At 45.4% G+C, this 144,179-nt stretch overlaps 3 protein-coding genes and 1 long non-coding RNA gene across 4 annotated transcripts; 3 read left to right on the forward strand and 1 right to left on the reverse strand.

Moving 5' to 3' along the window:
* Window positions 1-27,645: 27,645 nt before the first annotated feature.
* On the forward strand, window positions 27,646-69,116 carry LOC126547025 (nose resistant to fluoxetine protein 6-like). Its single transcript, XM_050194844.3, has 13 exons — window positions 27,646-28,589; window positions 29,237-29,321; window positions 29,410-29,501; window positions 36,540-36,719; window positions 40,550-40,643; window positions 41,690-41,776; window positions 46,095-46,266; window positions 48,726-48,808; window positions 50,362-50,484; window positions 60,649-60,769; window positions 63,010-63,199; window positions 65,355-65,497; window positions 68,675-69,116. The coding sequence occupies exons 1-13, from the start codon at window positions 28,424-28,426 to the stop codon at window positions 68,972-68,974; spliced, it is 1,836 nt and encodes a 611-aa protein (XP_050050801.3). The 5' UTR covers window positions 27,646-28,423; the 3' UTR covers window positions 68,975-69,116.
* A 12,663-nt stretch (window positions 69,117-81,779) lies between these two features.
* On the forward strand, window positions 81,780-83,538 carry LOC126547027 (uncharacterized). Its single transcript, XM_050194846.3, has 3 exons — window positions 81,780-81,960; window positions 82,112-82,332; window positions 82,616-83,538. Exons 2-3 carry the CDS (start codon window positions 82,147-82,149, stop codon window positions 83,360-83,362), a joined length of 933 nt encoding a protein of 310 aa, XP_050050803.2. The 5' UTR covers window positions 81,780-81,960; window positions 82,112-82,146; the 3' UTR covers window positions 83,363-83,538.
* Window positions 83,539-100,294: 16,756 nt separating this feature from the next.
* Window positions 100,295-109,097, reverse strand: LOC129380770 (uncharacterized). Its single transcript, XR_008608946.1, has 4 exons — window positions 109,010-109,097; window positions 108,132-108,245; window positions 103,965-104,050; window positions 100,295-100,646 (listed from the first exon to the last, which is right to left on the reverse strand). It is a non-coding gene; the product is annotated as an uncharacterized lncRNA (long non-coding RNA).
* A 14,893-nt stretch (window positions 109,098-123,990) lies between these two features.
* On the forward strand, window positions 123,991-125,085 carry LOC126546919 (alpha-(1,3)-fucosyltransferase C-like). Its single transcript, XM_050194638.3, has one exon. The coding sequence runs from the start codon at window positions 123,991-123,993 to the stop codon at window positions 125,083-125,085; it is 1,095 nt and encodes a 364-aa protein (XP_050050595.3).
* The last annotated feature ends 19,094 nt before the right edge of the window (window positions 125,086-144,179 follow it).

Here is a 144,179-nt window from a genome sequence, read left to right on the forward strand (position 1 = left end):
CTGCACACGGTCCTGCTACGGTCTCTGCTCGACTTGCTCGGAAAACAACGCCTCTGGAGCCCCAAATGCTGAATTTGTGCGCCGTGAGGAATGAAAATTACGAGGGACATCAAAAGTGTAAAAAGAAAGAAAATAAATTAGTATCAGTCAAATTTCTGCAACAAGTAATCACAGAGGTAAGGCATGTTGTTACAGGGGTGACATCCAGCCATCGTTGTCGATGTATACTGTCGGTAAACAGGGCTGTGTGTGTGTGTGTTTTCTGTCCGTATAGGGTCGTGACTATACATGATTCTAATTCTGACTAGTGGCATTCAAAATCTGAACCATTGTGACTGGCAGTTATTGCGACAAGTGAGGCGGTCTATGATTAGACGACGTCCATATACACAGTGTCTCATTTGACCTTAGCTAAGACCTTTAATAATACTAGCAAAATCTAATTTGGTACGGCTGATGCGAAGTAGTAGGCAGTAACCTTGCGCAACTTACGATAATGTTCTATTCTAGCAAACCGATCAGTACAGAATACGGTTGTTTTATTTTTCTCGGTTGTCTGTGAATGAACAAGTTTAAGGCTATCCTCGAAAACATGCAATTAATCTGTTTGTCGGCGCTCACTTTCGCAAGTGCATTTTTTCTGCGTCCAAAAAGAGAACGCGCGATAGCGACAAATTATCTTGCCCCTCGCTACTATAGAGTGCCTTCAAGCGCGGCGTGTCCACACGATTGGAAACGTAACTTGAGACGAATCAACAAGTGTGAAGCGCCTCCTATACATTTTCCTTTTTGTTTTCGTTCTCAAACAGAAGCTTTCTCGCATGCATACTTGAAAAAAATTCATGTCATGCTGTTAACATAATGTAAGTACTCAAACCGTCGGGGCGGTCTACTGGTAACAACCTTCTGCTGATCCGTACAAGGTCGCGGGATCGATTCCTGGTCGCCGTGGCAGCATTTCGGCAGAGGCGCAATGCAAGAAACAAACGTATACTTAGATTTAGGTGCATGTTAAAGAGCCTCCAGATGGTCAAAAATTTTCCGGGGATATCCAATATGACGTACCTAAAGGTCACACTGTGCAGTTTCGGGATGTTAGCAGACCCCACCAATTTAATTTAGTATTAAGTACTCAAGAAAGTCGAAAGCTCCAAGCATGGAGGGGATCGTATCAAAGTAGTAAGTATACAGCTTCGCTGAGCGACATACGACTATAATAAAATCGGAGGCTCACAGAAAGACGGATACTTGAAGTACTGATGAATATGTGACGGAACAAGGTCTTCAACGTTCCGACAAGGGGAGTTGTCGTGTTCCTGACGAAGTGTCGGAGTGTTGACTCCGGAGACATCCCTTTTTCCACTAATGGTCAGTGATCACTGATCACAAGAAAATATATATATATATATATATATATATATATATATATATATATATATATATATATATATATATATATATATATTGTGGGAATTTATAAGCTATTCTTTGTCATCTGTACACGATCATCATCATATGGGGTTTATATGGGTTCTTCTTCATCATCGCTTGTGGGGCTGGCTCTCGAGTGTGCTCCGTGCTGTGGGCGTGGTCGGTTCGCCTAATCTTGTGACGCGGAATAAAAGCCGTGATTACTGCTGCGTCACAATATATATATATATATATATACTGAAGCTGTCTGCGCTGGACGCATGACAGAAGCAGAAGGCGCAGAAATGGGCTAGCGGAGAAGGGAGGAGGAAGAAGTTGGAATAAAATGGCGGACGACACCCGTCTCACTTAGATTATGTCATTTCTGTTGCCGTTCTAGTTAGGAACGCTACATTTTGGCGCGACCGCCAGTTTTCGCAGACCAGCCATGCGGGTGAGGTTTTTCGTCGACCAGGCGTCATCGGAGTCATCCAGGCAACCAGGCGTCATCGGAGCGACGGACCTTCCTCTTGAAGTTAGTTCTACCGCGCTGATCAACGTGGTGCTGCAACAAGCTGCAATCAGCCGCCAAGCCATCGTGCAAACAGGATCGGTGAGAGTGAATCTATAACTGCAGACACTGAGCGAACTCGTTCTGGAACCCATACGACGTGGCACCCTCAAAGAGGAAACGCCTACCGGGAAGGTGAGCCTAGACTTGAGTGTTATGGAACTGCAAAGGAACATTATACAACAGATCGAAATAATGAGAAATTTCGTCCAAGCGCTTAGTCGAGAGCAGTCAGCACGAAGCATTGTTGAACCAGATGTTTTTGAAGGAAACTCGCAAAGTGCACATTACTGGCTGTGGTTTTTCAAGTACGCCTGCGACAAGAATATGTGGCACTCCGACGACACAAAGATTTTGAATATGCGCCGCTATTTAGGCGGTATAGCCAGAAAATGGTATGACGTGCAACTCATGGATCATGGAACAACATGTTGGGAACTGTGGAAAAGCAACTTTTTAGCGGCTTTCGAAGGCAACGCAGTAGACAGATGGGATGCGGCACTACGGTTCAGGTATACAGGTGGCTCTCTGCTTGAGTACTGTCTTGAGAAGCGTCGCCTATTGTATTCTGCAGAATCGAAGCTGTCGTCTTCTGCTGTTGTAGCTTTGATAACGCAAGGGTTGTGTATCGAGATCCGTAGTCATGTCCAGCTCAAACCACCAAGAACGTTTGATGACCTTCTGAATTTTCTACAGACCTCAGTGCCAAGAATTACATCGAGAAGACAGCCAGATGGTAGAACAGAGCAACTTGATTCTCGTAAGATGAGTGAGCATCTAGAGTCGTTGCCGTCAACTTAATGTGAATACAGCTTCATAAACAAATTTCTGCAAAGCGTAAATCATGACTGGGAGGATGGTGAAGAACCAATTACCGCAGTTCATGGCAACCTACTTCCACATAATCTGTCTACCGTGCATCACAAGCCCCAGAAAAACAGCTTCAATGAGACAGTGTATTTGGTGTCGTCAAGCTTATTGTCGTCAAGATGGCATTGAAGTGAAGGCTCTCGTTGACAGTGGAGCTTCGGTATCAATTATCAACAAGACTCGAGTGGATGCCAGTCGTCTGCACGCTGGTAGAACATTGCGTGTCCAAGCCTACGATGGGTCAGTGACCATGCACAGCAAATGGGTAACCCTGGCTATTGAATTTCAAGCAAATGCTATTACCAGTGACGTATTGGCAATTCCCGATGTCACCTACGATTTTCTTTTGTCCCGTCCAGACATGAAAAAACTTAAGATAAACCTCTATTGGGATGACAAGGTAATGGCCGAAGACACGATAACAACAGAAGATCCTGGTGAAGAACCTAGTATATCAAGGCTAATTTTTCACCAGGAAGACATCAAGACTAAGTACCCAGAGCTTATATGCATGGGAAGCTACCCTCCAGCAATGAAATCACATGTCGTTCCTTTCGAGCTCGCAGATAAAACAGTGGTTCGTAGAGCCCCCTATAATATGTCCAGAGATAAAAAGCTGTGGCTGAAAAAGGAGTTGCAAGAAATGTTAGACGCAGGTATCATCCGGCCTTCTGTATCCCCATTTGCTTCTCCTATAACTATTGCACCTAAAGAAGACCGGACATTCAGCCTCTGCACAGATTACCGGGCTCTCAATCGTCAAACTGAATTGATACCTTATCCAATGCCGAGAATCGACGACATCACTGACGGAACTGGTGGTTGCCACTGTTTTGCCCGAATAGATCTCTGCAAGGGCTTTTGGCAGATTCCACTAAGTGAAGAAACGAAGAAGTACACCGCGTTCATAACCCCATTTGACTTAATTGAGTACAACCGCCTACCATTTGGTTGGAAAAACTCCCCTGCGTGGTTTCAGAAGATTATGACGGACATTCTGAAACCTTACCTGGGCATATTTTGCAATGTGTACATCGACGACATCATCATCTACTCAAAGACAAAGGAAGAACACCGTAGTCATCTTTCAAAAGTTCTTCATGCCCTCAGACCTGCCCAACTCAAAGTCAACTTCAAGAAAAGTGCGTTCTTTCAAGATACCGTAGTATTTCTTGGCAGGGTGTTTGATGGACAGACTAAAAGCACTAAGCAAGAATCGGTAGAGAGAATCTCCAAGCTGGTCAAGCCTTATAATGTGCACTCTCTGCGCGTTTTCCTTGGCCTTGCAGGACACTTCCGGGCGTTTATCAAAGATTATGCACTGAGAACAAGGTGCCTCACACGTTTACCTCAGAAAGACGTGCCTTTTCATTGGGACGAGAAGTGCGAAGCTGTATATCGTGAGCTTGTAATACTAATATCGTCGGACCCCATCTTGCGAATACCGGATTTTTCTCTGACTTTAGTGCTGAACACGGACGCATCACATTATGCTACCGGTACAGTTCTATACCAGAAGCCATCCAAACAAGCTCATCAGACCAAACACTACGTTGTGGGGTACTATAGCTTTGCCCTGAAACACGCCGAAATCAATTACTCTACCACAGAAAATGAAGCTCTGGCCGTCTTAAAAGCTGTTCAGTACTTTCGTACTTACCTGTAAGGTGCCAAATTCATACTTTTCACGGACCATCAAGCACTGACTCAACTTCTGAGCATGGCCCAGCCAAGAGGCCGCATTGCTAGATGGGTGAACTATCTGCAACAATTTGATTTCGTAATTTCACACCGTCCTGGCCCACTCCTCACTGACGCTGACGCACTATCAAGATTACTTGTACAGGAATCAAGCAATAATCCAGAGACAATCAATCATATTAGGCTATGGGAACGTACAGAAGAGCTCCAGTTTATCAATGGAAGGTATCACGTACCACCAACTATGATTCCAAGGATTCTTCATCTATACCACGACACCCCTGGATCGGGTGGACATGATGGCTTCTGGCGCACTTATAAGAAATTGCTCATGAGATTCACATGGCCAGGCATGAAAAACGACATCAGCCATTACATCCGCACATGCCACCTCTGCCAGGTGAACAAAGTTAAATTCAAGCAATCGACAGACGTTATGACAAACCCTGAATATTCAAGCGTCCCGTTCGAAGTAATTCATTTGGACTTCGCGGAGCTCAAAAAGAAGGGGGAAGGAATCAAGCGAACGCAAGCTTTCTTGCTCTCCATAGATGAGTGCACAAGGACGATTGCGGCTAAAGCTGGCAAAGAAGATGCAAACAGCGTAATAGATCTCATCAAAGCTGAATGTTTTAAACACACAAAAACGCTCGTCTGCGACAACGGGCCGGCTTTTCGGAGTGCCAAATTATCAAAGTGGGCACAGGAGCACGGCATAATGATAAAGTATTCTTCTCCATACCAACCGGCAGCAAACGGCCTAGTGGAAAGTGCCATACGAGACATCAAACAGTATCTGAAGATGTATGCAGACTTTGCCGGTGGCTGGAAGTGCTGTCTCGAGGCCGCTGTGAAACATCACAACAGATCATACACCATGGCTTTAGGCTGGAGCCCTCATTTTGTAACTTCGGGTACAGCGCCCATACTTCCTGCAGATCGTGAGCTAGGTTTCCTAGAGTACCTCGAACTCGCCGAAGTAAGGAAAACTGTCAAAGAACAGGAGGTCTACAAGCGCCGCATGAAGCGAAACTTTGATAAAAGGCACAGTAGCGAGATACCGGACATACAGCCTAGAGACAGAGCATACAGCCTTGTAAGGAAAGGAGCTGTGCCTTCAAATTCAAAATTTTGCGGACCATTTCAAGTTATTAAGACTGCATGCCAGCATGGAATATTGAAGAATGTCTGGTACGCCGGAGCCTCGGACCAAACGGAGTGCGCCGCTATTGGAAACATATTCAAGTATTACCCCAGGAGGTGTAATTAAAAGAAATCCGGAAGAGTGAAGCGGTCTGCGCTGGACGCATGACAGAAGACGAAGAAATGGGCTAGGGGAGAAGTGAGGAGGAAGAAGTTGGAATAAAATGGCGGACGACACCCGTCTCACTTAGATTATGTCAGTTCTGTTGCCGTTCTAGTTAGGAACGCTACACACACACATACACACACACACACACACATACACACACACACACACACACACACACACACACATATATATATATATATATATATATATATATATAAGTATCGTAAAATTTGTTGTGCTCTAAAGCGGGAGCACCTGCATTCGCATAACTTCTTTTACATATAAGTGCCGCGTCTCAATTGGCCGTCGGCGCGGAGATGGTCTGGCTATCACGCAGATCGCTATCAGGAGCGGCGGGCGCTCGAACGCCTTCGAATACGGAAATGTTATTATGTAAGAGAAGTTTCCTGAATGCGGGCCAAGATCTATGTACATGTGAACTTTTTTCCTGCTGTTCATGGCTAAAGGATATATCGAAGGAAAACATGAAGCTACGCGTTTAAATCAAAGTAAATTTTATTACATTGCCATAAGTGCGCTCTTTTACTTTATTCCGCTGATCGCTCTGGCATACTTATTTTGCTTATCGTGTTATCGCTTTTCGCACAAGGCCCACTCACTGCACTGTAAACTTCGCGAATGTTGTCGCGTATTCGGTATAGCGAGACGACCCTGTCTAACCAGACCGCATACGCGCGACAGGGATAGTGTAGCGCGTTCTCATTCCCATGCGAGCATCGATGATTGTTCTGGTATGTACGATGATACACTTACAAACAGTAGCAGGCTTGAGTAGTGGGACTGGGTTCGAAGACCGTCGGCTGTGCTCGCTGCTATCGTTGTACCTTATACGTGTTCAATTAAATTATAGGATTAACGTCCCGAAACTACGCAGTGGGCTATGAGGGACAACATAGTGGAGGGCTGCTCATTAACGTTGACCCCCTGGGGTTCTTTAACAAGTGCCTAAATTTTAGTACATTAGCGTTTCTGCATATCGACGCAGTTTAAGTAACGTAAGGGTTGGCTTGCTTCCTAAGCACAAGTTCACACAATGAACGATCTCTTTCACCATCTCTTGGGTTAGTGTTTACGCTCGTGCACCGTCACTATACGCCGTTACAATATTGCACCAATGTTTTTGTTGTTGTCGTCTTTTAAACAGGGTGAACATTACGTTCACTGTGAATCGCAGTGTCCAAGTAATTAATTAGCGAATTTCCAGTGAAATAAACCTTACTTTTGGGGAGATGTTATTGTTGCGGAATGGAAGCTGGTCAGTCCTCGAGGCACGAATTCTTATCGGATTCTTATCGAGATCAGCAGAAATTTGAGACACCAGTCCCCAAAATGCTCCAGAAATGCATAGGCATTCGGTGTAATTTTGTCCCGAAAGGTGCAAGAGAACGGATTTGGTAGGTAGAAATGATCGGTTACGAGCCAATGCATTTAGCGCTAATTTTGAACACCAAATTGAAACATGGGATATATATATACAAAACTACTAGCATATAACACATTTGTCAGATCTGTATTAGAGCATGCTAACGTTGTTTGGTTTCCTTTCACCAAAGAACTCGTTAACAAACTAGAAGCAATTCAAAGGAAGGCACTAAGATATATTTACAACAAACATAGGTTAACAGACTCACCCACAGAATTGCTCAAACAGGCCGGTATACTGACCTTACAAAAACGAGCCAAGCTTGCACGATTAAAATTGATGTATCAACTTATTCATAATGAATTGGAAATAGACAGTCCCAAATACTTATCTTTAGCACAAACACGACTCACCCGACATAAACATTCACTATCATTAAACGAACACCCATTTCATACGGAAAGCCATAAGCATTCGTTTTTCCCTTTAATGACACGTGAATGGAGTAAACTGGGCCATAGTATTACAAACAACCCATCGTTAACTACTTTTTGACATTAGTGGAAAATGAATTGCGTGCTTCACAGTTATCACGTACCTGTGTCACCATTTATTTTGTACCGTTTTATTTCATTATATTGTGTACATAATCACAATTCCTCTAACGACACCTTACTACCTCTTGTGTATACCTCACTTTTATAACTTGTATTACTTGCCATTACTGAGTACTATTATTTACTTATGCAAATTGTTTACTTCTTTTCCTGTTGTAACTATTGCTTACCACCATTGGTATTTGACAGACTACCTCATTACCCCTTGTTACTCTTAAATTTAATGCTATGTGTTATTGTATAATTTATGCCTACCATTTTGTTCACCTTTGTAAATTTTCTACCTTTTTGATTACCTCTTGTTTTTTTTTCGTAACATTGTTACAGTGTATTACTTTACTTTTCTGCCTACTACATTGTCAGCCTCTGCTAATTGCATGTCTATTATGTGTAATCTTAATATTGCGCTAATTATTATTGTTACATTGCAAGATAACTATGTATGCCCTTCCTGTTAGGATCCCTGATAGGATCGACAGTATGAATAAATTATATATATATATATATATATATATATATATATATATATGGTCGCGGGCCTCTGACAAAATGGGCATGCTCAGCAATGACACCTTCAAGTCCACGATTACAACATGTGACCCTAATTACATATTTACTACCTCAACATTCAAATAGTCATAATTACCTAATTCGATGTTGGGATTTTTCCCTGTAGTGATGTTTGCCTTTGCGGAATTTCAGCCCATATATACCTATCAGATGGTCAGAATCTGCCCACAGACTGTCTTCTACGCCTAAAAAGAGGATATATATATATATATATATATATATATATATATATATATATATATATATATATATATATATATATATATATATATATATGCATATATATGTAAAGAGAGAGAGAGAGCTACGACGTACGCACGGTTGAAGTAAGGCACTTACCACGGAGAAAAGCAACATACAAAACGATCTGAATGCTTTCCCATTTCGTTTTTCTTATGGCTTCGCTGTATGCGCTGTGGCCAATGAATGCAAGGTCGTTGCCAATGTTATTTCAGCATGGAGTGACATGCCTATTAGCTACCAACTGAGCACAAACGTATGTAGGTGAAGAAACCTGGATGACCTTGAACTTATACAGCAGGAGCTATATACATAACCCGCTGGTGGCAGCTACTTAGAACAGAAGCGTCTGAATTCGCATCACAATCGCGGTTCGATCTGCGTGATGTGTAGAGAAAAAAAAAAACACAAATGCAACACCAATATCCATGCAATAAATTTAATGTGATAGAGCCACAGAAAGTAACTTTGGCATCACGCGCGTCACACTTGTTCACTCGAAAGGGAAGTCGCACTGGATAAACCTAATCAGAAAATAAAAACAAAAGAAAAGGAAACAAACGAAGTTGGCATCTGTTACCGGAAAAACTGAAGACCAGAAAGAACTCTTTGCTTTCAGAATGTGTCTGCAGTTCCCTCAACAGCATTATTGCAGGAGTGTCACCACAATGGAGAGCAACATTTCAGTTACGTAAGCATCGGCCAGGCTTTTCTAGAAAGACTTCGCATGTAACGGAGATTTTGTAGTCAATGTTTCAGGGTGCAATATAATCATGCGGTTGAGCTGAATGCTCGGTAAATTAATCGCGAGCGACTGAAATTTGGCATCATTGAAAGTCGATGGCTGGCTCGACGAATTGCGCTCATCCAAAACAGACGCAATAATTACCAGTTTCACGACATGGGCTGAAAGAGAATGAGAGAAAAGAGCGAAACCTTCAGCTTCTCCGCAGCTTTATCTCCTGTCTCTTTGGCAGCGCATCACGTTGCACCAACGTGTTGACGATGAGCCCAACAGCAGGAGGGAAGGCCCTCTCCTTTTTTCTGCCCTCGCCTTTTTTCTGCCCTCGCCTTTTGCCAGTTCTTTCCCTCTTGAAGCCGAGCGTGTGTAGCGAAGTCGTGGTAGGGCGAATTTAGACATTTGCGTGCCGCTGGCAAGACGCACGCCAACCGGCCCGAATCAACGAACAATGCGGTCACTATGAAAGTGAAGTAAGAAAAAAAAAAGAACATTTAAACGTATTTTGTACAGGCTGCTTAACGAATCGGCTCAGGATCTTTCTTGGCTTCTCGAAATTCGAACTGTTGCAAGGTTGGGCGGCACTATGATTTTGTTCCGGAGAGCGGATGCATCCACTGCCGTGCTGCCCCTCGCACTGCTTGTGTGTTCGTGGCTGACGTTGTGCGACGCCAGGACGGAAGACACGAGCCCTTTCATCGCGTCCACCGAAGAGCCGGAAGTTAAGTATTTGGATACGCTCAAGCAGTGGATCGCCAGCGCCATGGACCGGGCACCGCGCGGCCTCATGCGCAAGGTCTTGGCCGCGGACATCTCGGTCCAATGCAGCCTTGGTCTCTTCAAGCTGGTGCGTGGGATCCGCAACCTGGAACCGTGGGTTCTTAGACGTGAGTGCTTGCGGGCCGTATGGCAATTGTCTTCTTCCGTGGAAGAGGCCTGCTGCTATTTGTACTCTGTTGGCTGCACAATAGGACGTAAATAAGACTTGATAGCCCTATATTTTTTTCGCGCGACAGGTGCCGTTAATATCGGTTTCCGCAAACAGCGAGCGATTTATGCTATGGAGAAAGTCGCCAAGCACTGCAATATAGTTTCAAATAATTTGTGTCCACCCTCAAAGAAAATAGAAACAAGTGAGCGCTGCGCGAACCAAACAAACACAATTTTGCTCACAATTCCCTTCAGCAGCTCAAAGTACTTTTCTTCAGAAGTTTCATTTGCTAATACGAAAAGGTTAACTATCTCTCTTTCTGACCAGCGACCTAAAGGCAAGAGCTTATATGCAAGAGTTGGAGAGCGTACTGAGAGACATCTAAACGATTCGTTTTTCACGAACACGTCTAACGTGAGTTAAATTTTGCAAAGCTACAAAGAACGTGCGCAAGATCTGAAAAGGGCCCACGTGTCAAGGAGCTTTTGCGCGTTGATGTCAGTGCCCTCACACATGCCTCGAAGCAATTATTGTTGTTGCACGCAGACCGTATTTAAATAGGCTGTAAGTGGCGGCGAACGGTTGAAAAACAATCTTGTCAAGGTAACGTGTCCGGTGGATTGGCGATGCCACGAAAGATGGCGATAAAGAAAAAAGTGGTTGGAAGCTTTTTGAGGTTCTGTCGCAATTTTTTGTTGGTAAATGGATGCATAAAGGGTGAGGATGCTGTGACACCGTATGGCGACGCATCCTCGTTCTTTATGGTGGTTGCTGGAAGCCGTCACCTGAGAAGCACTTTCTCTTGCGGCCCATAGATATACGCTCACTTTGAGTGCAACACGGATTGTTCATTCGAGAGTTCTGTAGGGGCAGCGCCGCGCGCCGGCGCCTACTGACATCCGCAGGTCAAGTTTCTTTCTAGACTCCAGCGCGCAATTTCTCACCTGGCGCGCGAGTGTTCCACTTCACGTGGGTGGGCGTTTCCACCACTCCCCTGCGAGATTACTAAGGGAAGCGTTAGAGGCCTTTGCACCCCACTCCCTCCTTCTGTTACAATGCCCCGGCCATTTAGGTGATATGACAACACGAAGCGGCGCGAAACTGTGCCATTTATACTACTGCTTGGACGACACATTAGAAATGGCTGGGCGTGTAATGCTTAACTTGCACTCACTTGTGTCCCTTTACACTTGGCGCCTGCCTTTGAAGTGACGTAATTACGTACCCACGCTAGGTGGGAAGATCAGGTGCGGTATTCTAGGTCGTTCGCTTTCGTGGATACATTCACTGTCGCGTGATTTCGCGTGACTAGCACCGGAGGCTAGGCATCCGTGGGCGACAAAATTGCAGGTGCTGTGCTAAGAAAGCGTGTTTGGCACTGTGGCTACACAATGCTGTTTCATTGAGGCGCTGACGCGTCCGGTGCTGTAATGACGCAAAATCTCACGAAAGTGTCGGTATCGTCGAAATTGAACGACCAAGAATACCAGCCCTATATACAGGGTGTTTCAGGAAACACTTTCATTTTTTTTTACATTGCCTGTGGCAGACAGCGCAATTCTAGTCCATGAACTAGTCTACTCGAAGAGACGGACATTACTTGCACGAAAAATACAAACGCAAAATCCACTAATTAACAAAAAATCACTAATTAAGTTATTAAATAATTACCTTATGTCACTTATTTCAATTTACACGTGAATATAATTGTGGAGATGACACCATTTACGAAATATGCGCCGTCAAACTTGCGGTAAAAACGCACTGTCGTTCCGCTTACTTTCCTAAGAAAACGCCGTTTTATGCATTAAAGCTCGAAAGTATCTGGAACGCGCTAATGCATTGTTCCGCAAAGTTCGGGAATTAATATCTCAAAACTGGTGTCATTATGCGAATTCCTTCCCAGAGGATCCGGCTTGAGAACTTCCCGGCTAGAATTTGTAAATTGCAATACGTGCAATAAGGTAATTAGTTAAAAAATTAATGAGCGAGATTTTGCTATGTAGTCGATTATGCGTTTCCATTTTTCGTGTAAGTAATGTCCGCCTCTTCGAGTAGACCAGCTGATGGACTAGAATTATGCTATCTGCCACAGGAAACATTAAAATTTTTTGAAAGTGTTCGCTGAAACACCCAGCGTATGATTTGTACATCGTAGTCTACGATTTAAATGGAGGAGAACGTAGCGGATCGTGTGTTACTTTGCTTGCTCTTACCCCTATCTTCTGTCTCCGCTTTTCAAGTCACCAAATAGTGTGAGGCGGCAAACTGCGTATGCACACTTCGACAAGAGGGCAGGAAATGCCGAGTCTGGAGTTCAATTTCCTCTACTGATATTCTGCGCTTGCTGTTCATGCGACATAACAATGCGAGGGCGACAGAACTGATGTGCCGCTTGTACTGCTTAACGCACGCATGGGCAAAGGGAGGTGGGGTACCCCCGGAAGTTTCAGAGCGTTGCTTGCTTTGGAACTTTCCATAGGTTCACTGCTCAAGTGCCGTACAGGGGAATGAGGTGGAGGAGAAAGGCACAGCTGAGCGTCTGAAGCTTTGTTTGTCTTCGCCCCTCTTTTACACCCTCCTCTCCTCAGCTAACATGAAAACGTGCACTGAAAAAAAAAAGTGTAGCATGCGTACATTTGGTGTACCACATATCCTTCAACCTTTGCGCCTGGGCAGCCTCTCACCTGGGCGATTGATAACCACTGTTGTCTTGACATTTACAAGTACTTAGGCATTAAGCAATACTCTCTCTTTTGTTTCCTTCCTTTTTTTATCTGCGAGGGCAATGAACTGCTGAAAATTAGGTTAGCTTTGTGCGTCCGTCCGTCCGTCCGTTGATTCTGTTACGCTGACAACGACCGTTGTCGTCATCGACACGTTTTTGTCGTCGTCCCAAGCAGCCTATTCATTCTCACTTTCATCCTCGACATTGAGCGTAAAAAAATAAAACTGTGCCCGATGGCTACCATTGGGATTCGAACCCACGTCACTGCAGTTACGTGCATTTGGGAGTTGGGCGAGGTAATCAATGAGCTATTACGCAACATTTTTTTTTCTTTCAGGGCATTTACTACAATGAGTAAAATGATCTTTGTAAAAGAACTATTTACAATATTGGGAGCAACAGATAGTCATAATCAATCCTTGACGGGACAGCGAACAGAACGTGCAAAGAAAACTAATGTGGTACAAAGCAACATCGCACTATAAGCTAGAAAGGAGAAGATAAACATGTTATCAAAATTTGATACCAGTCAGGCTGACATTCATTTTGATCATAAATGGCCTTCAGGTGCATAATCATGTGTCCTAAATGTACTTTTATTAAGAGAACATAGCTTAGAGAAGTGTGACATTTTCGTTTCGTTTATTCACTGTCGCCTTTTAATGTGTCTCAAGTTATTGAACCTCACTTTATAAACCTTAAAGATGCGATTTACCTCTGGTGTGTTCTCCATAGGTGTTTGAAGAAATGATTTCATCTAAATTCTCACAATATCCTGTAACTTGATGGACCACCTGACGATCTACTATTTGATGTGTTTCTACTAATGGGGAAGCATATCGTAATCAAAACTGGTATTCAAGACCGAAATGCAGAAAGGATAGTTTCCTGAGGTATCGCACCACAACAGTGCTGGGCGATTGCTGCAACGTTTTGAGAGCTGTGGCACCTGTGCATGTATTTCGGAGGGCAGAAAATGAAGCACTGTAGATACAAGCAACACTGTACGAGGATGATGGTAATGAGTGCACCGCATGGAAATTGTTCTTAGCGAGATGGCGGCTTGTCGGCTGGTAATTCTTCTTTGTCATGCACGTGAAAGCGCCGCCGACGGCACAAGAGAGACGTACATGACAATGATCAGCTCTCAAACATGACACATACATAAAATAGAGGATGCGCCCAAAATCAGGCGGTTGGTGGAAAACAATGAAGAAAGCATCGATGGCGTCGCTGTGCGAACAATGACCGTCGCTACAATTACGCACTACATAGTTTATTACATAGGAGCTCACAGGATTCAGAGCCGCCATGCGCCCGATGTAGCGGCACTACAAATGCACAGGAAAAATATGCAAACTCATTGAAATCTAGTAGGCAGCATTGCATCATTTCGCTCGAGACAAAATTAATATTTAAAAATTATAATAAATATCTCTCTTTCGTCAAATTCTTACCTAAAATAATATCCTATACCGCGGCACTCATTCTACACCTCAACCAAGAACCTTGGAACCGCGCTGGCGTCTTAGCCATTCTCCCGAAGCAGGGGAGCGATATTATTTCAGTAAAAACAGCCAAGCGAAAACAAGATGGTGGTCTTTATTGTGGGAGAATGCAGCTGTCGAAGCAAATGAGTTCAGTGCCGACGGAATCGCTGAAGTCTGCTACGATTGTGGCTTGGGCTAGTTGGCTCAGGGCGCGATGGTAGGGAGACAGCGCAAAATTGACAGAGCACAAGACGAAGAAAGGGCGAGCACGGCGCTGACTTACAAATGATGTTTATTTTTTGACATGTGGCATAACCTTAACAGTAAAAAAAATGTAAGGCAATTAAGACTAAGATAGGATGATACAGTTACCCCTATCTCTCGTCATACTACATTATCGACTTGCGTCACAAGCACGTGTTGTGTGATTTGATAGTCAAAAAAACGAGTTCTCTTTGGGAGAGGGTCAGAGAAGACATACTAACACAAGTTTCTTTTAGGTGTACTATTTCTGCAGCCTCAATTATTTCTCTAGTTCTCTTTTCTTAGTTTTTTTGTCATAATGTTTGTTCCTGAAAAGACTGGACTGCAACCGCAATCCCAGCAGTGGATACCTAGGTGGCCACTAATCACTCTACGTAATTTGTAGCTATGCTCTTTTAGTCTCTCATTTATACATCTAGCTGTCTGTCCTGCATATTTTTTTCTATAGAACAGTGGGACCGGATAGACAACACTCTGAACACAGTTTTTTTTTAAAAACCAGTTTTCGTGCACTATGGAGGAGGACATTGGCTTACTTGCTGTTTTGTTTACTTTTGAACAAATTGAGGAAAGTGCTTTAGGAGATGAAAACACAACATTTACGCTAGCGTGTTTTCCAATCTTTTTAAAATTATGGGCTAACTTATGTATGTACGGTATCAAGGTTATTTTTTTATTTTCTGTTGTGTTCTAATGCTGCTTGGCTGTCCTGCGGTTCCCTATTTAACTTTTTTAAAACCGATTCCGTTACGGATATTAGAAGCTGCTTCGGATACCCCGCTATTTGAAGACGGTCTATCTGTTTGCTAAAGCAATCTGTCGTTGAATGAAAGCATGATTTGTTTAAGGCATCGTAAAACACGTTGTTGCTATAGGCCTTTTTACGAGTTTTGAATGAGGGTAAGCAACCGGAGTCTTGACTGGTTAACATACCTCCCTTCCTTTTATCTCTCTCTCTCTCTCTCTCTTGAATGAGATGATTCGAATGGAAGAAGCGGCTTGCTGGCGCGTGGCTCGCACGCCCAGCAAATGTGAGTTTTCGAAAACATATCTAAAGATCTGATTGATGCTTCCACGGGTAATTCAAAAGTGGAATTGAGTGGTTTAAAACTTTCGCAGAATTGATTCAGGACCTGAATCATTAATGGTTTGAGGTCCACTTCGTCAATATTAAAAATTACTAGAAAATCGCCAACGTAACGGGATATTTCGGTTAATTTTGAAATTTGCAGTTGGTCTTGCAGTCGGCTGTTAAGCTTTGCTAAGTAAAGATAACTCAGAATGGGTGCTATGCAAGAGCCAATGCAGATACCGTTAGTTGGAATGTAAGACTTATCATCCCAGGTCTTAAATGTAGAGTTAAAGTACGTCGTTAAAAGCTCTCAAATAGCTTTGTCCAGCCAAACCTGTAGCATTCCGAAAAGCAACGAAACCACATTTGTCTATGCAATATTCAACACAGGACATAAGTTCGCGATGTGGCGAAGAGTAATACAGGTTCCCAATGTCGAATGAGCATGCCATGTAGCTTTTGTCTTATCATTTGTCTGAAAACGCCATGACATATTCCGATTTCCGCACACGGAACGGGCCATTTACTTGGAATATGTTTAAGTTTTTCTGCAAAAACAAAGATGCGCTTTTTTGAAACGTACCGTTTTCTGACACAATTACCATTAGCGAAATGTCTAGTTTGTGGGTTCTCGCGCTGAAAAACTTATGCAGGATGTTACGTTCGCTTTTGTCAGTGGATTTAACTCAACCGTCCAAATTTCATTTTTTGCGTAACTTTTTGGCCTGTGTCTTTACTGTCAGCAGGGGAACTTTTCTATGTAACGTGAAAGCTGATAGAATTGCTTCTTGAGCTTTGGAGTTAGACAGGTTTTTCTATAAAACTAAAAAAACCTCCTCCCTTATCCGAGGGTAACAGGGATAGCGAATTTGTTCTCAAATGATCTCGTTTGTCTGACTGTTATATCACAGTTTTTCTGTATAGACTTCGCGAGAACGTCCAGTTCTTCGGACACACACCTGTCAGCCTCTCTTTCCGGACGGAGCAGCAGGCACTTGTCTCGCCAAGCTGAGCAGCTCAGATGCTGTCTTTTCAGATTCGACGGCGAACTTTGGTCCTCTGGCTAAAACACGCTTTATGCGGTCGGGAAGTGTCCCGTCGCCCAAGGTTTTGACGTTATCATTGTTGACTTTTGGAACGCTAGGTGCACAGGCACGAAGTTCCAAAAGTGTTCGCAGCCACAAAAACTCTGACGTCGAATCCGCCAGGCTGCTGAAATCCCGCCACTCCCTGCTTAGTTGGGGCTGTGCAATTGGTCCATGAAGGCGCAGATACAAGTACTTCTTGTAGAATTTCCTCCTTACACACACACACACACACACACATATATATATATATATATATATATATATATATCTTATTTCCCCCTATTTTCGCGTTGAAGTTCTGCTGTTTTATTTTTTTTCATATTTCTTGCACAGGAGGCCATATGTCAAGTCGTTTCGTCATAAAGAGTGAAAGACATTCCACTAGCGGAGCAAAATTCACATAGGTAGCGACGCATGAGTGCGCCTATGGATCATATGAATATTGTTTGCTCTAGAAAGCGCAGGGGCATTGATAAGAGAGGTCACAAGAAAAAAAACCGTGCCTTGAAGCATTGGGGCACTGAGGGCGTAGGGGACCGCAACTATAGCAATATACGACGACCTATGTGTCTGTGGGAAAGTAGGCGCCTCGCTTATGGATCAAGTAGTCACCTACCGTCCTGTCCAGGCCTGCGCAAGACACGTGCGCACCACGTTCTTCTTACTCGAGTACTGAGGAATAGGGGATATACAAAATATCAAGCGCCATTCATCGACTGCAGTGAAGCGCCATCTGCCACATTACTGACGGCACGGCAAAATGAAATTGCTCGAGCAACAGAATAACTATTCTAATAGCTGGTGCTTTTGCCGTTTGTTGCTGCAAGCGAAGCAATTTGTTTATTATTTGTTTTGAAAACATATATACATTTAACAGGAAATGAAAAGTGAGAAGCAGGCTGGCAACTTTCACCGGACGGGCTCAACGCCTGCCTACTCTTCAGAAGGGAGGGGCCAGCAACGCAGAAATGGAAGCTAGGAAGGAGGGGAGGAAAGAGGAAAACAAGAGCAAGAGGACAGATCTAACAGAATACAGTAGAACACACAGTACAGATCACACACAGTAGGGCCGGTTACTGCAGGTCATGCAACTACAGAATGGTAAATAGAAACAAGGAATCCATGACAACGCAGGTAACCTAAGGCATTTCTTTTTCAGCCATGGGCACAACAAAATGAGCGAACGAAATGAAATCGGCATGCTAAACCACGGCCGACGCAGTAGACGTTGCGAATCGGGGGCTGCTACTAGCACGTAACAGTAGCACATAACTTACATCTAGTTTCCTTATGTCTGTGTGTTTACTGTGTCTGGTTTAATACCCTGGTTTAATTAACCAGTGCACAGAACGCGAGTGTGAGAAAATGCAGAAATTGTGATAATTGTCTATCAATGCGTAAGCATTCTTTGGCTAGGCTGTTACTTGGCTCTTGCTTGCTTATGTTGCTAGCTTATGCATGTCTATCCATCGATTTTTCCGGAGCCAACGACTGCTTACGCATTAGGAGACAATATTTAGAATTTCTGCAGCATATCTTTTGTATCCATCGCCGCCCTATAACCTCGTTTCCGATCCGCTTCTGAACACCTCCTTCCCTCTCCTTGTTGTTGATTATTTCCTTTAGAGTACCCTTAAAACGCGAATATAGGTCGGGCAGGAATATAGGTGTCGGCACCTCCTCGCGCCTCCCCCCCCCCCCCCCCGCTCAAAATGATTTCTAAAAAAAAATGAAACAAAGAAAGCCGGTATAAACCGGTGAAAATGACCGGTATGTAAGACGGGGGTCGACTTTTTGTAGCGTTTTTTTTCCTGAAAAAGAAATTTGACCTATAATCTGGTATTTACAGTACCTGTTACTGTTCTCCTTCCTCCTATGCCGACTACGACATTCCCTTTATCGTTCAGCGTTGCTATGCTTCTTTCTCCGTTTCACCAAGCTTGCGCTTGTTTGGTGCCATTCCAACAACTCGTCTCGGCACATCCGAGCCCTTCAAGGTGACCGTATAAAGTGAGCTTCTAACCGCTACCACAACGCATTTTTTGCCGAACCACATCTAACAACCAGTTATTCTTATCATTTTATACTTCTTTATTGCATCACACGAGTATGTCGAAGCGACGGTGACGTGACCAGTGTAATTAATATAAGGGTGAAATGTCTTAACTGGACCAGTCACGTACTTACTTCCCAGTTACAAAGCGTTACGAGACAGATACGGTTTCTCCGGGGTACTCGACAAAGAACCGTTACGAATTAAAGCACGCGCAACCCCTGTCGTGCGAGACCTTGATAGGTGCAGCGGCGAAAGGAAGAGGCAGCACAGAACCTGAAGCAGCCACCGAACCGAAGAGCTGACATGCAGCTTGCCGATCACGTTTGTTCTCCCTCCTTCACAAGGCAAACACGTGCCATATGGCTTGCACAATTTCAGTTCGAACACTAGAAGCGAGAACTTAACGCGAGCGGAGAAATTACAGTGCTCATTAATTGCGTGCATGGAGCTTTATTAGCAGCTTCGACGAATAGCAGCATAGCACCGGTGCTTCGACTTCTCACATGCGTCGCGTTTTCTTGCACACGTAATGTACCTGGGTCATTACCTTGCCATACAAGGTTTCTTTAGATGGTTGACGCGAAATTTGGGAGCGAATGAGTAACTTTTAGGCACTTAGCCCAGGTTTGTAGCTCACATCGTCGCCGAAAAAGCTCGACATAGGTTCCGTTGACAAAGTAGCATGACTCTTGAGAATGCCGCCCGGACAGATACTGAATGTCCAAGCAAGCAAAAACCGCTTTGCGTGACTTCGTTCATTCGTGTTGGCACAGTGAAATTCGCAGGTCATTAGTCGCTGGCAGATGAAGGCGATTACTGCATTTTGTAGTCATGAATAGCCGCACGCCGACGATCGCCAATCCTCGCAATATAGAGCCGCCTCGCGACTTCACCGACATAAAGAAAGATGGCGCTTGAAGGCGAGAATGCAACTTTGGTTTTCTCAGGCTGCCTGATAGTAAGCCGCGCCGTTTATTCGTTGGGCCAGTTCTGCAACCACGGTGTTATGCATCTCGCAATGCAACGCGAGACACCTTCACGCTAATTGTGCTATGTGGTTACACTTAGTTCGGGTCTCGTACTTTTATACCGTCAAATGAAACATTATTTTTGTAAGAGTCGCTCCCATACTAAGATATTGTCAGTTTCTCATGTCGCTGAAAATTAGACTGTAGCCCTTAAGGGCAAGTCTCAAAACTAACTGTCAATTGGGTGAATCTGCGCCCAGGAAAACAGGTCACACTCAATGCACAACGATAACGACGAGTACCGTCGGCGATCAGCAAAAATCTGATCTGCGGGTCAAGGTCGTCGGCTATTTAATGTATATACTTGACTCAATGAGCCAACGAATCGCTGACGCTCGCGTAAGTTCTAGAATATGTACTACCCCACCATATGTTTTGCGCACGCACTCTGATTACGCAAGGCTCGGTGACAACATAGGCAACAAATAGAACCAGCAATAACATTCGAGAAACGTCCGATGAAAGGCGCGTCTTGCTGTGAGCGATAACTTAACATTTGTTAGCTGGTAAAAGAAAGTTGCCCGAAAATATAAGTATTCGTTTTAATATTTCGTGGATGACACAAAGCAGCCAATTAATAGCTGGAAGAAATTGTAGTTGGGTAACGCCCATTAGTGGGTATTGATTGATTTTACACGCTTAAACAATTTATAAGTCAGTTGAAAACAAATATTGTGCCATTGATAACGCAAGCGCTGCATCGATTAAGAAGGCGTTTAAGTTTTCTTTGAACAAAGACGACATTAGATTTGTTGGATGGTTCTCTTTTTCCTCTTTCTCTTTATTTACCCGAAAGGCCCTTGTGGGCCTAATGCATATCTACACAAAACACTAAATAACATCCCAATGTTACGAAAACTGTGATAAATACACGGCCAATACAATATAATTCGCGTGAAAGGACGGCACAACGCACTCATAGTCAATTGTTGAAAACTTTTAAAATAACAAAGAAGAACACAATGGTAACAGCAAATATTTGTCGGCATAATAGGCAATTGTGGGTATCACACAGATGATTACAAATAGCGCCATCTAATTAGAAACGTTAGAAAACGATTCAACCTTGTTTTAACTGGGAAAGATAATTATTTCACCTTGGTAAACAGTTCAGGCAAAATGTTTTCTGCGAAGAAATATAGCACAGATATGCCGCTTCGTTTCAACAAAGTGCCACCTGTAGTGAGCAAAAGTGAAATAAAAAGCATTTACTATTTACAAGCTATCACAGCACAGCTAATATGACGGTAGTCTCTAGCAAAACACTGCGTCTTCTTTTTCGTACCACTGATGATCGCCGTCACAGTCGGTCGTTGTACTCGTAGCAGCATGATAATACACCCGGCGGCGAAAGCACCGATCGACTGCCTGTATAGAAGTCGGTCGAATGGTGTGGCTCGGAACAAGGGAACGATGTGTAAGTATCGAGCGGGAATATTTCTCACGGGACGTCGCTGACTTTTCGGGCGGACGTGATAGGGGCCGGAGTATCTGGAAAGTTGCTCTTCTTATAGGCCCGCGCGCTGTGGAGGTTTCCATAGAAGAACGAGGTTGCCCACGCTCAAGCTGACGGCTCGATGGCGGCTGTCATAAAGGGACTTCTACCGTGTTTGTGCCGCAGAGAGGAGAAGGCGGGCAATCTGGTGTGACTTTGCTGCTGCGGCAGTGGTGTCGCGAGCGTACCCAGACGGGGCCTCGACAGGGGTTGGAAAGAGCGCATGGAAAGGCAACGTCGGTTCACATCCAAAGTAGAGATAGAAAGGAAAGTAGCGATGCGGTACCGTGGCGTGAGCAGTTGCGCACAAGCGTCCCAAAAGGGAGGGTAATGTAAAGCTACTAAAATCATGAAACTTGTCGGGATCGCCGGGACGCCGCCGATTTCTAATCAGAATGAGAAATGAGCAGCCGCCTCCCCGTGACGATACGGCGTGGATGCTCGTGCCAGACTCGTCACGTGATGCTCGGCGCGCCTCAGAGGAAGCGGCCCCACGGGTTCATAAGCCAACGCCAAGGAGGAGGGGGAGATTGCCACGGGCCTACGCCGCAAGCGCGTGTCCGCGAGCCGTGCGCCCCGTCGAGGCCAAGGTTAATCAGCCATTGAACAGTGACGATTATTAGAAGAATTGGACAAGTTAGTTTAGCAGTAGCGAATGCGTTGATTGTGAGTGCAGTTCTCTCCGGTCTGTGAGGCTCACTTAACAAATAGTTTTCGTTCACGTTAACCGCTGCTGCATATTCCTAGCGAGGAGTACGTCTGACCCCGCAAATTCTAGGGTTTTACGTGCCGAAACCACTATATAATTATGAGGCATGCCGTAATGGCGGGCTCCGGAATAATTTTGCACCACCTGGGGTTATTTAACGTGTACCTAAATCTAAGTACAGGGATATGATTGTGCATTTCACCGCCATTGAAATGCGGCCGCCGCGGCGGCGGCGGGCAATGACAGTGTCCCAGTCTTGATGGTCTGAACATACATCGAAAGCATATCTGTGATTTGTTTACTTTAGGCCCCCAGTAAGGCCGTTAGTTTCAGGGTTGTGGCCTAGATAGAAAGTAGCAGCCCTGGTCTGTGAGAAAGGGTTACATGGTGTAATATATCTTGTACAAGGAAGTCAGTGACATTGGTTGCGCATAGCTCGTGTGATGGCGTAACGGGTCGAATAATTCCTAGCAACGGCAATCCACTTATTTCCAGCCTTCGAGATAAGGAAGCAGCCAAGGAGTTCGAAGCCATTACGATGAAATGGTTCGGTGAGTACATCAATTCGCTGGAGGAAATCAGCAGGAACAGGCTTTTTACGACGTTGGTATGATTCGCAGGCAATGACATAACGTAGCACGGAATGGTAGAGCCCAGGCCAGAAAAATCTTCTCCGGACATGGTCGTACGTCCTGGAAAGACCAAGGTGGCTCGTAGTGGGGAGATCGTAGTGGGATCTTTGAGGGTCGGAAGCCAATAGAAGGCGTGGTAATCGATCATAAAAGCAAAAGTTCGGCCATTTACGTAGCGACGGAATTTGCTTACTGCTCAAACAAATGCAAGGTGCTCACGCTCCGTCATAGAATAATTGCATTCGGCATGGAAGAGGATACGATTTGCGTAGTATAGACAATAACGGTGATGTCCCCGCTGACACTGGGCTAAAACAGTGCCAATTTCATGACTACTAATGCCTTTGCGAACCTCTCTTGGAGCGAACAAATTGGCGGGGTAGTTAGCCGCGTGACAAGGCACGAGAAGGAAGTACCTTGATGGGGTCCCAGTAAAAGGGAGTGCCTATCTTCAGGAGGTCATTCAGCGGATGGGCGATGAACGCAAAATTTCTCACAAATCGGCGGATGTAAGCGCAGTGGACCACAATGCTTCGGACGCCCTTAGCACAGGCCAGAATAGAAAAATCGAGGACGGCACGAACACTGGCGGGATCGAAGTGGACTCCAAACGAGACGCCGAGGTGATCGATCATGGTAATTTGGCGGCGACCGAAGTGGCATGTTAATGTAAAAAAAACAGAAATGGAGCTTACAACCACTTTTTTTTATTTCTGATTGATTAGGAAAAAATAATAACTAAACGAATTTTTCAATGCTAGTTGTCTCAGCTACTGACCTCGGAAGGGGATTACATTCATTGATTGGTAAGTCAAGAAATGAAAACTGGATACGATCACTACGTGCAAAGAGTGGTTTAACTATAAATATGCAGTAAATTCGTGAATTCGCGAAAATATTCTAATTAATTTTACTAAAGCTGTAGCTTAAGTACAAGGGTTGCGAAATAAGTTGTCAAAATAGGTAAGTCGGGTGACTCACTGTTCGATTTCTAATCGTTCGAGCCAAAGACCATGTTTGAGTTAATTCTGCGATAAACCGATTGGCTCTGTTTTGTAATGACTAGTTCTTTAAGAAAGTATCTTGATGGAGACCCATTAGTGATGCGTTTTCAAATTTATACCTTACATTTGAGTTATGTGAACAAGACTACTCTCTGTTGCCACCACTAGAATTGCTACTCCACGGTGGTGTTTTCATTTGTCATCGTACGCCCAGTGCCACAACTTTAGCTGCTAGAGGTAATGTCGGCAGACGAGTTGTCTAATCACCGTCGTCGCAATCCTCGGCTTCGCGCCGTAGTGGTGTTGTGTAAGTGAGATATCCTTCAGTGCACATCTTATTCCTTGTCATGTTCTGCAGGGCCTTTGTACGCAAAGGCTTCGGCTCTCCCCAACCGCAACATCTGAAAGTAGTACTCACGACACGTTAATCTGGAATCTTTTTCCTTCTGATGTTTCTGGGCAGAAGGGATCATACAAGGCCATTATGTTGCACGCAGTGTTGGATGCGACGGGCAAGTACCCCACCGGCGTTCTCCAGGTTTCGCGAACGGACCTGGGTGCCTTTGACGAGTGCGTCGAAACCGTGGTGCTAAACGACTTTGGGCACGAGACGGTACGCGGCCAATATTGCAACCTGCAGCTTTACTCAGGGAACAGGAGCGACCTGGATGACCGAATCATGGCGGCCATTGCTCTTAGGCACCCCAGGGTAACGTTATGTTTGAGTACGTTTTCAGTTCTACTCTACATTACCCTCTAGTGCAGCGAGGTGACAATCTGTACCAATTTCATTTGCCAAATAATCACTTGTAAGCCTATTTCTCATATGTCTGTTTCTGCTTCTCCCATGTTGATAGCTTCGAAGGGGCACAAAAATTTAATCCTAAAAGAAAAACGCACTGCGGCACACATGCTCGGACGCCTTGTTTAATATTTATGAGGCCATGAAACACGTATGTTTCATGGCCTCATAAATAGCAACCTGTGTTCTAACACTGCAGCTATCAACTGCATCGCTAGGAAATTTCCGGGCGTAAGAAGGGGTCAGATCGCGCAAGACGCGGGTACTTGGACATCATTGGGAGAGGCCTTTGTTCTGCAGCGGACGTAAATAGAATGATCATGACTGCTTCTCTTGGCTGTGAACACATTTTGTTTAGATTGTTTCCTGGCCATAAAAACAAAGCGGCCACCACTGACAGGCCCACTTGCAATGGAAGTTATGGAACAGGCACCAGTGTGTCAGTGAAGAAGCATAAAAAAAATTGGTTCATCCCTCTTTCAAAGGAATTGATCATAATACGAAAGTGAAACGTGTTTTCAAAGAACCAGTAGCAGCTTCGTTGCACATTAATAAGTACAAGCCCCTAAATGCGCAGTATTTTGTTCATTGCAGTTTCGCTCAAAGGGCGAAGCAATGAGAGCGATAGCAAGCATGCGAGGCCTCTGGTGCTGCCCAGCGTAAAGAGCACTCCGGAGGCTACCAGGCGCCATAGGTATATTCGACGCGACGGTCAGTCCGTATGTGGCGTAAGTGCGTCGTTAGAGCGTTAGAGCGTCGCGCTCGCCCATACACATGTTCAAAGTTGAGGTGACGGTTGGGGCAAGAGAAGCTTAATAAATAGACTTAACAGAATATATCAAGTCATCCAAAGTAAACAATTTGCGGCAGTAATGTGACAAGAGCCATAAAAACAGAGAGTTCTCCAAAGCCATCAACAGAAATGAACATACTACAAAAAGTCCACGTTACACATAAACAGCTTGAAGGAGGCTCCGGGATTCAAATCTCCAGGAGTGCAAGCGGAAATTTCAAGGACAGTCAACAAATAAAGCGGTGACAATCATCATCATAATTATCATCGTCATCATCATCATCCTCATCATCCTGTTTTGCATTCACTGCAAGACGAAGGCCTCTCCTTGTGATGTCTAATTACATCTGTGCTGTGAACCGATCCCAACTAGTGCCCGCGAATTTCCTAATTTCATCACCCCATCTATTCTTCAGCCGTCCTAAAATGCGCTTCCCATCTCTTGGCACCCATTCTGTTGCCCTAATGGTCCACCGGTTTTCTAACCTCCGCATTACATGACCTGCCCAGCTCCACTTCTTTCTCTTAATGTCAATTAGAATATCGGCTATACCTGTTTGCTATCTGATCCAAATCGCTCTCTTTCTGTCTCTTAACGTTATGCCTAGCATTCTTCGTTCCATCGCTCTTTGCGCCATCCTTAACTTATTCTCCAGCTTCTTGGTCAGTCTCGAAGTTGCTGCCCCATATGTCAGCACCGGTAAAATACACAGTTTGTACACCTTCCTTTTCAATGATAATGGTAAGCTTCCATTCAGGAGCTGACAATGTCTGCCATATGCACTCCAACCCATTTTTATTCTTCTGTGAATTTCCTTCTAATGATCAGCGTTTCCTGTGAGTAATTCATTTAGGTAAACGTACTCATTCACAGACTCTAGAGGCTGGCTGGTGATCCTGAACTCTTGTTCCCCAGCTCGGCTATTCGTGATTATCTTTGTCTTCTGCATATTAATCTTCAACCCCACTCTTACACTCTATCTGTTAAAGTACTCAATGATTTGTTATAACTCGTCTACAGAGTGGTTTAACAGGACAATTTCATCTGCAAACCGAAGGTTGCTGAGAGATTCACCGTTGATGCTTACTCGTAAGCCTTCACAGTTTAATAGCGTGAATACTTTTTCCAAGCACGCAGTGAATAGCATTGGAGAGATCGTGTGTCCTTGTCTGGCACTTTTCTTTATAGGTACCTTCCTACTTGTGTAGAATTAAGGCAGCTGTGGAATTTCTGTAGATATTTTGCAAAATATTTACGTAAGCGACCTGTACTCCTTGATTACGTAATGCAACTATGACTGCTGGTATCTCTACTGAATGAAATGCCTTTTCGTAATCTATGAAAGCCATATATAGAGGCTGATTGCATTCTGCGGATTTCATGATTACCTGATTAATGGCATGTATGATAACCATTTGAGAGTATCCCTTCCTGAAGTCAGCCCGTTCCCCTCGTTGTCTAAAGTCCAGTGTTGCCCTTATTCCATTGAAAATTACCTTAGTGGATATTTTATATAATACTGGGAGTGCCCTAACAGGCCTATAATATTTCAATTCTTTAACGTCTCCCTTTTTGTGGATTAGTATAACGTTGGCATTCTTCCAGTTTTCTGAGACTTTTGAAGTCGATAGACCCTTCGTACAGAGAGTCGCCAGTTTTTTAAGCAATATGTCTCCTGCACCATGGATTAAATCGACTGTTATTCTATCTTCTCCTGCCGCTTTTGTGCGTTTCATGTCTTGCAAGGCCGTTCTAGCCTCATCGCTAGCTATAGAAGGAGTCTCTGCGACCTGTTCATTACTGGTTCGAATCGTGGCTCCTCTGGGTACTGTACAGGTCTTCAGCTGCATTTACTATAGCTTCGAGATTACTGATGATATTACCTTGCCCATCTTTCAGTGCATACATCTTGGTTTGTCCTATGCCAAGTTTACTTGTCACTGATTTCATGCTGCGTCCATTTTTTACGGCTTCCTCAGTCTTTCTGACGTTATAATTTCGAATATCCCGTATTTTGTCCTTGTTGATATTTGTTTGCAAGTACCAACCTGAGTTTGTCTGCTTTTACCGTTACTGCATCTAGGTTGGCCTGTTTTTTCTTGACCAATTTTACTCTTTATCTCTTCAAACTGAGGTGAATCGTAGCCCTCACTAACCTACGATCACTGCACTTTACCCTACCTAACTCTTCTACACCCTGCACTATGGTGGGTTCGGCAGAAAGTATGAAATCAATTTCATTTCTTGTTTCACCATTAGGGCTTTTCCAGGTTCACCTTCTGTTGCTACGCTTCCTGAAGAAGGTGTCAGAAAGGGTCAGTTCTGCGGAATCCCGCAAGGCCGAGAAAGGGTAATGAAAGGGCCATTCGCTATCAACCCGAATGTAGCACAAAGCTAAAAAGGAAAGTGATGCGGGTTTCTCAGAAATAAAAGTACGCAGTGGAAGAAAATTCGTCTTGGTCCGGTATTACAATTTTCACCGAGAAACCCGTAGACGTTTCCTTCGTAGCTTCGTGCTACATTCGGGTGGATGACAATTTTCTCTTTCACAAAGAAAATGGTAGCGAACACACACAAAAAAAATCGGATATGATACACAAGTCAGACTAATATTGCCGCATGGGCAATGCCGTGCGTTTGCTCCTAATTATTTCTAAGTGTGTTGACCAAAGTTTTCGACTGGGGCTAGCTGGCATGACCAACATCAACGAAACTCTCTTTCATCGAGAACCACAAGTTCGCTGTTTACCTATGGCCTTTCCCCTCACGCAACACCTGGCGCGCTAATTCAGCAACAGGTGTCCCTTTTCGCCCGCTGTGCTCCGTCAAGGCGCGCTCGTGACGTGGTGTCGGAGCCAATGGGAATGGACCTGCCATTTCTCTGATACAGACGTCAGACACCGGCTTTTTTGTTCAATGGGCCATTTAACTCCTTCGCATCAAAAAAAAAAAAATTTCGTGTTCTTACAGATCGGAAGATTCAGAGCGCATGCTAAGGAGCGGCGAATCCCATTCGCGCGCATCGGAATTTGCGTGATGAACGCCTGCAATGAACGAGAAATGGAGGCACTTATGAGAGCAGGTGAGTTAGAGTTAGCAAGAAATATTTTTCCTTGCAAAAAAGAAGTAGAAAAACAATCAGTTCATAGAGGAACAACAGACGGTCACCTTCAAAACGAGATTTTACAGCTGAGATCTGTTGCCTCGAATCGACCTCCTTTTAGTGTATTTTGGCCGCTGCATACATTTGAAGGCACAATTACGTTACAGTAGTTATATGTGTGTGTGTCATATGTGAACGTTCTAAACAATACGATTTATGTAATATGTTACACGCGAGGGCATCAGAGTGCATAGCGCCCATATGTATAAAACACTCTTTATGAGACAACGAGTGACCGGAGCTACATTCTTGCGCCATCTCTTCTCTAGCGTGTGAAAAAAACAAAAGAAAACTTTAACACTTAGTACAATTTCTATATCCTTTATTTTTGTTGCGCTTGCGAAACTGAAGAATTTAGCCGCATGTTCAAGGCCCGGATTATGCCAGGATTCTTTTTCATCGTAGTTCTTGTTACCCATCGCAACGGGTGGCCGATACTGGCGATAATGGGGGCGTGGCGTCCTGCCGGCCAATGATGTAGGGCGAGGGAAATGAAAATAATGCTTACCTTATGCGACCTCAGATCAACGCCACAGATGAACTCATTGTTTTTCTGTATTTTTCAGTGCTTCCTCCCGGAATACATGTCACCATATCGGATTGCGTTACAGAAATTTCTCCTGGCTGGACAAGAACGCAACTTGTCATCGTGTAAGTGCTTGAGATGGGCGTCGCCAAATGGTGAAGCATCGCGAAGACGTGAAATCTGATGGGTTCTTTCTCGTTTTTCTCTTTGCAGCGCATTTATAGCTTTTCTAACGGCTATGATTGCGATTGGCACAGCCGTAGATGTCCGCAGTACAAGAACGTTTCAGAAAAACAGGAAACAGAGTAAGTCCGTGGTCAACGTGTTCGATGTACGGGACACGGGTTAGTAAATGTGTTTGTTGTTAAAATTGCTGCGGTGTAGACCAGGGCCCGTATTAAAATTAATTAACGATCCATTCCACTCTGTGAAGGTGGATGACCAGTGAAGCTGTTTATTTAGCACACTACACAGAGGTGACACAGAATTTTGAACAAAGCTACGAGCTCATTTACCGTGATATTTATATACATTTGCGTGGAAGACAAAACCGCCGCACCGAGGAGCCGGATGAAACTAGACACGCGTTACGTCTCGACAGGACCGCCACCACGGGAGAGCGGGAGAAAAGGAAAGGAGATACGCAAGCGCTTGTATAGATGAGACGTTCATTTGAGGGATCGCCAACCGTTGGTGCGCCAGCGCGAGTAAGAGCGGGCGCGAGAGAGAAAATCTGGGGGCTTTTGCTCCTTGAATATACGACATTCAGTTGATTTGTAATACGGCGGTGGTGGTGGTGGCGGCGGGGATGTAGCAGGCGGGTTAACTTGGCAGAGCTGGCCGGCAATTGCTCCGAGTGAGCGTCTCTTCCTGCGGCAGATATGTCACCACGTGTCCATCAGTCCTGGCTCTCGCAGAAATACGAGAAAACTGCGTAACACTTCCACAGCGATTATTTCGACGCTGGTGCGGTGAATGGGCGAGCGCCGTTGCATTTGTCGGCGCTGTAGCAGACGTCCGGAAAAGAACGCTTTCGAATAGGGATGCGCAGTGATTTGTCGTAAGAATATAGCCTCGACTACATATGCATGATGTGTGATCGTGCCATCAGTGGACAGCGTTTCTTTCATTCCATGTAGTTTAATCTGAGCAGTGCTTGCTCCTCGCTCTCATACGACGGCGTAACTTAAATGCGGTGCCACTTCGGTTGCACCCTCATCTCCTGCAACGTAAGAACCTTTTGACTAAGAAATTGCGTACGAACGGCGCAGTTTAGTGAATTCCGCCATTGTTTCCTGAACGAGGACAATAAAAACGGCATTTGTGATTACGGGGAAAATTCTCATTGTCGAAATGTTCACTGCGGGTTGACGCTCCCCTTGCTTCGACCATTGTCACTAAGTATGCCCATCATCGATTATTGTATTATCCACGACATTCCTCTCTGGGTGACAATATTTTCACAAAACGCCTGTGGCTCCAAGTGACCGGTCCTGAGTTAATGAAATACGCCCCGCAGTGAGTTCATTTTTCCTACAAATAGCTCATACGATAGGTGGCGTCAAAAATATGGCACCCATGATGTATTTCCCGCTCTTACAATGTAGTCAGCAAAAGCATAGCCTTCGAGATCGGCATCTGTTACTCAGTGGCAGCCGTCGCTCGGGCGGATATCTGAACATCATCTATTAGCGAGAACAGTAAAGGCACCCGAGAAGCTCAATCTCTTGTTACTCAAAACCATGCGAAGTAACATACAACGAAGCCAAAGAAAGCGTAGGGGAAGTTTAATATGTTTAATGAAAAGTTACGCATAGTAACGTAAAGGGAAATTAATGTGGACAAAAAGATAAGCGGCCTTAGTTTGCGACGGAACCACACGCTCAGCATTACGCAACCGGTGCCATTCCTCCGGCCAGTTTCTTGGGTGTTTGTGTACATCAGCTTTGGCGGTGTACGCTCATGGCCAAGGCGGCGGACATGGAAGCTCCTTTAAACCACAGGCGACACGTAGTTCGTGAGCTTGTATAGGAACAGGCAACAGGCAAATGAGCTCTAGTACTCTATACCTTATTGCATCAAGACGGATAAATTCGAGGCCCTCGCTATGCAATCAGCGAGAAGCATAAGAGAATCCGAGGGGCTCCATTTTTTGGTAGGCACAACAACACGAACTAAGAGACACTTAAGGCAGAGAAAGCACAGGGGAAGTTTATTGTCATGAACCTTGCAAGGGCTGCGTTCCGGCCTTTTTGGTACGACATATTTTCGCATCCATCGTGCAAAAACTTGAGCCAGAACGGACATGAGTCGATACACGCACAAGTGCTGCATTCCACAAAAAAGTATCGCTCGGACGTGGATCGCCTTCTGTCCATTTTGTCCCAAGTTTCTGCTCTAAGCACGAGAAAAATTATGTCAAGTTGAAATCTTTGAACCATAAGGTGAAGGAAAATTAAAATGGACGAAAAGATAACGTGTCGCCGGTGGGGACCGAATCCGCATCTACCAAATAACGCGCAATTGTGTACCAAGATCAATTAAAAATTGTGTAACATATATATTGCTGGAGCGAGAAGCACTCGAGCTTCTGAGACGGGGGATAGTGAAGGGCTCCGCATATCTTCCGGCAATATTGCGTTCCCGCACTCAAGGCCATGCGGACAGGCATTTCCGGGTTCCGCCTCCATCGGATTGCCGTCGTTGCTGCTACCCCCCGCCGTGGCCCAGTGCCGCAGGCTCGATCCCGGCCGCGTATTTCCAACTGCTCGTAGGTACAACGGGGCGTGGAACTTGCGGAGACGACGGACGTCTGCGCGCATGCGCGAATGAGAGCGGGTGCGAGAGAGGAAATGTGGGGAGTTTTGCTGCTTGAAAATACGACTCTGCCTAGGTACTACGGAGGAGTTTCTTGGCGCGTGGTGTATGCGCTTGTCCCTAGGCGTGCCGGCAGAAGTCGCGGGGCGCGGTTGCGCTGAACATAGCATCGCAAGTTGGCGCTCGACGCAATCATATTTAATCGATCATGTTTTTACTAATGAAAACAACGTGTCATTATTTCGCATTATTGGCGGCGCCTCCAGGACACCAAAGCGGCAACGGGGATATCAAAGCTAGAAGCCGGACTGGTCCGTGGGTTGGGGCTCGCAGAGGCCTGCGCATGCCAGGGGAGTATAAGATCGGCTGTCCGCTATCGCGGACAGCCAATGTTTTATGCGAACACCCCCAGGCACGCTTCGGCCTCTGCGGCCCCAACCCACGGGCCGCCCAGCTTCCAGCTTTGATCCCCCCGCTACCGCTTGGGTGCCCCGGAGATCCTGCGCCGCCTGCTTTAATATAACCTCAGGTGCTCTCCTGAGGCCTCCGTTTGCCGGTTACATGTGCCCTCCTGGAGCAGTGCTTGTAAAAAATCCGATCTATCGTCACGACGAAAAAAGCGACCCGCGAACACAAGTCAGAACATTGTCCCTTCAGACACAGCGATCACCAAGCGGCGTCCGCGCCCACTGCCTCACCGCGCGGGCAGCCAGCGGCGGAGCGTATAAACCAACTCGACCGAACTCCGCAATGCCGGCATGTCTAGGGGACAAACGATTACAACGCGCTCTAAGAAACCTCCTCCGTAGTGCCTAGGCTGTCATATATTCAAGGAGCAAAAGCCCCCAGATCTTCTCTCTCGCGCCCGCTCTTACTCGCGCCTGCGCAGAAACGTCGAGCTCCGTCAAAAGTGGCACGCCCCGTTGTACCTACGAGCAATTCTAAATACGCATCCCGGCCGCTGCGGTACGATTTTGATGAAGGCGAAATGCAAGAGCGCACGCGCACTTACAATTAGGTGCAGGTTAAAGAACAGCATGCCGTCAAAATTAACACCGAGTCTCCCATTCTTTCTTTATTTCTTTTTTTTAAGAAGTGCCCAAGAACAGCTTTACGCCTCAATATTGGTGCACTTGTGTTACATAAAGAACGCAAAACGTAAAAACAAAACAGAATACCTTAAACCACAGTAGTACAAAGTGCAACAAAAAATTGAATTATTCAGAGACAGAAGTCAGATGATGGGCAAATAGTAGAACTTAATATGTCGAGATCATCACGCAAGTTATTTTGTTGTGTTACAAGACGCGTTATAGCGTTAGAGGTGCAAGAGGAATTCACGTGGAAAATGCTAGGACTAAGCAGGTTAGGGCGAGGCACGCAGAACGTTAGAGCTGACAGTAACAGCGGACAGGAGCAGCGGTTGTGGGTTGACGTTGACTATGACACGTCTCCTAATCAGATCGTGGTTTTCGGCACGTAAAACTTCAGAGATCTGTACAAAAAGAAAATTCTCTCTGCCAAGCAATAAATGCTCCGAACTTATTCTCAGCGACCGCAGGGTGCGTGGTCGGCTTCGCAAAGTGGCTCCTAACGAAAGAATGTTTCGTAAAAACGCCGTAACTGATCATGATAGGAAATGACAGCGAAGGTAGTCGGATAATGACAATCGGTTCTTGCGAACAAAGAAATAAAGAAAGAAGGAAAGAAAGCAACCTTAAATGAATGCACGCAGTCCATAAGCCTCGAACGTTGTCACATGGAATTGATGGCACGTCTCTTTAATTAGGCAGCTTTATTTGTATGTGCTTGCGTTCTAAGGAAGTCTTGTGTTCGTACGAATAATATAACGCGATGGTAGCGAGGCCCATGTCGCTTGTAGGTTCGTTCTCGAAGCAGCTTGTACTTTATACTCAATCTGCCAAATGTGCAGTTATGTCACTTTCGCCACGAATGAGGTCGACGTTTGGTGTTTATAGATGCGCTTACCAGAGTTGTGCTCAGTATAAAAGGTGTTTTTCAATGCGTTTTTTTGGAGGGAGGGGGGCGTACGAAGTGGGAGGAAGCGATGGTTCTAGAAAGTTATAAAAAAGACTACCTGTGCCAAATGCCAGAATTATAATCCTTGAACTGGATTCCGCGAAAAGGCCGACATTACTTGCACAATAAGTCGAAATACATAATTGATTAATTCACAAATTTTCCCTAATTATGTGCTAACTAACTGCATTGCGGCACATATTGCAACTTAAGAATTGTAGCCGGTTTGCAAGCCATATCCACTTGAACGAGTTCCGTGGTTGCCACCCATTGCGATATATCGCCGTCAAATACGTGGGAAAAAGTGCGCTGTAATTTCCGCACACGCCATTGACGCGAGAGCGTCAAACTGCCCGTTGAGCGAAAAAGCCGACGTCTGTAGCCTGTAGCAGCGAAACGGCATCCCAACTCCCATTGGCTGTGACGCCAAGTCGCGAGCGCGCCTCGGCGGAGCAGAGCGGGCGAGAGGGGACGCCTGCTGCCGCATCAGTGCACCAGGTGTTGCGTGAGGGGAGAGGCCATGGCCGCGACGACAGGCCACCCTCGCTCTCGCAAGCCCGTGTTAACCGCGCGTTCCTTGTCCGCGCAAGCTCTCGCCTGCGTTCTAGCTAACGTCTCCGGTAAGGCCAATTGAACATGCGCCAAGAGCCTGAACGAACTCGCTTGCCCGCGAGGAGTTCGTAACTCCAAGGAGCGCCTAGCGGCTAATGCTTTGGCATTCACGATTCAGAAGTACTTAGGTGTCCTCGGACGTTTTTTTTTTGTTTTTTAAATCAAAACGCCGTTTTATGCATTCCGGCACAAAAGCAACTGGAAGGCGAATGTATTTCGTCGCACACTATGGACACAAAATGTTTTGAAACAGATGTAATCCCGTGGATACGTTCCACGTAGGTACACCTTGCAAACTCACTGGCTAGAATTCATGAAATTCAAGATACCCCGTAAAATAATTGGTCAAAAATTAAATTCGTGAAATTTTCCTGAATAGTCGATTACGCATTTCGATTCGCCATGCAATATCCGCCTCTTCAAATCATCATCATCATCATCATCATCATCATCATCATCATCATCATCATCGTCGTCCTATCTTATGTCCACTGAAGGACGAAGGCCTCTTCCTCCGATTGCCAGTTACCCCTGTCCTGCGCCAACCGATTCCAGCTAGCGCCTGCGAATTTCTTAATTTCATCACGCCACCTAGTCTGCTGCCATCCTCGACTGCGCTTCCCTTCTCTCCGCACCCATTCTGTAACTCTAATGGTCCACCGGTTATCCATGCTACGCATTACATGGCCTATCCAGCTCCATTTTTTTCTCTGAATGTCAATAAGCATATCGGCTATACACGTTTGCTCTCTGATCCACACCACTCTCTTCCTGTGTCCGAGTAATCCACCTCAATGCCTAGAATTGTGCTATCTTACAGAAGCGATTCTAAAAGATGTGGTATAAGTCTACACTCTAAGAAAAGTTTACAGCCTTTGAGTCGTATCTTGCCACACAACGATAAACGTCATCTATCTTGTCCGCATTTCTTTTCTTTAACGCTGCGAGCCCGGTACTTCCCAGTAACGAACGGCATGCGCATTATCACCATGATATAGAATTGCCGACAGGAAAGTAGTGGGCGCGGCGTTTTCAAGAAAGGAAACGCAAGCAAGGCAGATGGCGATTATCGTTATCGTTGTGTGACATATATACACCCCAAAGGGTGTAAACTTTTTTTAGAGTGTAAGAAGAAAAAAAGGTATCTGGTATGTTTGCACTATGTGTACTGGAACTACGCATGACGTGTTCAGAAAGGCGTTTTAATTTGCAATTGTTTTTAAACCCGCCGTGGTTGCTTAGTGGCTATGGTGTTGGGCTGCTAAGCACGAGGTCGCGGGATTGAATCCCGGCCATGGCGGCCGCATTTCGATGGGAGCGAAGCCTGAAAACACCCGTGTACTTAGGTTTATGGGAGAACGTTAAAGAACCCCAGGTAATGCAAATTTCCCTAGTCCCCCACTACGGCGTGCCTTAAAATCAGATCGTTTTGGCGCGCAATACCCCACAATATTAATTTAATTGTTTTTAATTCTTTAAACGATAGCATTTGTAACATCCCGACTAACAGTATAAAACTGTAGCTGATATGCTGTACAATGTGCTTCTTTGAATGTGAATTATGCGTGAACGTGTACTGAGTTCTACTCACACCTCAGTTTTAATTTATAATATAAGCATCTTTTATATTTTCTATATTTGAGCCCGGGTAATGCTTGATATTTCTTGTATGATTACGCGAAAAGGAATACTAGGTACTACCCATACGATAACGTTTCCTAGGCGCGATTCCATAATAATAATAATAATAATAATAATAATAATAATAATAATAATAATAATAATAATAATAATAATAATAATAATAATAATAATAATCACTAACAAAATAATGTGTTCACAAGATGGCGTCCGTCTTTTTCTTTCTTTTGCAGACATTTTAGTCACTGCTCTGGCGTCCTTTTCCATGGTGGCTAATACTCGGAGCATATTCAGAACAACGGGAGACAAAATCTCTGGTGACTGCAGCCTGGGATTCCTGCATGGCATGAAGGCCGTCAGTCTCATCTGGATAGTCGTTGGGCACTGCTACGTCTCAAACTCGCACGTGTGGTGTACGTGAGTCCAAGGTGTTTGTTGTCGAGTGCGAGAAGAACGTTGACCCGACTGGGAATGGCACTGGTCAGACCATGATTGACGACCCACGGGTTTTGCGTCCCCAAGCAACACCGGGGGGCTGTGGAGGTTGTCGCGGTATACGCGGCGCACCTAGGCACACGCGAACATGGACGAGCAAGCACGGACGCGCACACACACGCGCGCACCGGCACACTGACTTGGCGTACTAGCGAGGTACGCGTAATGAACGGATGAAAATGACAAATAAGGCATACACATTCGCCTGCAAAAAAATTGTGCAAATGGGCGAACTCGAGGCGGGTGAACTGCTCCGCCTAGCGAAATTAGTCGTCACTACATTTTAGCGCGCTACGCGAAGTGCCAATTACGTGCGGCCTTTTGCTTGTTGACTTGTCTCGCTTCTTGGCTCGGTTGGCGGTCATAAAAATCTGCCGTACTCCAAGCGGGAATCGTGCCAGCGTGCGGAGGTTTTCCGCATGCTAAAAGAGATACGACACTCGTATTCGCGCTATAGACTTATTGAGCATCGTCCATCGCGTAGCATTTTGTTTTTGTTCAAACCGCATCGTCCTGAAAGCGCTCGCGATCACTTTGGAATAATAAGGAGCCTTATCATTTCGACGCTCAGAAGGGTCGCGAGCAACTGCCGCGGAAAGCGTTAAAGCCAAAGAGCTAAGTACAGAATAGGCAAGCGATCCTGTCAATTCGACAAATAAAAGAACAGCGGATACAGCAAGGCCATGTTGAAATACGAGACAAGAGTTCAAGTATGGTTGTTTTTGGACCTCAGCGAGGGCTGTATACATTCGCAATTGTTTTTTTTGCCAGGAGGGAGGCAAGTTTGCGATTTCGCCATTTCTATATAGGGCTCATATGAAACGCACAACTCTTGCTTACCCACAGTCAGGAACGAATGAAGAGTTACAATGCCTGCCCTGCGGCACACGCGCAACGAGGTGAAGCGTGCTTGCTTCGTGATATGTAAAAGACCACGCACGTAGCGCGCCCACCCTCCAACCCTTGGGTTGCCTACAAACGAACGGGAAGTCTCCCACCGAGTCAACCATGTGGAGTGCAGATAAATGCGAAATGCTGAGCACTCATTCCGTCGCGCTTAGCCATTTGCCGAATATATTGCACCTGAACAGCGGAGTATTTTTGCCAGACGTCGCGGAACACGAAAGTAAACATTTTCTTAAAGCAATGTAAACACAGACAAACTTAAATTTGATCATCCTAAGAATGCGCAAACTTTCTTCTGAACGCACTAGAAGCAGGTTCCGAACGAAATCAAGAGAAACCTTGTGTTGGCTCATGCGGTGCGGCACAGCCTTGCCATAAATCGTCTATTCAGAAGCGAGAACAAGTAGACAAACAGAAAAAAAAGGGGAAAATCAAAGAATTCCTTGCACGATACTGTCTTTATATAGTTTTAAACCTCCTCAATTCAGGATCAATTTGTACGGGTGGCCTGTTGCCCCGCGCACTATATCAACCACAATGGACAATACCGACGAGACATTAACCGTGCCCTGAACAAATGTTTGAGCCCCGCGTTGACGGTTGTAGATGAATCCAACCACATGTTGTTCATCCTCATCCTGAGCAACTCAGAATACTTAATGTAATGGGTTTATATAGCGGATTAAGATCAATTATGGAGTTTTAAAGTACATCACCGATAAGGGCTCTTCATTTACGTCTCCGGTGTCTGTAGCTAGTACCGTCATGTTTATCGCAATATTTTCTCAGAATAAGGAGTTTAGATTAAAAAAAAAAAAAAAAAAAAAAACTATCTATCCCTAGCGGGGATCCGATCCCGGCTCCACCACGTGTGAGCCGTTGTACCGCCGCCGTCGCGCTGCTGTTGCCGTTAACGTCGGCACGTCGTTCACAAGGTTGGAGAATAGGATTTTTTTGTGTTGTTGTTGCCACTGCATTATTGTAACTCCATCGAAAACACGCAACGATGAAGTTGCATTCTTTGCGGTGTCTCGTTCTTACATTTTGTCGTCGTGTGTTTACAATTAATTTGTAACTATATCGTCGTGCGGTAGTTGCCGGGCCCGTTACTGCTGCATTGGGTGGCTCTCAAAGCTTGCCTTTAAGTGATATTCTACTAATGTTTAACTGAGACAGCAGTTAAAAGTGCGAAATTCGGTTTGCCTCCGTTCGTCTGTGCTTTCCATTATGTCGACGGCGACCGCGTCGTCATCGTCAAGTCATGCTCGTTATTGCGTCATCATCGGGCCACCTCCTCATACATTGTTTCACGCTCACCTTAGCTCGAAGAAAAAATCATTAGCCGTTCCACTCTGTGAAGATGGATGACCAGCGAGGCTGTTTAGCACATGACACAGAGGTGACACAGAATTTTGAACGAAGCTACGAGCACATATATTGTGCTGATCGGTGGTCATCGTGACAAATAGAAACGCACACACATTCTCGTATCACCTCTCTAATTAAATAAGTAAGCATTTCGACGCCTACCGAACGAGAAATTTGTTCGTCACCTAGGACAATGAATGGGTCTTTCCCCCTTAAAGAATGGCTCATACCCCGGTAAAAAAGGGGAATATATATATACCGGAGCGTCTACTAATGTTGAAAAGGGTGCCTGTTGATAACTAATGTACTGAAAATGCATATCCAAGGGATGAGACGTATAAGCTTTTGCACACGCAGATTTGTTGACGGACACGAAAAATACACGGAACCCTAGCCATAAACAGCTTTGCTCTAAAAGAAAAGTTTTCCCGCCAACGCATAACTGGCGCTAAAGTCAGTTCTATAGCTGGATATGAGGTGTTTTCTCCGCAGCATTTCAAGTAGAAACTGTGGCCTTACATGAGTATACTGAAGACATTTATATTCTAGGCCACCTACCTAATAAACTTGGAAGGACAGAAGCTATTCTGAGTTGCTCAATACGTCCACGATGGGCATGCCACCATTGGCTTTTATTCCATGAAGTACCAATTCATTTTAATTTTATGTGTTTGGGTAAAAAGTATGCCCAGGTACAACTAAATAAACCACAAGAAATCTATGGCACTAAACGCATTCTACACTTTTCACAAAGGTGTTGAATGCAGCGTGCTTTCAGTCTGTGAGGGACGAGGATGCTGGTATACAAATGTGACCGTTCGCGCTCCCAAATCTAACACAGACCTTTTTTTCGTTCTGACCGATTAAAAATAACGATTAGAAATGAATCCACGACCTTTTGAACAGCAGGATACCACAAGGGCCACAGAACCACTGCGCCGAATATCACGGCTATATTTTTTTTTCTGGTTGATTATTTCTAGCAGTGTGTATGTATTCAGCAAAGAAATTCATTTCTTCAGTTCTTCAGTTCCAAAGAAATTCATTTCTTTAGGAGACACAGACATTCCAGCTGACAACGATTGTAATGCAAACGGAAATGGCCTATTTCTGTCTTTTTCTGCAAAATCATTGTTGGCTTTTTGTCTGAGGGCTGAGTCCTTCATGATGTCTCGTGCTTGGCGTCGAAGCGCATTCATCGGCCTGATTGGAAAAGTAGAAACCAATAAAAGACAAAACGCGCTTGTTAATGGCTGGTCGAGTATTGAAGCATCACAGGCGCTAAAATGATCTAAATGAACGCATGTGTGGTCGTTAAAGAAGAGAGAGAGAGTGGGTGTAAAAGCAAAGTAGCGGCTGAGCCGGTGTCACAGATACATTTAAAAAGTATGAGAACGGTATAGTATAGAAACAAGAGGGTGCAAGAATTGCAGTTGCCCAAATTTCCTCTCGAAATGCCTCCTTCCGTTTTCAGCCCGCATGGTCAACGTAGTATTGTACGCCGACGGCTGGACAAGTGTGTTCGCAGGATTGGGAGCTATCGGCTTCGACAGTCTCTTCTTTCTGACGTACGTATACACGTTCACATCACCCGCTTAAGGTGGCTTCGCAATGCAAAGGTTTCGCATTAAGTTTGAGACAGGGGACATCTCCGACTGTACAGTCTAAGAAAAGTTTGCCCCCCCCCCCCCTCTGAGGCTTATCATCCCTGCAAGCAATAATCGTCATCTCTCTTGCGTGCCAGTCCTATTGCTAACGCTGCGCGCTCAGTACTTCCAAGACACGAATGACATGCGCGTTATCGGCGTGACGTAGCATTCACGACAGGAAAATAGCGCGCGCAGAGTTACGTAAACGCAAACGGAAGTGAGAAAGATGATGTTGATTGTTTGGGAACATGATGCGCCTCAAAGGGCGTAAAATAATTTTAGAGTGGCAGTTAAAATATATTTGCTAGACACCTTCCGGCTATAGTTTCGCATTACGTAATAGTAAGAGTGATGTCTAACTGCACAATGACGTGCATTCGTAAGTACAATTTTTCTATCATCCCACCAGCATGGTAGATTATTTATTCACGAAGGACGACGTTATCTCCGAGAAATCGCACGTCCTGTAGTGTCGCTGGCTAGAGGCGCTGATTGGTGATGTCCTGAATTGTTCAAATCATGCTGGACGGCAGCTTCTCTCATCACTGTAGATCAGACCTCATGTCAGCCTCCCTTTAAAGCAACGTCAACATTTGCGGAAGCATCCGTCCTTAACCCCTGGATTTATTGCACACGACTTCAACTTGCATAAACGTGAATGCGCATCAGTAAATATATCGATTTTGCGGGGCTTGCTGGTACCGTTTTATTCCTTTTCGTCACATTTTCTTACCTGCGTAATCTTACCCCCTTTCAGCGTACCTATTCACACGTTTCACCTTCCCGTCACTGACATTAGGTGTCAGTCCAAGTGTTTTGATGCATAGTGCACAGGAAATTAACTATCATTTAATCAACTAAGAGGAGATACTGACCAACAAATTATAGTTTCCATGTCAACAGTACAGTCCATTTACGAAATAAGTCCGTGTTCATCGCCCTTGTTCGACTTTTTCTTGTTTCAGTGGATTTCTTCTAGCTTACGTCGTGTGCAAACACAAGGGGTCTAGATTGACCATTTTTCTGTTTGAAGTCACAAGAAGATATATCAGGTACGTCTTTACTAACATCTGTATATGTAAATATAACAACGTTATTGCAGCGTTGTACACTGCTCAGAAATGATCCAAAATTTAGATGCAAGCCGATGGCTTTTAACTTTATTGATATATTGCATCCATTTTGTTATCTTCTTCAGAAAATTTTCACGCAGTGGGTCTAATTAAAATGCGCGGACATTAATTTGACATAACACAGCATAGAATCATGCAATACCAGGGATTTCTCGTGCTCGTTATGCTTACCTCTAAAGATGAAAAATGTTGTCTTAAACAGTTTTTCGGCAAAAGAAAAAAAAATTCTCCCTTCACAAAGATATTTCCATACAGATGTTTAGACGAGGTGCTTAGAAGAAAGTCGCCGTTTTGCCCGAAAGGCGAAATATCGATTGCGATAGCAAATTTGTAGACAGCTATATGAAGTACGGATAGTAATTTTATCGGCCGTATAAGCATGGAAACATTCGATTACTAGCTAAATTAACAACCATTGTGTCACGCGCCCAAAAGCAAACATGAACATATCCCATTATATCGCCGCGGAAACTCCCTGTCTAAACCCTGGAGTGAGGAAGTGCGGCAGCAGCGGCGAGCGAATTGACCTTCGTGCTGCCTCTCACTTCAACGAGAACTAAGCGGCGGAAAGACTGCCCACACGACGCTATCCGCACTCACTCCCCACCGTAGATCGCTTCCAAAATAAATGCCGCGTGGCCGCGCCCTACGCAGTTGCTGCCGAAGTACAACGCCCCTCTCTCCTCCCCCGGATAGTAGAGGAGCGCATTCTTGCGTCGCGCGCGTGGCGCGCGACGGAAGACTGCGTGCTTCCTCCCCGCTTTCCACCCTTGCATGGGCGACATTGAGCCGCCATCGTCGGCTCACCCTCGCACGCTCTGATTCGCACATGCAACATACGCTGCACGGGGACGATGTTATCACACTTGGACTCTATACGGGACATCACGGCGACACCGACGCCAACGGCAGAAATGCGCCTGGAGTGTCATATAATATCTATCACAATAAAATTCAACGAAATATGCAATAAGTTTCTCTAATTCTGTACATGGATGACACAGAACACATAGATGAAAATGCCGTTTCGTGCAGTGTTGTACAAAACCATGAGCACGGAAAATAAACTCATAATTAATAGTCAAGCCTATACAATATTACGCTGCTCCCAATTCATGTCCAGGAATTTGAGACATGCACCACTAGCGCCATCTGTCGGTGGCAGGTGGTCACCGCCAACGCCTGCCCTGAGTCAAAAGGGATCAGGACTACGTCACTTACTTGCTGTGCGGTCGCATTACACAATTAAAAAAGGATTTCACAAATTGTCTACGAAGCAACACTTCTTTGTACACCCAGGTCTAGCAAATAATCTTTATGACATGTTCTCACTACCTGAAAAATTTCGCTTTAGTGCACTAACTTTTCTGGGTTCAACGGCCACTTTCTAGCCCCATTGGAAACTCCATAGTGAAGTTTATATAGTGAGACCAGAGAAATGCGCCTTCATCAGCCCAAATTATTCAAAATACGGAATAACTATGACTAACTCTTCATATGTGTGAAGTTTTGATTGATTACGCCAAGTTTCTGAGATTTAAAAAAAAAAGGTACCTCTGTAAAGCTGCACTGACTTGTGCTGCTCAGCACGAGGTCGCGGGATCGAATCCCGGCCACAGCGACTGCATTTCGACGGAGGCGAAATTCGAAAACGCCCGTGTACTTAGATTAAGGTGCACGTTAAAGAAACCCAGGTGGTCCAAATTATTCCGGAGCCCCCCACTACGGCGTGCCTCATAATCAGATCGTAGTTTTGGTCCGTAAAACTCCATACCAATAATAATAAGAAAAGCTGCACTGCAGCGAAGCCACTTTACAGAGGCATGTGCCTTTTATGAGATCACCAGACGTCCCAAAACACATGAAATTAGCAACAATTTTATGTAAAGTAGCATATGTGAAAGGTGAAAACAAATCTCGAAAACACCACGAGGTAAACAAATTTTTGCAAGTGAGATTCGCTTTCTTCAAAATTTCGCATCTACCTAACAGCAAAGCTCTTGCGTAATGCAGTAAAAGGAACGCATAGAATAGAGGTGCGAATGAACAAGGTGAAACAAGTTTCTCGGCAAATAATGAAGTGAACTAAACAGCAGGTCGCAGACAGGAGGTATTAAAGATATGCAATGACCACTGCGAAGGCGAAAAAAAATGTTTGAGTTACATAGGTTGCGGAACGTGCGGAGTAAACCCGATGTCCCAAATTCCTGGGTATGTAAGGGAAAGTTGCTCATCTAAGACGCCTTTCGCTGTCGTCATTAGTAAGTGTTAAGTCTGCAGATCTTCATGTTAAATGTACACTGATATTACTGCTGAAATGCTCATTAGGTGTTTTCCTTTAGGGTGTACGAACCTGCAGTTACTAACCCTTCAGCCGACTCTTAATGATTTTGGTTGATCTGTCGGTCAGGCTGGGTCGATCTGCTTTTTTAGCTGTGAAATACAGGAAGCTTGGAAACAGAAAGAGTCATCGTCAGACTGTGAAACGTGATGCATCGTATCGCTACTAAAAACAACATTAATGACTATAAAGTGACTTCCTGTAATATACGAATACAGTATATTTAATGCACAATTGTACTCAGTTGACATGCAAAAGCGTTCATTATTGCTACATTAATAGCTAGTACGCTGATCAACTTTTCTAAAAAAATGACACCATCTCGCAAAAAAATGCCAGTTTTGCTCGAAAGTGAAGTATTAAAAGAGATAGCAAGGCTTAGCCTGGCGCTATACTTCCTTGCACGATGTTCTGACACTGTGCAGAGATGACATGGCGCAGTGAAGCACTCGAGACAGGTGCTGCTGCGCCTCAGAACCGTGCCATGGGAGATACCAGGCGTGTCCCAACGCTGGTGCAATGAGGAACGCCGGAAGAGGCGTTATAGGTGTCGCACATCGATGGTGCACGAGATTATACTTTGTCAGCTTAGACAGACCTTTACTGTCCCTTCCGCTCAGACAAGCGTATGCACCACGGTGTGGTACGGACAGAGCCCCTCAGCACAAACGCTAATGTGCTTGCGCAACGACATATCAACAGCGAAAGCTAGAACGCTGCGCCGACTGCGGCAGAGCCGATTAAACAGATTGTGATGGTGCGTCCACTTGTCTTCATGGTTCTTACAGCCAAATGCACTGCGCGTCTCCGGAAGTTTTCTAACACTCCATGTGCTAACCCGCGCATGCGCCATCGATACCAGGACAGCACGACTGCTCGAGTGTCGTATAGTATATAGTGTCGAATGCAGCTCGAGTGTCCGTATAATTGTTATCGCAATAAAATGGGTTCACCCTTCCTCAGGGGCTACGCGAGACTCAAGCTTCAGTCGTGGAGAGGGTTTATGCGATTAATGCACAAATCGCTGCAGTTATAGTAACTTTTGTGACTGTGCTCCCTTCGTGGCAATGTGACACACTGGTGCAAAGCGAAAAAGTTGGCAGTCACTTTAGCATGCGTTAACGAGGATGAAGTCGAAAGCCTGTGCGCTCTCCAGACATTCATTACGTTACATGACACTTTCATTCGAATGCGTTGTTACTTCATATTGTTTCCTCCCGCAAAAGGTGGTAGGTTCGAGTGATCTAATTAACTCCACCTTGATTACCAGTGTCTTAACTAACGTTGCCCTAAGTAACACCAAAGGCCGTGGATTCGCCTCCCACCAATGGTCGTGGGTTCAAGTGCCTTAATTAAGTATTTTTTATTACCTGTGCATTAATTAAGTTCGCCTTACTTAACACAAAAGGTCGAGGGTTCACCCCCCACCAAAGGTAGTCGGTTCAAGTGCCTTAACTAACTCTATTAGGTGTGCCTTAATTAACTTAGCCTTAATTAACACCAAAGGTAGCGGGTTCGGCTTTCGACGTTCAAGATGTCAATTGGAATCCAACTTGGAGATATGGCCGGTTCGTCCATATATTCAAGTTGGTTCGCTTGGATTTTGGTGCCTTAAGGCTGGACAATGGATTTTCCAACCCATGAGCCATCAAGGCTTTTGCCCTAATAAGTTTGTTAAAGTTTTTGTTGCAGTCTAGGTCACATCCCATTTTGTTTAATAAGAAAAGAAATTCGGGAAACGAGACCTAGGTTGAAGTCGCGTTAATCAAAGAAACACACAAAGATTTAATGATTGCAAATAATTGACAATCAGAACTGCCTTCTATAGCTATACCTTAAACCAATATTCGCTTCTACATGCGTGAATCTACAACGGATGATGGTGCATTCTTCCAGGACCACAGTACCCACGTTCTTCGTCATAATGTGTCTGTACCTGTTGCCGCTCGTTGCGTCGGGACCGAACGCGAAAGAATACTTCACCAAGATCCACAACGACTTGAGTGCACACTGGCTGTTTCTACTGCTGCAAGTGCAAAATTACGCTGTCTCTGCGGACCCCAATGTTGTGAGTTCTGAGAGTGCAAGTTTGTTACTGTACGGATTGACTAGTTTTCTCTTGTCTGATAATTATGTAGTATAGAAACCGTTCATGGAGTGTATATATATATATATATATGTAAAATGTGGTTAGGAGATCTCGGTGACTCTACCTGGCGCGGTCACTTCTTACATAAAATGAATGCATAAAAAATACTTGCAATAATAAATTTCTCTTTATAGAGTTCGCAAATCAAAGATACAGGGAGCATTCATGGTTGCCAAGCGCATGAGAAAGGGACAGTGTAGAAGTAGACAAATAAATAAAAAGGGAGCGGGGCCTGGGCGTCCAGATGAAAGATTGGAAAAAGAATTTAACGTAAAGAGACAAAGCGAAATCACAATAACTGATAAGTTCAGAGTTCAAGTTAAACATCAAGTGCAATCTCGCACATGTCGAGGGCACAACGTGTCAAGAGTTAATGACTGGCTCGTACACATAGTTGACAAATGCAGAGCAAATGCATGAAGTTCTCTGATAGTCTTCCAAGTTTTGGTTAGGCGCCGTCATCGGGACCTCACTTGTGGAGTAGGAGATATTTGAGTGCTTCTCATGACTTAATTAAAGCGCCTTGCATCGTGCGTTGACGATCGTGTCCACAAAGTATTACGGCAACGTACGTCTCGAAAATATTTGAGAATTCAAGACCTCAAAAGCCGGCGCGTTTTAATTATCAAAGGAGTTACTGAGCCAGCTAGCCAGATGCATGGTGTCACGTGTGTGGCGGTTGCACGCCCCGCGTATGGTGCCAGAGCGGCTTCTGGAAATGCCCCGCACTGTGAGAAAATAAGGGTAAAAAATAAAGGAGGCAGATGTAGCAAGAGCGGTGATCGCGATCAGAATAGGAGCTGGTCCTCGGCGCCGATTTGGGAAAAGGCAGAAGAGGAATTTCGCTTGGGCGTCTTGGTCAAAGCCACAAGTGAAAGCCTCTGCTGCCGATCGGATAGCTCGCCTCATCGCACGACAGCGTCCTAACATTTGACTTGCTTACATTACGGCTACCACTCCACCTCCTTAAAAATGCTTGAGGTGAAACGCTCACTGGACTGCGGTTTACGGCTTCAGTAGTGTTTAACCGTAGTTTCCGACGGGGCTTGTTGAGGGGCCCTCTAATCTGACCGCAACAATTGTTTGAAGGGCCACCTTTATATAGCTCTCACCTTTATGATATTCCGCACCAGCAACGGACGTAAGACCCTTCTGTATTTAAATGGCTATGGTCTAATGCCATAGAATTGCTTCTCAAACGGTGCCTTCGAGAATCGGATTGTGGAGATTCTAGTATGAATCCTATGGACACAAGGGCGTTGTGGTCAGTCAAGATGTAGGAAATTATATGCAGAAACTAGTTTATGAAAGCGTTATCGAGAGAGAAAAAAATCAGCAGTTGAAGGAGCTTCGGTACCCTACACCATAGTGGTACGGGGAAAGAGAGGGTATAAATTTAAGAAAATAGAGAGACAGCGAGAGAGAGAGAGAAAGGTAGAGAGGAGATATTGAGCATAGGCACACAATCACCACGCGCTAACACAGCACACGATCGCGTGCAGCAGAATGAATACCAATCGAGGTTAAAACTGCGTGTGCAGGTCTGTTGTCCTTACAAACTGTAGTAGTGCCTATATATGTCACAGTCTGCTGCGATGGCGGAGGAGGTCGGCATTCCAAAATGATTTGCCTAGATAATGTGGGATAACAGTTGTATAAATAGCGATCACATGCCTCAGGCACTCGCCGATGATGGACCATTTGGATATGTGGACTTATCTTTGTCATATGCAGCCTTGTCATCATTGACGTGTTGAACGGGTTAGTAAGCCGGTAAAACTAGCACGATAAGCATTACAAGGCTGCTCCGATAATGGTCTGCGATCAAAGCGAGCGAGCGCCATTGGAACCGATCACCTCTGTACACTGTGGCGAGGACAGTCACACAGAACTTGTTGAAAGGGCTCCTTGCGACCACACTCATCACACGTAGCGCTGTCGGTCATTCCAGTGCGAAAAGCAAAATATTTCTACAGACTACCGAGCTGCAAGCGGTAACCTTGGCTTTGAAATCACCTCGCACTTATGCACAAAAGACGCCGAACGAAATTTGACGTCATCTGAGTAAAAATGAAATTGAAAACGATGTAGATGCGCCAGGTCCGAGGGACAGTATTTCAGCCATGCGAGGAGCCAACTTGTGCAATTACGAGTAACTTTCCTGTTTCGCCGAAGCAGCCTGTGTGACACTGCAATTTTATAGCATGACTGAATATAGAGGCATACTCAAATTATGAGGCACGCTGCTGCTCGCACTATGCTCCAGTTTCTTAGAAAGTTCAGAACAAGTTTCAGTTGGAAACACTGATATGGACACTGGCCTGTAAGCTTCAAAAAAAGTGTATAAATATTTGCCTATTATTTTTCTTTCACCGCAGCCACCATTTACGTATTTATGGTACTTGTCCTTGGATTTCCAGTTCTTCCTTCTGTGTCTACTGATGCTACTTCTGGTGAAAAAGTAAGTGACTAACCCTACAATAGGTCCAAGGCACGTTACATGCATTGCACGAGTCCCCTTGCAGTTGTGATCAACTGAGTCCCAATGTCGATCATACTCACTTCCAATAATATAGTTTAACACCTCCGTTGCAAATCTTGGTGCGTGCAAATACCCAAATGTTTAAAATTCGGTGCATCTTGCAAAGTGATAGCGTAAACATTTTGTCTGAATATCGGCGTGCTGTTTTAGAGCAAGCTGGTTCATATAAACCTAACTCACATGATTCATTCAAGCTCTCTCAGCACGTTTTGTGGAAGACAAACCTCAAGCAGAGTCACTCAGACAAATGTCCTAGCAGTCCGTCAAAAAAAAAAAAGAAACTAAGTTCTGCTTTTTTTTAATGCTCAATCGTTATAGATGATCTATAGCTATGCATAGTTATGGTTTTAATGCGCATTGGAAGAATTACAAATGATTAAAGAAGCCGAAGAAACGAATTCCCATCTTCGGGCAATTATCGTAACTTTCTGGTTTTCTTTACAGCATTTCTTTTAACACTGCTGCGCCGTACGTTACTGCAGGCAATTCGTCTTTGTAAATATTTTTGTACGGGCATTCACGAAAGAACTTTCGGTATAGACTGAGTGCTTAGAGGATAGGTGAGAAGTTTATCACTAGGCATATTAATAGGTTTACGATTTGGTATGGTAAGACCTGCAAATAAAGGTGCTTGATACTGTCCTAAAAAGAGATTTGCGAGTCTCAGTTTATGATGAATTTAATACTATGGGCAAACATCGCAAGAGTGATATATAAATATTGCGAAGAATTGACTGCACGTCAATACTTGCATACCATATCGCTAGCGCTTGCGAACGATATCAAAGCTCTCAGGTTCGTTTTATGCGCTGATGCGTTATTGTGTGGGCTAACTAGGCTTTTTGCTATCGTAGAACCATCGTCGATGACTACACTGAACGTGTACACCCTAGATTTACTGCGACCTGTACCACGGGCAGCTTATGAAAGGATATTCGGTGTTTTGCCGCTAGTGACAACACACGCAACAAGGCGTGATGAAGAAACGACTAGTACAGGGCAATGCTTCTTTTCAATAAACACTCATGCGGCATGGTCGCCTTTGCTCAGGCAAGAGAAAAAAATGAATTATTCAGTACGAGTGAGCAGTAACTGCGTCAATAGTACTCGTATTATGTTGCTGTTTTTATAATGGTATCTACACCGACAATTTATTTCTTTACCAAGTGCTGACGCACACGGAATACACAATGTAGACGCAAGCATCACATTCATTGAGGGCCAGAATAATGCAACGATTCTATTTCAGTTCTTTTCTATTACGCGCTACGTCAATGGTCTGGACAGCGCTAGCTCCGCATGGGTTATCACCAGGATCAGCCGGTCTTAATTTGTAAACGAAGAGAAAGAAATAGAATTGAGTTAAAGCAATACGTAAACATTACAACGCCAAATGTATCTATTTCGCCTTCTCTTCATTTATGTAATTTTGGAAGTTATAATCGTTTCACTCTATTTGGTCCCTCTTTCAGTAGGCCACGGCTTGCCGTGACCGTTTTCTTCTTCATTTCATTGGTGGGATGCTCTGTGGCAACATGGCAAGTGGCCGGGAACGAGATGACGCCCTTCGTCGTGCCTCTGACCGAGGCGCCATCGTAAGAAAAATTATTGCTATTCCCTCACTTCGGCGGTTATCAGCTACGCGACAGCGTCACTGTTTTCGGCAGAGACCTGCCACAATTGCGTGCAATGTTCATTGGCTTCGCCTGGCTTACGTATAAACGGCGTCCACCTGGTTCATTAAAACACAGAATCAAACCCCCCGCGATGGCTCAGTGGATATGGCGTTCTGCTGCGGAGCAGGTGGTCGCGGGTTCAACTCGCGGCGGCTACATTTCGATGGGAACGTAATGCCAAATTCTCTTCTACGCCATTTTGGGTTCACGTTAACGAACACTTCAGGTAGTCGAAACGCACGTACAGAGAAAGACAGAGAGAGACCACACATATAGGTGTACGTAGTTTATCTCAAAAGCACTTGGGCGTATTCAGTGTCGTACCCTTCGTACGTATTTTTTACGTGCTTTGTTTGCGAGCAAAGTGGGGCCGCCAAATTTGGGGCACAGGGTGGCGGCTCAAGGCTATAGGACCCTCATAATTAAGACCGGCCAATATTCTTGGGTAACTTGGTGCCGTGCCTCATACTATGCACCAAGCTACTACACACAGCTCGTGGTGATGCTAGCTTCGTGCACGTGGCTCGATTCAAGCGTTGGCTGCACAAAATTACAGGACATTGGTTGTCGCATTGCTACTGAGCACTACGCACTGTTCAGTGTTTCTTTTTTTTTTTCCCCAATCTAAACATCCCTGCCGGCCGCCTATTGGTTTTTCGACACATGCGCAAAACTGAATGAAAATCTCGCCACTCAACAGGCACTACTCTTAAACGTAACTGCAGTCTTTGTCTTCGGTGTGTAAAGTCGTGCTACTTGTCTTCAGAAAGGAATCGAACAAAAATAGTTTGGTGCTATAAAGACAGGGAGCTCCAAACTCATCCTATTAGCGCTAAACTCAATATTAAATTCTGGGCTTAAACCTCTAGAACTTCCCGATGGGTTGTGAAGGATGCCGTAGTGCAGGGCCCTGGATAAATTTTTGACGACATGGGTTTCTTCATAGAGCGCCAATATCAAAGTACACGAGAGCTCTTGCATTTCTTCCTCATAGAAATGGGATTGCCGCGGCCAGATATCGAACTATATACAACCTCGTGCTATGTGAGTGCCATAGCCACTGAACCATTGTGGTAGGTCCACCTCAAATAGTAATTCGACGCTCTTATTCGCCCAGTGAGCGCATCGGAGCACTCTACCTTCTGCGAGATTCCATTCTACACTTCTTGCTGATGCTTCATGTCGACATGATCGCGTGAATGAATGAGGGCATGCAAAAACACTTCGGAAGTTGAAGCATTCAGGTATTCATTAATAACGATCAGAAAAAGAAAGGCTGCTCTTCAAGTTTCTCCGCATCTTATTTCTCCTAGGTTCTTTCAGCGCTATTATCTCCATGCTTCGTCTGGAGGCTTAATCACTAGGCGCATTTTACTGGCACAACGTATTGGCACATAACTTTTTCTTTGGGTCCTTTGTGAACTGTGTGATGGCGAATTTGTCTGGTATCTGCAACGAGCTAATGCGGGGTGTCATAGCATGGACAGTAAACTCTAGAAAGCTGCGTTGGTATATTTCAGTGGTTGCCGCTTCACTGTGGTATCCATGTAAATGATCAAGTGGACGTAGCCGCCCAATCTGCCCACGACGTGGTCAGCTGTGTTGCCATCCTTCTTTCGAGAGCCAACACAGCGAAAAAAACTTATCGCGCTTGCACGCAACCTTACATTGTATCAGTGGAATTTAAACATGATACTCCATGGCTTGGAGTAACGTATTCAAATGCGTACTACTTATCATTTGAATGGCAAGTAGCCCACTTTGGGACTTCTGCAGGTGCAACGAAACGATCACGTACATTCTTTGCGAGGATCTTCACTTAAACAGCAAAGAGGAGCGCTCTCAGCCAAGCTAGACCAGCTGGACAAGCATTCACTCACAGAAAGCAGAATTCTTAGACACAGGCATACACTCACATCAATGCTAGCAGCTGTAAAGGCACTGCGGCGTTACCTAAGACATACCGGATTGTGGGACAGATAATGACTGCCCGTGGTGTGATGTATGCCTCAGCGGAACATTGATACTGTGTATTACTATGTGGCACCTCTGTGTGACAGACGCTCAAAGGCAGTTCTGTATTGTTGATCATTCCCTTTTAATGCGCTCGCATTAGGAGGTGTCGAAGTGGAAAAAAGTGTACTTATGTGAAGCGTGGGAGGCCGGTCACGTGGTAGAGAGGGTATGGGAGAGCTTAGAAGAGCATGTATATATATATATATATATATATATATATATATATATATATATATATATATATATATATATATATATATATTTATATATGTATATATATATATATATATATATATATTGTAGAGTAGGATTGGAACAGTTGAGTGGGCTGAACCTCCTCAGCGCTCTTGCTCGGGAAACGCTGCTCGTGCTGGGAGTTCGTACCCTGGGTCGGTTCCAAACGCCTACAATATCCATCCTGGAACTTCCATCCCGTACACTACGCTCAACCATGCCTGAAGGCATGGTTGAAAAAGAAATGGGCATGGGCAGGACATGTAATGAGGAGGGAAGATAACCGATGGTCATTAAGGGTTACGGACTGGATTCCGAGGGAAGGGAAGCGTAGCAGGGGGCGACAGAAAGTTAGGTGGGCAGATGAGATTAGGAAGTTTGGAGGGTCAACATGGCCACAATTAGTACATGACCGGGGTAGTTGGAGAAGTATGGGAGAGGCCTTTGCCCTGCAGTGGGCGTAATCAGGCTGATGATGATGATGATGATGATGCCTGAAGGCGCATCCCAAAAAACCCTTCCTACTCCATCCCAGCAAGTGCCTCCTTCTTCCATCCCGTGCTCTGGTGTGCTTCGCCACATGGACCCTGCCATTTTCAGCGGCACTGACGACACCAACGAGGAGGACTGGCTCACGACATATGAGAGGATAAGCGTCCACAACAAATAGGACGACCCCACAAAACTAAGCAACCTGTTCTTCTATCTCGCGGGTGTTGCCAGTCTCTGGTACAACAACCATTAGTCCGATTTTCTGACGTGGTCTGTGGGGAGCACCCGCCTCCATTTCCTCCCGCGTGCCCGCGGCGCCCCGTTCGCACATGGCGACGGGACGAGCCGGCGTAGACATGGGAGAGAGGCACTACGCGCTCTCCCTTTCTCCGTCGCTCCGATGACGCGCGTACCCCTCTTCCCCCACGCGGCTCACGGGAAAGGGAAACGTATCCGGCGGGCGAGGAGGACTTCCCCTCGCAAAAAGGTAAAAAAGCATAAAAGCGCGCGACCGGGGGAGACTCCCTCTCTTGGGACGCGACCCCTTGGACTGCCGGACTGGAGTACCTGCTGCTACCCGTGAGTGACCACGTTGCCTGACTATCCCGGGCAACGAGGCGAGACTATTTATTACTATTACGGAGAGGACGTCCCTCTGCGAGTGTTCGCGATTGCTAATAGCAATAAACGTTGTTACCGTTGACACCGCTGGTTGCCTTATTCGTCCGAACCCGGCGTAGCCGCGATTTCCGCGCTACGGGTTGGGAGTACCACGAAGCGACTGCGTGGGGCTAGATCCGGAGCTCGCCTTCAGCCCTAGCCGCACGCAGAGTGGAACCCCCACAGGTCCTCCTTCAAGACCTCTTTAGTGGCTGTGTTTGGTCGCCCCGCTGTGCGCAAGCTGCGTGCGGAATCACGCTTTCGAGAACGTGCGCAGCAACCGACCGGGTGAATCATTTACCAGCTACATTGAGGATGTTCTGGACCTGTGTAAGAGAGTCAACGCGACGATGCCAGAGTCCGACAAAATCAAGCATGTCATGAAAGGGATAGAGGACGACGCTTTCAACAGGCTTCTTGCAAGTATTCATCAGTCTGTGACCGACATCGTCACTCTATGCCAAAGCTACGACGAGCTACGCAGGTAGCGCTCGTCGACACGTGGCCCTTCATTGCGTTACGAACACATTGCTGGTTTGGCTACCATCTCCGACTAGTCAGCGCTTCTTGCAGAAATGAAAGCGTTCAACCGGAAGGAAGTTGCACGCCAGCTCTCCTTGATGACCTTCGCTCAGCCACCGCGTATACAACAGCCTGCCTCGAATTTTATGCCTCCGCTCCATCGCGCGATCGCGCAGGAAATCACCGAGGTCTTACACGACCATCGCCGTCATTTTCCTGCGGCTGCTCCGCTAAGCCACGCTAAAGTCGTTGCGCCACCCCAACAGGTCCCCGTGACTGCACCACTCAGCTACGCTGAAGTCGCCGCGCGGTCCCAACCCCGCTCTCCAAGTATGCCTCTCCGTTATGCCGACGTCGTGGCTAGGCCCAAGCTGCAGCCCGCCATGCAGTCATTTCAGCAGCTGCCCCTTACTACGCGTCCTGTGACATGGATGGGACCTGCCGCAGCGAACCGGTGGCGTACTTCTGACAACCGGCCCATATGCTTGGCGTGCGGCTACGCCGGTCACGTCGCACATTTTTGCAATCGTGTGCAGCTGCAAAGCGCCGTACCACCTGCGACCAGCCAGCCCAGCCGTACATATAACGATCACTCGTCGGCTATGTCGTCGACTTTGCGCCCGACGCCAACTACCCCCCGTTCGCCGTCCCCTCGTCGTCGCTCTCTCTCGTCGATGCGACCTCGCCCCGTCACTCGGGACGAGGAAAACTAATCGTCGTAGTCAGGCACGTACCCAAGGGGGGGCCTGGGGGGGCCCGCCCCCGAAAGTAAGACGCAGAACCCCCCCCGCTACCCGCCCACGCCACCACTTCTCACACATATTCCTAAAGCGCCGCCAAATCAGTGTTGAGATTTGACAGCTATTATGCGGTCAACCTGTCGTTGCCTTTTTCCCTCCTTTTGGATGGCGGTAGTTATCGGCGTCTCCTGAAATGTGAAAGCCCGTTTCCTAATCAATTCGGTACCCGCGCAATTAACTCGTGATGTATTCAGTTGTCACCGTCTATTCAACGGTCACGCGCATCGTTGTTGCTTCGTTAGTTCAACCTTCTTCGTCTAGACTGATCCAGGGACCAGGAAAGGGATTCAGTTCGTGGTAAGCTGGTCTGTCTGCACGTGGAACGAGTGGCGGCCAGAGAAAATGCCAATCGCTTTTAACCTTTCTTTTTGTATCATTATTTCCTCGAGTGACGGTCGCCGCGATGCTGACGGATCCTCGGAACCATATACCCGTGATATGGGTTAGATAAGTTGGAAAATAAAATAATGCGAGACAGCGTTCATCATCAAACCCTGCAGTAACCCTTAAACGCATAGGCAATATGACTGTCGCCCGTTAACTCGTCTGGTTTTCCCCTAATTGTACAGCACTTTTCGTGCAAAATTGGCAACTGGAAACAAGAGCCGCAAGGAGTTGAGAAATTAAGCGATCTACTAAGGGAGTGGGCCGAGACAAAAGCCAAACAGAAGGAAAAGCGACAAATAACAAATTTAGCCATTGTTTATGAAAATATTTATGGATCAATATCTCTTTATTTAAAATGGAAACAGAGAAAACGCCGCCTGAAGTGGAGGACAATTCCGTGTGTTCTGAATGACGCTTCTACATTTATCATTAGAGCCGCCTAACGTAGTCACTTCTCTGCTTTGCTTGTGTAGGTGTTTTTCTAACTTTCCGCGATTAGCGCAGTACGTATATAATCACAGCTTCCTGCGCCATACGCGGTTGTACGCGACTGGCGGCCACGCATCGTTACGTAACTCCCCAAATAACAATACGAGTCGCTTGTGGCACTTGTTGGAGCAGTGAACGAGGGATCCAAAAGAACTGTGATTGTTCCGCAAAGATATATTTCTGTTCTTTGCTGTTCTTTGCTGTTCTTTTCTGTTCTTTGCTGTGTAATATATTGCTGTTCTTTTAAGTTCTATTCTACTAAATTAATCTTTATTTTACACTTTTGCTTCTTTACTTGTTCTCAGCAGTGTTCTTGTTACGAAGAAAGATGGTTCTGTCCGGTTTTGTGTGCACTACCGACGCCTCAACAAGATCACCCACAAGGACGTCTACCCTCTCCTGCACATAGACGATGCGATTGACTGTGTACAAGGCGCAGAATTATTTTCATCCCTAGATTTGCGCTCAGGGTATTGGCAAGTACCCGTGACTGACGTCGATCAGCCGAAGACAGCTTTTGTCACATCCGAGGGCTCATACGAATTTCAACAAATGCCTTTTGGACTTCGTAATGCACCGGCAAATTTCGAGCGCATGATGAACACAGTTCTACGCAGCTTGGAGTGGCACACGTGCTTGTGCTATCTTTACGACATTGTAGTTTTTACTAATGACTTCACCACGCACCTTCAACGGCTACGGTGTGTTTTGACGTGTTTAACAAACGCTGGCCTTCAACTAAAACTAAAGAAGTGCCGATTCGCAGCTCAGCAGCTGACAATTCTAGGTTACGTCGTGTCCAGGGATGGAATGCTCCCCGATCCAGCCAAACTTCGGGCCATCGCCAAATTCCCTAAGCCAACGTCCGTCAAAGAATTGCGCAGTTTCGTAGGTCTCTGTTCTTACTTCAAACGCTTCATCTGCAATTTCGCCGCCATCATATGGCCCCTGACGAAGCTACTTAGAAGCAACGGACCCCTCACTTCGTGGTCGTCCAAGTGCGACGAGGCCTTCACAGAACTCCGCCGTTTGCTAACGTCTTCGCCAATTTTGCGCCATTACGACCTGACAGCCCCTACCGAGGTGCACACAGATGCTAGCGGTGCTGACCTCGGCGCTGTGCTTGCCCAGCACAAAGAAGGGTTTCCTGAGTATGTCGTAGCTTATGCAAGTCGTACGCTTACGAAAGCTCAAACCAATTAAACTGTGACGGAAAGAGAATGCCTGGCCATCGTCTGGGCTCTTACCAAGTTCCGGCCTCATTTGTATGGCCGTCCATTTGATGTAGTCACGGACCACTACGCACTATGTTGGCTGTCGCCCTTGAAAGATACCCCAGGCCATCTTGCCCGATGGGCACTTCGCCTGCATGAATATATGATATGCGCGTGCTGTACCGCAGCGGACGCCAGAATTCTGACGCCGACACCCTCTCGCGCTCTCCCTTACCTGACGACAATGCCGGCTGCTTATTATCCCAGTTTACCGTTTTTTCGCTCTACCTTACCACCATCGCTTCTGAGCAGCGCAAGGACCATTGGATTGCCTTCATTATAGACTTGGTTTCTGTTTCATCAGCAAAACCAACCACTCGACCGTTGCGTCATCAAGCTCACCATTTCGCCATTCGCGACAACCTGTTTCATCGACGCAATTATAACCCCGACGGGCGCCAGTGGTTGTTAGTAGTACCTCGCAGTCTGCGTTCAGAGATGTGCGCAGCTTTCCACGCCGATACACAGTGTGCACACTCGGGAGTTTTCAAAACGTGCGAGCGCCTTCTACAGTGGTACTACTGGCGAAGGGATGTACAACTACGTTCAGAAGTTCGTTCGCTCTTGCACCGATTGTCAGCACCGGAAATTTTCGCCCCGCCTCTCGACAGCCATTTTGAAACCTTTACCTTTCCCTACCAGGCTGTTTGGGTGCGTCGGCATCGATTTGTATGGGCCCCTTCTCCTGATATCGGCTGGAAACCGCTGGGTCATTGTGGCAGTCGACTACGTCACGCGATACGCCGATACTGCTGCCCTCACGGCAGCTACAGCGCGCGATGTTGCTTCCTTCCTGCTTTGTCGATTCATCCTGCGTCATGGGCCACCTCAGGTACTGCTCAGTGATTGCGGACGTGCCTTCCTGTCCGAGGTAGTTGAAGCCATTCTTAAAGAGGGCCAGGTTGTTCATCGTACAACTAAGGCTTGCCGTCCCCAAACCAATGGCCTTACAGAAAGCTTCAACCGTACGCTCGACGACATGCTTGCCATGTACGTCGTCTCCAACCACACAAATTGGGACGTTATTCTGCCCTTCATGACCAACGCGTACCGCACCGCTACTCAGTGAACCACCGGCTTTTCACCATTTTCCTTACGGTACGGTCGGCACTTGTCGCACACCATCGACACAATTATACCATACCGACCGGAAACATCTGGATGTGCTCCCATTTCTGACACGGCAAGACATGCTGAAGAGCGCTGCGATCTCGCTCGGGCCTTTGCCTCCAATGACCAGAAGCGCCAGAGGAGCACTCGCGGTGGCACCACTTCTGCGCCCACCTCCCTTCCTAGAGCGCTTTTGTGGCTCTCGGTTCCTTTAACTGCAGCTGGTCTCTCTTCAAAACTGCTACCGAAGTATGAAGGGCCCTGCCGTGTGGTCGAACGCGCATTCCCCGTCAACTACGTGATCGAATCCGCTGAACCGTCTTTGGACAAGCGCCGTCGTGGACAAGACATTGTCAACGTCGACCACCTCGATACCTACTATGACTCAATCATAGTGACAAGCTGTTAGATCGCCGGGTGGCTCCCTTTTCGTTCCCGGGGGTAATTGTAGAGGAGGATTGGAACGGTATAATGAGTTGTCATCTCCGGTGCTTTCTAGTGGGCCGTTCTCTTCAGCGCTCTTGTTCGAGAAACGCTGCTCGTGCTGGGAGTCCGTGCACTACTCTAACGGCTTGTCCCAAACGCCGGTGACTAATAAACGCCTTCAAAATATATATTATATAGTGCAACTGGCAGTGGCCTGCTCCGGACCACCGTCAGTTGCACTATGCTTCTCGAAGAGACCGCACATGTGCCGAGTGAGGTCCTGAATAACATTTTGCAATGTGCAAGGTGAACGCGGTTTAAATCGCGGATCCGGGAACTCAAAAAGTGCAACGTAATGGTAACGCATTTCTCTCGCCTACACCACACCGCTGAATCGCCACTGACTGTTTTTTCTTCTAGTACGCTACTAGCTAAGCAGCTCGCCTATAAGACACTGACACAAGGCTCTCGATACCATCGTCTGGGTGTCTGCATACCAAACCTATTAGATGTACACTCTTACAGAGACGAGTAGAGAAAATTTTATAAACTCTGCCCGAGACTCTAATGCAGATTTATGGCATGTTAACTGAATATGCTATTGTTGAGCGCGAGTGAAATTGAGCCTCTTCAAAATAGTGTGTGATGAAACTAAAATGGGCAAAACTTACTGCACACTTGTATGCCACGGCAGCATTGGTGTCCCTCGCCAAAAGGTGGTCTCACAACCTTTTGCTCGCTGAGGATCCCGAACATTGCGTTGATTACGCTAGTGCCCCCGTGCTACTGGCGGCGTACTTCGATCTGTTTGAGTGAATGATCAATGCTTCATCATTACACATGATTTCATACAAAGGAAAATCGAAAATGTCATTTGTAAGCTAACTTTAAGAACGAACGAAGTCACTATCAATGCCCACGGAGGAACGTTTGTATGCAGTGCGTCCGATGGCGTTGCAGCAGACGTGACGCTCAAGCTTGGCGCAGCATAGCACCCGTCACTGTTGGCGCTGTCGGTGGCGCTGATGCAAACCCAGCGTGAGCGTTACATCTGTAGAGTCTACATCTGTGTTGAACACAAGAGTCATATATAGGTAGCGTCGCCCGGCGAATGATGGCGCGAGCGGCACATGGAAAACCGAAGCGCGACATTGACCTTTGTGGGAGCTTAAATAGAAACTCTGCATCCCCTTCCTTTCAAAGCCAGATTGCCTTTTCATTTTTTTCCCCTTGGCCTCTCGCACACCTCCGCCGCTGCTAAGCAGCCGCAGCGGCAGCCATCAGACTTATCACTAACACTACCTTAGGTTTAGATCGAGCTGTTGCTAGCTACCAACAGTATTTTTTTCATCACAAGAGCAGTTCTTCAAATTCACGTCCAACTCACGACGGAGCCTAAATGCGGAAGAAAAAAGCTCAGAGTAAAGCTAAACGGTTCTGACTGCTCGGATGATGCCGACGAAAGCCGTTATATTGAAATCTTCAAAGCAAAGCGTTCAGAAAAAGGTCTTGTGCACCAACTACTACCGCCTATGCAGATATCACACACAGCATGACAAAGGCAGCGCATCTTCGAAGGTAAAGTGACCTTAGGTGATATAGAGTACCGGCCACACGTTCCAAACTCAGTGAACATGATGGTCTCATTCGGTAATGTGTTTTTCTTTATGCAGGACCTTCCTGAGGACTCGTTCCTACTACTTTTTTTACCCATACTACCACGCCGTGTGCTGCTTCAGTGGGTGTTTAACGTATTTCGTTGTGGCGATCTTCAAGGAAAGAAAAATACCCAGTGTTAGTACCCTCCTTCATTTGTCTCCTACAGCTTCTCAGCCAGGCAGGCTGGCAGAGGATAGAAATTGAGGACCGCAGTTCCTGTGGTATTTGGTGCTGTATTGTGCAACAGTTTAATTTTCGTTCTTTTCACCAGTGTGGTAGCTTGGGAGAGTTAGTTATGCATGATTTTCAATATACAGCGCACACTTGGGCGATGCACAAAGATTAAAAAGTGTGCATGTACCATATTGTCCTTGTGGGTCGTCTCTGTGCGCGCTGTGAACACCTCCTCGACAAAACTAGTGTAGGAGGTGTCGGCACTGTACGTTGAAATTATTTATGCGAAGCATACTAGCCGCACAACCACGCTCTTCCTTGCTGCGCCGCGCGCGGCCGCGTAGCTACCATATGACGTCATAACAGCTGCAAAAGCGGAGGCTCAACTCGTGCGCTCGCTTGCGGCCGCGTAGCTACATAGCCGGGTCTCAGCTCGTGCGCTCGCTTGCGGTCGCACAGATGGTACTGCGGCCTAACTCCCGCTCCTCCCGCTAGGGCACTGACGTCACAACAGCTGCAAGCCGGGCTCAACTCTTGCGCTCGCCTGCGATCGCACAGCCGGTGCTGCGGCCTAACTCCCGTTCCTCCCGCTAGGGCACTGGCGTCATAACAGCTGTATAAAAGAGCGGCGCGCTCTCGTCGAGGCCAGTTGTATAGCGCGATGGCGGGAAAGGAAAGGGCCGCTCGTCAGACCGCAAAGCGCAAGTTACAAAGTGCCACGGAAACGGCCGAAGAACGAGAAGTTCGGCTTGCCAAGCGACGTGCACAGTGTTCCGTAAGGCTTGGTTTGAAGCAGAGTAACGCATGCGGAGCAGAGCAGGAATAAGCAGAGTAACGCATGAGTTGTTTCTTCGTCTAGCCGAACCAAATATAGCCAAGCAACAGCAGTTCACCAGGCTAAACAGTGGTTCAACAACTAAAATAAAGGCTAGTATGCTTCGCATACTAACAGAACATTTTTCTTCTTCCACTTATAACTATAGTGTTTTACGATTTTTTGAAGCTTTAAGAGCGAATTCAGCTTAAAAGAATCATTTCAGCCTACCAAGCCACCCTAACAATAACTTCTGCAATGAGAAGTGATGAGATTTCTTTGCAGAAAAATTTGAAGTACGCTTGACTACTACTAAACATGATACATCTCGGTGTTACTTAGAATAAACCACTGTCAGTGAAATTTTCATATATTACGCAGCAAAAATGACTTCAGTTATGTATAACGAATAAGTGGAATTGCAAGTGAAATGCGCACATAGTATATTTAATTGCACACGATTTAGTTGAAGCACCATGCATCTTGCCACTGAGCCATGAGGTAGTACTTCGGTTTCAAAGCTTGTATATGTAGCTTATTCGGCGTTCGGTTCTGCGATTGAGCGTGGGGAACGGGGTTGTGCTGTGATTCATGTGAGGTTTGCAGGCCTCAGTATTATAATATTAGCCCTCGAAAAGTAATATCGAGAGTAATTTAACAATACTAAGCGCGCATGTACTGAGAGCAGGTGCAAACGAATGAATATCCGTTGATTCCGATTGGAGCTTAGCAGACAAGTGCCAGTACTTTTGCTGAAATCGCACATTATTATTATTATTATTATTATTATTATTATTATTATTATTATTATTATTATTATTATTATTATTATTATTATTATTATGCGTTGACGTCCCCTTTGAAACGGGGCGGTGACAAGTAGTCCCCTCGCCTGCTGACGACCAATAATTGTAACGCTGTTCGCCGCGCCACCATCGGTGGTGCAAAACATGAATGCTTTGCAGCAGTGCGCTAGTTAACTCGCTATTTCTCTTTCGTCACTTTCATTCGGTTAGGTATTTGTACACCTGAGTTTTCAGCGGCTCGTGCGCGTATATTATGAGGTGTGATAATCTAATCGACTCTTTAGCGAAGCACATCAGTGCAAAGCTAACTTCGTCGCAGCGTAAACGTGATAACAACTGCACAGCAGGTGGTTGCCGGCATCAGGGATTCTCTCTATGCGCCTCCTTGCCCGCTAGTTTAAGAGGCGCTCACATCTATTCGGTGTTGCTTGGAGCGCAGGCCCCCAGACGCGCCCATGTTCCTTGCCACGGTGCACAACCGCGTGCGAATTTCCACTACGTCTCGAATAATAATAACAATGCAAAACAATTGCAGAACAATTATATTAAATTGTATTTCGTTCGTGACCACCTTCTTCCAGGCGTTGCAAAAGGCGGCGTGGTGCTTCGCCATTGCCAGTGGCTTGTGCTGCATGTGCATTAAAGGGCCTTGGTACCGAACCACTGCCCCGACCACCGAATTAGGCAAGCTGTGCACAGCGTTCTTCGACCGAATCCTGTGGTCCGTGTTCCTGGCCTGGGTCACTTTCGCATGTGCCACGGGGCGAGGAGGTAAGAACCACCTCCGCGCATTGTCGCGCGAAATGCCAGAGTGCTTTAGCGTAGCGCTACCTCTCCACCTTTACCGCTGCACTATCCGCCCCATGCCACCTTCACGCGCTCTACGGATAAGCAGCGCGAGGCAGTGTTGCCAACAGAATTTCCGAAAAGACCCTTCGCGGTGGTTGAAAATGCTCTGCATTACCTTACACGCCCTTTGCTTACATATCATATTTGTCAATGAAAAGGTGCAGCAGCCATGCCCGGCCGTCAGCCAGACAAATATCTCCAGTTTCTGAATAAAGCCATCATCTCTCCCTACGTTTAGCTCTAAACACAAAGTTTAAGTTCTGGCGTGTTCCCACATGAGCTATTCTAGCACAAAAATTGAGAGATATGGCACACTTTAGGGAATGAGACCGCGAAATTCATCTTAAAAAAAAAAAAGATCTGTTTCCTCAATGGGAGAACATTGACTTTGCAAGTTCTTCTTCAGACGCCCTTCTAAAAGACATTAAATTTCATTTAAAAACTTCAATTTGTTCCTTCAAAACACACCGTAACCCTGACTACACCTGCAGTAAGACCTTGAAGCACAAATAATTAAATTTTGGCGTAATATTTGGCAGACGTAATGAAAGTGTCAAACGAAAAGGAGACTCTAGAATGAAGAATTCCTTGAAGGGATAAAGATTACTGACAATTACAGCGATGTGGGTTCTGTATGAACTGCTCTGACATGCACACTCCTGTGCTGCAATGGGGCTTACTGAAACTCAATGTGAACTGACTGTGACAATTCTTTACTTGATTTGTGCTGTTAGGAATTGTCATTACTTGCTGTGCTATTTGTGTTTGGTGTGACGTACAAAGTGCTTACTCCAACTTTCTATGAACAATGCGTCGACTTCATCCAGCTATAATTAACATTTTCCTTTGTTATTCTTTGTTTCGTTCTGTTTGTTTGAACCAACCGAACTTGGGCATGCACTCTTTGAGCGAGAAGTAGGAGCCATAATCACTCTGATTCCACGGTCTCCTGCATATATGTGTCACTAAAAGTCTGAAAAATAAAATAAACAAATTAATAAAGATGGATTCGCGGCTTCCCTACTTACTTATGCGGCATTTGAGTACTATTGCAATATTGCATGTCGTTTAAAACTAAACAAAGAAAAACTAGCAAAAACCACCTTGCACTCTCCACCCCCCCAGCTACACCCCTCTTTTCAGTACGCTCGCTTGAACTTGATGTGGGGATCTTGACATCCTCCCCTGCTCAAATTGTACTGAAATCTGTTTTCGTTTCGCGAGCGTAACAAACTTTCCACCACAACAGACTTTCCACCACTATTTGAACTTGGTTCGTATTTCACGCTCACTATGGGGAAAGAGCGCGCAGGGAGTCGTAAACCACGGTCGATTATTCACAAATGCCCGCCACTTCCCCCTGTAGGCAGGCGACGGGCACAATGTGACAATCGAATGCTCGTTAGTGATACGTTGCTTCTTTTGCTTTATTACGAGCTAGCACAACAAATGTCCGGCTTTCTTTGTTTTCCGCATTAGACAAAACAATTTCTCCTTTAGGAATGGAAGCAGTTACCTCTCGAGATACATAGCTTTCGATGGGGTACGTTCCACTTCCAGAATGACTGCAGTATCGCAACCTTCGCTATTTTGCATATCACTTTTCCTAGTCGGTCTAGAAGTGTGATGTTAAACATAAGTTAAAAGGAGCGTGATTGTCCTGATTGCTTGTCACGCTGCAACGTATAAGCTTGACGCCAGCTAATGAAGAGCTCTCGCTACATCTTCTCCTTTCTCTCCCTTCCAGTAATGCAAATTAGCCCAACATGGCCTCAGCCTTGATTAATATGGCTGCCCTTAATTTATCTTTTTATCTCTTTTCTAGCATGAACACATGTGAAAATCACCTGGGGAAATAATTAAGAGTTTAATCGAGGGAGTCATTTCTTTCAAGCATATATACAGCCGACCTGCTCCCGAGGTCTACCGGCCCGCATGTTTGTTGAAACGTGTTTCGCCGTAAATGCGGTCAAAAACACTTTTCACCGATAATGGTACTGCTGAAGTGAATATCTCAAAAATGTTTTCGTTGCTGTCTCTCACTATTTTTTTTTTACTTTATTTTGGTATCCCACAGGCTTCGTGACCTACTTACTCTCTTGGCGCGCCCTTCGTCCCCTCAGCAGGCTGGCCTTTGGCATGTACGTCGTGCACATGCCTTTCATGCAGTTCACTCTGCACATTTCGAGGGAACGGATGTTCTTCTCGCACTTCTTCGTGGTGAGTGCTTACATTATGCGTCTGAAGTTGCGTTATCTTTACACAGAGGAGGTTGCAAGATTTGCACAATAATTTGTGGCTCAGCGAGAAACGAAAACTGCAATAAGGAACCCAAGTGTCAGTATATAAAAAAAAATGACTGCTATGAAGTAGATTTACTATTAGGCGTGCTCTTGCAAGACACTAAAGTTAGGGGCTTTGTCAATTGCATTGTATTTGCTTTAGTTATTTAGGTGCACGGATGCTCATCCTATGGATTATGGCATCGAGGGAAAGTAATACAATATTGCATGAAATAAAATTGAAACGAATAAATAATCAAGATGTATACATACACGTATGCGCCAATACAACCAAATACAGTGAAGAAGTTTTACAGAAATATATACAACAATGCGATATTGAATAGCACAACAAACTGAAAAGTACGTTTAAACGTGAGAGAGAGAGAGAGAGACAGAGTAGATATTACGCTGAAGTAAGAATTACGAAGTTTCTCTGAATTAAACACCTAATGCTAGTTTTGAGGTAATGTAGGTAATACGGCGGCAATAGACTCTAGACCAATCGTACATCAGATTAGGCGGTAAAACTATTCTTTCAAAACGCTGTATTTGTTCACGTGGCGGTGAACGTTCGAGTGCTACTACTAACAAAATCATGGTCAGACGTTTCTTTCTTGAATTACTCTGTGAAACCTTAGCACAGGCACGTGGTTCTCACGTTAGGAACATCACCGTATGTTTTCGCATTTGTGCCATTTTGGGTCGGGAAAAGTTCTCGAAGCTTGCTATATCTTGGGTCTTTTATTCGTGCGAAATAGAATGCCTACCTTTCTTTAACGATAAACAGCAAACTACATTATAGCGGGCCCCGTCAAAGTGCGCTTTGTAAAGCGAGCACGTGCACAAAGTTCGCAGTGGTGGTGCACCCTTGAATGTGAAGGAAGGAAGGAAAAAGTGGAGAAGGAGAGGCATGGAGGTTAACCAGTTTAGCTTAACCGGTTTGCTACCCTACACATGAGAGCGGGATGGGGGGATGAAAGATGGGGAAGGGAGAGAGAGAGAGCACATTGCACAGCACACACATCGTCACTTATAGTCCATCGCTTTTCATATAGCTTACCAAGCCTTCTCTTATTGTAGGAGTGGCTGTTTTGATATTGTAGAAGATCAGTTTACCTGTACAGTTTAACTTAATATTCCTCTTTAATCTCTTTTTAAGTGACACTACTCAGATAAACTTGTGAGGCAGGGGTGGGAGGGACTAGAGCAGCAGGTTGTTATTTAGTATTATAGGATTGTAGAAAAAAAATAACAGTACTAATTACCTGTGAAGAGTAACGTTCTGTTGTTACTCCAGAAACCGAAAAGAAGTGATGTCGCCTTAGCAATGCACGAAATAACATCGCAGCGTCAATAGCAGGCATCTGAAAAAAAAACATACAAGCGCACGACAGTCACTATACAAGTAACTCGCACTGCGCAGAGAGCACTGGCGGAAAGCCTGTGTTCTTCCCTTCTTGTAATTTGCGCAGTACGTTACTTGTTCAGTATGAACCAATTAGACCTCAACAGGGTACTTCTTCGACAGTCACTAATTGCACATGCGGCGCTAGGAGTGGCCGCTGCTGCGCGCTTATGTCTTCACATTTCCGCTTTGATCCTGTGACTTAATTGCAGCCAGCAGAAATATCCAGAAACAAACGAGCACGGAACAATCAAGGCACCATGATTCAAGGCATTCTCGCGGGGGAGAAAAAAAGCCACCAGTACAACGCACTTCGCAGTACATTCGACAGGTTTAACTGCCTGAATATTTATCCTAGTACAAAAAGCCAAAGAAGCGCACCAATGGCTTCTTTCTTCTCTGTTAGCGAGTCTCGCATTCGGCACATTTGGGTACCGGCATAACACCGCCGGAAACGTAGACTCACAGGGGCGAAAAAGAACCGAGAAACAAAGCTGTAACTTTTAAGTTAACGGCTCGGACAACTGTAGGGAAAAGGACGTACAACGTAACTTCAGAGACACACTGAGAAACAGCAGATTTGGTCAGAGTTGGAAGCTGCGTTAGTTGGTTTCCGTTCAACACGACGAACAGCGCAGACGACCGGACAAGAGATAACAGCACGTCTGTCCAGTTAAAACATATCTCTTGTCCCGTCATATGCGCTGTCCGCCATGTTGAACGAAAACCAACTAACGCAGCTTCCAAATGTAACCAAATCGGCTGTTTCTCAGTGTGTCTCACTACGTAGAAACAATTGAGAGCAAGCCAGCTAAGGAACAATATACTGAAAAGCAAAGCATGAAATCAAAAGAGAAAGCTTACATGATACTTTGAATGGCAGTGCCGTACTGTTCTAGGCCAGATAAAATGCCTGAGCAAGAGGTGATATTGAAAATTTGCCACTGGTCGGCTACTATTGACGCGTAGAGTAGGTAAACAGTGCAGGATCTCTTAAACGTTTTATGTTAGCATGTTGTATTATCTATTCAGGGGTAAATGAAGACGCAGTCACCTTACTTGAAGCCTTTTAAATTAAAGATAGCAAGCAGACGTGACTGAATTGGCAGTGGAGAAAACGACAGGTGGCGTAAAGGCACGAAACGCGAAGAGTTTAAAGACATTAATTTATTATGGAAATAAATTGCCTTAACGCTGATGCGCCGATTTATTAGCACAAACTACAGATTGCGGGGACGGAGAATAAACCCATTAGAAGGTAAAAATAACGACCGGATGAGATCATCTAACATCTCGTTTCAAACAGGATGTCCATGAAATCTAGGCATCCCTACATCGTCTTCTACGCACTTTTATGTCGAAACAACAAGCCCCCGCACTGCCGCTGCACTCCTTGCTGGCAGGCAACAGACGCGGAATTGAACCCTGAAAAGAGCGTTTTTTTTTATTTCTCCACGTGCCTACAGACACGTTCATAATGCCGTACATCAATTCAACCTACAGAAGTACCTGTAACCGTTTATCGTTGCGCAGGGAAAAAAAATCCGGTTCGCACTGATCAGTGTCAACACACAAATCGTATGGACTATGATGAAGAATTCCGAGCATTTAAAAGCTGTGTGAATTCGGCTCCCGTTTCAGGCCACCGGTAAGTATTTTCACTGCGGTTTCAGTTAACCATGACGTTCTATCTGGCTTTTCTGGCAGACGTCCTTCGCCATGGTCGTACTCACCTGGGGCTTTCTTCTTACCTACCTGCTCTACGTGTACTGCGAGGCGCCAGCGTGCAGAATGACGGAGCTCCTCTTCAAGACTCGGTGCACGAAAAGCGACAGTACAGCCGGCGACGAGCTGCCGATCGTCTTCGGTTCCGAAGAAATACTGCCGCACATCGGCGCAACGTTCCCCAAGGCCGAAAAGGAGAGTGCAACGAAGAAGATGGGCACCATAAATACATTGGACAGTTTTCATCGCGGCAACAGTAGCCTTGTAAGCTGCCATCTATAGTTTCGTTTTCTGCAGTGGAGTTCCTACCAGTAATGCTCAAGAAGCCATTATGTACAAATGTTCTCATGAGATAGCCTGAATTAAAAAAGGCCGAAATTGAGCACGAGTGTTTTAAGCATAAATAAACATGAAGAATCAACAACTTTTCTGTTTATTATTGCTGAAGGTAACATGCATCTCATGCTGCATAAGCGTCCTCCAATATGTCTTGAAACTGCACCTTCAGTGAAGAAACTTGCAACAACGTGCCATTCACATTTAAATGGCACGCCACCATTTGAATACTCATTGTCGTCACTTATGTACCACTGAAGAGGTTCAAATATCTGTCGCTAGTTGCAGCATTCCTTTTTTTTTTTTTTTTGCAAGAACGATAGTCTTGCAATGGTCGTTAAAAATTTTCTGTAAGATTTCCTGATCGCGGACGTGATGATGTTGCGCAGCTTTTTGTTGGTTTGCCTATACTAAATAAATATAAATATTCGTTATAGGAAAGACGCTCGCGATGGGTTGTACGCATGCGGCGGGCATGCAATCGCTTCATACCCAGTGTCCCACGTAACTTGAGCGAAACCTAAAAAATAGGCAAATGCCAGTTATCCGGACCGAACCAAGCCAATGTTGTTTGCCGTCGCTTTGAGATACTGAGATTAGTTGTTGCATTCCGCCTGAGACATAATTAGTCTTAATTAGCTAATCAACTTCTCAAGCATTCTAATTAGATGAAAAGTGCCAATGAGAAAATTGTAGAGCAACATGAAAAACTCCCGCTGCAGCTTTCTCTTGCTCAATATGTGCGACATAAAAGTGTTTTTCCGAGCACGAAAGAAGCCCGCGAATACACGAAAAATTGCCATGCGACTGACCGCTCGACGCACTTTGCGTATGATCGCGAGCTTCTTTCATGCTTGGAAAAACACTTTTATGTCGCACGTATTGAACAAGGTGTCTCATTTAGTTCATTGAAGACACCATAGAAGACACTGGAGACAAGCAGGAATATATATGCGTAGAAGAGTGTTCAGTGATTATCAGCAAAGTTCCTAATTAAACCAGAAGCGTAAAAGTGTTCCCTCACATGACACATACCTCGCCCCCAATTTTCATCAAATATGAACTCGATGTGACGTAAAGTTTTCTTGGGACTGTGGGAACTTATTATTTTTTTTATTTATAACATACTTCAGACCAACATTTGGTCCTTGCAAGACTCCAGGAACTCAATGTAGTAAATAATAAAAACAGCAAAAAAATACAGAAAATGACCAAGTGTCAAGCAAATGTTACTAAATAACACAGTTATATACACACACAGCATAGAAAAAGTACTTCGCTTATAAAATTAGCTAGTAAGTGCGGCAGGGGGAGTTCCTCGGTGATGCTGCGCGAGGGAAGAAAGAAATTTTGTATATGTCCTGGCAAAAATAGGGTGTGAGCGCATTTGGTTGATCGTGACGTGTGCGCCTTGTGGATAGAGGGGTTACATATCCAGCGGGGTCTGGGGACATTTCGCGATTAATGAGCGAGTGTAAAATATTCCGGCGAAGCATGTGCCTCCGTGTATGGAGGAGGGGTACATTATTTGCGACCATTAGCTGTGTAGGGGAATCGGTGCGTTTAAACGTACAACGGATAAAACGAACGGCCTTTCTCTGAATTTTCTCAATATTTGTTTAAGTGCTTAGTTTAGTGCACGGATCCCATGTAATACTAGCATATTATAGTTTGGGTGTAATAAAAGTGAGATAACTAAGTAATTTAACGCTGGCAGGTGAATTTCTGAGCATGTGTCTTAAAAAGAGGGTTTTCGGAAAGCAGAAGAGCAAATATTGTTAATATGTAAATTGCAAGAAAGGGTGTTAGTGAATGTTAGATCTAGGTATTTGTAGGTTTCAACTTGCTTTAGCGGGACAGAGGCCAGCGTGCACTCGTGTTTTAGTGGGTTTTTCTTAGGTGTCATGCGAAGACCGACCGTTTTACCTTTGCTCAAAGCCACGCCCCACTCACCACACCATTTTTGTATGTTCTGTAAACTTAAATGAAGTTCAGTTTGGTCATGCAACGCAAATATTTTGCTATATAAGACGCAGTCATCTGCAAAAAGCCTAATTTGTGTAGCACGTGTGACAACGGTGACGATATCATTAATGTACAATAGAAACAGCAATGGCGCCAGAATGCTGCCCTGGGGTACACCGTGTGTAACGGGGAGACAGCTAGAGTTGGAACCATCAAGTGAAACAAACTGCACGCGATCGGAAAGATAATCTGCTATCCATGCAGCTAGAATATCAGGAAGCTTTTGAATAAGTTTACAATGAACTAATGTAGCGGATAATGGCCGCATAGCGTTTTTTAGCACTTCATAAAATATTTTTTGCTTACAAAAGCTGTAATTTAACCACATGCAGATAACTTCGCATATATCCTGGGCCATTACGTTTGCCCCAGCTTCTTCAAATGTAACGTTGATGGCACTTTGAGTTATTTGCCGGAAGCAGCCTAAGTTACGCACCGTTCGTAAAGCACACTTGTAACTCTACGGAGAAGGTCAATACATAATTTACTGCAAAGGCTGTGACCAAACCATCCACCTTATATTTCGCTTACACATAACCCATAACATTTTCCTTTTCATTTCACCAAATATAAACAAGGTGCCTTTTTTAGTTCGCCGTTGACAATTGGGGAGACTAATACGTGCCTCGTGGAATGCATGAAAACAGGCAAAAAGAAATGTATTGAGTAATTATTGCCGATAATTATAATTACACTCGAAACATCGAAATTTGTCCCCACATCTGCGCTACCATGAACCCTATTACCACTGAATATGAACACGAAATAATGTACAGTTCTCCTTGGACATTGGAAACCTTTGCGAATAAAGGATGCATAACGCTTTCAAGTACATGCTTAAGAGGAAGCTTTAGCTCGGGCCCAACTCCGATGCGGCCTATTCAATTACATGTAAAACACGAAAACGCTTTCCTGAGATAACCCTAGGAAAGATTTGAATGAAATTTGTTGCATTTGAGAGTGAAACTTAAATTCTAGTGACTGTTGGAAGCAGAATTTCGGGTTATGGTCTGAATGTTGTTAAAAGAATTTTAAACAATTCACAAGTTCGAAAGAAATAGACGCACGAAGTTTATAAATTAGTATCTCTGCATCAAGAACAGATATCGCGGTTGTGTAAGCGACATCCATTGGATGATTATTAAAAACGCACAAATTTGACTTGTCGTTTTATATGTTACGAGAATTTATTACGTTGTGTACAAGGGTTCTGCAAAAGCTGTATTTCTATATTACTAAATATTTTGAGATTTATGTGTAACATATTAATTTTGTCCGCTTTAGATGTACTATGATATGCAATTCACCGAATTGTGGTACCATTTCTTTGCTGAGTTACAGAGTTGTTAACTTGATCGTTTCGTTTCCTGAAAATTTTCAATTTTTGACAGTTTATAATAAAAATTAACAACTTAAACCGAAAATTCAAAACAAACAGTCACTATATTTTTAGTTTGTCTCTTAAATACAACAAACCTCGTCAAATTTGGTGCAGTGGTTGCCGAAAAAAAAAACGAATTCTTTTATATGTAATTAGACAGGAGCATACGAGCTAAAGTTTTTTTTTTTTTTTTTTTTTTTGCAGAGCGACGTAATAACCGATGTAATAACCGACGCCCTTGAAACTTTCCCCACGCACCACAAATAAGAAGCGCCCGTATTCCATGAAAATATCAACTTTGTGGGAAGTTGAGCTCTTTTGAGACATTGATCAAACCTTCTCCTAAAATACCCGTGTAAAGTTCTGTAACTGTCCTTGTAGTAATTTTCAACAAAGGCTGCAATTTACCTACAGACCTTAAATTTTACATACACGTTACATGGCCCTGATTTCCCACAAATCTGGAATTGAAATCCAGGAGCGCACATTTTTTGGGCTAGTTGGTTCGTCGCAGTAATTGAGGTCATATCGCTGGATTCACACGGACAAGAAAGACGACAGGACGCGCGCTATTTGCGCATGTCCTGCGCTCAAATTTCACATTAGGCAGTATCGTGATTGTCGGTGTATTCTTTTCCTTCAGGCTGACGCATTCCTTCCCAAAACTGAAGTTTCGTGACGTTACTAGACAGTTTTAGTTGCACGTACGTAGAGGCTTCACGTACGCAAACGTGAAAAGCCTACGTGCCTTACGTGCACGCCATCTGAAACGCTTTTAGCTACACGTACAGGTGCTCCCAGAATAATTCGGAACGCCCGACACGCAGCTGCTGCTCGGCGGAGCGCGTCGGCGGATAAATACAGGCAATATCTGCGCATGCGTGGTCTCCCTAGCGAGCAAGTTTCGCTCCCTAGTGCATCTAGATTGGCGTTGTCTTGCTCCAAAAAGGTAACGCTAGGTGCCCTTTAGCATTGTGCAATGGGGCTGGGCGAATGAATGTCTGTAGAACAGCATGCACCGTAATCTCTAAATAAAGGCTTGTGGATTCCTTGCAGCATATACTCGCCATGGTCTGCATCGCGTCTGGGAGATGGCAACGCTTTGCGTGATTACGTGCAAGTGAGGCGGCTTGGCTACAACGGCATCGCTGCCTGTTTTTCAAACGTGTTAGCCTGTCCTACGAAGTATTAGTTCTTATTAAATTATCTGCCGATCCGTGTTACTACTAGCTTCGTAATACGAGGACAATTTCGAGTATTATATGACTCTCTTAACGGGTGTGTCTGTGATAGTGGCAATAAAATAGTTTACAAAATGAAATAACGCGGCACGTTCATGAAGGCCAATTTCACGCAAATGAAGTCACTTCATGCAAAGCGCACTCTAATGAACTCTTCAGAATTTCAGTCATTTATTGGCGCACCACGTCACGTGGTTCGCATATGTTGTGCGCCAATCAATCACGGAATCTGCACCATTGGTAGCGAGTATCCTTAAGTATTGATCGCGTGTCGGCGTTTGTTGCCGTAGATACTCATTTTCGTACTCATTTTCTTTTGCTCAGAGGTACAATGATAATCAAGGGTAGGCTGTGTGAGCTGAATGCAAGAAAAAATAGTAAGGAGAAAATAGCAAATCTAAATAACAGGAAGAAAACTGGGCTTATTTTTTCCACGGGAAACAAAAAGAATCGAAACGTAACTGTGTTTGGTCTAAAGCGGTTGGCATGTTCCGCTATCAATATCTCGAATGCGCCGTCCGCGCGAAGCGCAGCTTGTATGCTGCGTGGAATTGACGCGTAGAGCGCATCTACGAAGTCCCTCCTCTCACCAAGGTGTTTCCACTCGCGCGTTATGACGAGCCATGCAGATCTCGTCGGCACTGGTCCCTTCCAGATTCAGCTTGGATAAACTTTCCTTCATCATGCCCCACACGTTCTACATAACATTAAAGTCTGCACCTTTTGGAGGCCCGTCAAGAACTCGAACACCATGTGCTTTAAGTTTTTCCACAACTCTGGCGGTGTGCACGGGGCTCAGGTCTTGTTGGAACAAGTAGCAGCCATCTTTAAATGGCCCGTGCAGAGCGTATGGCAATAGGTGGTAGTCCAGAACATCGCAGTAAGCTTCAGCTGTGAACGATGGGGACAGTCGGATTAACGGACCGAGGCCCTCTTTGCTAATTGCTCCCCAAGCGTTGACAGCACAGCGGCCGCTGCTGTAGATCTCGGAAACGTACCTAGGCCCGTATCTACACGAAAATAAGGGAATAGATAATGGTCTTTACAGATGAAATACCTTTTGCGCATCCGAAGAGTTTTTACTCAAAATATCAGAAAGAAAACAAAATTCCTGCTGTTGGATATATATGGTCTCCAAACGCGGCGCTCTTGGTCCCATCTAGATGAAAATGTCGATTCATCTGAGAATATGACTTCCTTCCATTCTTCAGTCGTCCAGCGCTCATGTGCCCTGCCAAACTCAAGGCGCCGGCGTTTTTGGCGCTCCGTGAGGTGTGGCTTTTGTGCCGCGACAAATCCACGAAGACCAGCCTCTCGCATGCGCCTTCTAATTGTTTCCTCACTGGCTCTGAAAAGGATCGGCAACGGCTGCAGCAACAATAAGGAAGGTCGGACTCTTCCGACGTGCATCGGTGTCGTCCCGATAGTGCTGCATCTTTTAATCGGCCATCTTCATCCCTGTATGCTTGGATTATTCGGTTGACGTCACTTATAGACATTCCTGTGAGGCGGCATATCTCACATTGGGTTATACCTTGTGAACTGAGCTTAGTTGTATTTCTCTGTAAATTCATCGACACTCCTTTCGGCATGTTGCCTCCATTGGAATAGGGCGGAATTCGCGTAACTGGCATTGTTTAAATATGTTCGCATCTCTTTTTCAATGGAGCCGCCGATATTATCACGGTTGCATCAGACGAAAACGCCACCCTTTGCCAGTGCTGGTCATGGTTACCTACTATAAATATTTTGCGCAAATGTTAAATACGGCCCATATGAAAAATGCAAAAAAAAAAAGGCGCCCAAGCACCCGAACATGCCGTCACGAGCGCTTATGCTCCCACGCGAGTGCATTCGCAGACAGCTTGTCACAGACACCACCGGCCCAGCCCCCCTTGACAAAACGTTAAGGGGCATCTAGGGATACCGTTTTGCAGCAACGCAACACAACCTAGACACACTAGGGAGCCAACCTTGCTCGCTAGGGAGACCGCGCATGCGCAGACCGCGGTACTACTTCTTCCACGCGTGCGCTCCGCCGGCGAGCGGCCGCGTGTGTTGCGTTCCGAATTATTCTGGGAGCACCTGTACGCTACGCACGCCAAGAGGGACCCCGTAGCTACATCTATCGGGAAATGTGAACACGGCGGTAGCCAATTCAATCCTGTCGCCGCGTTTCGATGCAAGCCGTCTGCGCGCGCGCGGCCCGCTATCGCTTGTTCGTGATCTCGCGGAACTCCCGCGCGAAGCTGTCTACGTGCGCAAGAAACGCACGCAAAGAATTGAATCTCACGTACGTCCGTGAGACGCGCGCGCGCCCGCTACGTTGTACGCATGCGCACTGCTGACACGTAGAAGCTCTACGTACGCAAAGCCTCTACGTACGTGTAACTAAAACTGTTTACTGTCTGTGCCGACGCTCGTACTGAAGAGGGGTTTGTGCGCATGCGCGTACTACAGCAAGTCTCGCATACTATCACCATCGTAAGGCGTTGATGAATACCGTCTCGTCGATGCTTGCGCGATATATATAGTTCAAACTGCTGGAGGCTGTACATATAGTTCCAGCATCTTCTTTTCCTCAGCCTCCATACTTTCGCGTTGCCGCGGTGGTGCACGATATACCCCTTGGACTTTACCGTCTCTGAGACGGGAGCTCGACGCATCCTACCTGGTTTGTCTAAAAATCTATCCTGAAACTCTTGTCCCAGTCGTCGGCCGAGGTGAAAGTCGCAGTGTGACACCGCCGATGAGCGTTTCTTTTTATTATTGAAGTGAATATTAGGAGAGGTTGGTGCCTTTATGGTGGCACCGGCTACTCCTTGTCACTTGGCAAAGGAAACAAATTTGCGTAAAAAGGGAGAATAGCGACACTGAATATGGCACTCAGTAGAACACTAGATGAATAAAAAGTATACAATCCAACAGTACATCAGTCGCAAAGTTCTGTGCATTAGTTCAGTCCACGTACGCATATGTAAAGTCAGATATTTTGTACAGCCAAAACACACAACACATGTAATGCACTGCAAGTACAGAACAGAATTATACATATTGCGTAAAAGTTGCGATCACCACATAAACCAATTATGAACCACGAACCGATGAGCGTTCATGTGGTCACGTGACGCTGCCTTGGAATACAAGACTAGGCGCTTGCAGTGTGGCAAACGTTCATTCCAGGGGCCCCAGAACTTTTTTTTATTTAATTGTCATTACGACATGGTAATCAATGGTGAGCATCCTAATGTGCTTGCGCGCGTGCTGTACCATTCACTGGGCCGTAGCCTGCGCTCCCTCGTGTAATCTTAGAATGCAAAACTAATTTCAATGCACGCCGAAATGGCTCAATGCTTCGCTAGCGCTCGGTGCCGAAGTTCGCAAACAAAAGAAAATGATAGGGAGCCATAATCTTTGACTTAGGTCCCTCTTAGTGGCACTCGCACCTAGGCGTCGGTGTTTTTTAGGTTAACTTTAGGCGAACGCAAAGCACGAATCAAACTCAGAGGTAACTGTTTTCCACTAATCAGCCGGTTAAATATCATGCCACCTTCTTGTGTGTGACAGGTTAACTTTAGGCGAACGCAAAGCACGAATCAAACTCAGAGGTAACTGTTTTCCACTAATCAGCCGGTTAAATATCATGCCACCTTCTTGTGTGTGACGTCATTACTGACGCCGTTTCATCTGCTTTTTACTCCCGGGTTTCCAGGAATTTCGCCAAAGTCGCGCTCACGTGGTGGGTCTCTGAAGTCTAGGATTCTGTGCTTTGGTGTGCAGTAATCAGTGATTTCTAATTAATTATAATTATTCCAGACATTTCAGTAACTCAACATTTAACTAAACTTATGCTCTCTGAAATCATATCTATAATGAAACCCATGAATTTTCTACTGTACTATTTTTTTCTATTTTTTCATTTATTTGGAATTTCGTCCCCGGTCATCTCAGCAAGTGAAACGGAAGTGCTGCGCAGGAAACAAGAGCGTCACTCGATTGTCGTGCCACGAAAAACGCAAAGCTACGTTTGCGGCTTGTCGTCGTTTCTAACAAATATATATATATGCTGGGTGTCCCTGCTAAGTTGGACCAGGATTTAAAAATAAAATTAAAAAACCCCAAGAACTCTGGAAAAACCGTACCAACTGCATATTAGCGGTGGTCATGCTTACTACCACGATTTGTTTCTTCACAAAACAGTAATTAATTATATTGTTTTTTGTCAACTCTTTTATTATTGCTTAAACCTCTAACATGCCCATTGTAGAGTTGTAGTGCGCTTCAAATAACCTCGGATTCAAGCATCTTTTTTCATGCTAAAATTTTCCTGGTTATTTTTGCCAAGAAATACAAGCCCGCCAAACAAAAAAAAAAGAGAAAACGTGATGGGGCGTTTGCGTGGTTTCCTGGTTATTTTTGCCAAGAAATACAAGCCCGCAAAACAAAAAAAGAGAAAACGTGATGGGGCGTTTGCGTGGTTTCCTGGTTATTTTTGCCAAGAAATACAAGCCCGCAAAATAAAAAAAAAGAAAACGTGATGGGGCGTTTGCGTGGTTTCCTGGTTATTTTTGCCAAGAAATACAAGCCCGCAAAACAAAAAGAGAGAAAACGTGATGGGGCGTTTGCGTGGTTTCCTGGTTATTTTTGCCAAGAAATACAAGCCCGCAAAACAAAAAAAAAAGAAAACGTGATGGGGCGTTTGCGTGGTTTCCTGGTTATTTTTGCCAAGAAATACAAGCCCGCAAAACAAAAAAAAAAGAAAACGTGATGGGGTGTTTGCGTGGTTTCCTGGTTGTTTTTGCCAAGAAATACAAGCCCGCAAAACAAAAAAAAGAAAACGTGATGGGGCGTTTGCGTGGTTTCCTGGTTATTTTTGCCAAGAAATACAAGCCCGCAAAACAAAAAAAAAAGAAAACGTGATGGGGTGTTTGCGTGGTTTCCTGGTTATTTTTGCCAAGAAATACAAGCCCGCAAAACAAAAAAAAAGAAAACGTGATGGGGCGTTTGCGTGGTTTCCTGGTTATTTTTGCCAAGAAATACAAGCCCGCAAAACAAAAAAAAAAGAAAACGTGATGGGGTGTTTGCGTGGTTTCCTGGTTATTTTTGCCAAGAAATACAAGCCCGCAAAACAAAAAAAAAAAGAAAACGTGATGGGGCGTTTGCGTGGTTTCCTGGTTATTTTTGCCAAGAAATACAAGCCCGCAAAACAAAAAAAAGAAAACGTGATGGGGCGTTTGCGTGGTTTCCTGGTTATTTTTGCCAAGAAATACAAGCCCGCAAAACAAAAAAAAAAAGAAAACGTGATGGGGTGTTTGCGTGGTTTCCTGGTTATTTTTGCCAAGAAATACAAGCCCGCAAAACAAAAAAAAAGAAAACGTGATGGGGCGTTTGCGTGGTTTCCTGGTTATTTTTGCCAAGAAATACAAGCCCGCAAAACAAAAAAAAAGAAAACGTGATGGGGCGTTTGCGTGGTTTCCTGGTTATTTTTGCCAAGAAATACAAGGCCGCAAAACAAAAAAAAAGAAAACGAGATGGGGCGTTTGCGTGGTTCCCTGGTTATTTTTGCGAAGAAATACAAGCCCGCGAAAAAAAAAATAGAAAACGTGGTGGGGCGTTTGTGTGGCTGCTGTTGTGAAGAAACACGGCCGCAGTAAGAGTGTTAAAGTCTACTCTGTCTCTCGTTTGGATGAGTTCACTCGACGTAGGAACTTATCAGGTCATTTTTATCCAACGGGCAAAATGATTATAGTAGCCATCACCTTCCATCGTTCTCACACGCTTCAGCCTTTCCTTCCTTGAAACAGAATGAAAAGCTTTTTCTTTCTTTTTCGCTGTATCGCTTCGGCAGCGCTCGGCCAGCAGCATGCATTTGCGCCGCTATGCGATAACAGCCGTAGTAGGCCCAGATCCTAGATGCCTACAACCGGCGTAACGCCCCGTCACCCGCGGCCACAGTTGAGCTGCGGCTGTGCGTGTTCACCCATAGCATATTTTTTTTTTTTCCGTACTTTGCGGGCTCTTTTTCCTCAGCAGAAACAACCAAGAAAATTTTAGTACAAAAAAAAAAATGCTTGAATTCGAGGTTATTTGAGGCGCTCTACAACTTTATAATTGACATGTTAGAGATGAAAGAAAGAGCAAAAAAAAAAAAACAGAAGAAAACATTCAACCTCCATCTTGTTGCTTGAGCCACACACGCAGTAGCCGGACATGAAGACGCAGAGGTATAAGCACTGGTAGTTTCAGCCAATGGTCGAGTAAGCTCGATAGCAATCAACGAACATGGCATTAATTCCCGTCAGCATGCTTCTCCCGCGGAAAACGAATGCGATGCAGTGAAACTTGTTTTTCTAGTGACTCTAGCATTCCAACTAATTATGAATATAAACTTCCAGACATAAATTTGATATTTGTTGACTGTTAACGGGGTGTGAGTCGCGTGGGACCTGCACCTGGCAGGACAGCTGAGAATTTAGCCTGTGCGATTTGGACAAACTACGCCGGGCGGTAATGGCAGACGATGATGATTATTATTATTATACACCTTGAAAACAGAAAAGTATACAGACAGGTAGAAAAACAGTGGCAACAGCAGGCTGGTCAATGCCGCTGCAAATGTTAAATGGGATATATATATATATATATATATATATATATATATATATATATATATATATATATTCCAAGATCATTGTTATGGGAGCAATGTTCCCCTGAAGGTGCTACAATATATGGGGCGCCGTAGTTGGAAGTGGGGCTCTGGAACCTGCATTTTGTAAGGTTCCTTTCGCCTATATATTTATATATCCCTGCCGCGGCGGCCGCATCTCGATGAGGGTGAAATGCAAAAACGCCTGTGTCCCGCGCATTGGGGCCACGTTAAAGAGCGACTTGTGGTCGAAATTAATCCAGAGTCCCCCACTACGGCGTGCCTCACAATCAAATCTTGATTCTTGTGCGTAACAGCCCACAATTCATTTCATTCATATCTACACAATGATGCTTCGTCCCATTCGTGCGCATAAGGATGTCCTGAATTTCAGTGGGCATGCTTCTTTTATTTCTTTTTTATTATTGCGGGTGCTTTTTTCTAACTTAATAAGTGATTTTAATAGCATGAACAGCTCTGTAGAAGAAACGTCACGTCAACGTTTGGAGTTATATCCTATATCAAATATATACGCTACAACGATGTCCTCGATGCTATAAAAACATTTGGCCACGACTATGTGGACAGCCGATTCCTCACCAGTGCGCCTGCAAAACAGGTCATTTGGGGTTACCGCACGTGGGATCGGGCCACGTCGGCGGCAGAAAGGACGCGTCGCGCTCTGCGTGTTGTGTAGCACTTCTATACTTTACACGACAATAGAGAGACACATCGTTTGCGATGCATCGCCGCACGCCTCGCTGTCACACCTGCGATAGACTGCGAGGTGCAGCCGTGCACTTTCTGCACTTGTCTACGACGCTTAGAAGTTCGGGGGCGAAAAGTATCGGAACAAGGCCGCCGCGCTCGCTTAGTGACTATGGCGTTGAGTTGCTGAGCTCGAGGGTTCGATACCGACCTCTTTTTGATGGGGGCGAAATGCAATAACGCTCGTGTCAGTATACTTAGGTGGTCAAACCCAGGTGGTAAAAATTATTTCGCAATCCGTACAGTCCGCCCCTGCGATGTGCCTCATAATCAGATCATGTTTTGGGCATGTGAAACCCGAGAATTTAATAATTCAGCATCGGAAGAGCTCGATATCGTGTTGGAATGAAGACGTGAAATTCGGCATCAACAAATATCGACAATGACACTATAGAACAACGCATCAAGTCGTCATTACGCAAATGCTAAACAATGATTTTGACATGGCGTCGGAACAGCGTAAATGTTTTCGTCCAATACTACTTCGAAGTTGGAACCAGTGCGCGCGCGTCGCAGACATGAATACAATGCTGAATTTCAAAGGGCAAATGACACCACGTATATCTTTTTTCGCTGCTTACACCATGCCTCGCACGTAGCAGTTACACCTTGCACGAAATCGTGCAGTTATCAAGGGTGCGCACTCAGAGCGCTAGTCGTGGCGCGTCACGTTACCGCCAATCGAGGCCGCGATATATTATCCGCAAGATAGGACCACGAACGAGGTGGATATATAGGCATGGCTAACGTGTCTAGTGTTCTAGCATTTCAGCCCCCGTTGTGAGCAGAGCAAAGGCGTCCAACGAAAGTTTCTGCCGATCAGAAAGCCGCTGCCTGCAAATATTTTTATCGAAACTAGGGCTGTTAGGTACGTATTTTGTTTGCGTATTATGAAAGGTATAGGAGCACGCTTGGTCATTCGCGCATATGCCCGCGTGTGACTTACATTGTGTCGGAGGGTACGAGTGAGGGTCGCAAGCCTAAAATCCTAGTGTTCAGTAATTTTTTTTGCCAACCAGGTTCTAACGCAGCCTAGACCTTCGCCTGTGTTCACATGGATAACCCAAACGAAGAGAACGACTCCAGCAACAGTGGCTCTGACGAAGGGACGCCAATAGGCAGCGTGGAACACGGAACCCATCAGAGCTCTACAACGCGACCTCGGCATTCACCCATGCCGGAAGAGGACGAACGCGAGCTGACCTCAGATTCTGCGCAGTCTGAACGATCGTTGCCGCAGGTGAGTATCGCGGAAGGATTCAGAGCTGAAGATTGGCACGAGATGGGCACATGGGTACCTGTTTACCTGTTCAGCTTGAGCCTGAAATTCTAGTTACGTAAACTATACTTAAGTTTACGCGAGTGTCAGTTAAGGGCTGTTGCTATTACCTTACAAGAAAAAAAATATGGCGCCGCGGGACTGCGGTAGGCCATATGCGTGCAATTCAGCTGAATTGTAGATAGTGAGCCCGTATAACTACGTGTACGTGTACGAGTGCCAACAGCTGTGTCTTCTAACGCAGGCCGGATGTTCTCAAGAAATGAGCCGAACATCACGTTGCAGTTCCGCTGACGTCCAGTCTGAGGCCGCCGGAGGCAGCCGCGACAGCGTTCATGGGGGCCGCCCGGCGACCGCGCCGCCCATGCCCAAGGACCTCATGCGCGAGCCGTTTTTGCAGACCTATTCGGACAGCCAGATCGATCTAGCAGCCCGACGCCTGAGGGTAATCAAGGTCACCTGCAAACGTGCTGAGGCGGAGGGCCTGCCCTTGGATCCGGCCGCTGCGGCTCGAACAGCGGCTGCCGTGCAAAAGGAAGATCTCGAGAAGCGGGAAACGGCGAGCGCGCCGTCCACGTGCAACCCACGTGGGCATCCCAGGGGCACTAGTGCGGGTAGGGAGTCGACAGTAACTGGCAGCGAACGCAGCTCATGGATCATTGCAGAAGACATGGACGTAGCTAGTACTCAGTCGTACAACCCAGAGGATGACACTATACCTATGGGTTGGTTGCCCCGTAGTTACGTGCGCTACTGTCACGCCCGTAGCCGCGGCTGGTTTCATAGACACAGACTTCTGATAATCTGGTCTATCGCCATCGTCGGGGCAGTGCTTGGTTTTGTTTTACTTGGTATGCTTCTGCAGCACATCAAGCGTGGGAATCAAAGCCTGGGCATGACTTCTACTGAATCAGAAGCTTGGACAATTTCACAGCCTCCTAGCGGTGATTCCGATGACGAAAGTCAACCGCGAAAGAAGGCTTTCCTCTGAGCCACGTGGGGTGCTCCCAGGAGCCAAGCAACGTCAAGAATCTTCGCCAATGAAACCACGCTCCTATTTGTGTCGTCTTTCCCCTATAGGACCAGGACGCCGTGCTGGCTATCCGTGTGTATTTTTTTACCGCAAAACACCAATGCTGGTTTTAATAAAGCAATATTGAACCGTCATGGAGTCAGTCAGCAGATTTCTCGGCTCTCTGCTATACGCTTGAACGGGTGGCTTTCTTTTTGTAGCGAACAGCAATTATGCACTTAGGGAATGGGCTGAGCGTGTCTGTCTATTCTTAGGAACTGTGAGCGATCACCATACATTTAAAAAATGCGGGGGGTGTCTAACTAGAGCCCATAAAAGGGTCTATGACACCATACTTTCGCAATGCCACTTTCAATTCCACCGCTTTCTCTGCACATCGCACAACCACAGTGAAAATAGCCGGAATACTCCATTTCGCGATTATTGTCAACGTTAAAAAGGCCCTGAACCAGTTTTTATCGAAGTCGAGAAGTGCATTTGAAGTTTAATTAGACTGTTTCAGAAATACTTTACCGCAAAAGTACTTCAATCTGTTGAGCAGAAGCGAAGGTATTGGCAATCGGACGTCCGGTATACGCTGTGCTTCCGCTCCATCTTCGATGACTGGTACTGCGAAGGCTACGGCGGAGCGGGGCGTGCCCACAACGCTCCGCCTACTGAACGTCACCGTGGCACGCAGTTCAAAGTTCTGTGGTTCAAGTTTGATTTTGGGTGTACATGTGCACGCCAGCACTTCCAAATTTGACGCGCCAAACGGGATTGTCCTCAGCGAGCCACAGTGCACTGTGTCAGCGGACTCGTTGCGGTTGCGACGTCTGCGCTACATAGCAGACCGCAGCTACATGCAACTTCGAATGAGGTCTAGCGGGCCGGGCGGCGCTTTCCCGCTGAGGTGTTGCGCGTGAAACAATTGTGCGAGTGCGCCGCGAGCAAACTGGATTGGGCCGGAGACGCGCTCCGAGGCATATTCAACGTGCTGTCGCTGCGGGCGCCGAGGCCGACTGCGCATTGTACGCACTTGATCTAGTGCTTCGTTTCCACTGCAAATTTATGCTCACACCATTTTGACATACACATTAGAGTCATGGATTATACAACTCGACGTTTTTAATCTTGCTGTCGTTATGAAGTGCATCGCCAGCGGGCGTTCGTTGAGCCCGCTGAGCCTACACAGTACATATTTTAAAAGTCTATATTTGCTTTGGTGCGCCTGTGGCTTTTGTTGGCTCTTACCAATTGTAATCTTAGCCCGGTGAATAGCTGTCTTCAACACAGATTTCTAAAAGTAACAGCAGTCACCAATCTGTAACATGATGCTACGTAAGAAAATTTCATCGTGTTGTTTCACGCCCGCTTCTTCTTGTTGGAATATTAAAGAGCGCGCAAAATAATCGAAGAAAATATTATAGCGAAAAAAACCAGGTTTATTTAGTGCGTGGCGCGAACAAGAGAAACGGATTACTAAACTTCTAGGCAAATCAAATAGTACATAGACATATTCACGACATATATATAATAAAAAAAAACATCACATACTGTAAATGCACTAATTTAAAAGGTAACTCTCGACCGGAATAAGCGTGCTTGCAGTAACAAACATGGCACCACCACACATTTCTTCATGGGAACGCGCTTGGCAGCTTAAGTGTAGCTGGAGCCTTATCACAACAAAAGTGCACAACATTTATAGTGCACTCTCGAGGGAACCGACCCCACGTGTACCAATGGGCTTTCTGAGAGAAGGAATCATGGCTATGATTGCACGCTAACATGAACAGTAGTGTTAAGAGAAAAAACATTACTTACGTGTACTCAGACTGAATCGGGGTGACTGGGAAGTAAAGACCTATGTAATCTCGATGGCTGGTCCGCTAATCTTCAATGGCCCAGCATGTGAAATGAAGTAGAAACATAGAAGTCTCATCGAATGCTATTTGCTATTCAGATGGTATGCGATTCCTGAATTCACTATGAGATATGAGTGAGTAGTCGCTTCCGTTATCTGCTTCGTTATTGTCGTTATGATAGTGCACCGGATACCTGAAAGCGGTCGTTTATATACGGGGTGTTTCAGCGAACACTGCGAACACAGAATCTTTGAAGGGGGCTTCTGGCAGATATCGCAATTCTAGTTCATGAGCTGGTATACTCTAAGAGGCGGACATAACTTGAAAAAAAAAGTGAACTGCTTAATCGACTAATTAACAAAAATCACTAATTGAGTTAACTAATTATCTTATGACCCATAATGCAATTTACAAATTCTAGCGGTGGGGTTCGCAGGGCTGATACGCTTGGAAGGAATTCTCAGGATGACACCCGTTTCGAGATATTGATTCCCGAGCTTTGCAGAGAGATGCACTGGCGTTCCAGTTAATTTGTTAACAAACGTCGTTTTATGCATTGAAGCACACAAGTAACTGGAACGCCAATGCATTTCTCCGCAAAGTTTGGGAATTAATATCTCGAAACTGATATCGTCCTGAGAATTCGTTTCAAGTGGATCCGCCTTCCTAACTCAACGGCTAGAATTTGTAAATTGCAATATGAGTCATGAGGTAATTATTTAAAAATGTAATCAGTTCATTGTGGTAATTAGTCGATATTGCATTTCAATTTTTTTATTTTTTTTTGCAAGTAGGGTCCGCCGCTTCGAGTAGACCACCTCATGAACCAGAATTGCGCTATTTGCCACAGGCCACCTTTAAAGATTTGGGAAGTGTTTGCTGAAACACTATTTGGAAGCTGCTCAGTTGAGCAAGACATACAGTTGGGAACGGCATTACATGCAGGTTTGAAATATAAGATATCCGTAACCAGTCTTTATGGGAAATCAGACTCAACAATAATTTCATTTTGTTTAAACTCCTAGAAAAAAGCCGGAAAACATTTTACCTTCGTTTTTTAAATAAGTTCTGGGGTTTTACGCGGCAAAACAACGATCATACCATTATGAGGCATGTACCCGCGGCGTTTGAGTTTTCGCCACCTAGGGTTGTTTAACATGCACCTAAATATAAGTAAACGAGTGTTTTTCCATTTCATGCCCATGAAATGCCACAGCATGTATTGAACCCGTAAGCTCCATTTAGAACCCAATGACAGAGGGCTCCATTTAGAAGCCCACTGTCCTCAATACAGCGCGCACCGGCTGTCACTAGCGACCGCGTTGGCACGCCTTGACGACAGGCCGCTTTCAGAACAGTCAGTTTTGGAATGGCGACATGAACTGTCGTCGCAGCGAAAGTCGGTCAAGGCTTTGTTGGCCTTTTTACGTTTCAGTGGCCTATTAGAAAGACTATAATGACCCCATTCCGTCTCTTTTCGTATTTTTCTCTCACGCTTTTATTTTTGTCACGCTCTTCTTTCCGTCTTTACTTCCCCTTTCTCTTCCCCTAGTGGAGGGTAGCAAACCGAAGGTTTTAACTCTGGTTAACCTCCCTGCCTTTCTTTCATTTGCATCTCTCTCTCTCCCCAATGTCATAGCCACTACTGCCACTAATTAAGCTTCCGCGCCGGCTTTTTTCTTCTTTTAATGCCTGGACTGGCAAAAAAAGTCGCAGTTTCGCCTGAAAGGTGAAGCATCGATTGCGATAGCAAATTAGTAGATAGCTACATGAAGTAAGGATAGTAGATTTATCGGCCGTGTAGACTTATAAACATTCGCTTAAAGGGCCCCTGAAATGGTTCGGTCAAATTTTGTAGACGCGTAGGGTACAGCTAAAGTTAATATTTCGCACCACAATTTGTGTGAAGCGTCTCATATTAAGAGAGTTACGGAAGATTACAAGTCACCCTCCTCCGTAGCCATGCATTTTCTCCTCAACTCGTTCGCCGAGTGATGGGGGAACGAGGATCGAACTCCGCCTTCACTGGCTCTGCGCCATGATGGCACGTCTTGCCGTCTACTTCCGGTTCTCTAGAAGCGAGCGCGCGAAACCTCTCCAACCTCGCCGCCAGCTGCTTGTCAGTCGACCCCAAGGGAGTTCTATCGAAGCAGCATGCGTTGCGAGCATTCTGTCAGAGCACCGAACGTGTCTGGTATTCCGGTAACCACAGGTGAGCTGGGCATTTCGACGGAGCGGTGGAGGCATAAACTCAAACTGATGAGTGAACTTCAGCGTAGACGTACGTGAGCGGCCTGATCGGTCTACACGGTCCAGCCACCTGGTGGCGCAGAGCTTAACCAGCCAAAGAAAGAGCTAATATTGTTCTAACCAAGTGTAAAACATTTTAAACATTTACAAAAACAACGTGTTATCGATTGCGATCTTGCGAAAAACTTACACCAGCAGCAAAGAAGAATGTACTTCGTTACTGCTACTGTGTTTGATTGAGCACTGTGCCACCAGGTGGCTGCACCATGCAGACCATTCACGTTTGCGCTTCTGATCATCCCGTGAAATGGCACGGCCAAACGGCCAGGACCTGTCCCCTTGTGCTTGCGTTTACACGAATACCGGACTCGCGAAACGCTATTGTATAGCAACAGTACGATGCGCTGGAGCCATCCACACGTCTGCTGCCTTGCAGAGGGACACGATGTCGCATCTTGACATATTGCCAGTCGCCACGTTTGCAGCCCACAATGCAACAAAGGCGAATCATGGTGCAAGCGAAAAGACTGAGGCCGACACTGATCGCGGAGCTCTGTTAAGAACGGCTCAGCTGAGGTGCAAGTGTTGCCAGCCAGTTGCGACAACGGGCGTCAACGCTTCCTGGAGCGCCGCCGCAAGCCTCTAGCCACGGCGTCACTTAGTCGCCATTGTGACTGAATGCGTTCGGCGGGCCAACTATTGTTACCGAACCCACCAACGCCGCCCTGTTCTGCTATGAGTGGGGGAGTTGCCGCGGGAACGTCGACGAAGGCCCCGTCCCACGCGCCGACCAAGACGCAGGACAATGGCTACCCGCGGGCGCGCTACCCAGATCAGCTCCGAGTTCTACGAAGCCCCTCTGACGTCGGCTCCGGACCGTGCACCTGTGTGTGTGTGTGTGTGTGTGTGTGTGTAAGCAGTCCCGGGGAGAGGCGGCGTGTTTACAATGACTGGACGACCGTTTCCGTCCCCTTGGAATCAAGGGGGGACCGAGTGCTTATAAGCCGCTGTTGTGCGGATGCTCGACACACTTTTCTTAAGCAGTCATGTTGGACTGAAACACTCTCTCAAGCAGTCGTGTTAGACTGACGTACTTTCTCTCGAAGTCATGCTAGACTGATGAACTGCATGTAAATACTGTAAGTAAACCCATATTTCCTCGTTCTCGATGAGAAACAGTCCTTCCCTTCATCAACGTCCTCCGCGTGGTTAAGTTGGAGGACGGCAGGGGCCAGCTACCTTCTAATTCATGCCGGACTCCAATCTTGACAACGGGTTACGAACGGCGGGATTGAGCCCCCAATCATAACAGCTCTCGTCAAAACGAAGCACGTTGTAACACAAGCAGACGACACTTGCTGTGTGCCGGAATTGCTTAAGTGTACCGAGAAATTGTTCTTGTGCGTTCTATTTCTGTTACTTTCTTTTTATAGAAGCAAATTAAGTCACATTCCAACTATTAAGAAGAACATTTGTTCACCATAAAGTTGGAAAAATGATCGATGACGCGCCCAGGGCAGCCAGTCCGATAGCTCGCCCTACTGACGTCAATTGGGTGAATGAAATTAACCCAATTAACCCAAAGATGAAATTAACACCATATTCTTACAAAACACAGCGGAATACTGTTCAATCCTACTAGAATGCATTTACTCACAATCTTACAACTCTGGCACCTTACCGTATGATTGGAAAATTGGCAAAGTAATCCCCATTCACAAAACCGGACCAACCCATGAACCACGCTACTATAGACCTATTTCACTTACATCTGTACCATGCAAAGTTATGGAGCATATAATATACACGCATCTGGTTAATTTTCTTGAAAATAACAACTTCTTCACAGTTATGCAGCATGGATTCCGTAAAAACTTCTCCTGTGACACTCAGCTTATCCTCTTCACTAATGCCCTACATGCCAATTTAGATTCTGGTTTTTTAACAGATTGTATATTTCTCGACTTCTCTAAAGCATTTGACAAAGTGAACCATGCATTGCTTCTTCATAAATTAGGCGTTCTAAACACAGACCCCTCCGTAATTAATTGGATTCGCGCGTTTCTGACATCACGTGTTCAATTTGTAAGCACTAATGACGCTAACTCACCTTTAGCCCCAGTTGACTCCGGCGTCCCGCAAGGGTCTGTGCTCGGTCCTTTATTATTCCTAATTTATATTAATGACTTGCCCACTCACGTTTCCTCGAACATTTGTCTTTTTGCGGATGACTGCGTCTTGTATCGTAAAATAACTAATTCTTCAGATATTCTACTAATTCAGGAGGATCTCAATAACATAAATGAGTGGTGTCGTACGTGGCGCATGGAATTAAACATTAGAAAGTGTAAGACTATGAGGATTTCTCGTACTAACGTCATCTGCCCCACCTATACGCTAAATAACATCCCACTAGAATGTGTAACGTCATATCGATACTTGGGGGTTCACATTGCCAGCAATCTATCCTGGAAAACTCACATTGATCACATAACATCTAAGGCCACTCGCACACTGGGATACTTTCGTCGAAAATTTTCTCAAGCACCATCATCACTAAAGCTCTTATTGTACACAACTTACATTTGCCCACAACTAGAGTACGCGTCATCAGTATGGGACCCTGGTCATGACATCCTCATACAGTCTCTAGAGGCAATACAGAATCGATCAGCCCGTTTCATTCTCACCAACTACCAAAGAACTGCGAGTGTCACTAACATGAAAGCTCTCCTTCACCTCCCGCTGTTATCAACCCGTAGAAAACTATCTCGCATATGTCTTTTCCATAAAATATACTACCATAACACATATTTATGTTCTATCTTTGTCCAACCACCACCATACATTTCATCTCGCATAGACCACCACCAAAAGGTAAACATTCCGCACTGCAACACCGTCGGCTTTTCATATTCATTTCTTTCCTAAACGAGCAAAGATTGGAATAACTTACCCGCATTACTTACAAGCATTATTGACACCAATAACTTTAAAAGCACACTTCAAAGCTTCATGTTATAAATTATTGTTGCGTTTGCTTGTTCTGTATAATAACTGCTTTTATGTCATTGTTTTATATTTTGGCTTGTATTTCTATATCGTATGTTCTTTCCTTTCTTTATTTGTTACGCCATGTATTTTTGCCACGCTTACAAGTTTCTATTTACCATTCTTATTTTGTATACGATGTTTTTTGCCATGTTGTTTGCCTTCCTTCCTTATTTTGTGATTTGCCTCTGTATTTACTTACTTTGCCCCTCCCCTCTGCAATGTACAACCGTACCTTGAGGGTATCATAAATAAATAAATAAATAAATAAATAAATAAATGACGTGAATGGGTAGGGGCGGCTGAAAATTCAGCCTAGCAGTGTGCTGCGATCGGCAGCGATGTACATTTTTAAAACCTTATAATAAATTACACGCTTTACCCGGAGCACTTATATGCGTCAATGAATGATCAGAAGGACCTATTCTAACGACTCATTACGTTTGTATGAAATCGTGAAAATCGTTTCAGGGTCCCTTTAATAAGTACATAAACAATGATATAATATGCACGCGCGACTGAACGAGGACGTAGAAAGAAACAGACACACAGAGACAGCGCTGTCTCTGTGTGTCGGTTTCCTTTCTACGTCCTCGCTCAGTCGCTCTTACGCATTCTACCATGAATTCAAATCAACTAGCCCGCCAACGTGCTTCAACTAAATTAATACGCACGGTGTCACGTGCGCACAGGTAAATATGATTACATCTCGCTCGATGAGTGCGGAAACTCGCTATCCAAATGCTGGAGTGAGGAATCTCGGGAGCAGCAACAATCGAATTGACCTTAGTGCACCTTTCGCTTCAACGCGAAGAAACATCGAAAGCACAGGGCATACGAAGCTACCGGCACTACGGGCACTCTGCAAACATCGCAGATCGCTTTAAAGATTAGGTAAAGTCCCGCAATGATTTTAAATTAGAGAAAGGCTTTGATCCAGCCAACGACGCCAGCGATAGGCTGATCGGGGACATGTGACCTTGCTCCGCCCCTTTGCCGCCATGAAAGTTCCTGCGCGCCGGGCGAAGAGCGCGCGTTTCGCCTGTTGTGCTATGCGCATTGCTGCGATAATTTCGTTCAGGGAGGGCCGAAATGCCTTGTTGCTGTGCGGTCGGATGCCGAAACCGGACGGAGGATGGCAAGAAGTTATTTTGCATCCCGCGCGGCAACCAGAACCTAACGAGAAGAAAAGTATGGATGCACAGAACTGGGGGGGGGGGGGGGGGGGGGGGAAGGATTGAACCGTCGGTAACTGCACGACTATGAGAGGAAAGTAACGTAGAGCGATACGAAGGTGCGAGAGAGGTGCACACCTGTGTGTGCAGAGCTGCGATAGTATTTCATTCGCGCGCATGGATGTTGACGGCCGAAATTTGTGGAGATTATTGATTTTAGTGCATTGTGAGCCCGTCGACATAGCAAGTGCCATACGACCTAGCATGCAAGTAAATAGTGGGGCAGAAGTGCATTAACTCGCTGTCAAATATCCGCATTACGTTACGTGCGATAAAAAATGCATTTCAGCAGCGAATTCTACGTTTACACTTTCCTGTGTTTGTGCGCGCGTTGTTAAATTCACTTCACAACATGCCCAAAAGGTCATTTCGAACCCTGCATATCCTAATCGTATATTGTGCATTGCATATGTGAATAAATATATTTCTATGTGCCTGCATTACTCTGCTTTTGAAAACAAATACTGCATAGCCACTGCTACTAGCCATGAAATAATAAAGTATAATACAATATATCAAAGTACATTACATACACTGTAGCGGCGAGCTCGTTCCTTCCAAGTTTCCCTTACACTCGAAGATGTTTCGGTAATCGGCGGTGCTATTTACTGATGAAAAACACACAACTGCAAATTAACATAAGAAAAACGCCAGAAGCGATGCACGGATTGCCAGCAAAACACAGTGCAGTAATAGCTAGGCCAATTCGTGTGCGTTTCGTATAAGGGCCCTCTATCTAATTCTTAAGGGGCTTTAGCGGTGCACGGAGGCGAAAAGGCATAAACACAACAATGCGCGTCATGATTAAAGTATACGTGGCAACGTCGCGTGCACGGTTTACGAGAACAGTCAACCGCATTCACACACGCACACACACTACGCTCAATGTTGGTGGCAGCCCGAACACGATCCATACCGCCGCTTTAGAATGTCACGACAGTTGCACTGGCTCGTAGCACTGAACCACAAAACACAACAGTCGTCTTGTAATCGCTACACGATAGACACACTCAGCGGCAGGAAGGCTGTTGGCGCACTCGTTTCCACACATACGCAAGATGTTGTTTATAGTTGCCGTAAGGGTCGCACGTTTCAGCGAAGTTCTGTCGAAAGCTTCTCGGTCCAAGCCACTGTAAGCCTTCTTTTTTACACGAATTCTTCGTTCAAAGTAACCGCTATGTGTACGCAGCACACTTACAAGCAAAAGAGTTCACAGAGCAATCACCAAGGCTCGCGCGGATAGACACGAAACACGTCTCGCGTTGTCTTCGGCTCCGACTCCGTGTTGTTCACCCGTCAAGTGCTTCGACTCTTTTATGAAATGCAAGTAAATCAACACTTTACGCTTTTCTTAATTATCTGCAGATAATTTAAGCTGTGAACATGTAATGTAATTTAACATGAGCGCAAAGGAACGAAATGTAAACATGCGAATTGAGGCGATGAAGCACTCATTCCGCTCTTTTGAGCGTTTTTCTTTCAGCGCTCATTTGAAATTAAAGGACTAGTTTTAGCAGTTCGGGCCCTTCTTTCGTTTTTCACCACAGTCAGGCACCAGTAGGTTTTATTTCCGCGCATGTGCAGATATTTTTTCAACTCATGAATGCCGCGGCGCCGCGGTTTAGCGTGGGCGCCGTCTGTTACAGGAACTTCCTAGGTGGCGCGCGTGGCAGATGTCGCTTAAAGTCCCTTGATAATTTGAAAGTACCGCCACTCTTTGAACTCTGCCGCCGCCGCGCGACCTCCTCGCCTCCTCCTCGCCCCTTGCGCGTCCCCCCCGCGGCAGCCAGTTTTGCCCCCATTTTTCTGCACGACGATTGGTCTCCCTGCCGTTGCCCTTGGAAACGCGCGGATCTTGCGTTTTGTTTGTTTTTCGTTCGCGCCATTTCTCTCCTCAGCTTGGCTGGCTGAGCGCTTTAGGTCGGCGTAGCGAACGTTGTATGCTGTGTTTACTGCTCTATGTGCTTGCGCTATGCCATGCTGTTGCGCATATAACTGCAGTAAGAACCCTGAAGGTGGTTATGCCTTTTTTTATTATACCACAAGGAAAGCGTGACGGCTTGCACAGGAAGCAGTGGCTGCATAACATTCGCCGAGGGAACTTTATTCCAACAAAGAACAGCGTTGTTTGCGAGGTGAGGCGTCTTATTGCTCGTAGCAAAGCATCCCGTAATGCTGCATTTTTTTTTTCGTTCTTCCGGCCTGCTCACCAGCGTTTCTTTTTTTTTTTTTTGAGGCAATTTGTACGTTGCATAAAAATGCGGTTGTCCTCAGTATACTTAATATCCTGCGGCGGCTCAATCACCTGGCACGTCGCCAACTGTTGTTATTCAGTCGGAAACGCAGCACTATAGATTCTGCTTTCCGCTGTGAACAATTGTGCGCGAAGATACAGCCTTTCAATCGCGCTTTTCGCAATTGTTAGGATCCGCTGCCTGTTTTACTGAAATTTGAAATAGCGACTTGTAGAGGCGCGATTATTTCTAGCCTATGTCGATCTGTGCGTTAGATACAATGAATGCAAGCTCTGAAAAAATTAGTGGCATGTATACCTGTGGTATTGCAGGTAATGAACGCTAGCTAGTCCACATTGCGTTTAAGTTTTAAGGCGAAAGCTTTTAGATCTGTTTCAAGGTGGCGTTGTGAACAGAAAATATCACGTGACCCAAGGAAGACCAGAGGCGACCCAAAGCACGTCCACCCCTGTATAAGAGAATTACTATCCAAGTTAAGTTATGATTCATTAGCGATGGAATGGTGGATTAGAGTGTATTAATGAGGATTAAGGTGGATGAATAAGGATTAAGGTGTATGAAAGAGTATTAAGATGGATGAAGGAGGATTAAGTCTGAATAGGGTGAATTAAGGTGAATTAGGGTTGATAAAGGAGTATTAAGACCGATTGGGGTAGATTAGGGTGCATGAACAAAGGTTGGGGAGGATTAAGGTTGATTAGGGTTCATAAAGGAGGATTAAGACCGATTAGGATGGATCAGGGTAGATTAAGGTGTATTATGGTATATTAAGAAGGATTAAGGTGGAATAAGCTGCATGAATAATGATTAAGGTGTATGAAAGAGGATTAAGGTGGATGAAGGAGTATTAAGGTGGATTAGGGTGTATTAATCTAATTTAGGTTTGATGAAGGAGTATTAAGACCGATTAGGGTGGATTAAAGTGAATTAGGGTGTATTAAGGAGGATTAAGGTGCATGTCCAGGAACTAAGGGGGATTAGGGTGGATGAAGGGGATTAACGCTGGGAAGCTTACTGTAATGAACCTTAATCATTGCTAATCCTTCATCTATCTTAATCGGTCTTAATCCTCCTTAACGTACCTTAATCCATCTTAATTCACCTTCATCGACCGTGATCCACCCTAATCCATCATAATGCACCTTAATCCTCCTGAATCCACCCTAATCCTCTTTCATTCACTCTAATGCACCCTAATCCACGATAATCCTTCTCAATGCACCCTAATCCACCTTCATGGACTTTAACCCACCCTAACCCTGCTTCATTCATTTTAATTCAGTTCAGTTAACTTTTATTACCTTAAAGGCCCCTTTTTGGGGGCATTACATAAGGGGTGCGTTTTTATTTATATAATGAACAAGCAAGGAAGATTCATCCACCCTAATCCTCCTTAATGACATTAATCCTCCTTAAGCCACCCGAATCCCTCTTCATTCACTTCACTCCTCCCTAATGCACCATAACCTCCCTAATGCACCTTAATCCACCTTCATTCACTAATCCACCTTCATCGACTTTAATCTACCTTAATTATCCTTAATACCCCCTTAATACACCTGAATTCATCTAAATTCAATCACTAATCAATCATTACTTAACTTTGTTAATCAGTAATCATCTCTTTACACGGCTGCACATGCTTTGGGTCGCTTCCGGTCTTCCTTCGGTCACGTGATATTTTCTGTAGCTGACAGCGCGACCATGAAACAGAGATCTAAGGCTTTCGCTTAATAAGCCACACACAAAGGGATGTGCCACAAGCAATACTAGATCAAACTCACTAAGTAAAGCGTCTCATCACGTGGCAGAAAAATTGTCTGGAGTGTAGAACTCACCTTAGCTCCTTTTACATCAGTATAGCCCGTTCTAACGGCTTTAAGAAAATGCCAACCTCCTCATAAACGTTGCCTTCAGCATTATCGATGCTGTTATCAGCATTTCTCAAAACTTTCGACACCACTGGGGCACGCAACTGGTCCAAATTTACACGTCTCCATAGAATGCTGCGGCCCGTCCGCGGAAGCCCAGGAGAAAAAGCGTGCCGTGCGCAGCCGGCGGGCGAGGAGAATCGAGGAGGAAAGTGCCGCAAGGGGAAGAGTGTCACTACTTTCAAATTATGAAGGGGCTTTAATGTCGCTACCTTAAAAATTATGGAGGGACCTTAAGATTAGGCCCGCGCAGGCGCGCCCTTTGGCCACGTCGCGGATCGCTTTGAAGATACGGCGCCCGCACGGCCACGCCGTAAACCGCAGCCGCCGGAAAAGAACGCCCCCCTCCTTCCCTCCCTCCCTCGCTCACTTAACTCCCGTGCCTCGCGCGCGACAGGAGAGGGCACGCTTCCCGCCTGCCTTCATCGCTCGCGCACGCGAGATTGAGCCGCATTCGCCGGCCCACATTCGCGAGCTTTCACTCGCACATACAGCATGCGGCGCGCGAAGACGATTTTATCGTCCTTGGACTTTATACGGAACCTCACGGCGACGGCAGAAACGCACCTGGAGTGTTCATATAATTGATATCGCAGTGAAAATTGAACGCGGCTTACGGGCCATAGATTAGTATATATAATAGTTAAATAAAACTATTTCCGGCATCCGAGTTCCGACTCGATAAAAAACCCCGTACCAATTACTCCTTATCATGTTACGTGAGGAAGACGCAAAAATAAACGAAATGTCGCGTTGGATCTTTTTAGTTCGAAAGCACTACTTGGCTCATGCGGCGTTTTGCTGGAGTCCGGCGTTAGTGGCAGATTTAATGGCAGGAACGCTAGAAGGTAACTATATTATATATGAGATCGATGTAGAGTACAGAAATAGGTCATAGTGTATGGAAAGTGGGTATGTAGACATATCCAAGTGTAATAAACGAAGATATTTTCAAAGAAAATTCGGAGTGCGTTTTCCCGTAGGCGGATTCGCGCCCAGGCCACCGCAAGGAAGCTTTGCAGTGAGTGGCAGAGGCGTTACCTCTACTCCACACCAGGAGGTGTTATCTGCGAGACGAAGGAGCGTCCAGTTCGCGCCACGCGCCTAGCGGTTGGTGACGCCACGGGAGAGGGCTTGCCACTTGTACATAAAAGGACGTGCGCATTGGCTTGCCTCCATTGCGTGTTGCAAAATGGACCCAAGAGCATTTACCTCGGCGGCGCCTGCGAAGCCACGTACTTATTACAGTACTACAAAATCCCGCTACAAAATAAGCATGGTTACTTACGAGCTTTCTTTACGTAATGAGCTTACTCGCAACTCCAGTCGTAAATCAGGCTGTTTCCTAAACTTGCACTGAATTCTTTTTGTCTTGGCGTAATGAACAGCCGGCTACAACAATGTTTCTAACATTTGCTCTCCTTTTAGTTTGGTGTCTACATTTTCAAAATTTTTATTATCTATTTTTGTTCTTTTGCTAAATTTAGGTCACCACGACTCGAAAAGAAAAATCAGCAAAGAAAGTGAACGTTACACCCCGAGTACTGTCTGGCGACGAGTGTTGTATCAGTGTGTTAATGTTGTTCGCGATAGAGTATATGACCCTACAATGTAATCGTATTACACTGGCTTGATGACATTGGCGTACATTACTGAATAGTGACTCATTAATGCGTCTCATTGGTACTGCAATGATTTTTAAAGGGAGCTGCACGGGTTTGCTGAAGCAGGTCACTGATAAATTAAAGAACAATCTTGGGGCTCGGTCGATAACCGAAAACATTAAGAAATCCTTCAAGTTTTTTTTTAAATTTCAATATGCTGTTCCATACTACATGCTAGAAGAAAACATTCGCCGATTTTTGCCCCACTTAAATATTAGACGCCAAAAGACGCAAACGTGCTTGCCAAAAAAATAAAATAAAGGAGAAGCTAATTACCCTTTTTTACAGAGGGACGCATAACAGATAACACGAAGCAGAAATTAAGAAGTCATGGCCACATTTCGAACCGTCTAATAAACGAGGTATTTTACACATTATGAAGATATTGAGCATTGTGATACATACGATAGAGCCCAACATTATTATAAACAATTAGGAAAACTCAATGTTCGTGTTATATTCGACTTTCCGGCTGACCAATTATTTAAAGTGTATATCCTGAATATTCGTTTTTATAAATCCGGATAACCGGTTTTCAAGGCCTAATTTATATCTCGACGGTTACACAGGACAGCCGTTATGACGGATATTGAAAGAGCTATAGTACCCACATTACGGAAACAGCTGTCACGGAAAGTCGGGAGAGCAAAATCGGTGTCGTGTCGGGCTGGTGTGACATGACCGTAAGTATTTCAGGAACGCCACGAAATTATTCGAGGCAATAAAAAAACAAAAAAAGAGAAGCTAAAAAAGTGTACAGTCATTTTATCATTAGCTAAAGAAGATGAAGGCGAAAGCCTATGTTCTCAAGAGTCATTTATTGCATTACTTGTCATTTTCATTCTAATGCGTCGTTGCTTTCTATTACTTGTTTTCTCCAACCAAAGGTCGTGAGTTCGAGTGCATTAACTCTACCTTAGTCAACTGTACCTTAATCAACTTCGCCTTAACACCAAACGTAGTGGGGGTTCGAATCTCACGATGTCAATTGGCCTTGTCAAACGACCTTCACAATAATATTTGGAATCCAACTTGAAGATATGGCCGTTTCGCCCATATCTCCATTTGGGTCGTTGGTTCGAGTGTCTTAATCAACTGTCTTAAAGAACTGTGCCGTAATTCACTTTGCCATAATTAACACCAAGGGTCGTGGGTTAGACTTCCACCAGATGTCGAGGGTTCGACCCCCAATTTCGGTGCCATAAACCGGACAGGTCAAATTATCGTTCCATGAACTGCCTAAGGCTTTCGCCCTAATATATATATTTCTACTAACATTTATCACTACACACCTTAGGGAAAAAGTTGCACGGTAAAGGAAAAAAAAGAAAGTAATGCAGGCTATCGTTCGAAGCACCCGTTTTAGCAGGATCTAAATTGTATGTTATTCTTAGGGTTCGTGCCCTAGGAGAGCGTGAAATAATTTAAATGCGACGCAATTAAGACATTATATATTTGAAGCTTCGCCATAATTGGAAACAAATCATGACAATGCTACCGAGAACCTGCCACAGACGACAATGATTTTGCTAGCAATTTAAGATGTCTACCCCAGATCATATCCGTGGAATATGCAACGCCTGAAACTTTAGACTGACTTACCATCCTAGTTAGAATTACATTAATCAAGAACTCTTTATACGGGCCTATTTTCCACTATTCTCGAACAAGACCTGTGGCTATCAATCGGTGGCAACACCAATAGATAAAGCAGAAAGTGAAATGCTAGCCTTTTGAAGAATTTTCTTAATACCACCACCGGAGACAAACAATATGGAGTTACCAGCACATAGCACACAGAAAAGCAACATTTGCGGCTACCCCATATCGTTAACCTACGCCTCGAAAAGAAGTGGCCCTAAAAAGCTGCCCTATGGGACATCAGATAGAAGTGCTTGATAAGTGAAAGCATAGTTTTGTATCATCTACATACTACTGACGCAATCGGATAGGTAAGACCGAAACAACTATTTCGGCACACTACAAATATAATACACGTGTAATTTTTTAGGATTACAATAAAAATTGACAGCGTCATTCAACCTGTCCTGATAAACGTCATAATAGCGTTGAGTGGTACTACATTATATATATATATATATATATATATATATATATATATATATATATATATATATATATATATATATATAGAGAGAGAGAGAGAGAGAGAGAGAGAGAGACAGAGAGAGTCATGAAATTGCGTCAGATCGAACGCACCTCGTTGGAACCTAAACGTAGCGAGGCGTTTATAAAGAGTTGAAACCTGTTCATGAAACCTGCGTTAGTGCAATGCCAGTGCAAGGTCATACCGAAGGCACTCGCTCAAACCACACCATCCACGTTACAAGCTGTTCAAACGCAACCCCATCGCACGTGCGCGAGCGCACGTGCTCGAGTGCGCTCGTGTGTTGTCTCGCGTGCACCCATGCTGCGAAACGCGCGGCGATCATGACGCGGCGCTCATTTCAAGGAGCTAGTTGGCGTTGGCACGATATAAGTAGAACAATTGAGTACTGGTAAGCGCAATTCTAAGACGGGACCGAAGATAGACGCAGAAGGACAGGACAAGCGCTAACTCGCAACTACACTTTATTCTGAAGACTTCGCCTACATAAGTACACAGCAGACCATGATCACGCAAGCGCACTGCCCATCAAGCCAACCAACGCATCATATCAAGGAGCGTACTCTTACAAACATTTTTAATGCGTTTTTTTTAGAAAGTCTTCGAATTTGTTCTATACAACTGTATTGTGTATATTTTGATTGCCTATAGAATTTTCCTATAGAGTTCTAAAAGTTATTTGGCCACGACATTCTTATAGGAACTGTAAAGACACATTTCTATAGAACATTTCTATGCAGTTACATTTAAGATCCTAAAGACAAATTCCTATAGAACATTTCTATCGAGTTTCAGTTTATTTCTTTAATAAGGAGGAGACATACATGCTTACACTAGTATACAGAAGGTGGTCCTAGAGCATGTGGCTGAAAGGGGACCTCCTGTCAGAAAATAAATACATTAGAGGAAATACACAGCATAAAACAGCAATACAGTAGTCACTAAGTGGAAGATTATGCAAAGTAAATATAGTAACAACTGCAAACTTATATAAAGTCAATAGCTAGTCGTAGAATTAAAACAGTAGTTTAAGGCATTCGCAACAGAACAAACCAAAAATACTTATAAAGGCTACAAATGGAGAAAAAACTAAGAAAAGGAAAAACGGAAAGGAAATGAACAGGAGTGAAGTGAATAGCTTAGATATGTGGATTACTTTGGCTATCTAGTAGAAAAGTGAATAATGTTTTCTTGAAGAAACCTAAAGACGAAGAGAGCTTGACATCTAGTGGGAGGCCGTTCCAAGTGGATAATGCTGCCAAATATCCAGATTGTTTTCCATAATTAGTATGTATTAGTGGCAATAAGAAATCACTGTTAGCTGCAAATCTTGTGCGGCTTAAGTTAACCAAAGTACCCTCAGAAAATATATTTACTGGAGGAGTATTACGTGTTACCTTAAATAACATTACGGCTAATTTATATTTAACAAGATTTTTTACTGAAAGTATTCTGTGGTTGAGAAGCATATCAGAAGCACAGCAGTAGAATGAGCTGAACGACAATATCCGGATGGCTTGATTCTGCAAATGCTGTAGTGGTGCTATTGGAGTTCGATATGTGTTACCCCATGCTGTAATGCAATAATTGAGATGGCTGTGAATAAAAGGATAATACAAGGTTACCAATGTTGCTTTGCTAAAATAATATCTAGATTTGTGTAAAATTCTAATGCCGGGAGAAATCTTGTGCTTCAAACAGGCGATATGCTTCGTAAATTTTACGTTTCAGTCAATAATTATTCCAAGAAATGAGCATTCATCAACTGCACTGATGTCAAGAGAGTTTAGGTTGACAGTGGGAATGAATTCTGGTATTCTATGATTCGAATGAAAAAAACATAAAAGACCTTTTGGTAGGATTTATTCTTAGCGAGTTACGCTGGCACCACGTTAAAATATTTTTCAGATCAGTGTTTAGCTTAGTGTCGTCAGCGTAAAGGATGGCCTCCATTTCTGTTAAACAACCGGGTAAATCAATTATATAAAGCAGGAATTGTAGTGGGCGAAGTACAGACCCCGGCGGGACCCCTTTATTGTTTATTCTGAAATTAGAAAGTGAGCAACTAAAATACACAGCTTGTTTTCTATCTGTCAGGTAACTTCTTATAAGTGCTAATGCTGGGCCATCGACGCCTACTGCCCGTAGTTTAGTAAGATGACGTGGTTCATGGATTCAAATGCTTTGGATAAATCGATAAAAACTGATCCTGCGTAGAAACCGGCATCTATAGCGCTTTTTATTTTATCCGTGAAAGAAAGTTAGAGATGATAAAGATAAATTTCTGAGGAATATTTCTATCGAGTTGCTTTAGGATGCTAAATCAACTTTCTATAGAATGTTTCTATGCAGTTGCTTTCCAGTCCCTACAGGCAAATGCTCATAGAAGCTAGGCCGATGTGTGTAATGTGCTTGAAATTTACCAAGGTTCTAGAGAACTGTACTGTAGACAGTAAGGACTACAGTATATGCAATGTCAAAAAAAATTGTTGCTACAACCGCAAGGTATTCAGTTTGAAATGTTTACTGCACTTCAGACTAGATACATGCTTCATATACGTTACACACACGCTTCAGACTAGAACTTGCAACACAAAAACGTTAGCTGCCAACATGCTTCTCGGATCAAGCTGGTGGTGGGAACGCACGAAACATGAGGTAAAAAAAAAATCTGTGGTAGACTTGATTACAGTTGACACCTGGCAATAACAGCCTTGACTAGGACAAGAAATCTTACCAATAAAACTGCAAAATGACCGCCTGTTCCAGCAGTGCACATTAAATGGTTTTATACTAAAGCCTCAAAATAGACTGATATGAATGTGCACTGCAATGCGTGAGCCTGACGAAACCACACATAATTTTAGTCTTTGTTTAAGTGCAAAAATAACACTGGCAGTCCCTGCACAAAATGTGGCAAATAGTGGTCGTCATAGATAAGTAAACCATATACCGAAACAACATCATTTTAGTCTATGTCTATGTGTAAAATTAGCACTGGCAGTTCCTGCCAAAATGTGGCAAATAGTGGTCTTCATATAGAAGTACACCATATATCGTACAAAGTTTAAAAACTTGAATTTCGTTGTAAGGGACACAATTTTGAGATCAAAGCCAACATTCTAAAATTAGGGTGAGAAATACAAACCAGACCGACACATGGAATGCCTAAAAAAAGGATTTAGCTCAGGAGCTCCTATGTAATGCACATGAAAAGTAAAATCGTTTTTCTCGGCAACTATGGGACCAAATTTGAAGAGGTTTGATACCTTTAAAATTTTAAAATCAGTGTTTACATTAACGCCATCAATTCTTATTAAATATTGCTGATTATCGCGCCTTGAAGGAAAAGAACTTACTCAGTTTGTAACTGTAAATTACAAAAAAGAACTAGCACAATTCCGTTAATTCTGTAAATTTGCCTACTCAAATACATCCAAAATACAGAAATACCTTTGAGACAACCACATGACTAATTTGAATTAGGTTTGTGGCATTTGAGAAAGTTAACTTCTAGTCGTTGCAGGAAGAACTATTTGATTTAGAGCCTAGAGGTAAAAATTATTGAAAATTGGCAGGTTTAAGAAAAATAACACCACGAAGCTAAACAATCCACGTCTCTGTGCCAAAAACAGATATCGCAGTTCTGCAGGCTCCATCTGCTATGTCTAAAGTCAACAAATTGGATATATGAATATACAGCTTACATGAAATTGTTGCAATGTTAGTGAGTTTTGCGCATCTACTCGCAAATTAGTGATTGTATATTAGAGCAGCATATGATATCTCAAATTTGCCAGAATAAATTATGGTATTAGGTCCAACAAAAATGTGATCTCGTTTTTTACTTATGAGTAAGATTTGTTAACCTTACAGCTTTGTTTCTTGAAATTTTGCAGTTTTCGTGATTTCGTATCAAAAGCAGACTAGTTGCTTAAAAACGTTTCATCGTGGTACTGTGCTACGTGAATTATGCTTTTTCGAATAACATATTTACTTTGATGCAACAATATTTCTTTATTTTACCCGATTCCTTGCTGGAAACCTGTAAAGCATTCATGAGACTTGAATAAATAAATATTAAATGAATAAGTAAACAAATACATATTGCGGTTTCTCTTAGCATTCCACCACCAGCACGACCTGTATGAAGCTTTGGCTACTGCTCACATGTTGCAAGTTCATTCTTTCATGATCACCTGCTATTTCACTTCCCAGGAAAGGAGCGAGGAAAGGCTAGTTTCTAGCCTCATTTGGTCCGTCTAGTAATGGGCGACGGTGCACCCTGAAAATAGAATTGAAATGAATTTTCAAAATGTGTAATGAACATTCAGCCATAATGTATTATCAGGCACAAACATGCGACAAATATCTGTACAGTTGTAGCACTATTCTAAGTTTCATTTCAGTATTTCAGAAAAAATTATAACAAAAATGTGGCGGAACGCCCCACACGCCCCACCTTCCTGACCACTCTGCCAAACAGGGGCAGTTCTTTTGAGAATCACTTTTGAGAATATTTTCACTTTCCCAAGATTCTGTGACATTAGCACTGGGTCAATGTGCCTGGCACTAGAATATCATTGCTAATGACAAAAAGTATGTCCAAATGACAACAGCCCAGTCACACATTAATCTTATCTTGCAATGACAAGACATTCCGATTTATAACATAAGCAAGTAGGAACACCCATGAGCTAAGACGTCACACTATACAGACGTCACACTATGCGCAGCAAACAAATTTTTTGAAAAGAAGGGAATGACCTTCTGGCTTCTATTGTTGAGCAGTAGACAAAATTAATATTCCATCCGCCGTTAGCCATAGTTGGTATTTACTATGCTTAATATGCCAATAATAAATTTATCACATGGAGCTTGTGATTGAGCAATCATGATAATGCATGGAAGTGTCCATTGCATGGGGACCAATAATGTTTTAAGTTGTTTTCGCAAATTATGTTCGATAACTGCCAATTTGTGGAATTTGGAACAGTCACAGTGTCACTGCCAGATACAATGGGCACAGTATATTTCTGCTATTTGAGTTATCGAAACAATTAGTTTCTAATCTAGTGCGGGTATGTAGAGTGATGTGTATCCTGAGCGCAATTATGAGACTTCCCAATTGTAATTGAAAAGTTTTTTCAGTTTTAATTTAAAAGTGTCTTTCTTGCAACATAGCCTGCGAAAAACAGAAAACAAAAATTATACTCAGGAATTACGAAACTTTGAAAATTGATTGCATAACTGCTCTATAGATCAAGCAGATTTCAGAAGAAATAAGGTGCCTGAAACTAGTTGCAACAAACAAATTTGTTGCTACTAGAGGTTGCGGACAATGCAGTAAACAGACTGTGACCCATTCTTTTTATGTGGCATTCCTCAGCAATTTTGTTGGCGAATTGGTGGCCGTAGGTGAACAAAACAAATGAACAGTCTAAATTTCGCGCGCAGCCCCAGTCCCATTGGTGCATGGTCAAGTGAAACGAACACATTGGTCCGGTGAGTGAATTATGGGGCTCTCTTAGGCACGTGTTGAGGCACCGGCCAGTCTGCTGCATGCACATTTGACCAAATATACACATGATCACAGGAATAGACTACACTACCCCTGACAGACACAAGACAAATTTAGTGGTATCTTTAAGCAAACCTTTCTTGTCAGGGTGCCTATATATCCAGTGAAAAAGAAAGTATGCAGCATATGCACGGCAGTGTGCAAGTGAATTGAGAAAGGCAAGCAGGCAAGGGAGGCTTGCTCGGTGAAAGATACCACCAAATTTGTCCAGTGTGTGTCCCAGGCAGTGTACTGTATCCCTTTCACATGTGGTCAAGCGTACATAGGGAAAACTGGCCAGTGTGTTATCATATGTATAAGACATCATCATATTTAATTCAAAAGACCAGTATGGTCATCCAACTTGGCCGTACGTTTTCACGACGGGGCTTCATATTGGATTACAATCGTTCATCTGTTTTCATCCACCGTAAAAATTGACAAGTGAAATCAATGAGGCGTACCACATATATAGCAAGACATGCGGGTGAGCCCCTATTTTATATGCAACAAAAACAAAGGCATTCTGTGTAGGTCACAAGGGATTCAAATCAGTCTGTGCTTATTTACTACTGAAGTAAATGCAGCATAGAAAATACTGACCTTCACATTAATTTTCAAGAAATTCAAGCTCATCAAATGCGTAATTGCCAGTCGCTGTTACTATGGGAACACAGAAATAACTGTAAAGCACATAATAATTGTAAATGACTGCATAAATAACTGTAAGCATAAATTACTGTAAAACGCGCCGACCATGACCCCGATACCGACGCTTGCGTTTTCTACGTTTCTCAGCTGCTACACATTGCCGACGAGCAATGCCGTGATGCCACTTTGCGCGCCATCGTTGATGGCTTGGAATCTTCGCCTTCTGATTCGTCCCTTCACCTGTTTGTTCTCCACGATGGTGTATCATACCGCCACAATGTACGCCCCGACGATCCTGTCCTACTCCTCGTCATTCCTAAGCACCTCTGGTCAGCTGTTCTCCAAGAACTTCATGATTTACCAAGGGCAGGCCACCTTGGCGTCTCCCGTACCTACGACCGGATTCGCCGACGCTTCTTTTGGCCAGGCCTTACCCGCTCCGTCCGGAAATACGTTGCAACGTGCGAAAAATGCCAGTGCCGAAAAACACCATCGACGCTCCCTCCCGTGCGCCTTCAACCGCTCGACATTACTCCGGAGCCATTCTTTCACATTGGCTTGGACTTACTTGGCCCTTTCCCTCGACAAGTGGGTCGCTGTGGCGACAGATTACGCCCCGCGCTACGCCATCATCAGAGCGCTTCCAACAAGCTGCGCCACAGATGTCGCCGATTTTCTTTTACGCGACGTGATTCTGCAGCATGGTGCTTCACACCAACTGCTCACAGACCGTTGTCGGACATTTCTTTCTCAAGTCATCGCCAACATCCTGCACTCCTGCTCCACCAAGCACAAGCTGACTACGTCTTACCATCCACAGACGAATGGTCTCACTGAGCGTCTGAATCGTACCCTAACAGACATGCTTGCAAAGTACGTCTCGTCCGACCATACTGATTGAGACCTTGCCCTACCCTATGTCACTTTTGCTTATAATTATTCGCGTCACGACACTGCCGGTTATTCCCCGTTCTTTCTGCTGTTCGGCCGAGAACCCACATTGCCACTGGATGCACCCTCTATCATTGCCACTGGATGCACCCTTTTACAAACACGATATTAAAGCAGGACAGGACGTGGACGGACGTAGCGCAACGATGTTGCGCTACGTCCGCCCACGTCCTGTCATGCCTTAATATCGTGTTTGTAAAACTGAGCGCAATATAACCATGAACGCGACATTGCACGTGCTCGCCTCCTGACCTCTCAAGAGAAGCAACGCCGCTTGTACGATCGTCAACACAGAGACGGCCACTTTTTGCCTGGATCTCTGGTACTCCTGTGGTCCCCGGCTCGTCACGTTGGTCTGTCAGAAAAACTCCTGTCTCGGTACACAGGCCCATATCGAGTGCTGCGGGCCGTGACTCCAGTTACCTACGAAATCGCCCTAGTCAGTACGATCCAGTGGCTCATCTGTCCCAATTTCCACTGACGTTGTGCATGCCGCACGCCTCACGCCATATTACTCTCCGGTTATCACTGGTATTTAGACGCCCCGGGACGGTGCTTCTGCCGCCGGGGGTAATGATACATGCATATTGCGTGTTTGTGGTGGCCGATGCACGCGGACGCCCCGACGAAGACGACAAGTGCTCTCTGGCTCTCGAGATGTCGGCTGAACTGGCCAGCGCTGCATTATTCCTTGTAAATATGCTTTTTAAAAGTCCCCAGTCTTAATCCTCAGTTCAAGTAACAATATCAATGATAAACAATGGTGTGCACGCTACGTGCTTAGACCTGCGACATATTTAGCCCACTACATTTCGAATTCCTACATGCACAGAAAACTGCACGAGATTGTAGCACAAACAGAAAAAAAATCTAAATAAGAGGTACAGCATAGGAAATAGTTTTCAAAGAATAAAACCACAATAAAAAGTGATAGATATACTACGTACAAAGCAAAAATAAAATTTAACTTGCAGCCAAGCAACTTATGCAAAAGAAATACTAAACATCAGGAAAGGTTAGGTACAGTTTCATACAGAACATGATAATGCGGGCATAATGGCTATGCACACAAACAAGCAGCAAGTTAAGTAAAGCCGCATAAATATTTAGTCTCTTTAGTGGGCTACGTTCAGTAATGTGTTGATAAACTTCACCATGAATGATACCAAGCCCACTTTATGGAACACGTACATTTCATACACACCTGACATGACCATCCAGATCACACGCCATGCTGCTGCAGCCATATATCCACAGGGTCTGCATTTATGGGGCCTCCTCGATCTTGTGGTTTATGTTGCGGGTCACGGCCTCACCCCTACAAAATGAGTTCTATGTTAGCTTATAGCAGTGGCACAATAAAGGTGCGATATCGTGAAAACATGCAATTAACACCTAAAAGAGTGATGAAAGCAATGTCTGCACTAATGTGGAAAGAGAGCAAATGCTTGAAATCATCGAATGTCATGATAATAGGGACCTCTTGATCAAACAAAATTTTCGACACGCCGCAGCAGCACATTACAATTTAATCTTCTAGTTTTTTCCATTACTTAGTTTAAGCAACTTTCCCCTGTCATGTTCAGTTAAGTCAAAGTTATGTCGACACATCTTGTCTTGAAAATAAAGCTGTACTAGTAGCAAGCTGTGATTGGCTTACATTTTTTCCCTAGAACTGTTCCTTAACCGAAAACCTCGTAAGCATAGATTGTGCACAACGTCGAAGCATTTATAAGCGAGGAAACGTCATTGAAGAAAGAATCGGCGAAAAGGTAGACGGGTCGTTACTATGCAACTATAGCAGACAAGCGGGAGCTCACGCACAGCTGCACAAGGTTAACACAATTTCTGAAACCTTCCTCAGCGGAAGGAAACACTTATGAGGATTATCAATTCCGCACTGGGGCAATAGAGCTGCGTACACAATTCTGACAAGCAGCGCGCAGCAAGCATCAGCACATGTTTCACTGTTTTCGTGAGTGTTTCACTTCCTACGTTTGCAAGGCACTCGATCTATACACACACGAGAAGCACACACAACACAGATGAACGCACATGTAGTTGGAGAGCACAATTGCTTACCGTTTACACAGTACGACGAGGTGGAAAGGCGCTCTCCAAGTTTCCAGTGCTGGGTCCACGATGTTACTCGCAGCATACATGCCGCTGCGTAGTGGACGAGCTGAGGCACGCTAATAATACACATTACTTCTTTACGACGTCCACCAAACTTTCCACGACAACCAGCCGAGACAAAGGAAACGCCTTCCATGGCATGAAAATCGTTGGTCTACATTTACCCGCCGCGCCAGGCATACGACGTGTTTACAGCGAGACGCAAGCCATCTTCTAGCACTTTCGTGCACGCGAACTATGTCTCATTTCATTACATCAAACCTAATAACGCACGATCAAACAAACACATCGAATCAGCTTGCAATCAATTGAAAATGGAGCAATAACAGCACGCCGTATTTTCGTATTCTACCGGTCGCGTGGAACCGGCGCCGGCAGCGCCGTCTGCATAATTGTGCGGCCGTTGTGGCCTCCGTGATGCCTGCAATAATAACCACTACAGCAGGTTTTGTGCCATTTTGGGCCCAACTACTTACGTTGCGAGACAAGGACAAACATTGACATGCTCATATTGTATGTTATAGTTTAGTGTAGAAATAAATTACACGCAGTAGTCTTTCTTTTGAATCGCTTATGCTGCATGCATGCAGTCAGTAAAAGCATGGCTTTCAAGATCTGAACAATTTACCCTGAGAAAGCTATCGCTGGGGGGTGATTTTAACGATTTCAACTTCGGTCACTGGCCTTAAAGTGCTTAAAGCCCTAAATGACGTTATGCGCAGCCGTTACTTGCACTACCTGCCGCGCCACTTCGTTTCTCTTTGAAGTAAGTTACTGTTGTCGTTTAAATGTGGCCCAGAAATTGTTGACACAATCTCGGAGGTGCACGCGTGCAGTGTGTGATGTTTCCGTGCGCTTTGTAACTGTGTCCGTCGCAGAGCAACAAATATACGATGAATTTTAATTTTACCCGCGAGGCGCAGGTTACGCTTATGTGTTACGCTTGCTCTTCCGTATCTTGCTTTCATGGCGGTGTGCTTATCGTGCGCGGATCGCGCTCATGACGTCCGTGCCTTCTCTGTGCATTGTGTGACCCACGAAGATTCCTCGAAAAAAAAAAAAAAACTTCACGTTTTTGCAGCGTGCATTTGTAGCATTTGAGTGGTGTGTGCCAGAAATGTGCGGCGGCGTTCGATGTGTTCCCGCCCCAAGTGCTGCAGTCACTGCATTCCAGCAAATAGATATGACGTGGCCGCTAACGTGCAGTTTTGCGTAGTGTTCTTGGTTATCTTTGTGATTTACCTGCATATGCGATAGAAACCACAACGCGTGCTTCCATTACATTACTTTGGTTTTTCTAATTTCGATTAGTGTCTTGTTCGCCTTCGTCAATGAGTGTCTCTTTAACGATGCTCTTGCTTGATAGTAAAAAGCCTCTGAAATGTAGTTGAAATAATCAGGTTTTTTATTCCTCGAAAAGTGTGTGAGTGGGAATTTTACAAGAACTTAGTGATACAGCTCTGTTCATCGAACTAAAAAACAAAATGTCCAAACGTCTTACAGTGCGTGAATCTTACTATAATGTGCCAATATCTCAGTACGCTCTCAGTGCTGTGGGCCCACAGCACTGAGACACAGCATATATTTGCTGTTAACGTTGACGCTACTGTCCAATTCGCTCTGAAGTAATGTACATCACTTTTTCACATCATTTGTTCCATGTACAGAATTTTACATGGGTGCATTGTTGCCTTCCCAAGTTAGAAAGAACTTTGAGATATTATTCAACAGTATTCAACACCTTCTGTTGAATGTTTATAGAGTGCAAATATAGAGCCGTTCTTAGACCGGCCGCACGTTAGCTTATTCATATGCCCTGTAAACGTTCCTTTACAGCATTCAATACATATGTCATATGATGGCACATATTTAGACTGGGTATGGAGAGCCAGGCTATAGACAGGCCGCATTGAAAGATCTGAAAACGTTCAATAAGCATTTTTCTATAGAATTTGGTACGTAAGATGTCAATACAACCTCTATAGGACGTTTATGGAGAGTGGATGTAGAGCCATTCTATAGACAGGCCGCATTAGAAGTTCTGAAAACGTTCTATAAACATTCTTCTATAGAATGTTGTACATATGATGACAATAAACCCTCTATAGACCGCTTATAGATTGTGAATGGAGAGTCAGTCTATAGACCAGCCGCATTAGGTGTTAAAAACTTTCTACAGATAGTATTTTATAGAATTTAGTACGTATGATATCAATACACCCTCTATAGAACATTTATAGAGGGCGAATGGAGAGCCATTCTATGGACAGGTCGCGTTAGAAGTTTTAAAGACATTCTATAAAAATTACTTTATAGAATTCAGTACATTGACGTCAATACACCCTCTATTGCACATCTATTGCGTGTGAAATGACTTCTTTCTATAAAGAGGTTTCTTTAGACTTCTTATAGAGATTCTATGCGGACGACTCTATAGATTGCGAGTTCCTATAGAGTCCCTTTTCAGTTTCAGTTTATTGATGCGATTGAAATTTTGCACAGAAAGAGTAACTCTAGGAGGTTCCATAATCAAAGACTGGGGAGAGACCTCCAACAATAAATACATCGAAAAAGTACACTTAATGCGGTTAACGGCAGTAGCAATCCTATGAAAACAAAAAGTATTAACACCAAAAAAGTCAAGTCATGGCAATAACAATAAAGTATACAAAAGGCAGATCCTGGGAATAATATTCTACATAGAGAAGCGCAAAATAAACAAAACAATCATTTTCCCAACAAGTGGTGACGAAGTTTCCTCTTAAATAAATGAATGGAAGGTGATGATTTAACGGGCGGCGGTAGTGAATTCCATATTGATGTTGCCTCAAAGTTCGCAGTAAGTTTGCCGTAGTTAGTCCTTGGTTTCGGTAGCGGGTAGTTATTATGGTGTGAAAATCTAGCGCCAGTGAAATGTGGGGTTTGGTCTTTTGTTATCAACGAAACTTGTAATTCTCATCGACAAAGTTATACGTCAGGACACCAAGAGAACATTTATTTAAATCCACTACTGACAGAATATATGTGCGGAGTAATGGCAAGGCACTAGATGAAAAATGGCTGTAAGTGATTATTATCAAAGCATGGTTTTGTGTGTGCTGCAGGGGCGCCAAGTGAGTTACGTAGGTATTGCCTTAAGAAGAAATGCAGTAAGAGATGTGGCTGTGCAGAAACGCGTAGTAGAGTGAAATTAATATACGCACAGGAAAATAGGGGCGGACTTTGATTAGTATTCTGCTACCATATGCCGCATTACGGGTTAATAAAGATGTGTGAGTTGTAAATTTCAAATGATTGTCGAGGTCTACTCCAAGAAATGTTGCTTGGTCAAGAGCCTGAAGCGAAGTCGGACCAATGTTAATGCACGGCTTCTCCTGTACACTTTCTTGCGATGATGAAAGAATTACAAATTTCGATTTAGTTGCATTAATATTAAGCATATTATCTCTCCACCAATTAACGATTTTAGCCACGTCAGCATTAAGGTAAGATATTAGCGATTTTCAACGCGTGTTAGAAGAATAAATTCTTGTGTCGTCAGCATATAAAATACAACTAGAATGTTTAGTGTGTTCTGGAAGGTCACTGATGTACACGACAAATAAAATTGGTCCTAGTATTGGGCCTTGTGGAACCCCTATGTTAGTTAGTTTGGTACGAGAATGAGTATCAGAAATAGAGACGACATGTTTTCGATCATGTAAATAACTGCGAATAAAGGAAAGTGCTGGACCACATACGCCAACAGCGTACCCCTATGTTAGTTAGTTTGGTACGAGAATGAGTATCATAAATAGAGACGACATGTTTTCGATCATGTAAATAACTGCGAATAAAGGAAAGTGCTGGACCACATACGCCAACAGCGTACCCCTATGTTAGTTAGTTTGGTACGAGAATGAGTATCATAAATAGAGACGACATGTTTTTGATCATGTAAATAACTGCGAATAAAGGAAAGTGCTGGACCACATACGCCAACAGCGTACCCTTATGTTAGTTAGTTTGGTACGAGAATGAGTATCAGAAATAGAGACGACATGTTTTCGATCATGTAAATAACTGCGAATAAAGGAAAGTGCTGGACCACATACGCCAACAGCGTACCCCTATGTTAGTTAGTTTGGTACGAGAATGAGTATCATAAATAGAGACGACATGTTTTCGATCATGTAAATAACTGCGAATAAAGGAAAGTGCTGGACCACATACGCCAACAGCGTACCCCTATGTTAGTTTGGTACGAGAATGAGTATCAGAAATAGATACGACATGTTTTCGATCATGTGAATAACTGCGAATAAAGGAAAGTGCTGGACCACATACGACAACAGCGTACCCCTATGTTAGTTAGTTTGGTACGAGAATGAGTATCAGAAATAGAGACGACATGTTTTCGATCATGTAAATAACTGCGAATAAAGGAAAGTGCTGGACCACATACGCCAACAGCGTACCCCTATGTTAGTTAGTTTGGTACGAGAATGAGTATCAGAAATAGAGACGACATGTTTTCGATCATGTAAATAACTGCGAATAAAGGAAAGTGCTGGACCACATACGCCAACAGCGTACCCCTATGTTAGTTAGTTTGGTACGAGAATGAGTATCATAAATAGAGACGACATGTTTTCGATCATGTAAATAACTGCGAATAAAGGAAAGTGCTGGACCACATACGCCAACAGCGTACCCCTATGTTAGTTAGTTTGGTACGAGAATGAGTATCAGAAATAGAGACGACATGTTTTCGATCATGTAAATAACTGCGAATAAAGGAAAGTGCTGGACCACATACGCCAACAGCGTACCCCTATGTTAGTTAGTTTGGTACGAGAATGAGTATCATAAATAGAGACGACATGTTTTCGATCATGTAAATAACTGCGAATAAAGGAAAGTGCTGGACCACATACGCCAACAGCGTACCCCTATGTTAGTTAGTTTGGTACGAGAATCAGTATCATAAATAGAGACGACATGTTTTCGATCATGTAAATAACAGCGAATAAAGGAATGTGCTGGACCACATACGCCAACAGCGTTTAGTTTAGCAATAAGTATGTCATGATTTAATGAATCGAAAGCGTTAGAAAAATCAATAAACAAGGTACCAGCCAATTTACCTCTGTCAATGGCTGGTTTAAGATGATCAGTTAAAGTAACGAGCGCTAATTCAGTTGAGTAACCAGATCGAAAGCCAAATTGATTAGATGACAAAATACTGAACTTTTTTGAAATAGCTAGTTAAATGTACTACGAATAATTTTTCAATTACCTTGCTGAAAAATGATAATATAGATATAGGGCGGTAGTTTAATAACAAAATTTTGCTACCCTTTTTGAAAGCAGGAATAACTTTGGCGATCTTTAAGCAGCTACGAAAGACACCAGTTTTGAAAATTAGATTTATTATATGTGAGAGTGTGTCACTGATAAGAGAGTGTGTCACTGACTCCATAGGAACTGATTAGGAGTTTTAAAGGAGCTCTAAATCCATTTTCATAAGGGTATAGATTACAGCCTCATTTCTCAAAACTGCTTCTCTTCGCTACGCAAAACAACCGACGTATAGCTAATACAAGAACTTATTTTCTTTTTAAAATGATATGCCTTCATGCTTTCTCTCGCCAATGTATTGCCACTCCTGGCTAGAATTCGTATACCGGAAAGAAATGGCTGGCAGAGACAGGACCTACAATGCATAGGCATATGAAAAAAAGCTTTAAATTATTGAATGATGGGATTTTATGTGCCAAAACCACTTTCTGATTATGAGGCACGCCGTAGTGGGGGACTCCGGAAATTTCGACCACCTGGGGTTCTTTAACGTGCACCTAAATCTAATTACGCGGATGTTTTTGCATTTGGCCCCTATTGAAATGCGGCCGCTGTGGCCGGGATTCCATCCTGCGACCTCGTGCTTAATTAGCAGCCCAACAAAAAAGAAGCTTTGTTAGCTACAGAGCGCTCATTCAGAACATAGTACGGTGATGAAACGAGCAATCGCAACACAATGTCTTGAGTCGGTGCTGGCGAAGTCTTCTGCTCACTTGGCTCAGGATACCTTCATTTGCCAGATTGAGCGCCAACAGGCGGCTGGCTTCCCTCGTTCGATTTTGACAGTCGGTATTCTGTGTTTATGATACATACATACATACATACATACATACATACATACATACATACATACATACATACATACATACATACATACATACATACATACATACATACATGAAGACTGTTTTGCTCATGCGTTTACAACAGCGAGTTTACAACAACTTCCGATCACGGGCCTTATCAGTCTACTGCGTCGGAACACAAAGCAGGTTTTAATTGGTTACACTGTACGGAAAGTCTATTTTTAATTTTTTGAGATAAAAGACATGCGCATTACGCTTCAAGACTAATACATAAAATTTTTCCTAAAACTTACGGCAGTCTTCCCTTGTAGAACGGTCGTTATGTACAGAGGAAAGGCGAAATGCGAAAACACCCATGTACTTAGATTTCTATTTAGGTGCACGTTAAAGAACCCCAGGTGGCCGAAATTTCCGGAGTCCTCCACTACGGCGTGCCTCATAATCAGAAAGTGGTTTTGGCACGTAAAACCCCATAATTATGTACAGAGTAAAAGTGTTTGCATAAATTTTAACGCACTGCTACTACTCGATATCGACGCCAATGCCTTTCTTGCTCGCTATATTCAGCAGGCCACATCAATGAGAAAAACCGGAAGCTGTCTAGTGTCTATGCTTGTAAACAGCGAAAGGTTCTATAGGCCATCAGTCATAAGCTAGCGTCGAGATGAACAAAGAAGCTAATCGAAAACGATGGCATGGAAAGATGCTTTCTATTTTTTAAATGTTATTTACATAAAAAGTAGAATTTGCATCCGCCCAAGAGGTGCGCGAAGCGGGAAAAGAAGACACCTTTTTTTTTCACGAAACCTTTTCCACTTGTGCGGAATTCCACGCAAGTGACTTGCCGTATGCAGTGTGTGTGCTTGAAGTTGCGGATTAATTGTCCCTCGCTATGCAATTCGCTAGTCTCCTTCTAAGCTGAGATTGTAGAGCAACCGCCCTGCAGAAAAGGTGTTGGTCCCCGGTTCGATTGCCCGACAAAGACTAATTTCTCTTCACTTACGAAACTGTTTTAAGAAACGCGCACCAATTTCCTTTGTAGCTCCCTGCTTTGTATAGCTGTTGTCGTCCCCTTGGGTGGACATCAATGGCTTACACGAAACTCCCTCCATCGTGCGCGTATCTGTTGCGCTCATTTGGCTCATCTCGTTATTGCGTCTATTCTCACCGTGCTCCTCTTAGCCCATTTCCCACAATTGATACTGCCATGCACACTGGTAGGTCAGACAGCAGAAGAAGTATACATAGAATAGAGGAAAGTGCAAAGCGAGAAATCGGGTTTGTCGCTTTAAGCCATATTGTTATCCCGACGCTTTGAATACTTTCTGCAGATGACACTGCACAAAACAACTTTCGCTGTCACAGCTACGAACTTCGGGTAAACTCGAATGCAGCGCTGTTGTCATATTTTTTTAAAGCAGACACTATGATTGACGACATATTGAGATATTTCTTTTTGTAAAGATTGTGGCCGTGCACAAAGCACTTAAAGGGACACTAAAGGTTAATATTAAGTCAACTTGGACTGTTGAAATACCATCCGAGAAACCTCGAAACGCTTGTTTCGTGCGAAGAGAGACTTATTTTAAGAGAAAATGCGTTCTGAAGCGCCCACGTACCTCTAACGCAGTTCAAATCGCCCGCCCTCCGATTGAGTAGTGGTGACGTCATGGTCTCATGGTGACGTTGCGCCGTCGGTGAGTAAAACGGCGCCCACAGTCAGCGCTACGGCTTTTCTGCGCGCACGAGGTCGCGGGATCGAATCCTGGCCACGGCGGCCGCATTTCGATGGGGGCGAAATGCGAAAACACCCGTGTACTTAGATTTAGGTGCACGTTAAAGAACCCCAGGTGGTCAAAATTTCCGGAGTCCCCCACTACGGCGTGCCTCATAATCAGAAAGTGGTTTTGGCACGTAAAACCCCATATATTATTATTATTATTTTCTGCGCAAAACGCCAACGCGCGGCCAGAAACAGAGCCAAGACAGAGCCTACACCAGCGCGAAAGCGGAACTACGGTGGCTAGCGGAAGGGAAAGCGCGCGACGATAAGCTGGTTCTTTATTTTATGACGCCAACTTCAACGCTCGTTGCAATGGACAACTCTGACAACGATACATTGGCTCGCGATGCTGGGGCGCGATCGGAGATATTCTGTTCGATACGCGTTCTGTTCAGTTGCTGCAACGTCACAAAGTTGCAGTATGCAAAATTTGTGACAGCGGGGCGGAGAGAGCAGCCACTCAGGAAGCGGTGACCTCCCCGGAAGTTTACTTCCGTCGTTTGTCGTCTGCTTGCAAAAGGTATCAGCGTTGCCAGATTGGAAAGTCGGCACAACACCAGAAACTCGCTAAAATTTCCCCAGATTTCACCAGAAAATAAAATTGCTTTTAAATGCACAAAAATGACCAAGAATTAACATTCGTCAAGCACTCATCTTATTATTTATATAAAATCACGATGAGAAGCCTTTAATTATACCTTGGAGCATCGTAGACGCCTGAACGAAACCTGCGTAGCATATCGCCCGTGATAGTGAACTTCACGCAACACCCCTCTCTCTGGAGGCCAACGTTGTGCGAATTCGTGCAATGGAATCCAAAGTTTTCAGCGACATCTTGTTCCTGTACTTCGTCTTAACACACGTGACCTGACTGAAGACTCGCTCCACCACTGCATTCGACACTGGGCAAGAAAGACATGCCAGTGCATACAATGCACAATCCTGGTAGGGTTTTTTCCCCATGGCATTTTTAAACTTGAAAATTCTAGCCCAGAATGTTGCAGAATCCTCAGGAAGTTTCCTGTCGAAGACGGCCTGCGCAACAGGTTTTTGTGACAGCGAAACGAGCGGAGCGTCAGCACGTGTGTCGGCTGGCCACTTGACGCATTGCCGGTGGCCCGGCGTTGCTCTTCCCGTGCTTCCCACGGTGAATTCATTCCTCCACTAGAACAGCCGGTGCCGTCTATTGAAACGACTTATAACTATACGTGCGTTGAAACCTAGCGCTAACCCCATCACACGCTAGCACAAACCTTAGCTACAGTAAGCTTTATATAGTTCACTGTACCCTAGCAGTAGCACAGCAACACAGGGATTTCATGAGGAATAAACAAATACAAATATAGGCCTTAGAATCGTGGCGGCCGCAGGCGCTACCTAGTGTTAAATGTTTGGATGAGCAGCGCGGGTAGACGGTAATTTCGGTAGAGTGGTTTTCCCCAGATATCCCCAGATTTTGTCTGGTGTAGTAGTTTGTTGGCCTGGCCACCAGGAGCTCTACATTTTCACCAGATTTCCGAAATCTGGTGGCCAATTTCACCAGATGGCAACGCTGAAAGGTATACTACAAAACCAAATGTTTCTCGTCTTCCAAATGAATTAAATCTTTATCTAAAAAAATGTATTTTTTCTTCTCAAGCCCAAACACGTTTTCAAATAGTAGTACGTGTGACTACTGCAATTTATAACTATTGGGTTCTTTGCGTCGTCCCTAGGTGGTGTCGCGCACAGCGAGAAGAAAAAAGAAAAAGAAAACGACGGGAGGAGTGGCGCACTTTTCAAGGGGCAGCGATAACATTCCAGTGGCTCGCTGGCACCAATGATGTTGTCGATTTCTCTGTACAACCAACGAATTATTTGTTTCGAGAAACAAAAACGACGCCGGAATTCACTTTCTGCCATTTCTTCAAACGCGTTTCGCACCGCCACCCGCTGTCCTCCTTCCTCTAGAAACGCCAGCGCAACAACCTAAGTTCCCAACGGAAGCGCCATTTTCTGGAATTAAACTATGGATTGGATTCAAACGTGCTATTCCGCAGCCGAAAAGGCCGCCTGTTGGATCCAATCCAATCCACCAGACGTGCCATGCGAAGCCGTATGATCGCTCCAAACTTCTCAACTCCCGTCGCGTTCGGACGAAATGCTCGGTGGGCGGATGATTGACAGGAGCGTGTCGTCATTTTGACGTCACCAAAAACGGGGCGGCGCCCCGCGGCTGGCGACGTCGGCGCGGAGTAGGCCAATCGCGCGCGCCGGTAACCGAACGAACGCGCCGAACAACGATCTCCGATCGCACCCCTGGGCTCCACTTCAGCGATTTAAGCACTGATGAGCGTGACCTGCTGCTGAGGGCTCGCGCTGCCGGCGTCGTTGCGTACTACTACGACGGCGGCCTGCTTTGAAAGGCACTCCACACGACTTCAGTAAGTCGGCGTTGAACTCGTAATCCTATGGACGAAAGTGCAGCGAGCACATTATCCGATTTTTCGGCTGTTTGCCAACGCGCTGTGGAAGAGGTACGGCACTTAACCACTTCGAACGGAGAGGGTCACTCGTTGGCACACAGTGATAAGTAACGTTGGATTCGCCGCTGCAACTGTCCTTGGCCAAGTTCCGCGGACCATTCGCGCATTCCACGACATCACATGGACGTGGCATTCTCGCTGCTTATTCCAAATGCAAGTTTCGCGAGCCAGCAGGACCAGCGCAGCACGACGCGATAACGAAACAACTGAAACTCAAAGCGCGCGCGGCGCAAGGTCGAGCGCGCAGGGTCGAGCGAAAACGAAACCTTTCGATCACCCATACTACTCAAGGGTAACGTCAAAATGTCATTTTTTCTTAGAATCGAATAGAAGTAGACAAGCAGCATTTTATTCCGTCTTATAATCTAATGAAATGATATTTTTATACGAGTAGTTGAGTACTAGTGACATAAATTGTGATGAGGAGTGCATTCGTCATCGGGCTAGTACCGGTATGTCGCTGGGGAGTCTCAAATCGTGTCGTGCATTTACCTCAATTTCTCGGTTACTAAAGCTCTGTTCGCGATTATATTGACGCCTTAGACGTTCTACAACATTGCTTTATCACTTTATCTTGACTTCATAGTAACCTTTAGTGTCCCTTTAAGCACGCGGCGCGGGACGTTTCGTCTTTATTCGTCGAACACAAAACGGGTAGCTTTCTCTGTAATGCGCATTAAACTTTGACTGCATCAACGTCCATTTGTGACGACGCAATGAAATCACGCAATCGTATACTGCCCTGGAACAACGTTCTTTAATCGGCGATCGTAATTCCGGCCTATTGCTATTTTTTCAAAGGACAGCATCTACGAACTGTGCTTAGAAAATATAATCGTCCCCTTTTTACCGGCCCAACAATGGAGCGTTGTTGCAGAGTGCATGGTTCCCTTAAGTCAGCATATAGTGACTCGGTAGGTCAAAGTGCCACAAAAATGTATTATTCCTCGAAAGCGAACAGTTTATCACAGTTGATGCACGTTTTCACGTGCCGAAATTACAGTTCGCTTAAATGACTGGTCTTCGGACAAGATTTGTATTTGACATAAAAATTGTTACAGCGCAATCACATGCAACCACAAGTATGAAGGACGGAACACAAGCGCTGACTGTCAACTAAATTTTATTGACGGAAGACGGATACCTTATATAAGGGGAAAGGCAGAAGTGAAGGGGGAAGGGAGTGATACAATCGGGGAAAAAATGACAATGCGCATCGATGAACGAACGTGCCAGCAGTCAACGGAATCAGGCGCAGAAAAAACAAGAAAACGAAAAAACTAGAAAAACTATCAAAAGGCGAGGGATACTAAACATACATTGAAATCAGTAAGCAGTCGCTTCCAAAAAATGAAGCTCTGCAGCAAAAAGGGATACAGAAGGGGTGCTTACGCACTTGCTGCCATATTTGTGTATGTGGAACGCTTCCAAAGAGACGCGCGCCGTCGCGTCGGCCTTCTCTTGCCTTCATACTTGTGGTTGCATGTGATTACGCTGTAACAATTTTTATGTCAAGTATGCACCAACTCGCCCAGAAAGAAGTTTTAATGAAGATTTGTATAGCATTGAGGTGAAGGCATTCATTTGCGCTCCATTAACACTGTAGCTTTAAGCTATGTAAAAGGTGAACTTCGTCTACATCTAGCAATCATACCCATCACGGCGCCTCATTGAAACCGTACGAAGTGGCAGCGTCTAAATTAATATGAGAGAGGAATGCAGAAACACTTGTTACAATGCTTTAGGAGAACGGTAAGATACCCCATGTGGTCAAAATTAATCTGGAGCCTTTCCTTACAGCTTCCCCCATAATCCGCTGTGCAGCTTAGGGATGTTAAACACAATATGTTAATTTTATTTACTAGTCATAGTCATGTCAATGTATAAAGCAAAGCCGCACATAATTACATAATCCGTTGCGCGGTAACTTCGCTGTGTCTGCTGCCTCTCTTTCCTGCTCTCAGCTTTATAAGACCCAACTTCTGCATGTTTATGCGCATCATCACAGCATGAATTTCGTGCCGTAAAGGTGGGTATAACAACAAAGAAAAAAGAACAGGAATATTAACTCTTAAGACCGGTGAGGTCTGCATTAAAGTGCGATAATTTCAGTGGTTTGCCTTTTGGGCATTCCTAGTGGTGACTTTTATACATGCAGTTTAGGCAGTAGTCAAAACATGCTAGGAGCTCATTTATAGTCATATCTGCAGTCGAAAGACTATGCTCACACGAAGGTTTTTTTTTTTTTTTTTTTTGCACACAGCGCAGATGGGACCGAGATGCATGCGCTCACTAACCATCGCGTCCCATTCATTCTCACCGGTTCAAGAATTACGGGGCCTGAAATTCTGTCGGCGCCTCATTACTATGACTGCCCTTATTGCGCGCGTCAACAGTCTGCTATTACTAATCATGTAGCGGGCTCACGCGCGCACACACACGTAATGTGGTCAGTTTGCTTACGCAAAGATGAGCCGATATCGTCCCTGTTTTTAACGGCACACTTTACCACACCCCAACAAACATGACACACTTCCATGAAAAAGCCGATATTCTTGATCGCACAATCCATCACAGACCACCACGTGGTTCACATTCGCAAGTAAAAAAAAGCCAGTTACCAGATTTCCATCACGCAGTTTACCAAACGCTGATGTTCCCTGACACACAATACTGTTAATCTGGCTGGCAAGAGAATTGCGGGGATCCGCGTAGGAAAAAAGAAAGAAAAACAAAGGGAGACGGAAAGAATAAAAACACGCGTTCACATGGCGCACCTACACCAAGCACTGCGCGACTGCACCACGCAGAAAGCTGGTGGTGGCTGATTTGCCAACGAGGGTCACTGCACGTGCGTTGGTGACGTCACGCTCTGACGCCGCCGGCACGGTGTAACGTACCCCAGAGGAGGGGGCGAAATGCAAAAACGCTCGTGTGCCACGCATTTGATTCATGTTAAAGAATCCCAGGTGGTCCAATGAGACGCGCCACTTGGCGCATGCTTGGGGCTTACTATAGAGCACGCCTTCACAATTATTGTAGCGCTGTGCGTAACAGTGAAAAGGCAAATATTTTGTGCGCAGCTGATTCCGCGTGTGATAAAGCTGAAACACTTGTAAGAGGGAATGTCAGGGAATGATGGAAAATAAAGATTCGATTCGATAAGCACCCCTATACTAACCGTAATACTGTGCTAACACGTTGAAAATAAACGCATTGTGAAGTACTTCAGTAAACATTATTTACCAGAGGAAACATGGGCGCCGCTCACTTAAAGGAATAAATCTCGTTCGCTCTCAAAAGCTAAGACCTTAATTTTTTTATTGCCAAAAACACGGAATTCTGGTTTGTACTTTATTGCATGTCCACAAGGGTGCTTTGCTCCGCGTGGTGATAAGGTATTTTCTCATTGAGTAAATTTCGCGAAATGAAGAAAGCGATAGCACTAACAAAACTATCATGCCATGATGTTGACGCTTCCGCTTAGTTGATGCCATGTAGGCAATTTCTTTTGTCAATCTATCGGCTTATCTTCCGCGATAGTTATGAATGAACATATGGTAAAGGTTGAGGAGATTATATTTATATGCTTTTGCCGGCGACGTAGCAAAGCGTGTTTAACCGAGCAATGTGCCTATGCCGCTGGTATCAGTGGGATATAAATAAACGATATAAATTTGGCGCGGATAGCTAAACGGGAGTTGTCATTGAATGCCAGCAAGCTCTTGAACTGCACGCAGAACTTCAGAAGCTTCGCATTCGTCCGTTCGAAGCTCTTCATTGTGACCTGACTTCCCCCTTCGCTCACTTCGAAGAAGACACGGAAGCTGTGACCGAGTAGGCAGCATCCGTGTTCGCAGGAAGATGGCACCAGTATTGAGAAGCAAAAAGGGCGATACGGCTTCGCCCAATCCGACTATCTCGGCCCGTCCAACTGGTTCGATACGTCCTGGCGGTGATACGGCTTCGGCAAGTCCAGCTGGCTCGAGACATCCTGGCCGTGATACGGCTTTACCCCGTTCGACTAGGTCGGCCAGTCCAACAAGTTCGAGACATCTTGGCAGTGATACCGCTTCGACTAGGTCGGCCAGTCCAACAAGATCGAGACATCCTAGCGGTGACACGCCGTCGCCCAGTTCGACTAGGTCAGCCAGTCCAACTAGTCTGAGAAATGCTGGTGGAGATGAGGCTTCACCCAGTCCAAGTAGTTCGAGAAATCCTGGTGATCTGATTAACCCTAGCTATTCTATTCCCCCAATTCGTAGGCCCCGCAGACTTCGCAGGCTTCGTCACTGCACTGGAAGATGTTTGCGCAGCGCGGCCAAGGGACTCTTCGACAATCCGCTCGGGATTTTACTTATTGCGATAGCAGTCGTTTTGATTATATTGATGTTATATTACTGGCGCCAAATGCGGACTGAAGTGGTGACTCCAGCTCCTTCGGCGAACAAGCCATGGACAGACCACGACGTCATGGGGCCCACCGACGTCACCACTTCCAGCAGTGTACTGACCGTGAGCAGCACCATCTCGACTTTTCGCAGAGTCTTCAATCCTCGTATCCTGCTGTGGACGGAGCCTGGCACGAAACGGCTCGTTGAAGGCACACACTTGCCAGCCTCAGGAGAAAGTGCTTTGCGGTACTGTTCCTTTCCAGTGCGAGATTCCTTGCCTCGAGACCCGTTCGAAGACTTGCTGCTGAGCTGTTACGTTACCCAGGACCGTTCTCTGCTCGAACGAAGCGACGCCGTGGTATTTGACGCCTCAGCCATTCACGCCACGCTTCCTCCTGAGTTCCGGGATCCGAGACAGGTTTGGGTTTTCTGGACGCACCGCGGCAGCGTTCCTACGAAAGATCTCGGTACGATGACTGCCGACTCATTTAATTGGACCATGGCACACCGGACGGATGCCGACGTCGTCATACCCTTCGGCAACTGGACAATAAGTGACAAGCCTGCTTCAAGTGACTATGTTAAGAAGGAGCAAATCAAGAAGGGCACCGCTCTTTTCTTCACCAGTGATTGTGATGACGACGACACAAACCATGTACTCAAGGACGTGATGGGAGCCCTGGAAGGCGCGATGATGCACAGCTGCGGCGTCACCCATTGTGGCTGGTTTCAGATGTGCCTGGCCGAGTACGCGAAGGACTTCTACTTCTTGCTTGTCCCGGAGTCGTCGGGCTGCTACGAGCACCCATTGGAGGCAATTTACGATGCCTTAAGGGTTGGACTGGTGCCAGTCTACTTCGGGAACAAGGAGTTGAAAGGCCTACCTGAGCATTCGTTTGTGTCTGCGCTTGCTCTGATGCCTTCGCAGAATATTACCAGCTATCTGAAGGCGCTGATGGACGATCTTGACTTGTACAGTGACTTCTTCAAGTGGAAAGAAACGTACGCGCTTAGCCGCCGTGACGACCTCTGCTATCTGTGCGACTCGCTGCGAGTCCCTTTTGAGAAGCGCAGCGCTGACGTCCTGTCCTGGTGGAAGAAGACCAACCTGTGTCCACTAGATCACAAATACAATCAGGCACATAGCCGCCCTCATGATGCATACATGCTCTGAGAAGAACGCAAGCTTCTCTTTGATGGCCGGAAGCCTTTGAATCTTGGAAGAGACTGCGAATAAAGCCAATGTGTGGTTTTAATGGGCTCGTTTTTCATTTAGCTATTTGATCGCTCTTTTTTCCTTATCTGTGGGCTCTCAGCCTTCCTGTGTGACGTGACAGCTCAAGGCCACGTGCCCTCCTATTATCTGCAGGACAAGTTGAAATAGCTTCATTAACCTGTGACGTTCGTTTATTAGCCAAATTTGTTAATTCAGTAAATTACTTCAGATATCTGGTGCAATTGCGGAGTTCAAGCTAGCAAGTGCTCGAGGCATGTCCTGCCTGCGTAACGATATGATTGTGTAACCACTGAATTCAAGAAAAAATACTAAGCTTCCTATGAATCCTTTTTATTAGGGAAGATTTGCCGTAAGGTGCATGGAGAATACAAAGTAGTCTTAAAAAGCTTCCAACTGTGCATCGTGCAAGAACTGCCTCAGTGTGTTTGCATACTTACTGTCCATTAGCCAACTGCAGCTTTCGGGTAGGTCTGGCTTCAGTCCAGCCTTTCTTAAGACTGATCGCCCGTGGTTCAGGGCACATCCAAAGCAGGTGTCGAGATTCTGACGTTGTCAAAGGAGCAGAGCACTTGGGGCGCATTACTTGATGTCTTTTGTGGCTATGGTGTTGGAGTGCTAAGCACGAGGTCGCGGGATCGAATCCCGGCCACGGCGGCCGCATTTCAATGGGGGCGAAATGCGAAAACACTCGTGTACTTGGGTTTAGGTGTACGTTAACGAAACCAAGGTGGTCCAATTTTCCGAAGTCCCCCACAGTGGCGTGCCTCATAATCAGAAAGTGGTTTTGGCACATAAAACCCATAACACAATTTTGTTTTTATGTCTTTTGTCAATCCCCAAGCCCAGGTGACGGATAATGTTAGAGCCGCTACAACCCTTGCATTCATTTCCAGTGTTCTATACGGCGCGGCTAGTATGCTGTAGCTAAAGCTGTAACGCCATCTGCAGAAGCGTAATGTTGAGACATAATGCCGCTATAAGAGGACGACCAAGATAACAGACACGAAGGAAAAAAATATCACCAGGACGACCCGCCGCTCCCATCGGTATATACGAATACCAACAAGATCAACAAAGCAAAAGCAAGTATCAAATAGGGCGAAAGCAAAGTCTGCAAAAAAAAAAAAAAAGTTGGCAGAAGCTCCACTCGCGATTGCAAGCGTGGATCCAGCCGCGGTGAGAGTGGCTTTCGGCCCTTCTGCTCGACAGTCAGCTACTGCGCCACTCCAGCGCTTGCTAGCGGCTACGGAAACGTGCCTACACACGCGTTCTAGCGCGCGAGGAGTCACGCGATGTGAGATGGGCGCCGCGTAGTGTCGATACGGGCACACTTTCCATTGTTGTTGCATAATATAGCACCAGGTGGCACGCCATGTAGCAGTTGCATAAGTAGCCGTACCCAGTAAATATAGAAGTTTTGAGGAAGCAACAGAAGGATAAGGCGATGTACGCAAGAATGCCAGAATGTAAAACATGTACATCATAGCTAATTCAATCAAGTAGGCTAGGTTTTCTCACCACCCGGTTTCAAAGTTGATGCCAATAAATCATCATTATCAGCAGCAGAGCAGCAGTGTATCGTGTCACTTGTCACGCGATCTGAAATGCGCACCGCCTAGCGTCGATACGTGCAAACTTCGCATTGCAGCTGCGTTTTATTCCACCAGGCTTCACGACATGAAGCAGTTGCATCGTATCGTGCCACGTATCAAGGGACGTGACATGCGCGGCGCGTAGTCTCGATATCTGTGCTGCTTACGCTTCGGTACACGATATGGCGCCCCCTCGCAAGGCACGAACCGCTGCTGACGAAGCGTATAGTAAAGCTACGTGCGCCGCTGCTACAGGCAACGTCGGGTTCATCAGACCGCTGTGCAGAGGGCAGCACAAGCCGCAGCTTGCCGTCAATGCCGGTCGGACAGTTCGGTTCGTTCTCGTGAAAGCGAAGCAAAGAGATTTCGCCACGAAGACTCTCTAGTGCGTGATGCCGAAAATGGAGCTCCCAAAGAGCAGCTCCTCCAGCTTACGCTGTGACTGTGCTGCGTGTGTCCTGCAAGCCTGTTACTTGTTTAAGCGAAGTTTTTTAGGCATCACTCCCGCACTTTGATGTCCGTTTCTTCTTTTAACATGTATCAACTTCGCAGGTGCCCACTGACGTCAAGTCTTGCATCGGCTTATGTAGTGCCGAACTCGGAGACAATACGTGCTAAACCCTTTTCGCACTCTTAACTCTAACGAATATGCAATCAGCCTCAGTCGACTGTGGCGTTTGACTAACGCTCGTGCGCTAGACATATTCTTACTTCCCTGATGTGATTTATGACGCTTCTACCTATAGTAGCAAGCGCAGATGTAGAACCTGAAGAAGCCCCTTTCTTTTAGATGGGAATGGTGCCCCTCCCCCCGCAAGATCCAGACGGCTACGGAAAAAGAAGAAAAGAAATAGTCCAATACCATGGACGCGTCGCAATCTGTAAACAGACGCGCACGTTGTACAGGGCTCAGCGAATCAAACGCGATAATCGGGCCGAGATGGTGGCCGGTGCTTTTTGTACCACCGGAGTGCGCTGGGTACAACGAGCGGATGTATTGTCGTATACAATAAAAGCGAGGGCTTTCGTGACGCATTTTGTGACTACACTTGCTCCTACCCGCCCTTCAGCTATGGTGGCTAGAAGGGGAGATGGGAGCATCGCGGCGGGCAGTGCGCGGCGCTGAGTGTAGCATGCTAGCGCGGCTTCGATAATTAAGGCTAATTGAAAGTGTAGCTCGAAAGCCAGGAGCCATAAAAAAGAAAGTGAGAGAAACAGAAACAGTTAATTGGATGCAAAAGAGGCAAACAAAAACACCACGGAGATTTACAAGAATGGCAAGAAAGAAATTAGAAAGGAAACCCAAAGGAAATTAGAAATGAAACAATGGGCGGTGCCTTGCTTTTGAAGTCTGAGCTGGTTGCCTGAGGGGAAAAATATACCGGAGGAAATAGTCGTAACAGGACGAGGCGCGTGTGTGCTGTAGCAAAAATTCGAAGACAATTCAGTGCATCCCAATGGAATTCGAAAGTATTCCCCAAACGAGACCCGTAGGAAACGTCGACCTTCAAGAGGCGCTGGGATTTAAATAAATGGAAACAGTAACCGGTCGGTAGCTGAGATTAGCCAAAGACGTTTAAAGTATTGGTGGAAAAAAAAGATGGAAAGATATTGCTGGCGCCGGTTCCGTTACAGACATACAAGGTAGATATAGACTTTTAAGGAATAGAGGAAGTATGAAAGAGACATAGACAAAATGCAAAACCGATAAATATCTGTAGATTACCTGGTTAGCTCAAGGAGGAGGCAAAGAGATAAGTAGAAGGCAGGGAGGTTAACCAGAATAACGTCCGGTTGGCTACCCTACACCGGGGGAATGGGAAAGGGGGAAACAAAGGTAACAGGGAGAGAGAGAGAAGGGAAGGAAAGAAGGAAATTGCGGTGAGTTCGCTGGGTAGATGGCTATTGGGCGCTGCTTCGTTTCTCAGGCAATGCCAAGAAGTCATCATCATCAGATGCCTGCTTTCTTACTTTTTTGGGGGGGGGGGGGGCACCGCAGTAGCTGACTGCTGCGACGCGGAGTCTCCTACTTTCTCGGCGTCTTCCGTCGTGTCAGTTCGTTTAGAAAAACTGCTGTGCTTTCTAGCCACCATACCCCGGCTGCCCCAGCTATCACCAAGCCCTCACCGGCGGCGCAAAAATGCTGGTAGCCATGCGGGCCGATTATCGCGTTTGAATTGCTAAGCACTGTATACATACCATGTGTTGTGTTTCAGTGCACAGTTCTCCAAAACTAAGAAAGCCTCGCTTCCATGGACAGACAACAGAAATGTGTTCTACTTATTTTTTTTCTGCTGCTTATCACTGGTTTCCCGCTCACGTAGGATCGGTCGAGGGTGCTCCCCCGAACCTCAATGAGTCTGCCCACGAGGCTGCGCGTGACCTCACCGACCGCGCTTCCTCTATAAGGAGCACTGACTCCCCTCCTCTCTACGGTCACAGGGACGCTCCCGCTACTCACAATGAGATTATTAAATATTTCTACATGTCCAGAAGGGTCTTTCCACCCCCTCACCCCAAGTTGAATAGACCGCAAGCGGTTTCACTTAGGCTCCTACAGACCAGCACATATCCGTGTCTGTCCGCTCTCCACGAGGCTTACCCCGACGTGTATCGCGACGACGCCTGCCCGTCCTGCGGCCAGACCTCCACTCTACCTCACATGCTCTGGGAGTGCGGGTCGACATACCCCAAGTTCATCAAGGAGGAGTGGGACTCGCTTTTGCGTAGCCCCGCTCTAGAAAAGCAAATCCTTGCCGTCCGGCGTGCCCGCGACCGGGCCGGTGGGCTAGACCTGCCGGTCCCGACGTGGGACTAGCCGGGTGCGCGACGAGTTCGCGTCCTCGCCGGACCTACAATAAAGTTTATTCACTCACTCACTCACTCACTCGCTTATCACGAGGTATACGGTTCCCTTACAAGCCACACTACCACATTATAACCGTATAGGGGCGGATATGGAAATGCAAGTGAACTTATGCTAAAGAAGCAAACAGATTAGGCTGGTACCCTATATTTATTTCCGCTGTGTCCCCCGCACCTATATGTGAGATATTTTTTCGGTGGTCAGCCAGGACCTTTTGTTTCAATGCAAAAATTTTTTGCGACAACTAAGGCTGACATAAAGATGACAACAGTTGAGTGCTATATATCTGAATCCCGATTTACAGTCGAGTGCTTCTGCAGTGAACGCCTCTGCAACGAAATAATCTGTATAACGAAGGAATAATTCGGTCCCGTGAAAAAAGCCTGCGGATATATGCAAAGTGCCTCGAGCGGCCAGTTGCGCGACAATTCTGCGTGCATTAGTGGGATTCTTTCACGCACGGAAAAACACGTTTATGTAGCACGTATATAGGAACAGAAAACCTTCTTGTCTTTTTTTTTCCCCGCTCTCTATCATTCTCTCTCTAATCTTTTTCTCCCCACTCCCCTTACCCGGTGCAGTGCTGTTGAGGTGTCCTCCCTTGAGAGACAGTTACGGCACTGCACTTCTCTCTTCCTTTCATTCTAAAAATCACTACACACAAGCTGCATCGGGAGTATTTCATGTTGCTCTACAATTTTATCATTGACACTTTCCATCTAACTATAATATTTGAGAAGTTAATTAAATAATTAAGGCTAATTATCCAATTAGGCGCAATGAAAAGAATATGAGTATCGCCAAGCGTCGGCAAACAACATTACCTTGGTTCTGTCCAGTTACGTGGCATTCGCATATTTTAAAACTGGCTAAGGTTAGCTGGGACACCCTGTATATGCTTACTGAAGCAAGAGCTTGACAAGAATGCTCTCCGGCCAAAGAGAGCTGAGGCGCATGTATCGTCTACGCGAGAAGAAAAACGGTGTACGCATGCGCTACTATGAGGGCTAGCGAAATGTACATGGGTTTTGTGACGTTAGTTTGCATGCTTGCTGGGGACTCGTGATAGCGAAAGTGAGAGCATTGCTTTTCTGCTGACTTTGAAGATACTCTCAAATTTTCGATTCGTATTCTTAGTCAAAGTCACAGCGAAAATTGCAATATAACTATTATCACGCTCCCTGTGTCACACTAGGGGGGTGTTTCATATCTCTGCCGGCGTCCCTCGCTGCCACCTATCAAGCTGTTAGTTGTTTTCTCTTTGTGCTTGTGGGAAAAAACCATTAGGCGGGCGAAATCGCGTGGTACAACCAGCGTCTAGTGTGCTTCCGTGGACAGAGGTTCGCCTTGAGGAAGCAACCAACTTGGAGCTTATCCTTCCGTCTTGTGTTAAATGGCCCGTCCATATATAAGAGACTGCGGAACGGTCCCGAAACGGCCATCGCGCGGACGCCGTGCTACTAACAGGCGCTCCTATCGGTACCAGCGTTGCATTCCACAACTCTTGAGCGCACTACGCCCTAGCGCCTATACTTCAAGCGAGGCGGAAGACGACATACCACCTCCGCCTCCCGTGCCTCAGTCGTCGCCAGCGTCACCTGAGGGCTCCTTCATATCAGATGAATGTTACATCGAATACATCGATGATGGTCAAGTAGAACCTTCACCGTCACCAGCGTCCACCGTGCCAACGTCGTCATCGTCATCACCTGACGACCAAGGGGAATATTGCGCAACCCCCGGATCGTCGCATTTATCGACATTTTCTTTCGAAGAGTCGTCTCCCGAGCGATGCGAACTGCCGTGCAACGGTAACGCCATATTGCGCGAAACGCCTCCGCCTCCGGCGCCGCCGCCACCGACGCCATCATCAACGTACCGCAGAAGCGGCATAGCCTGTGAAACACCTTCGGAGCAACCGTCATCATCGGCGATTCCTACAAGTTTCTTCCGCACAGAAGCCGTAGCGCGATACACACGAGACGGCCAAGTGGACACGACCAGCCATACGCACCAGTATCAACTGGCGGGGCTTCAGGAGTGTGCTGGCAGTGTTGTCGACTCCGAAGTTACGATAGATTTTCCGTTTAATGAAGGTGAACCGAAAGACCACTGGCGCCGGAAGACCCTACAAACCCGAATATTTCGTGATTGGTTTGCAATATGTCGCGAAAATCCATTCTCTTGCTGCCCGTCATGGGTCATCTTCACCATTCTGCTACTTCTTTTTGCCGTAGGTGTGTGGGTGATAGTTACCAAATTCGCATATGGAAAGTAATCTGGACCGCTATTTTTAATATGCGCGTCGTATTGACTGTGATTTTGACAAGGGTGGCACACGGCGAGTCGGAACGAATGGCACTAATGACTAAAGCACTCGCATGTGCAGTTGTATGCATTGTAGTGTCCCGTTGTAGTAGCGTTGAGGAACCATAAACCATAAGAACCGAAATGCAGGCAAAACTCTGAACTCTACGATAGCAGCGAGCACTGTCGTCGTATCTACGTTCCGGAGTGCGTAGCGCTGCTGTCACTGCGTAACAGCTTCAGGAACGACTTCGTAGTACACTGCAACAGGATGCTCGAGCACTAAAGCGAATCTTTCTTTGTGGTGTCGGATGGGTTTCGATGCCGTCGTCGGTGGCGGGTTTCAACTGTGGAAAAGAGCGTCCGGGCGGCGATGAAGCGGAGAAGGGATTGTGCAGCGAAGCAGGTCTTTTGACTACACGCGCCGCAGCCATCTTCCTTTTCCTTTTTAGAGCGCAGCTCTTTGGCGTCCGTTCCTGGGTTTCGCGTCGTCGTCGGCGTTGTCGTCGGCCTCGTAACCAGCTCCGCCCCGCTTTCATCCCCCCAGCGCTAGCAGCGACCGACTGATACCGCTGGATGCCGCTGACGCCGCTAGAGAGTCAAGATAACGTGACTGCATAGAACACCGTCGCCGCCATGCAGAAAGAGGAGGAAAGGGTCCCCCCCCCCCTGTTCTTGTGTGGCGGATAGGGTGCTCTTCAGTTGCCGACGCGCCGGTTATTTCACGTAGGCCCCGGCACGTCGACGAATACGTGACCACCTTCCCACGGCTAGACCTGGTTCTTAGCGCTGCGGAAGCGAGGGTATCATATTGTTTGTGTCGGCATCGGCGGCGTTGTCCCTGAAACCAACTCCGCAGCTGGGGTTGACTCACTATCGGCGTCAGCGGCATCAGTCAGTCGCTGCTATCTCTTCCCTCCTCCCTTTATCGTGTTGTCCGCTTGCTGCGCGCGCTTCTGCCCCCATCGTTTGCCGCTGGGTGTACACGCCGCCCCCCTCCCCCCTCTTCCTGCGAGTCTCCGGTTGTCAAAGCGCCGGCTCGAACTTAATTCCTTTCTTCGCTCCTCCTCCAATGCAACCCCTGTGCGGTGGCAATCAGAGAGCCAGATCGGTGGCGGCGGATCTGTATATGTGCACCGCCCGAGCCGAAATTGCCGCTGCCGTTCGCCCTCTGCGGTGGCAATCAGAGAGCCAGATCGGTGGCGGCGGATCTGTATATGTGCACCGTCCGAGCCGAAATTGCCGCTGCCGTTCGCCACTGCGAAATTATCTGCCAGTTCTTTCTGAGCCATGAGCGAGACGACCGATGGAAGTCCTCCGTCTGCTGCTGCTGCTGCTGCTGCTAAACGAGCTGCCAGAGCAGAGGCCCAGCGCCGTCGCCGTCAGAATCCAGAGGTGCGTGCCGCCGAAGCAGAAGCTTACCGTCGCCGCCGTCGAGATGATCCAGGAGTACGCGTCGCCGAAGCAGAGGCTAAGCGCCGCCGCCGAGAAGACCCTGCCGTTCGCGCCGCCGAAGCGGAGGCTCATCGCCGCCGTCGAGAGCAACCAGCAGTAAGCGAGGCTGAAGCAGAAGCTCATCGCCGCCGCCGAGAAGACCCTGCAGTTCGCGCCGCCGAAGCGGAGGCTCATCGCCGCCGTCGAGAGCAACCAGCAGTAAGCGAGGCTGAAGCAGAAGCTCATCGCCGCCGCCGAGAAGACCCTGCCGTTCGCACCGCCGAAGCGGAGGCTCATCGCCGCCGTCGAGAGCAACCAGCAGTAAGCGAGGCTGAAGCAGAAGCTCATCGCCGTCGCAGAGAAGACTCTACCGTTCGCGCGGCCGAGGCCGAGGCCAAACGCAAACAAAGGCTCGCAAACAGTCAGGGTGCAACAAATGCAACAAAAAAATTCTGTGATAGCGCATACATGTGTTGCTCGATTTCTTTGCCTCAATCTATCGAAAAGGTGAAACAGCTTATTTGCTGCGCTCAAATTTCGCATTAGGAAGTAACGTAATCGTCGGTAATTTTTTTTCTCGCTATCAACCTAAACGTGAGCCAAATGGACAGAAACTTCTAGGATACATGGCAGTGTTACATTTGGTGAAAGTTCATCTAGTAGGACACTTGATTTCATTAAGCCTCATGTGTTTTCCGATGGAATGAAGTGTTCTTTGTCGATTCATAAAAGCTTTTTTTTTTTTCCTTTTCGTATCATGTGTATTGAGGACAGCCTATTAAAATGTGTAGGATTTTCAGTGCTTCTTGAGTGTGTTTATGCGCTGTTTATTCAATAGTAGGTGACTGGTTGTTAAACATGCGTGCCGGATAATTACACGGCACAGAGTGATCTCGTATAAGCGGTTCCTATAGCTACAACTTCTCCATTCTCCTAACACTCCTTTGTTAGAAAGCATGAAGTTTGCAAGCGCGTGGCCCACCTGCCGCAATTTCATGGTAAGCAGAACCCGTTCAACCGGGTTTATCTCCTTCATAGAAGCTAAATTGCAACGATTAAGATTGCTGTTATATGGCAGCTGTCTGAAGTGACAGCGCCTGTAAATTATGCCTAGAAAATATGGTACTGTTTATAAAGTGGAGTGTTCACGTTTTACTAGCACAACAACGCAGTGTTCTTGCCAAGTATACGTTTTCTTTAAATGATTTCTTAAGTGATTTCTTAAAAATGCTTCGTCTGTATCACACACATGCAAAAATGTATTGCTTTTCGAAAACAAGTGTCTTCTCGCACAAGATGCACATTTCCCGTACTAAAGTGACACTTTGCTTAAATAAGTGGTTTTTTTGGACAAACAATTTACATTGCATCGCTGTGTAGCCCCTTGTGTGCGTGTCAAATTATGGAGGAATATGTTGCAACAGATTTTTTTATCGATCTAGTCGGCGTGGAAACCCTGTACACTGTCGTCCTAAACGATACACAAGACGGACTTCGTCTAGAACTATCAGCATGAGAACGCACAAAGATGCACAAATACGTAATTCATTACGCGGCAATTTCTCTGCTTCTGATGCCTATAGCGTATTCTTTGCCTCGCTTTGCTGTTTTCAACTTGAGGAGACCCAATTTCCCGTGTCGAATACGTATCATCACAGTGTAATGTTTCTGTCGTGAAGTTAATGGTGACTTGATGGTAACAAAAAAAAGAAGAAAAAATAAGAAAGAAAGGTTCGTTGTTTTCCTTGAACCCTAGAACATACGCGATTAAGCGATACAAATTGAGCGTGTCGTCTTTCATGCATTCCTCGTGGGTATGCGCACACGCTGTTCTACTGGCAGTGCGAAAAATTAAAGGCGCTTCGGTAAAGACGGGACTCGCCGTCTTTCGCCTGGACCGACGCTGGCTAACTCTACGAGCGCTAATTTTGCAGGCAAACACCCAAGAAAGTGGCCGGAGGGATGGCGTGGCGGTAGCGCAATAGGGGAAGCGCCGCACGCGCGAAGATGTAGATTCGGCTCAGCCGTCTGCATGCGGCACGTTATCTTTTCGCACGCTTTCATTTCCGTTTACCTTATTTCAAAATTTCAGTTATTCATTACGGTAAATTTACCCTACGCTTTAACTGGCTTCATTGTCTGTCACTTCGTATGTTCAGACGGCTTGAAAACGCACCGCCCCCATTCAGGTATGTCTTTAATGAATGGAAGGCTTACGAAATTTATGTGTTTCTGTAATAACCAAAATGTAAATCGCACAAAACAAAATGACGGACTGCAAATTTTCGGGATCACCCGATTATAGCATGGAATTACAAAGATAGATACCGATTCACGGGAAAGAATGCTATAGGCTACAAAAATAAAATAATTAAAAAAGTGTCCACTTCTGGATATGAAACCCGCCACCGTCTCATTGCCAACTGATCCAATTAGGAAGCACGTAGTTTGCTTCGGAATGGACATTAACTGGCCACCTAAAGTCCAGGGACATTAAGGAAGTTCCGCGTCTTGTGGAACCAAAGCAAGTTGTAGGGAGGAATATAAGTTTCGGAGCGTAAGTGTTTTGTTCCAGTTCAGAGAAAACGGTGCAGTTCCGATTCAGCTCCCGAGGAACAAAATAACAGGTCAAACCGATTTCAACCAGTGTATAGTCGATAGCGTAATCTTAGAATAGAATAGAAAAGCAGCATAAATTTATTTCGTAAAAAGGCCTACTATTCTCAGCTGCACGAAAAAAAGTACGTCTTCTGTTGTTCAGGCGAGAGCAATTCCAATATATATATATATATATATATATATATATATATATATATATATATATATATATATATATATATATATATATATATATATATATATATATATATATATATATATATATATATATATATATATATACGTGTGTGTGCGTGTGTGCGTGCGTGGAACATTCAAGTACTCACGAGTGTATCTAGGCAGCTTTAATTGAGCATACACAGCTGCTCTGTGCGCAGTACGCAAACGCTCTGTGTCCGGAAGTGTATTCTTCGTCAGACCGCTTTTAGTTTGCTCGTTTCGTACGCGTCGTAATGTGGATAAACCTAAAAAAATTTCCTTGATTGAGTGCATTCATCAGTGCCATCTATAGCAGCTTGGAGCATCTTAAAGAGAGTGATTTTAGTTCAACCAAGTCATAACTCATTCGCCTACAGTCGATCTGCTTATGTTTAACGTTTTACTGCGAAGCTGTATATTGCTTGAGTTCCAGGTATTTCTCATGTTGGTGTGTCAACAATACAAATATCAGCATGGGCCGATCGTGGAGATAGTGCAATACCGGGCGAAGCCGCGGCGGAGGTCGAGCAGGCTTTAAGCACTCCGCCCCCAATAATAATAATAATAATAATAATAATAATAATAATAATAATAATAATAATAATAATAATATATTAATAATAATATATGAAAAAAATATTCAAGATGCATCGTTTCAAGTCGATTGGTGTACTGGAATTATTTGTGAACAGCACATGGACTCACGAGCTGGTGGCGTTGTCACGCAAGCAAAGGACAAAATGCATGTCCAACCAAACACCCTTCACTTGCAAGAGGACAATGCCACCCACTGTGGGGATGTCTGTACCGTTCAAACGAAAGACGGAATTGTGATATCCACTGTGCATATATGTCCAGGCACGCCGAAGTGCGATATCGAGAAGTTCATGACCGCGCACTTTGCGTGGGTTAGCGGTGATGACACTAGCCCCGTGATTTTTGTTGCAGACTTCAATGTGAAAATATTGTTGCGAGACGGAGACAAGCACGAATGTTGTTTATGCAAGGCAAGCACTGAAGGCATCAGCTGAACGTGTGCGTGCGTGTGTGTGTGCGTGTGCGTGTGCGCGCGCAGATCGGGTTTTGGTAACGCAAAATCAGCGCGGTTCAGTTCGCGCATTTTTATTTATATTTATTCATTTTGGGGACTAAAGGGCTGATACCCACATGTCGCTGGAAAAAGATAGCTGACCTGCTAATGAGGAGCAAGGAACATTGAATTCCCACGCTAAGCCAAGCAGTTCCTGTAGCAGGTGATCCCACTCTTCCTGATCTACCTCTGTTCTGGATCTCATGGGGGCATTGTGTACGCGGGCCAATTCAATAAAGACGGAACAAGATTCAGCGTTTCTACCGGCGTCACATCGTTAGTGTCAGCACAACTGGCTTACAGACGTAAGACGCGTTGCGTATAAGTTAAACTAAAGCTGTCAACTAACATACCTGCTTCTCGAGGCAAGACATTGAAACTTGCACTAACGGTACCACCAATTACCACTTAAATGGCAGCGAGTGCGTATGCATTCACAAATAAAGTATATTTGAGCCACAATAGTGTACGCACTGCATGGATGAAAAGCATACACAGCGACCAACAAAAGCTGAAAGCTTTTTGATGCGAAAGCATGAAATGGCCCACCGAGCGAAAAAGCCGGCGTCTGTGGCAGCGAAATGGCACCTCAATTCCAATTGGCTGCGATTCCACGTCACGTGCGCTCCTCGACAAAGCAGAGCGGGTGAAAGGGAACGCCTGTTGCCGCGCTGGAGCGCCAGGTGTTGCGTGGGGGTAGAGAGCATGGACGCGAAGCCACGTCACCCGTGCTCTCGCAAGCCTGTGTTATCCGCGCGCTCCTTGTCCGCGCAAGCTCTCCCTTGCGTTCTAACTTCGCCTCGGTATTCGCTATAAAGGAATTAGTGTATGAAAAACAGAATGAATTAGACAAAAGAAAAACGATGGCGGTAGTGAGCAATGACCACAACTCATGTTAATCGTGGCACAAGCTATATGTGTGTGTGTTTGTGTGTAATTTACATGTACGATGGTTGCTTTCGATCCTGGTTTCCCCAGCACAGAAGCCCGAAGCTCTTACCATTATAGGCCACCGACACATGACATACCGAGGAGTCTGGTAGCTATTATAAAAAGTTCGAAGGTGATTCGACCACTGTTCACGTCGATCAAAGACAGATCTTCCTGAGCAAGTTGAACGTGACAGTGGGGTTATGAACTATATATATAAATTATTGTTGAAGCTGTGCTGTAGCGAGAACGTTCGATCGACGTAAACTAGAGATTGACTCGCCTTCCAACTTTTTCGAGCACATGTCTCACTTCGAATCGAACGGCTCGAATAACCAGACGGTATTGAAGCTCACCAAGAAAACGGACAATACCATCAGGTTTATAAGAAGGGTTACCAACCGGCAGCAAGGACTGAGTGAGGACAACCTCGTCCGGTTGGTTAATGCTTTCGTGATGAGTCACTTTACCTACGTCGCAGCCATGTACAACTGGCAGAGGTCGGAACGGGACAAGCTGAACGCGTTGATAAGAAAGGCAGTCAAGAGAGCCCTCGGGCTTCCAATGTACACCAGCTCGGAGCGACTGCTCCACCTCGGCATGCTCAACACGCTAGACGAGATAGCGGAGTCACAGGAGAGGGCGCAGTTTACCAGACTGTCTACGACCAGTGCCGGAAAAAACATCCTGAGAGAGCTTGGAGTTCCCCCAACGGAGATCAAGACCAGCTCCGGCAGCATACCTCGAGAACAGAGAGAGTGCATTACGGTTGTCCCCCATTCCTTGGAATGTCCCCCCCCCCCCCCCCCCGAGTACAACGGGGGCAAATGAAGGGCTACAGCTAAAGCTCTCCTTGAAGAGGCCGGTGCACGCGCCCGGAGTTGCTGTTTCGTCGATGCAGCCCGGCACCATGACGGAAAGGCGTTCGCTACAGTTAGCGTCGATCAAGAAAGGAAAATAATAAACTCCTCGACCATTCGGACGACCGCGGCCGAAGTTGCGGAACAGGCCGCAATAGCGTTGGCCCTGCTTGACGACGCTCGGAGAACGACGATATACAGCGACTCGAGGTCGGCGGTCCGAGCATTCGTCAAGGGCACCGGAAACCAAGGAAACCAAGGAACACACAATCGTCTGGTTCCCCGCTCACATGGCACAGATCAAGGGCGCCCCGTCGAACCCCAACGAGTCATCCCACAGAGCTGCGCGAGGAGTCGTCGACCACGTAGCTATCGGGTGGCGCGGCGCTGAGGTTCCGGACAATAGAGATCCCCCTGCCTTGTACAATGAACTCACAAAGTATCTGGGGAGGCAGAAGTATCCGCCGCCACACAGTAAATTGAACAGGCCTTAGGCATTGACACTCAAACTCTTGCAAGCCTAGCCCTCTTGCAAGTACACCCTAGCCCCTGCCCTCTTACACCGGATATATCCCGAAATTCAAACACTTGCACCCTTTGCTCAGGCTTTTCCAACTTAGATCATATGCTCTGGTGGTGCTCCGCGTTACGGTGCGGCGAAGATGTTGCGTCGTCTAAGTGGGAGCCTGCCCTACGCAGTCCCGATTTTGAATAACAACTATGAGCAGTTCAACGGACCTGCGACGTGGCGGAAAGGCTAGGTCTTTCTGTCCCGACGTGGGAACAGCCCGCTTTGTGCTAGTGCACGTCCCGATGGACCTTAATAAAGTTTTTCCATCCATCCATGCCTCACTTCGGTCAGAAATTTCCTCGGCTGCAGCATGGTGATGCGAAGGCGAGTAGCGAGAGAGTGTGCGCTTGTCCCCCAATGTACTAAACTTCTGCCCGCGCGAGCGGGTGTAGCGCTGCTCCACGTGTTCAAGACGGAGTCCATTTGCACGGCTGTCTATCGTGTCACGCCTAGCGTGAGGTAAGAAGGAGGAGCGTCAGACTCTAATCTACACTACCTTTGGGATCAGCCCAGATTCTTAGAAATGCATTACCTCCGGGTTCGGCCCATGAGAGAGCCTAGCAGCAGAGACGGAAAAGTGAAAGTAACCCGTTAAAAAAAGACCATGCCTTTAAAAGGTGAGCATCTTTTAGCTGACGATGAAGATTGAAGTAATAGGATGAGTTCGTTGCTGAACTTTGCTGCAGGACATTCTGGCACTGTGACGCGTTTCTACAAGGTCGAGCACGTGGTGTCTTGCAATTCAACACATTTTGAACTGAATAAAACTTGCTTGCGCTGCAACGTCCACCATGCTAATTGAAAGACGCATTCGTCACGGAAATCTGCAGCGCGTCTCTTGTCGTAATGCGCCATTTTGCTTTGATGGTTCACGAAAGCTTCGCGTGCGCTCATTCCCACAGAGCATGTGATCTGCATAATTATAATCTGTACTGGCTTTGAACTGGTGAAGAAACGCATATGGTTCAATATGCTCATGCTCCAACAATATCAGTGTGGTACAGCACGTTGGCTGTATAAAGGCCGAGCTCATTTGCGGCGCTTGCTATAGGAATAAGAAAGATATGTTACGTTATCACCTGCCAATGCTTCTGTTCATTCTGCAGTTTCCGATAAAAGGGTGAAAAGCAAACGTCACAACCGCTATATATGCAGTACGTGTATTGCGTGTATACCGCACCATTTCCATCAGCTTCGCACAACATCGACATCCTAGAAACGAAGGACTTCACTGAGGTGCCTTCACTGACTTCTGCGTGAGTTTCTGCGAAGGCGCACCGACCTGCTGATTCGCATCAATCCAAGTTCTGCCACGCTTTCAAAACCCGGCTTTTCGACCTGAAGCTTCCATGACCGAGCACAACAGGGCAGTTATTGCAGCTCGTTGTGCGATCGACGCACGTCTTCTGCCTGGGCGCGGCGCCACATGGTTCGACGTCGGCGGCCGCGACCAGAGACTGCGTGGTCAACGTATTGTGAATAACAGGGAGATACATCCTTCGGTGCCAAACCGCATTACCCCATCCGCGTCTTCACCGGCGCCCCCATACTCGACGGAGGTGACTGCCGTCCCTGCGGAGATGCCGTCCTCTGAAGGCGACGTGACGCGCACTGTTGGTCATATAGGACGCTTCCGCCAGACGCCGCGGGTGCGGTTCTCCGATATTGAAGGCAGGTGGATATACGACCCGGACGAACAGACGTCGCTAAGGTGCCCGGATTCCGGCTCTCGGGACAGGGAGTGTCGACGGTCGCAGTTCCAGTGGAAGCAGCGGCCGAACTATGTGTTCGCGTGTACGTTGCTTTCACTGCTCAGTTTCTTTACACTTGTCCTGCTGTTACAGCTTTTTACTCACGCGTTGCCGATTTTTACACGCCGGCAAGGGTCACCCAATGGAACGCATGTCTGAGTTAAGCACAACTTGTGGAAATATGTCGTGCGTGTTGGACAGACGTGCCAGACTGCAAAAATGTGACATGGTGAGCTGCGGAGCGCGTGCCTGGAACATTAGGCCTACATTTCAAAAAAAAAAAAAAAAAAGCTTGCGCAGTTTCCCTTGTATGTCCTGAGACGCGGCAGATGCAGCCTTAAATTTCGGACAACAATGCTAGATCTTTGCTGCATTGCAGAAATTTGTAGTGATGTCGTATTCCCTTAGATCTCAGCAGGCTCTAGTTACAGGTTAATTTGACCGGAATGGAAATTGTGTTTTTAACGTAGTGACGTTTTTATATATGCCAAAGCCAAGCTCACTTTTGATTCGCATACCATTCAGATCACCGTGTGTTACGTGCCATACACATTTTATTCATACGTATATGTGCGTTTTAGATGACAAGCTCATTTTACGCTAGTTTGTGTGCTCAGCATAAAAGGCAACAATAAAGAATTTGAGGAGTGTGTGATAAGACAAGTGCATTCTATCAGGCCTTTTTGTTGTTGCAAGCTTCGTCTTGCAAGACTGCAGTTATATACTTTAAAGTTCTGATATGATGGCGTTTTAACAGTGCGACGACTGAAAAACCAGAAAATACTTGGTGTGGGGAGGTACCTGGAGCTGTTTACACTCGAAACAATCCTTTATCAGCGGTACAGATCGGCGGCAAGCACAAGCAGCTCTTGCCAGAAGCGTTTGCTTTTCTTGCTCCTTGCACGTGCGGCACTTCCCATAGTTTGTTTCTTGAGGCATGTGACGATCCCCCTTCTTAGCACGCAATGATCGCCCTTATATCGCAGTGTCGCCTGGAATTCCGTGATGGTGGTGGTGCCGCAGTTGGGTGATTTCTAGGCGCGATAGACTCCTGTGTACGTGCGGCCAATTCGAATGCTTTATTCAGTAGTACAAGAAACTTATTTACAAATGCGACAGCATAATTTTTTGTTTCAACACCGAAGCTCGGGCAGTGACTCGCGCCGCGCGTGCAGCTTGGAAACGCATCTAGCAAGAGCTGCAGCCGCCGACAAATGGTTACTGCAAGCGACAAAGCTCCTCTAGCGTCAACTGCCAATTCTTTCACCTGAGCAGTCCACAAGGCCGTAACCAAAAGCCACAGCAGATTTGTTTTGCGCATGCCCTATAGCATGGAATGCTGCCACTAGCACACGGAGATGCAATTCGGCTAGCGCTCGCGTGCTCCGTTTACGCTCTGGACCACCTGTACTGTACCGAGATTTTGTGCTACTTGCATTACGTTGACGTAGCATATAAGAGTGCGACAGATGCTTGCAACGGGCTGTTATGCTAAAATCATTAGTGTAAAGCCCGAAACTTTTGTGTCTTCAATAAGCGGCCGCTGTGATATCGAGAGTACGGGAAACTCAAATGATGTAGATACCACTACCATTTGATCGAAGTTGGTTTGGGCTACAATTATGCGTCCGAATTAGAGAATTTCTTCGCTTCCCGTGTGGTAGGAAGCGCAAGTGAGGAGTGCCGGTGAAACGCTTCGGCAGCAGAAACATTCGCGTATCCTGCCAGGATAGGATGACTTGGCCCTGTTTGATTTGTCCATTACTAGTCATATAGGCAGCAGTGACTTACGGTAACAGCCCCTTCTTATTCCTGCTTTTGGCGAGGGGAGAATAGTGGGTCCTAATAGCTTTGATTTGGGAATATAGTGCTGCCAATTAGATCTAGATTTCTAACAGTAGCAAACTAATGTGGTGAATTTATAGCAAAATTAAAATTTAATTTCTGTGATTTGCTATTTTCATCTTCCTAAGTTTCTTTCACTTGGTTGTTTGGTTTCCTGCGCGAACAAGCAGCGTTATCGAAGTGGTCGGCGTATGCAGCCTCTTAAGCGGTTCGTCTCACCAACAGTATGACATTTCGGCCGTTTAGGTATGGCCCCTAGGGACCATAGTTTAGGTGTTGACGCTCACGATGTCGGAGAGCCCGGCCAGATGCTGCAGCGCTCCCGCTGTCACCGGCGTTGGCGGGTGTACTGGCTGCACCACTGCTATGTCAGCTGGTATTCGCTCCAGCTAAACGGGAATCGTGTCACGAGCACTAGTTATTCCCCTGGTGCCTGGTAGGCGGTGCTTCTGAGAAACAGATATTTAACAATTAGAGGCTGCTGTCATGGCAACACTTTTGTTGATGTTCGAGGGGGAGACACCTGTTACGTCTCAATACGGCGATGAGCATTCCTTAGACGTTTACCACGAGGCAGTCCATTCTCCAGCGCGCGCGCAGACGACGACGGGGCCCGCCACAGACTGTGACGCGCAAACTAAGGCGCTCACTGCGAGGCGACAACAGCCGCAGCCCTCCGTGGAAGCGGTGATTACTGCGAAGATCACTATGCCTGACCCTGACAAAATGAACTAATTGAAAGGATCCCACGTCGAAGGCTAGCGGGGGAACAGTGTCGACCTCGGATTCCCAGATTGCTACGCGGGTCATGTCCTCCGCAAACATGGCGACGCTCTCATTCGGCTTTTGTATAGACCGTTTTTTTTCATGGGCACCACCATATTGCTACGCAGTGGCGCCATCTATTGGGAGTCTGCATGCTGGCTTGGGTGATCGCTCCATCTTGCACGGCAGGTATACGCTTGGCG

Source organism: Dermacentor andersoni, chromosome 1 (genome assembly GCF_023375885.2).
Source record: "Dermacentor andersoni chromosome 1, qqDerAnde1_hic_scaffold, whole genome shotgun sequence".
Lineage (NCBI taxonomy): Eukaryota > Metazoa > Arthropoda > Arachnida > Ixodida > Ixodidae > Dermacentor > Dermacentor andersoni.

Bases quoted from the DNA above. Each gene is read 5' to 3' on its own strand.
- LOC126547025 (XM_050194844.3), top strand. From the start codon at position 28,424: ATGGGCCATTTAACTCCTTCGCATCAAAAAAAAAAAAATTTCGTGTTC. The intron at 41,777-46,094 runs GTACGTCTTTAC...GCATTCTTCCAG, and splicing joins GTCACAAGAAGATATATCAG to GACCACAGTACCCACGTTCT. The intron at 60,770-63,009 runs GTTAGTACCCTC...ACCTTCTTCCAG, and splicing joins AGGAAAGAAAAATACCCAGT to GCGTTGCAAAAGGCGGCGTG.
- LOC126547027 (XM_050194846.3), top strand. From the start codon at position 82,147: ATGGATAACCCAAACGAAGAGAACGACTCCAGCAACAGTGGCTCTGAC. The intron at 82,333-82,615 runs GTGAGTATCGCG...CTTCTAACGCAG, and splicing joins CTGAACGATCGTTGCCGCAG to GCCGGATGTTCTCAAGAAAT.
- LOC126546919 (XM_050194638.3), top strand. From the start codon at position 123,991: ATGGGGCCCACCGACGTCACCACTTCCAGCAGTGTACTGACCGTGAGC.